Source organism: Aedes aegypti, chromosome 2 (assembly GCF_002204515.2).
Source record: "Aedes aegypti strain LVP_AGWG chromosome 2, AaegL5.0 Primary Assembly, whole genome shotgun sequence".
In the NCBI taxonomy this organism is placed as follows: Eukaryota; Metazoa; Arthropoda; class Insecta; order Diptera; family Culicidae; genus Aedes; species Aedes aegypti.
Genome location: NC_035108.1, coordinates 291,657,620 through 291,801,798, shown reverse-complemented (window position 1 = coordinate 291,801,798; position 144,179 = coordinate 291,657,620). Strand labels below are relative to the sequence as shown.

Here is a 144,179-nt window from a genome sequence, read left to right as displayed (position 1 = left end):
CATTTTATATGTCCTCTACTGTATGTTAGGTTCCTGATTCCTGAACTTCGGTAATGTTCTTAAAAAATACCGGCAATATTTCCGCGTTAAACTTCTACAGTACTACAAAATAATCGTTAATAGACTCTTCAAAAAAGTTCGTTTGGAATTTCTAAAGGTAGGAAAAAATGGGTTCTATATTAATATGTTTACCATAGTACTATGAAACTTCGGAGTTCATGTAAAATATTATCTAAGATTTAAGTAACAGATATGTTCAGTAAAAAATCCATCTGTTTTAAAACAAATCACTTTCTACTCTAAAAGACAAAGAAGAAAAGACAAAAATTTCTATAGTAAATCCTACAAGGACCACTTAAGGCCCAAGTAATAATGGAGCAAATGTCAAAAGTGAAAAAGCACTTTTCGCCATTAAAATCGACAATTTATGTGCTATATTTCCACAATAAAATGGCTGTGTTTTCCGATTTGTTGATTTCAAGAGTGAAAACTGTTTTTTTATTTTTGACATTTGCACCATTATTACTTGGGCCTTAGGTGGTCCTTGTAGGGGTTTCAGTGAGGTAATTGTTAACAAGTGTCAGAAATTGTGCGGTTTAGTTCTTGAATTTCATGATTGGAATTTAGTGTTTTTTTTTCGAATTATATTAGAGCTGCAATTATTCTAAAATTTACCAACAAAGTTCTTTCTATCCTTTTTTATGTGTTTTTTTTTCTAGAAATCTTATACGAAGGGATTCACAGAGGAATTTGTAAAGCAATCCCTAAAAAAAATATTGAGATATTCCTGGGGTAGTTTTTGCACTATAACTGAGAAGAAAAATTAGTTTATTTTTGCTTCATTAACGTTAATTTGAAGGCTAAGTAGCCCGTCATTTGTTTTTTTTTAGCCATGTTGACATTGCAGTTCGCAATTTCAAATTGAAAAAACTCTGCCCTCATAGTTCATATTCATCCGGAAAAGTATCACTATATGCGCTGACTTGCAGAGTTATGCTGATACTTCTTCAGATGCGTCAGTGCAATACCAACTGGTTTTCTTCAATTCGAAATTGTAATTGAAAGCCACAATCATTAACGATGCGTTCAAATTCCAATGATGGCCTACTTTGCCTTAACATATTTGACTAGTTCTTCACTCAACAATCGTTAGTGCGGCCCTAAGAGAGAGGAGACAGCTCACTGACAACTGACTTGTTTTCTTGGCTTCTCTGATTTCTTCTTCTCATGTTTGGGTTGCGCACAATGGTTCGGAGAGCACAAACTGGGCCAGAATTATTTTCATATCCTATTTGTTAACAAAAAGATCATAAAATTAAACAATTTCAATAGCAATTTGAGTCCAAACGACTATATTTAAATAATCATTATATATATAATCCCAGGACAAACTCAGTGAAAACTGAATAGAGAGTTCTTGGAAACAGCACTGAAAAGTACGAAAATAATTCAAGAATAAATTCCCACAGGAAAGCACGTAGATGAATACCTGAAGAATTCTTAAAAAAAAATAACAAAGGACATTCCATGTGAGTTTTTTTGCTAAAATTCTTGAAGAATTTTGGTCAGGATTGCAAAAGAATGAATTTCTATTGTAGCAAAAATTGAAATTTACAAACATTATTGATGTGCTGCAAAATGAGACAAATCTGTTAAAAATACAAAATATATTAAAATCGTGATTATTGCGATCGACATTACTTCTGTAAACAAGTATTTGCTAGGCCCGCCCAAGGCTTGTTTAGTCAGTCTATGTTAATGCTAAAGAGTCTTTCCATGCGTTTTCACTATCAAACAAATAAACCTTCTTGTTTTTCTTCCTGGCATTAACGTCCTAATTGGGACAAAGCCTGCTTCTCAGCACTTCCACAGTTATTAACTGAGAGCTTTAATTGCCAAATATGTCATTTTCGCATTCGTATATCGTGTGGCAGGTCCGATGATACTTTATACCCAGGGAAGTCAAAGAAATTTCCATTACGAATAGATCCTGGACCGACCGAGAATCAAACTAATACACCTTCAGCATGGCTTCGCTTTGTAGCCGCAGACGCGAAACAGAAATCGACCGATAACTTCTTTACTTTACGAGATAGAGATTTGTTATGTTCAACAAAAACATGCGTTTAAAGATTCTTACAACTTTGTAGAAGACATCAAAAATGTTGAAAATCTTATTAAGAAGCTCTGGACAAAAATGGTTTCTAAAGAATTTTCTCATACAAATTTGTGAAAATTTGGTTAAAAATTTCATATTTCTTTTACGATTTTTTAGCAGTTCATGAAACTTTCATCATATGGTCCAATTATATCAACCGCATAGAAACCATGATTCATTTTGGCTTCAACTGATTGAAACTTACCAATGTTAAGATTTTAAATGCACTTAGATTTAATTTGAAATATATTTTATCACATTGCCATTTTTAAACTTTATGTGAATGCCAATTTTGAGCGCTATTAGTGCATTTTATGATCGGTTTGAATAATAGCTTCCAGAACACCTTACACATAGATTCGCAAGATTTGTATAGAACGATTGTATATAAGGCTTGGTTCTTTGTTCAGCGCATTTTTTAAGAATGTTTAAGTATGCATTAAATGTTGATTGGAAAGCTGATCAAACTTAGAGTAAGTCAATATTACAATCGGTTGCTATTGTGGTAGCTTTATCAATCTCAATTTGTCAATCTGATAATCTTTTAATCAACTTGTCAGATACCTTTAAGAAATATGACTTATCAAACCAACAGCAGTCATAGTTCTGAAGTGCAAGTACACAAATATTCAAAAACGGTTTCCTGTGTTTACGCTCAGAACAGCATTCGCTGATAAAAATGTTCGTAACACTATCCCGTCTAGACTATCATTCCATACCAAATGTAGAAGTACTTCCTCCGGTAGGTACATAAAAGTTATAAATTACGATCAAAGATAATGATTATCGGGCGGCAAGTTGGTCTAATCTAACTATGTATAAGGGAAGGGGTGGTAAAATGAACACCTTAAGGAAATCATCTTGTGTCTGATAGAAAAACGAAACATTTGTATAGTTCTATTCCACAACATCAAAAACAGGGATGTTATCTATAGCAGCGACACGAATTGAGACTAAAATAGCTGAATTTTCACATATTTTTGTCCCTATCAAAAAATGAAGTAAATGTTCATTTTACCTGCACCTGGGTAAAATGAACAGCTGTTGGTGGTAAAATGAACATCATGCAAAAACGTGAATAATACAAATATTTCTGAAATTTTTTATTGCCTTACCGAATATATATCCATTAACGATTGTAACCCATTCAAAAAGAATTCTAACGGTATCAGATTTGACATCATATCATAGCGATAATCACGTCACTGAAAAATCTCAAGTCTTCCGAGCTGAAAGTTACGTCAGTTCTAACTTTCAAACGTGGTTTTCTAAAATCTTAGATCCCCCTTCGTTGATATTTTCACTTCAATTGACCTACGTACTTATCAACTCGATCTTTCTGATTTATGCTATAAATCGTCCGTGCGTGATAAAAATTAATCGAAATTTGTTTTTTCTCGATAAAAGGCAAGGTGTTCATTTTACCACCCCTGTTCATTTTACCACCACTTCCCCTATACGAGGTTTCATGACTGTATCGATTACTTACCGCTAATAGCACTCACACGTTCGGTTGACCCGTTTTCTATCAGCCGGCTATTGCTAATGCCAATCGGCGGAACTTTTCATATTCGTTATCATTGTTATTGCTGTTATTGGGCCTGCTTGTAGCCGAGCAACACCCTCTTCAGAAAAACGGTAGCTATCGGTAACATACCGATACCGCATTGATTCCCATTGAATTTGACGAGAACTGTCATCGTCTTCGCCGGGTTTAATTGAAGTTACTTGCCGCACGCTGTGTTTACTGCTGGTTATCAATCAAATGCGGCATCTACCTTATATTAGGGCTTACTTATCATTATTGAATCCAGCGTAGCTGCTTCGCAGGCAAGTCCAAGTCGAGTGAAATCATTTTCAAAAAGCATTGTAAAATATATTTGAAATTGTTCGATATTTCGTTTTGCCTGGCAAAATGTCCAGTCTATGTCTATTTTGCGTGGTGGCTGATGTTCATTTTTTTAGAAATGAAGCTTTATCTAAACTTCAAACTAACGCACAATAAGAGTAATCTACCAAGTCGTCAATATCTTCCCATATCGTTACGTTAATTTATCGTACAGTTGCATGTAAAATGTCACTAAATATCTCACCGCAATATTACTCTTCAGAATATTGTCAAAATATTTCACCGGAGTTAATCTTCTCCCAATAGTGCAAGTTTCACTCGTAATAACGATAATCCTCACGCAAGGACCGTTTCAAAGTAATTTAAATCGGTCAGACATGCTCAAAGGGCACAAGCCATCCTTGATAGCCGACCCAAGCTGCATATCTTCCAACAGACTTCTTGGTCCCGGGCGCGAGTTCGGTTGCATATGGAATCGTCTTGTTGCACTGCAGCAGTTGGACGAGCATCTCGCTGTGATTGAATTAATGTTTGAATTAATAAACAAAGCACCAACTGCCACTTCCTCTCTCATTTCCTGTTCCCGAGCCGTTGGACCAGCTGAGAGATCAATAAATCGGGCCGATGAATGGAGGATGCCGTGTTGGTTGGCCCTCGTGGCTCAATATGACCCCCTGTAGGATCTAATGTCCAGGAAACGTGCCTCTCGTCGATTCGCGTGGATTTTGTGCCACAGTGTGTCTGAAACCGTTATTTACCAAAATTAATTATCGGTATCAAACATTCAGTTCAACAGCTCCATATTCAGTATTCAAAATACATAATATCAAGGCAGTTTTTTCTATGAATTTGAAAATTTTTCGATGATGGTCAAAAATTACAGTGTTTTATGTATGTACAATAAGTTTGCATTTCCAGACATTGCAGATTTCGTTCTCAATTGATTTCGAAGCACTATCAAAGCAAGCGAAGAAAACCATCGCATCTGTATCGGTCCATGATCGACAATGCCTCGCAAGTTGTAACAAGCCTGATAAATAGCAACAGCGAAGTCCCAAAAAGAGAGCGATGATAAAACCCATTTTTCTCGCTTATTTACCATTGGGCGTAGGTGTTTTACTCTACTGGCATGAAAAACATTCCCCGAACATCTGATAGCAATAGTGTCTCCCAGGTTTGGAGATTGTTTAGATAGGTTTTATCATGCACTGTTAGCATCCCAGGAAAAATCAGAGCTGTATCAGTACATGATAAACAGACTCTCATGATATGTAGCAGAATATGGTTATTACATAGAGCGATAAGTGATACTCTCTATTTTCTCAGATTTCAACCCCTGGTCTGCACTGAAAATAAAAACCTATGTAAAAAAAGATTTATACTATGTACTGCTGTTATTCATATTTTCTAAATAAAATGTTCTTCATATTCATAAAAAATATTAAATAAATCTTTATTTATTTAAGGAACGTTATGAAATTTACGAAAATCAAAGATTTGTTGCATAAATGCATGTTTTAAAATTATAAAAAGCCATTGAATTTAAACCTAATTCAACTCACTATAATCTTCCCGTTTCTCAATTGGTAGTTCTCAAATTTGCGGAGAAAAAAAAACTTGACATGCGTTCTATTTTAATGTATGGTCATTTGTCAATTTGAAACAAATTTTAAATTTTCACCGAAGTTTCGTTCTATAAATCGTCAAAGACTAATCAAAAATCGAAGAAATCTGAGAGTCCTCGAAAGTCTCAGAATTCTCACCAGAACCTGTTTGGATTCTCATCAGAATCATCTTTGGCTATTCTTATAAGAATTCTATCATAATTTTAATTGGAATCATCTCAGGATTCTAATCAGAATCTTTCCAGGACTTTCATCAGAATACTCTAAGGGTTCTCTTCAGAATCCTCCTGATTCCTTCCAGGATTTTAATAAGAATATTTCCATAAGAAGAGATTTGTTCCAGGATGCTGATAAGAAACTTTTCAGGATTATCATCAGAATTACCTCAGAATCAGAACCTAATCAAAATTACAAAATTCTCTCATCATTCTTCATCATAATTGTTGCAGGATACATATCAGAAACTCTCGAGGATTCTTAGCAGAATGTTTTCAAAATTCTTTTCAGAATTTTCCCAATATTCTCATTAGAATCCTTCCAGAATGATTCTGATATTCTGGAATACTCATCATCATGTGTTAAGTACGCCCCTGGCGTAGATGCGCATCTGCTCATCCAATAGGTCACTCTTCACACACTACTGCATCCTGGTAATGTACAGACCTTTACTGTCCAGGACGTTGGTCAAGCGTGGCAATTTAATGGGAGAGTAGAGAAAGCGAACGATAAGTGCTGCAAACAATACTTAGCGGTATACTAGAAAACGGCATCTGGCGGCGTCACATGAATCACGAGTTGTATCAAGCGCATAGAACACGGCAGGCTGCGTTGGGCTGGTCACGTTGCCCGTATGCCGGTAGAACGACAAGCAAAGATAATGTTCAACAGAGAACCCGGACGAGGCCACCGATTTCGTGGTAGACCACGCACACGATGGCTTTTTTGCAGTTGTTGTTCTTCTTTTTTGTGAAGATGTGATCCTAAACTAATTGTATAAATATCGCACATTAACCCTCTAATACCCAACCCCGCCTTTAGACGGGGTACACTTTGGAATTTTGTGTATTTTTTCGTAGCTCGGAAATTAAAATGATTTTATTTTTGGCTTAAACCTTGACTCATAACATGCATATAAGAAAAGTTTTTTTATGATTTTTGAAACTTTTTTGTATTATTGAAAATTGTTTGAAAAATTATATTCTTATATAACCTTCAAATGCCTGGGATTCATTTAACGTGTATTATAAAAAATCGTAGCTTTTATATTTTTCTACGATCAACCTATCACAGAAGAAGCGCCTGATGGTATTGAAATGATTTCAAATCTGTTTTTCCGTTAGTTACACGGAAAATAAAAAATGTTCCAGAAAAAAATTGAAAATATCATATTTTCAAAAGTATAGTAAAAACTCTAATTTTTATTATTGTCAAAAATCAGTAACCAGAAGAGGCTTCAAGAAAAAATTGAAAAGGATAGGGATGTTCAAAAATAAAAATAATAAAAATCAAAAACCAAAATTTATAAATTTGCGAAGAAAAGTAAATCATTGCCCAAACCGTGTTTAGAATGATTTTAGATAACGAAAAATTATATTTAGATCGAAAACAAAAATTTGGGTATTAGAGGGTTAATCATGTGAGAGAATAAGATAGTGAAAATTGAGCTGGAACATTTGGTGCCTCCTAAGCGCCCGGATATTGATACACCACGGTAGTACATAAGATTGTGCGATATTTGCCAGAAAACCATTCGCCAGAAAACTATTCGCCAGAATGACATCCGCCAGAAAATACAAAGGAATGGTACTTTCTGTGCGAATGGTACATTCTGGCAAATGGTTTTCTGGTGAATGGTACATTCTGGCGAATGGTTTTCTGGCACATGTCATTCTGGCGAATAGTTTTCTGGCGAATGGTTTTCTGGTAAATATCGCACAATCGTAGATAATGGTTTTATATTTAATTCGAGACAAATCAAAATGGTATAAACCGCGTAGTATGATTTAACACATCCAACAGAGAGCTTTGACATTTGATTGGGATACTTTCGGCGTGACTAATAGAGAGCGAAAGAAAATGCGAGAGACTATCTAGACGCTCGCCTTCGAATGATTGGTAACGACGCAGTGTCTATGTATTGGACGTTGTTTGAAGAAGAGAAACATAAACTGCGACAGAGATCAACGAAACACAAGAAGCTAGAAACGAACGCAAGCTGTACCGCTACTCGGTATACCCCTTCTAGTACTAAACCGAAAAGCGCCTTCCGCTTTTTTACTAGCGCTTCCATCCCTGTGCGTTAAACCTAATGTAGAACTCATTCAGTATATCAGAACAAAGCATTGATCTTCCGAGCTCAAAAGGGGAAATTTTGTTACAAAAACAGAGTTTAGAAATTATTATCAACTGCATAAACAAAAAAAAGAGTAGTGTAAGGATCAAAAGTTGTTTCACGCTTGCTCCTGCAAACATGTCGCGCGTCGTGTTCGCGTCGTAGTGAAAAAGTGTCGCGATCGCTTAGTAGTGTTTGATCTATTAATCGCGTCGCTTGCTCTTGCGTGGGCGACCGATGAACACTTGTCTGGCGTACAATGCGATTATCGAATTATTTCGCGAATCCGGTTAGGCGTGATTATCATGCATCGCATCATCAAAAATTGGTGACTCCCAGATCTCTACCTTACCCACTAACCCAATATTTTTTCCATAACAACCGTGGAGATGCAGAGATGATTTCGGTCTCTAGTAACAACGTCACACTAACATTCCTTCCCTTCCCCGATGACCGTAAGGACGTAGCCGGCGCCGTTATTGACTTTTGAAATTTGAGCTCTCGTTCGTGCGCATTAAAAATGTTAAGCTAATCCCAAGCCCCATTCATTAAATCTCTGTGCAACTTCGATTGTTCTGGTTAATCACGGAGTAGCAACTACGAATTGTACGATCAACTATGCTTACGCTTAATTATCAACTGCATAAAAAACTACAATTGATCTACCGGTAGTTTTACTTTCATAAAACAGATGGATTTAATGTTTCTCATGGTGAGAATTTCATTCAAACTTGCATATATCACAAGATGATTGATCCTTGAAATTGTATCTATGAAACAGAGTTGGGAAAAGTTCTGAAATTCACACTACAGTAGGCAAGCGTATAGTATGAAATTAAATTCAGGTATCAAGTACCGGAGCTACTGAACAAACCCTAAAATGGCACGCACTTACAGGGTGATTACTAATTCCTGTCAGTAAAGTAAATGTTCGTAGATAAAAGATGTATGTATGAATTTTAATTTCCGGTGTACTTCCTGTTTTGCACATCTATAAAGTTTGTTTTGACAAAGTAAAGATTAAATCTTTTTTCATTTGCCTTAGGTTTTAGTCATATGTGTTGTTTTAAAGGCATTGCACCTGGCACGCACGTTTTCCACAGATATGTATTTTTGACTAAACTTCGCTGAAGAAATTGCCTGATTGAAACAGCATGTTACCACAATCTTTTAGACATACTAGGGAATAGAGTGAGACTGATTATGGAAAATTTTTGCGAAAAAAATATGTATATTTTGGTTAAAATATATGCTTTTCAATAACGTGCGTGTTAACTGTAATGCTTCTGAAACAATGCTTGTGGCTGGAAATTGAGGCAAAAAAATTAATTTGTTATCTATGCATAGCAAAGACAAATGTTATAGATGTCCTAAACTGGATATGCACTGGTAATTAAAATTTATTTAACCATCTTTTTTCTACGATTACTAATTTTACTGACAGGATATAGTAATCGCCCTGTATACGCCCAGAATATCCAAACTTAACCTCCAATAAAACTGCTAAAACAGTGTTTATTTTGTGTTTGGCATAATGAGTATTTTCTAATGATAAAAATTGGATCTCAAACAGCAAAAAGTTCATATCCTGATCTCCTCAACCATGCAGTCCACCCTAATTGTACAACACTGAAAAAAATATCTAAAAAATATGGAGAAGCTTTCTCGAAGACACCATATATCTAAAACTGACGATTTAGGTGCGAATATGTTTGTCATCCTAGATATGGCTTTGAGACCAATGCGCACTTGAAGAGGTTTTTTTTTCGTTGGTGGAATCACATGTTATTTCACCATTGAAACGAATTCAAAGTTACAGGAAAGATAAGTAGATGAAAAAACCGAATTTAGTACTATACCATTTAATTCCACTAGAGTTTGTATCCTTTGACAGATACGCGTATTTCGACCTCAACTGTAAGGCCGTCTTCAGTGTCGTGTACTAGACTCGACTTGAAGAAAACCATCGTATGCACACAGGGATGGAATGTACCTAAAGCTCATAAATTTTAAGTTAAAAAAAAAATAATGGGTAGGGAAATAGGTTTATACCTAGTGTTAATATATAATGTGTGCATACGATGGTTTTCTTCAAGTCGAGTCTAGTACACGACACTGAAGACGGCCTTACAGTTGAGGTCGAAATACGCGTATCTGGCAAAGGATACAAACTCTAGTGGAATTAAATGGTATAGTACTAAATTCGGTTTTTTCATCTACTTATAGGTATTCTACTAAACAGCTCGAAGATTTATTATTACAGGAAAGATGCTTTAATATCAAATATTTTGAATGATAAACGGAAACCTGATGACTATTCAATTTGTTCATGAATTGTAAACGAAACAGTGAACGGATTTGTTTTTTACATATACATATTCTATGAAAATTGCACAAAGCATCTGTAACACCTTTGCTAGCATCTTTCGAATGGTGAGTGCAGAACTGATTGTAATTTTTTCGACAATAACTGTTACAAACACACCGCGTATGTCGCTCGAACCGAGATGCGCTAATTTTGAGTAATCACGAGCGCACACGGACGCCGGACAGACGACGGTTCTGTTGTGTTTAATCAAATGTAGCCTCATGTTAACATGATCGGATGGATGCTGCTGTGAGGATTATTTTATGAAAAACGGCTGGACTCATAGCCGTGTAGGTATGAACTGGGACCGGAGTTGATTTATAATTCGGCCCACGACAGCCGAACAAAATGTTCTAACGGCGGGATCCTAACGAGAGAGCGCCTTTGATTGCGTGCTACCGTTTTTTGATTACGGGATGCATTTGCATGTTCGGTGCACCCAGTGGTATGCTAATGGTATGATGCACGGTAGGAGATTAACATTTCACCACGTAGCTACAACTTTGAAACATAAGGAAAATCTTAATTTCGTGCGGAATGTTTGCGTTATTTATGAAATAATTCAGCTAAAGATGATCCATAATAATTTTTCTCCACTTTTTGTCGAATCAAACGCGACGGCAAGTAGCTACTCTACAAAATCCACTTTTTTAGATTCTCGGCCCTTTTCTTGGCCGGTTAGAGTCCGCGGCTACAAAACCGTGCTGAAGGTATCTGGGTTCGATTCCCGGTTGGTTCAGGATATTTTCGTAATGTAAATTTCCTTCCCTGGACATAGAGTATCATCGTACTTGCCACATGATATACGAATGCGAAAATGGCAACTTTGGCAAAGAAAACTCTCAGTTCATAACTGTGGGAGTGCTCATTGAACACTATGCTGAGAACCTGGTTATGTCCCTGTGAGGACATGATGCCAAGAAAAAGAAGAAGAAGATTCTTTTAAATGTAAATAATGGGGTCTTTCTTAAATTGAAATTAGTAGATGTGTTTCAACCATATGAAGATATCTGGAAAAATAGCAACACCGTATTGGAGTTTGGAACAGTCTTTTCGACTACGCTACTAGTATAGTTTACGAGTACCACACCACACATAATTTGTTTATGAAACGTATAAAACATTTCAAGACGATTTTAGCTTGTAACATCATCTATGGAATTACGGGAATTGATAAAAAAAACAGTTCTAAAACTCTGAACGCTCCCAAGACCACCATGGAAGCAATCCACGGTGCCCCGACAGACCGTTATTATGCAAAAAAATTGTCCATCAAATCTGAGCACTGGGCTCGATTCCTGAGGTCATTCTGCACCTCTGGGCCAATTTTTAAAAAAATCCCTAGGAGGAATCTCGAGAAATGTCGATTTTAAGTTTTTGACTAAAAATTTCAATATAATCCATATTAAAATTTTGCAATAGCACTAAAAAAAACTACAAAAACGCTAAAAAAGTTGGCCAAACTGTTCTCAACTAGTATAACATTGTTACCGTTGTTATAATTACAATTATTTACAACTGACTTAACTTACCAGAGTGTCTTAAGTATGCTTTTACATGGCGTAAACCAGTAAGCTTAGTTTAATAAAATAAAATCAATAAATAAATTTAATTATACTATTGATGTTACGTTCGATAAACGTGAAACATTCAATGCTGAATATAAATAATTAACAGCTTATTTTTCGACTTTCACACTAAATGACCAGCCCACCAAAGTCTGCCGTATATATTTTGATTAATAAAATTTTCTTCTTTGTTCATCTGGTACTACTCTTGATGTATACGTCTAGTTCTCCACCGAGTATTGCCCTCAGCACTTTACGTAAAAATATCCTGTTCAGCATTCTCAGCCTCAACAGGATTCTAACTACACGGGAAACATGATTGTCATATGTCACAAGTGTTCGAAGATTAACAAAGTCTTTAACAACTTCAAACAAATCCCCATTAAGTACTACTCATTTTTATAGTTTGCACTAACGTAAGAACTACTCGACATTCACGAGAACTACACGACATACCTCCAACGATTTACTTCGTTTTATTTTTTTTCGAGATTCATCGTCAATCTGTTTATTAATTTCTAGGTCGCGTTCGGCTCAGTAACAAAAATCTAGCTGTTGCAAATACAATCAAGTTTAAGAATTGTAGACGAAGAGCCTTTTTTTGTAAATTACATGGAATGAAAAGAGATGAGTTTCCGAATTTACTGTTTAATATAACGTTTTGTCGCTTATACTCAGCGTAAACAATCGTCGCCGTCAAATAGAAAAAGTCGGCGACGAAACTAAAAGAAGCGTTGTCATCGTCACTCAACCAGCATTGGATGACGATTTGCCGCAGAGATCCAGTCACATTGGCTCGGCGCCATTACGAACAAATGCGATTTCTTCGTTCGGGAGCACCAAACCGACTAAAAACATGAATCGTGTCTTCGATAGAATATGAGTGTTTTTTGCAAAAATAAACCACAAACAAAACAACAAAACGCGTCTGGAATCGAACAAACGATCTCTCAATCGTCAACTCGTTGTTTACACTTTCACGCACATCAACTAGGAACAATTTCCATTAAAATACTTTTATATTCACTCACCGTTGCTCGTTTAGTACAATTTACTTGCAATCATCATATTCGTAGCAACTCGCACAAGATGATTTCCTCGAAAAAATAAATAAAATTAGGCAGATTAGTGCCAAAAACCATCACCTAGTCACAAAATTTGCCTTTTTGTATTTTTCTATTTTTCTGGTGCGCGGTGATTCTTTTTACGCTGTCAGTGCTGCCAGCGCTGTTTGTTTTCCTCTACGAAATATTTGAAGTCAAAGAATAACGCTATTTACAAAAACAATAGGTTGCGAGAGCAGCTATTTTATGCAAACTAGCTTTAACAAATGAGAATAATCATATACATATTAAGGCGTAGGCGATCGAAAAACCTTGAAATGCAACTGTTCGTTTGAAGGAGTGTGGTGTGCACTACAAATATTGGCCTTTTTATTAGAGTTTTTGTTCATTAATCATGTTTTCTAATATTGTTCACGTGAGTAATGAACGATCTATTGTGCAAATATATAGTATTTTCTTTTTCAAGAAATTTTTACTAATATTCGTTAATACTTCCGTATGGAAAACATATTGGCAACCATGTTCCAATACTCTATACTTCTATAAGACCTGTATTATACTCGTATATATGTGTTGATACACTTTGTATGTATTGGCATTTGTGGACTTGAAGGAGTTTCACCTTAACAACTTCGCCAATACACCTCGCGATCCTTTATCGTGAACACTGAAAAGTGTTTCGAAAACTAAAGCAGTTTTTTTTTTTTTAATAATAATGCAAAGAGAGCAACGATGAATGCAATCTTGCCTAAATGAAACATCATTGTCAATTTGCCCTGTATAAAACGCTTATTATTGGTTCTCTAAGCTCATATTTTTGAGAACAGGAGCGAAAACTATTGAGCGAATAAAATAGGCAAACTTCAGTGAGCTGCTCATTTAGTACGAATGCCGGAAAAGCTGTAAATATTTCTAATTATAATAACGGTAACAATGTTATACTAGTTGAGAACAGTTTGGCCAATTTTTTTAGCGTTTTTGTAGTTTTTTTCAGTGCTATTGCAAAATTTTAATATGGATTATATTGAAATTTTTAGTCAAAAACTTCAAATCGACATTTCTCGAGATTCCTCCTAGGGATTTTTTTTAAAATTTGCCCAGAGGTGCAGAATGACCTCAGGAATCGAGCCCAGTGCTCAGATTTGATGGACATTTTTTTTGCATAATAACGGTCTGTCGGGGCACCGTGAATCGCATTTTCAGGTGGCTGTCCGGAGCGTGTAATTCGTCCTAATAATGCTACCATGTAAAACCAGTAAAAAACCACCTCTGAAAACAAAACACATTTCACAACCTGTCACAACAATGGTGTCACGGTGGGAGACCGACTTCTCTACGTGTCTTTTATCCCAGAATCCGTTTGCTACACTTTTCGTTATCATACTCAGACGACTTCGGACTGCCTACCGCAGATTCCAGCCAACTCGGCATGGGATTTCTGCATGGAACCACTGCATTCAATTTTAACAAGTTTCCTCCAAATCTGTCACTCCCAATCTACTAATCACCTCGGCTAAACGACTAGACAAGTTAGCAGGGGCATCTATGGGGCGTCATGCGCCTGTCCACATGTGCAATGATCGCCGGAAAGGAAGATATGCTGCTCAGCTCAGTGACATTGAGATAGGAGGACCACACCGATAGCAGATCGTTAATGGGTCGTAGTCGTATCAGCACGGGGCTGACCATGGCGAACCCAGAAGGCAAACTCGTTAATGGTGATGACCTTCACACGGGATCTCTGACGACGGTAGGGTCCGAACCGGAGTGGTCATAAACGAACGTAAAATGAACATTAAATCCAATCATGTTGCATTGTGAATGTTGTTCGAAGATCTGCAACTTCACAGTAGCTTGGAAAGGATTCTTCAGAGAAATACTTTTTTGATAAAATGGTTTGTTGAAAAACATCCAATATTGAATAAATATACTAGTTGATACGTGTTCCAAAACTTTGATGAGCAACTAATTTCACACTTACTGTCTTACCGACACGTATAATGATGAAACCATGTAAGACGATTAAAGCATGATACGCCTCGTAGTGTCCTCTGTCTCACATTGACTCATCCAGAGACGCTGATGTAGGTCCCCGTGGTCGTAAAACGTTTAATTCAACGGTGCTTCGAAGAAATCCTGTTCAAAGGTGCGATGATGGATGCAGAGGTTCTTAAATAGCTTCTATTAGGGTGGTTAACAGCAGCTGGTAGGAGCCGCACTAAAATAACTAACACATCAAAGATCTCTTTGATATGACTGGCCTTCGTAAGGAAATCGCCAAATCAGTGACTGTGACCCAACTAGAAGCTGGTGAGAAGTCATTAACATGGACATTAGGAACCCAGTTAAATGTGATACGTCTATTAACAGGAGGTGTGATCCTTCTCCTTCATTACACTTTCCTCCTCTTTTCCAAAAGATCTTTAATTTAGTGACTTTAAGCAAAGCAGTTTTGCGGTTGTCAATTGGATACATTATTCGAGTTTACAGCGTAGCCAATTCAAGTTTCACTGCAATACTGCTGTGTTCGATTGAAATTCAAAAAAGCAGGCTATGGTTTTGGTAATATTTGCTATACTGTTTTGTCTCAAATTCCGAACAGACTCATATTCCGGACACTCGGTTTTTGAATGGTGATTTAGTTGAAATATTTCGCTGAAATATGTCACCAAATAACAAGAAAATGGCAGTCAATTGCAATTCAATTTTAACGTATCCAATATAATTGGGTCCTAAAATTTTTAATAAAATCTTGTTTTTATTTAATAACACGAAAAAGCATGTAACTGTAACTACTTTAGCAAATTTTCCCGCTCAAATAATGGCTATATCATGTTTAAACTTCAATTTAAAAATTTGGTCCATAAATGAACCTTGACACTTAAGATCATGTTTGACGTTCGCTTAGTCGACAAAAACATCACAGGGGTTTTAGTTCGACCACTGGGGTTGTTCCTATCTGACATTTCGTAAGGGACACGGAAAACAAAATACACCCAAAATATGAGTTTAAGCCAAAGGATGTGACAAAATCTAAAAAAATGTTTTTTGGGCTTAAACCAACGGAAAACATTAGAAAAAAGAAGTAAATATGTGTTTTTGGCCTAAACTTAAGCGTTTGGCACTAAAATTGGGACAGGGCTTTAGGACCCTATTTATACAGCGAGAGTAGTGATGATATTCTAGATTGAAGCCAGCAGAACAAGCTCAGATAAATTTATTTGCGAAATCATTCATTTGAATACGATTTATTCGTGCTGTTCGGAATTTGAATCAAGGTGTTCGGAATATGAGACAGAATGAACACAGTGTTCGGTATTTGAATCAAAATGTCGTTCCACACTTTTACGTAAAAACAATACTAAAACTAATTAAATCAACATTAGTATTGGTACACCCAACAGCTAACAGTTAGACTTTGCAAGGAAATTAAAATTTACACAAATATCAGCCAATTTATGCCAATCAGATGCATTTTAAGTCACTGTTGACCTTAAGTGTTCGGAATATGAGTCAAAACGGTATTTTGTTCTACTTTTTTCCTGTATCAATATAATTTCTAACAGGTAATTCAAATTCCACTTCTTTACCTACAGAAAATGTATCTGTTTCTAGTAACATGTCTTCCTCTGATTTTGATTTCAAAATTGAACAATTGAATCAAATGTTTGATGCAATGTTCAAAATTACCATTATGACTGAATCAGTCCAAGTTGGTGTGAAATATACAAACGAGATTGTTATTGAATTATGCTTCTTTAAAGAGTCCAAACAAATTGCTGACTATTTTGAATTGCAATATTCATTTTTTGACTGGTACAGATAACAATCTATAACATACACATAGCAGAAACTCATTTGAAACTCGGAATCAAACTCAAAAGAGATCCAAATTTTTTTGTTTGTCATAATTATCTACTGAGTGGATCAAGTCGTGGAATGGCTATCATCAGTTATAGCCTTAAAAAACATTACCTTATTTCGTCATTTGAAACCAAAGTTTTTGATACTTTGGGTGTTTCTGTTGGGCATTGCAGTCAAAGTGTTATAAAATTCGAATCCGTGATTTTATACGATGATCTTATGCCTTGGACAGACATCTGATACATACACCATGGTACAAGTTGTCAAGAAAATTATTCCAAGGCTATCTTGAATGAAGACAATTATCAGTATGGAACCCATTTCAAGATAATTGTACCATGGTACGTATACCACAAGTGTGTAATAAGTATTATACTCTTGATCCGTCATAAAAACGTGAGGAGAAGGCAAAAACCTTTTTCTCAATAGGGCAATATTCAAAACTGAAAAAGCAATAGATGTCTCTTTTTCAGTGGTAGTAAAAATGAAATCCTGAAGCAAAGAAAGCATCACGGAAGATGAACTAAATACAAAAAGTTATGTATTCACCTTACACTTGATTTCTAATCACTACTTTTTTGATCCAGTTTCCTAATTGCAAGTTTTTCATTATTTTCCATACGTTTTGACAGTTCTGCGACTACCATTCTTCCATGCGCTTGTGTTGAAAGTTTGAGAAATTTGAGAATCCAGAGTAGCGCGATCAGTGGGTGGAATACAAACAACAGTGTCGTCGCTCGGCGGCTAGTGAAAGAAACTGAATGTTCGAAAGGTTATTGTCTGTACTTTTTACCGCTGGCGCCAACTGTTAGCGATTAAGAACTAAATAAACAGTCGTTACCCTATTAAGAAACAAAAATTTTAAAGGGCTTTAAGCCCTTTAGAAAATTATTTAAAAATTTGAAAAAAAAACTCCAAGCCAATTCCGGCATTGAGAGAGGAAACATATTTTAACTAACTAATTGGGAAAAAGCTCAAAAACTTGCTTTGCAATTTGAAAGCGCACACAATTTTATATCTAAGACTTAGGGGTCATGCACAAATTACGTCACACTCTAAAGGGGGGAGGGGGTCAAGCCATGCGTGACAAGCCTTACAAAATTTTCGAAAGATTCATACAAAAAAAAACGTGACAATGGGGGGGTGGAGGGGGTCGAAAAATTCGAAATTTAGTGTGACATCATTTGTGTACCATCCTTTACTAGTCTAATTGCAAATCAAGTTACTCAGGATTTCGAAAGCATTCTCAATCAGGAGAACGTTTTTGAAAATTCCTGAGGGGCTGATTTGTAAGAAGTGAGAACTATTATTAAGAAATTCAAAAATATGAAAGCTCCTGGTCATGATGGATTTTTATTAATACTCATCAAGAATCTTCTAGACAGTAGCCTATCTGGGTTAATAAATGTATGACATATTCTCCTGACAAATGGAAATAATCCTAAGTTATTTGTCTAATCATACACTTCAGGTTAATTATCATAATTCCAAGTCTGAAAGACTTCCTGTAAGTGCTAGTGTTCCTCAAGTCAGCTTTTCGGGACAAATATTGTGCAATATTTTCACATCTGACTTACATTAAGTTTCAAAAAAGTTAAGCACAGCAACTCGTACCCAACGTATCGTTTAGCACTCTATAAAAAGAAACCACCGACAAGCCTTAGCTCAGGACAACAACCTGTCCATTGTGTCTGGTCCTGCCCACCAGGGGCAAATCGACTGCCCGATGGCAATAAAAACTCGATTCCACCCTCGCTCGCGGCTTCACCATGGGGGCAATAAAACACTCTCCTATGCGCCTCGCTTCGACTCCAACAACAGATGAACCTCGCAAAGACAATTCCACTGAACGGAAAATAAAATCCCAAGCCGTCTAAAACAGAACCTAATAAATTTGAGCGGTTTATGTTCTCGCGCACAGCCTGCGTCCCAAGAATACAGTAAAAGAGACCACACAGCACTAGACCTCAGCACCGCCACCGAATAAGTTTACGTCACGCCGCCCATTTCGTATTTTTAAGCAGATATAAAAAAAATGATAAAAATTGTACTAGTTACGGGGTTACAAGAAACGAGTCTAGGTATTTCTCCAGGAGATTATTTAAACAAATTTCCCCGGTTTCCATCGACAATCTCCCAGCGATTCATTCAAAGAGTCGATGGTTATCTTTCTTGGACATAGTCTTGGGAAAAAAAACCTCTTAGAAGGTCACATCTTCTTTCGTTGTTCATCAAGCATGGTTGCTACCATGAACAAAAGGAAGGGTGAATCTCTTAATTCACAACTTCCTTCTAATAGAAGGTGGGTTTTAAAACTGTCACTAAATGTGGTGAATATGGAAGAGAGGATGCAACGAAATGATCAATCAGTTCGAAACTTAAGACAAGTTTTCCGAATACCAAATTGAAGCCACCTCAAGCCCAGGCTCTTTGATCCTAGTGAGGAAACAAAGGGTGCCGACAATCTTGGTCAGTTGTTCCGAATTTGGGGGATCTAGTCAGGAGATCTTGAAAGCCATCAGAGGAAAGTTTCCTTCCAAATCGCAAAAAAGGATTCTGCCGCGTTTTACCGGAAACTCTTAAAGATTGCAAACTTCTTCTCAAACATCTTGAAGAGAAGAAGCACAATTTTTCTACTTATGACGACAAAACTGAACGTTTGTTCAAAGTCGTCTTGAAAGGTCTCTCAAGTGACTATATGTCACCTGAAGAGATCAAAAATAGAATTAATGATTCACTTGGATTTTCCCCAGTCCAAGTAATCATTACGAAAAAAACAACCCAATCAGGCATTGTTCGGAAAGGGCTTTCTCAAGAATATTATTTAGTTCACTTTAAAAAAGATCTGAATAATATTCAAGCTTTAGAAAAAGCTAGACTTATATTCGATGTCCGTGTGACATGAGAACATTTCCAGAAACCTGGAGGAAATTTCCAGAACCCCACTCAGTGCCGTCAGTGCCAAAAGTGGGGTCATGGTAAAAAAAAATTGTCGCATGGATGCTAAATGCATGATTTGCGGAGGTTCTTCTCACGCCAAGGACGTCTGTCCAGTGAAGGAACATCCAGATAAGTTCATATGTGCCAATCGCAAGGGCAATCATAAGTCCAATTTTTGGGCTTGCCTCTCGCGCAAGAGAGTCGTTGAGGCTCGTGCCAGGCAGATGAAAGATAATATCCGTTACGATAACGGTCGTTTCCGGAATTTACCTGGTAGAGTATCGAACAATGCTCATTTTTCACTTAACGATCGCTTGATCAAGAATCATACCTATCAGGAAGATCATAATCATGCTCATTCACAAACTCATTTTAATCCGTCGGGTAGCCGTTAGAATCTTTTAATTTCGAATGCATCTACCCAAGGAAAATCCTTTGCCGATATCGTAGCAGGTAATTTGAACTCCTCCCCTATTTGTACTATGAGTACCCGTTCTAATTGTTTCAAAACAAATGGAAAAAATCCTGCCGCCATAGAAAACTTCTATTCCGCCTCTTCGTCTACCGAAAACTCTAACTGAACAATTGAATCTAATGATTGATGCAATGTTCAAAGCCACCACTATGACTGAAGCAGTCCAAGTTGGTATAAAATTTACTAATCAAATTGTTATTAGATTACGTTTTTTTAATGGATCTAATAAATAATAATTTAAATGTTTTAAATTGGAATGTCCGTTTCTTGAATGGAAAAAGCATTCGACAGTGTGTAGCATGAATGCTTGATTGTAAAATTGAAAAAAACTTTAATTTTCCAACATACATTGTTGGAATAATTCAAAGTTTTCTGTCAAATCGTTCACTTTAGGTTAATTATCAAAACTCCAGATCTGAAAGACTTCCTGTATAAGCTGGTGTTCCCCAATGCAGCATTTTGGGACCAATATTATACAATATTTTCACATCTGACTTACCTGAGTTACCTCAGGGATGTCAAAAATCTTTGCGGATGACACAGGCCTCTCCGCCAAAGGACGAAGCCTGCGTGTCATCTGTAATCGATTGCAAAAAAGTTTGGATATTTTTTCTTCATACTTGAAACAATGGAAGATTTCACCTAATGCTTCCAAAACTCAACTAATAATATTCCCACATAAACCAAACGCTCTTTATTTGAAACCTTCAAGTAGACATGTTGTCATGATGAGAGGGGTTCCAATAAATTGGTCAGATGAAGTTAAGTATCTAGGGCTCATGCTAGATAAGAATTAAACTTTCAAAAATCACATTGAGGGCATTCAAGCCAAATGTAATAAATATGTAACATGTCTATATCCCCTTATTAATAGAAAATCCAAACCTTGTCTTAAGAACAAGCTTTTGATATTCAAACAAATTTTCAGGCCAGCCATGTTGTATGCTGTACCAATATGGACTAGCTGTTGTAATACCAGGAAGAAAGCTCTGCAGAGAATTCAAAATAAAATTTTGAAAATGATTCTGAGACTTCCTCCCTGGTATAGTACCAATGAGTTACATAGAATATCCAATATTGAAACATTGGAACAAATGTCAAATAAAATAATTAATAATCTCAGGCAAAAATCGATACATTTATTGCCACGATTAATGCGTTATAGGTTAAGTTAGGTTAAGTAAATTGAAAACGTGTTTTTCTCTTAGAAGCAGCTGAAATCAACTCACCTGTAAAAAATCTGAACTGATACGGCAAAGGAAATGTAATATGTTGTTAACAAAATGTTAATAAAATCTTAAATTTGTTTTACCAAATTAGGATGATAGTGTTGTCTAACACAGAATACCTAGAAAAAAGAAATTAATGTAATGTTTGAAATGATACTAATAAAAAAAAACTAAAAAAAGCTCTTAGCTAATATAGGATGTCCCAGAAAGTATGGGCACGACTTAGATAATAAAAATCATAGTACTTTTCAAAACAATCTAATATTTTTATATTTTTGTTTTTTTGTTTTTTTTTCTATAGGCTATTTCAACCAGCATCTGTGATAAATTTGTTTGATTTAATAATCGTTCACATTGAAAATTTCATTTTAGAAAATCAATTCTTATCTGGTCAGCACGGACCCTACATTTTGTTTTTGTTGAGAAATAACTAGTAAAATATGTTTTTATCAAAATCTTTCGTCCTGGCGGGCTCAAATACAGTGTATCAAGGATATTTTACATAAATTTATGTTTGAAATTTTATTTGGTTTTGTTAGAGAACACTTGGAAAAATGGTAAAATTCGAAAAATCTCGTATCATTCTCTCTACATAAGACAACATCACGAAATTCTAAATAGTAATAAAACTAATACATTTCAGATATACGGAAAGTTAATCCCTATTCTCTTGGATAGACAATTTAAATTTTTGATTTATTCACATTTTTACGTAAATATAAGAATTTGTGTTTGACCATTTTCAAATCGACCACGGCTGGAATCGGATTTTTAGTTTCAATACATATTTTACATGCTTAAGTTTAAAATTTCAATTTGAATAATTGATAGTCCGATCAATTACCATATCGTCCCAAATAAATATATATTTTCAGATGTTCATTATACGCTCTTTCGGACATAGAACAAATTTTGTAAAACAAAGTCGCTCAAAAATAACGCGATTTGTGCAAGACTGATAAGAGATGCTTCAAAGAAATGTTACGTACTCAACATATTAATAATTAAATTATTCATTAAAAAATCACAATCTCCTCTTGTTGGGTAAAGTAATCAACTGTGTAAAAACCAGATTTTTATCTTCACTAGTCTTGAAATGGCAGTATGGTGAAGTCGTGCCCATACTTTCTGGGACACCCTATAACTGTAAAAGTGCTGAGATGCAAGCTCTGTTCCAGTTGGGACGTAACGCCAGAAACACGAAGAAGGTGCTTTCTATTAATTCATCCAATGATTTTTCCATTTTTTTTTTAATTTTATTGGACGTTTCCACTATTTTTCGATAAATTCTTATTCCTTCAGATTTTTTTCTGGGATTCGATCAGTAATATTTTTTCAGAGATTTCTTTATGAATTCCATGAATTCATTTAACGTTTCATGTAGAAAGAAATCCTGTAAGAAGTTTTAACATGACTTTCTCAATGAGAAAGTTTCTCATTGAATGCCTGCAAGATTTTTGTTTTCAAAATCTTAAAAAAAATCTTCGAGATTTCTTCAGGAATTTCAGTGTGAACTTTTCAAACGTTCAAGGAATCATTTTAAAGATCTTCTAAAGAATTATTCAGAAATTTCTCTAATAAATATTTCAAGTAATCAGGAATCTTTCAGGAATCTCTTCAGGTTCTGACCAGAAATTTCCATGCTCTTCTTTAAATATTTCTCCAGCGATTGCTCTAAGGATTACTTCAATATAGGATGCTCCCAACAAAAATTGTCCAAGGGTTTTTTAACAGACATCTCAGTTGATTTATCTGTAAATTTCCTTAAATATTATTCTTTGAATTTATCCGGTAATTTCACAGCCAATTTTTTCATGAAATTTTTCATACATTTTTGAAGAAATTCCTCCATTATAGTTGAAGCGTTTTTATGAATCCTAGTTTGTATTTCAAATTCTAAGAACAAAACTCAAAGATATCACCAATGTTACAGCATGTGCATTTCTTCTCAATTTTTTCCAAAGAATTGTTCAAAAAGTCACTCCAGGAAATCTTCTAATAATATTGACAAGAACTTTTCTAGTGATATGGCGATATATTTTTTAGGGTTTTTTTAAGACACCAATACGTTAAAGTTTACTTCCCGAGTATTTTTCCCTTTAAAGTTTTGAGTGTATATTTTAGCTACAAACAATCAATTTTCCTCTTGTACTTTTTACAGTTTCTTCGAAAATTTAGTACAGGCAGTCCTGCAAAAATGAACCAAAGATTTTTTCAGCCATTCCTTTAAAAAAAACCTCCAAGAAATCCTCTACAGATCCCTGGCAGACTTCTAAATATTATTGCATTAATTACACTGCGGAACACGTTTTTGTCTCGAGCACCAAAATACCACTAATTACTCAATTAGTGCTTATTGAATCCATAGCCGTTTTCCAAAATATCATAGCACGTCTAGTTTTGGAGATATTTAATGTTGAAAATGCATAATTTGACTATTTCAGCCAATTTGCATGCAACTTTTCCAGCTTGTATGGCAATTTATTTGCTTAATTTGCCACATAAGTCATTCATGTGTGGAACAATGCTCATCAACAAAGTTCATAATATTCTCGATGGTTAAACGCTTTTTTTGGTGGTTCAGAAAAGTATTTTATATTGCTAAATAAGAGAAACGAAGAACTTTGTATGGAGACTGCAAGCATATTAAAAATATCGTTTTGATCTAAATTTTGTTGTGCAATTTCTACTAAATAATATCTAATTTGAAAGTTTATGTCCTATTTTGCATGCTTGATCTCTTAGATGACAAAAAAGTTTGATGAATCATACTTTAAATTTCATGTCAACATCAATAAAACCAGTTATTATACAACTTTGTCGGTCTGTAGCTAAAAATTGTGACATGCTGGACCATTTCTGAGAACGGAATCAAATTCAGCGACCTAAAATCTACTAGAGACACATAATTTGATCCTTCAGACACGCAAAAATGTCTTTTTTTGTTACGCTGTGTTGCTTGAGATTTTTCCACGATTCCTTGGAAAAAGGTGAAATTATGATCCAGTTAAGATGCTGTGTTAGAAGAAAAGAGAACTATTACAGAGAGAAACGTTTGCCTAAAATAACACATGTTTGAAAAATGCATGCATTTTTCAAAAATTACAAATGTTAGAATTAAGCATAAGCATGGATGACCGTACAATTGGTAGTTCCTACTCCGTGATTGACACAAAAGGTTGGCGCTTTACATAGCGATCTCCATATTAACATGAAATGGCATATGCACAGTCAAGCAAAAACGAATCATTCCAAATTTTGAGAGAATGCTATTCACCATAATTAAAGTCGCTTATGCATAGGTGAATCACTAATTTCAAATAAAAACATGAAACGAACTCATCGTCGACAGGGAAACTTCAAATCACTTTTAATTTCGTCACCAACACTCCTAACGCATAGGGGCTCAGTGAATAACGAACCGGTTTTCTTGGGCACGTACACTGCCCAGCAATACGGGTAAATACTAAAAAAAAACACGTTTACGATTGTTCATGATAGGTTCCATTATTTTTATTTTCGAACATTTTTATGATTATTTTTCTCCACGTCACTGCAATATCTTGTTAACGGCGTGACCCCGATTTCGCCGCCGGCGCCGATTCAAAAACATTTCGGCGCACAGGTCTACACAGCACTGTGTAGCTGTTGTCCACCTTGTAAGCTGCTTGCCCTCTGCTGTTGGCTATCGAGAGGCGTTGAAGTTCACTCGCCGCCTGATTCCAGGATCAACCGAAAAAGGCTCAAAATTCGACACCTTGCCCATCATCGCACTTATTGGTAGGTAATTCCTGGAACACGATTCACACCACAAAGCGAACCAGCGACACCTGATGAGGTGAAATTCATTTTCGACATCCGAATATATCGGATGTCAGACCCAGGGATCAAAGGAGCAACTTACTCTATATACAATGCGCTGCTCTCGATAGCTGTTAAAAAGGTAACAAATTGGTGGGCGATGTCATGCGGTTTGAAAAAAGTGATTCTTTTCAAAGCTGGAAAATGAACCTATCAAAGATTTTGATATCTCGTGCTCGCAGGTGTATTTTGCGGAGGGAGATCGGTGTGCTGATAAATCGAAGGGAATTAATTTGTTTGATGCCAACCGTGTGTATCGAGATTGTTGAATATCGACGGGAAGAATGGAGCCAATCATACGCATTACATCAATTTTTGTCTATTCTTTTTAGTATTATTCTAATCATTACATTTATTTCTTATATCTAGGTGTTCAATGTTAGAAAACACTATCATCCTAATTTGATTAAACTAAATTAAGCTTATATGAACATTTTGTTAACAACATATTACATTTCATTTGCCGTAGCAGTTCAGATAGGTATTTACAGGTTATTTGATTTCACCTGTTTATAAAAAAAAAGAAAACGCTCTCAATTTACTTAACCTAGATATCTAATGAATTTAACGTGACAATAGAAGATTGCAAAGTTTTTTGTCTACATTTATTAATTGTTTAATTTGACATTTGTTCCATTATTTCAACATTTGATATTCTATGTGACCTTCACCAGGGAAAAAGCTTCAAAATCATTTTGAAATTTTATTTTGAATCCTTTGCAGAGCTTCCTTTCTAGTATTACAGCAGCTAGTCTATATTGGTACAGCATACAACATGGCTGGCCTGAAAATTGTTTGAAGATCAGAACATTGTTCTTACGACAAAGTTTTGGTTGGTTGGTTGGTTTGACTTTATTAACGAGATTTTTAGCCCTGGGCTAGTTCATCTCGGGACCAACGGCTTTACTTCCCTTCCGAAGGAAGTCGTCACTATAACTTTTTACGTCATAAGTGACTATGTCGGGGATGGGATTTGATCCCAGGTCCTCGGCGTGAGAGGCGAGTGTTCTAACCACTACACCAGGTCCGTCCCCACGACAAAGTTTTGATTTTCTAATATTAAGTGGATAAAGACATTTTACATATTTGTTACATTTGGCTTAAATTCCATAAATGTGGTTTTTGAAAGGTAAATTTGTATCTAGCCCTAGATACTTAACATCATTGTCTAAATGAAGGTTTCAAATAAAGAGCTTTTGGTTGTTGAGTTTCAGAAGCATTAGGAGAAATCTTCATTATTGCAAATATGAAGAAAAAATATCCAAACTTTTTTGCAATCTACTACAGATGATACGCAGGCTGCGTCCCCTGACAGAGAGGCCAGTAGCATCCGCAAACAAAGATTTTTGACATACCATTGGTAACTCAGGTAAGTCAGACGATAAAATATTGTATAATATTGGTCTCAAAATGCTACCTTGAAGAACACCAGCTTTTACAGGAAGTCTTTCAGACCTAGAGTTCTGATAATTAACCTGAAGTGTACGATTTGACAGAAAATTTGTATTATTTTAGCAATGTATGTTGTAAAATTAAAGTTTTCGAATGCTGTTTCTTTGTCTAGGAGAGCAAGACTAGTAGAATAGCCTTCAGATTTGTTGGAACGGATCAAATTTGTTACACGTAAAAGTTAACTGTTCATTGACAAAAATTGAATTTTCGTTGATGTGGGCCATCATTCTGTTCAACATAACTTTTTCAAAATAGTTTACTGATGGAGTCGGTTAAGACCAAATCGATCGTAGAAGGATTTCTAGAAGACGAAAACACGTAGGGCTATCAGGGTATTGAATTGAGAAATATCCTGAAAACAACTCATTAAATAAAATTCTGCCGTGGGAATTACTTTGAAAATTATTCCATGACCGATGTTTGGCATTAAAGCCACCAATGACAAAAATTTTTGACTTATTGCGAGTCAATTTTCGCTAGTCAGTTTGGAGCAAATTAACTTGCTGTCCAGAGTATTGAAAAGGCAAATAGGCAGCTATGAAAGTATATTTGTCAATCTGTGTTTCAACAGAAATATTCTTCTTCTTTCTGGCATTACGTCCCAACTGGGACAAAGCCTGCTTTTCAGATAAGTGTTCTTATGAGCACTTCCACAGTTATTAACTGAGAGCTTTCTTTGCCGATTGACCATTTTTGCATGTGTAGCGGAATTTGGGGCAAGTGTGCCACCTTAAGCAAATTGTTCTCTAACTTTGCCTAAAGCTTATAAAATCCTCTAATTTAGCCTCATGATGTTAGTTTCACATCTTTTCATAACTGTGCCTTTTAAAAAGAAAATAATTTCAAAAAGTATTAGTATTGGAGCTTCTCTAATATCATCCAAAATAATCGATTTTTCTACACTATGGGGCAAGACGGCCACCGAATGAACATCGCATGTAATTCTACTTGAAATGAAATTTTATTTATTTCCTATTAATATTACTTACAAAGCAGACGCTAATCGATAATTTAAAAAATAATTTTAAGTTTACCATAATAAGGGTATAACAAGCTTCAAAACATGCCGAAAAACATGTTATTATTGAATATTTTGAGAAAAAATCACTTTGGGGGGCAAAAATGTCAGTTATTCCCCTCCTATACTTCAGAAACTACTACTGGTACCTCATTTTGGTTTATTATCACTTGTCCGCCTAAGATATTCGTCACTTACACGGACGACGAAGCCTCAAAATCAGTTGGAACGCTAAATTCAACCCACTATATCTCGGCTGTCCTAAGTTCGATTTACAAAATTTTGGCACCTACAGAAATGTATGGGCTTCTAGATTCATGTCAGATTTTTGAAATATTTTTGGAAACTACTGTTTGATTTGTAGTACTTAAAACACCGGAGCAAGTCCCTAAAAATAAACGAAATTTTGCCAATGCCTGTACACAACTTGAAATTTATTACGATAACCTCTAGATTTTTTTATTGTATGATGATTGTATTATTGCAACCAAACAATTGGCATTGAATTTTTTATTGTTAGCCATTCAAATAACTGCAATATATTCACAAAACTACGTAGAATACAGAAAACATACATTTTCAACTATAACTTGAAATTTATCGCGATGACCCAAACATTTTATGATCTTAAAATAGACTCATATTTAAGGCCATCAAATATGCAGAACACTTATAAAAAAATTCTGTACGGAAAACTACAATATTTTCACAAAACAGTGAAAAATACAGAAAAATATAGGTTTTCTACAGTAATTTCTTATTTATCGCAATGACTCATCAGTTTTATAATTTTAAACTCTTCGTATGTTCATGAGAAACAAATTTGCTGAAAATCGTTGAGAGCTGCTTGTTCAAAGAACTACAATATATTCACAAAATCTTGTATAATACAGAAAATTCTTGAATTTCTTCTGCAATTTATTGATTGCCTCTAGATCAATTAAAAGATTTGAAGTATTTTAAGTTATAAAAATAAATATATTTACAGAACATTTTTGATGTTTTTTAAAGAACTACAACAGTTTCACAAAACTATGAATAATTCAGGGAAATTACGATCCTAACAACAGTTTGAAATTTATTGCAATGATACATGGATTTTGTGATTTTAAAAAATTGTCATATATAGGGTTATCAAGTTTTCACAATATAATCGATGAAATTTTATTGAAAGAACTACAATATTTTCACAAATTACCGTATAATACGTAAATATTCTATTGCTACTGAAGATTGAAAATTTTATCATCTATATAATTTTCTAAATCGTTGTGTATTTTCAATAAAAATAAGTTTGCTCAAAATTATTAGAAGCTGTTTGTTCCAAAAACTACATTATTTCCACAAAATCATGTATATTTTTTATGAAAGTTTTTCAAATAATTTCTATATTAGCGCTGATCATCTATACTTGGAGCTACATTGTGACATAAAAAAAGTATTGATCGACTCAATAGTTATTTTAAAATGAACTTTCGAACACCTTACTTCCCTTAAATGAGGAGAATATGGTGCACAGATGGTACTCTATTTCTATTCCCTGCGAAATAGGAAAACTACGGTGATAGAAAACAGTACGATGCGGTTAAATATTAAAATATCTGTAAGTTTTCCTTAGCAATAGGAAAAGAAAGTTTTTTACTGCATTCAACATTCTATTGTGATTATAGTTCTTTTAAGAATAAAATGATAGTATTTTGAAGCAGATTTTTAAAGATGTGTCATGTTCAAATATTATTAAAGTGAAGCTGGTTGAATCGATTCTTTCTATTTAACTTACTACATGGTAATTAAAAGTATGTGCTATTAGTACAAAATAAAAATAGATTTGAAAAAGTGGCATGAAAACGGTTTTTCAATCAAGCCCTAGCTGAGACAGTGATTAGGAAAACTGCATATTTGAAATATGTACCTTTATATTTTTATTCTTAAGTCTTTCTATAGGTTATAAGATAGATGGCATCAAAAATGTTCTTGTTTTTTTATGAGAAAGTTTTGATTGCAAAAATTGTTAAATTACAAAAGAGTTCTTAGTTTTGAATGAATTATTTAACGAAAGTATTTTAGCTCTTTGAACTAACACGTATCAATTTTCATTTATATTATTTTCTCGTGAACATGAAAATGGTTTGAATTAATAAAATCAATGCGTCATCGCAATCAATATCAAACTACACTAGATATGAGAAAATTTATAAATTGTAAAATTCATGGGTAGTAGCGATTATTTTAAACTATAGCTCAAACTATTTTTTTCTGCCATATGCTACGCAGTTTAATATATGTTGTGATTTTTTAAATGTACAAATTACAATGAAAAATGTTTGGTAGTATGAATTCGAACTTCATTGCTAGATAAGATAAGATACAAATCAAACCATAGATTCCAAGCACATTTCTATAACCGCACATGAATCTACAAATAAGGACAAACTAGGGTTGAAGCGATCCACTTTTTTTAACACCGTCATCCATGTAAGTAAAATATTATTAATTGCGTTATTATTAGTAAATTAAAAAACGATGTCATTGCGACAATAATGGATTAGCTAAAACTTGTAGTTGTAAGTCTCAAATATGAGAATAGTTTAAAACCACAAAATCTATGGGTCGTTGCGGTAAATATGAATAAGATTGTTGAAGGTATTTTTCTGTATTATTTACATTTTTTTGAGAATGGTTTAATGCTTTGGAGAAACTATAAAATTTGCTCAGTTGATTTATGGTTTATGATATGAAAAAATATAATAAAATCATGAAAATGATAACTTTTTGTCCTAATTATTATACTGCAATGGAAATCTGATATATTTCTATTATAATAAATTATAATAATGGGATATGATTTGTGCAAATATTATCAATAAATAGACATTGTTATATTACCAATTTTGTAAACTGCTTTGTCGAGCTTTGAAACAGAATTAATAACTGCTCTATTTTTTATATGTATTACGTTGAGAAAATTTCAAATCGTAAACACAACTACTATGAAAACGCAACCATAGTCAGAGACTGTCCTGTATTATTCGTGATTTTGTGAAAATATTCTAGTTCTTAGAGCAAATAGCCATTATAATTGTTGAGAAAGTTTGTTTTTTTTTCAAAAAGTAATAACGGTTTTGAAAAATAAAATCAATTAGTCATCTTGATAAATATGAAACAAGAGCAGAAATAGTATATTTTTGTATAACATGGTATTTTGTGAAAATATTGAAGTTTTCTAACGAAACTTCATGTTAAATGATAACATGTTATTTAACATTTTCAAATAATAAAATCCATGGAAATTTGTGGTCAATTTCAGGCTGTTATCACGATCTAACTTTTCTGGTATTTTCCACAGTTTTGTGTAGATGTTTTAGTTCTTTAGATACAGGGGATAGGCAAAATGATTGAGATAGGCAAAATTTTGCCCAAATTCAAATGCTTATAACTTTATGAAAAATGGATGAAATTGGATGCATCTGGAAGCAGTCGACGGCAAATTTGGTCCAGTTTTAGGAACTTCCTTGGCTATGCATATTGGCCACTGGACACCGGAGATGTTCCGGATTATCTGAGGTTATGTCCAAATGTCATTTTTTCTGTCGCTTGTATTTTTGTGCGGTGTAAAGTTAGATAGATGTTTGCAATTTTCCTAGAAACTAGAACTAATAGGAAGTTGAATGCCACCGGACGCATTAAGATTGGTTGGAAATCTTCAGAAATATGACCATTTCCGTAAAACTGGTTCCGGAAAGCATGGTCAGTCATGTTTGTATTTCCAATCATGTAAATATTATCCGGAGCTATATCCAAGCGGACAGCAACCTTATAAATGATGTTTCCTGCAGCGTATTCAGAACCATTAGATGCACAGACCACTCTATAGAAGGTTCCAGGTACCCTGGGGGAAGTGGTCAATTAGGAACATATCCGGAACCATATCAATATGGGCATCAAACTTCATGATTTTCAAAGGTTATGCTTTACGAAGCATTTCCAGCATCACCGGCTGCCATGACCACTTTATCGTAGGTTCCAGGTGCCCCGGGGGATGTGGCCAATTCGGAACATGTCCGTTCATCTGTTTAGAATCACATTCTACCATAAACAGTAAGATCCATGTGACTTGGAAAATGGCGATCATTTTCAGAATCACAAGATGTAATAATCACTCTATAGTAGATTCCAGGGGCTCCTAGAGATGTGGCCAATTCGAAACATGACCTCATCCCCCAGGGCCCATGGAACCTACTATACTGGTCGTATAAATAAGTTGCGCTGTAAATACTTCTATTAAATCTTGATGTTTATACCCATATTGATGTGTTTTCGGGCATGTTTTGAATTGGCCACATTCCCCGGGGCACCTGGAACCTACTATAAAGTGGTCATGGCAGCCGGTGATGCTGGAAATGCTTCGTAAAGCATAACCTTTGAAAATCATGAAGTTTGATGCCCATATTGATATGGTTCCGGATATGTTCCTAATTGACCACTTCCCCCAGGGTACCTGGAACCTTCTATAGAGTGGTCTGTGCATCTAATGGTTCTGAATACGCTGCAGGAAACATCATTTATAAGGTTGCTGTCCGCTTGGATATAGCTCCGGATAATATTTACATGATTGGAAATACAAACATGACTGACCATGCTTTCCGGAACCAGTTTTACGGAAATGGTCATATTTCTGAAGATTTCCAACCAATCTTAATGCGTCTGGTGGCGTTCAACTTCTTATTAGTTCTAGTTTCTAGGAAAATTGCAAACATCTATCTAACTTTACACCGCAAAAAAGAACAAGCGACAGAAAAAATGACATTTGGACATGACCTCAGAAAATCCGGAACATCTCCGGTGTGCAGTGGCCAATATGCAAGGCCAAGGAAGTTCCTAAAACTGGACCAAATTTGCCGTCGACTGATTGCAGATGCATCCAATTTCATCCATTTTTCATAAAGTTATAAGCATTTGAATTTGGGCAAAATTTTGCCTATCTCAATCATTTTGCCTATCCACTGTATCTCCAAAAATGTTCTGTAGATATATTTACTTTTATATATGAGTATGCTCCAAACCCTTAAAATGATATGGTCTGGAGGCAATCAGTGATTTGCAGTTGGCTGACAAAACGTCGAAAGGTGGGAATTGGAAAAGAACGAAATGATCTTGGAAGAAATATTCTCTTCCGAAAGAATAAATAATTCGATTTTTTTTTTTTCGATGTGTTAATCCTTCGACGTTTTGTCATTCAACGTTTGTTGTGTTTTGATACGTTCTGTCAATTTATATGTGAATCTGAAACAATTTAAACCGTGGAGATTATAAGCCAATGTGGCAATTTCAAAATTACAGGAGAAATTTTAAATGTTTCTGTATTATACATGATTTTTGAGCAAACTTATTTTTCTTGGAAATTTACAACAATTTAGAAAATTATACAGATGATAAAATGTTCAAACTTCGGTAGCAACAGAATATTTTTGTATTATACGGTAATTTGTGAAAATATTGTAGTTCTTTCAATAAAATTTCATGCAAACTTGACAACCCTAAATATGAGAATATTTTGAAATTACAAAACCCATGGATCATTGCAAAAAAAAAATCAAACTGTTGTTAGGATCGTATATCTCCTGTATTATTCACAGTTTTGTGAAATTGTTGTAATTCTTTGAAAAACATAAAAAATGTTTTAAAATATGTTTATTTTTATATCTAACAATTGAAGCATTGTCTTTAAATTGATAAGGTCTAGAGACAACCAATAAATTGCAGAAAAAATTTCAGAATTTTCTGTATTATACAAGATTTTGTGAAAGTATTGTAGTGCTTTGAACAAACAGCGATCAAAGATGTTCAGGAAATTGGTTTCTCATGAACATACAAAGAGTTTAAAATTACAAAACTGATGAGTTATTGCGATAAATATGAAATTACTGTAGAAAACCTGTGTTTCCTGAATTTTTCACTATTTTGTGAAAATATTGTAGTTTTTCCAACAGAAATTCACTATCAGTGTTCTGCAAATTTGATGGCCTTAAATATGAGTCTATTTTAGGATCATAAAATGTTTGGGTCATCGCGATAAATTTCAAGTTATTATTGAAAATGCATTTTTTTCTGTATTCTACGCAGTTTTGTGAATATATTGTAGTTCTTTGAACAAACAGCGATCAACGATGTTCAGGAAATTTGTTTCTCATGAACATACAAAGAGGTTAAAATAATAAAACTGATGAGTCATTGCTATAAATATGAAATTACTGTAGTAATCTGTATTTTCCTAAAATTTTCACTATTTTGTGAAAATATTGTAGTTTTTCCAACAGAAATTCATTTTCAGTGTTCTGCAAATTTGATGGCCTTAAATATGAGTCTATTTTAGGATCATAAAATGTTTGGGTCATCGCGATAAATTCCAAGTTATAGTTAAAAATGTATTTTTTTTCTGTATTCTACGCAGTTTTGTGAATATATTGTAGTTTTTTGAACAAACAGCGATAAACGATGTTCAGGAAATTTGTTTCTCATGAACATACAAAGAGTTTAAAATTATAAAACTGATGAGTCATTGCGATAAATAAGAAATTACTGTTGAAAACCTGTATTTTCCTGTATTTTTCAATATTTTGTGAAAATATTGTAGTTTTCCGTACAGAAATTTATTATCAGTGTTCTGCATATTTGATGGCCTTAAATATGAGTATATTTAAAGATCATAAAATGTTTGGGTCATCGCGATAAATTTCAAGTTATAGTTGGAAATGCATTTTTTCTGTATTCTACGTAGTTTTCTGAATATATTGTAGTTCTTTGAACGGCTAACAATCAAAAATTCAATGCCAATTGTTTGGTTGCAATAATACGATCATCCTACATTAAAAAAAATCTATAGGTTATCGCGATAAATTCTAAGTTATTTACAAATTACTGCCGGTTAGAAATTTTTATAGGGACTTGCTCCGGTGTTTTAAGTACTACAAATCAAACAGTAGTTCCCAAAAATATTTCAAAAATCTGACATGAATCTAGAAGCCCATACATTTCTGTAGGTGCCAAAATTTTTCAAATCGGGCTTAGGACAGCTGAGATATAGCGGGTTGAATTTAGCGTTCCAACTGATTTTGAGGCTTCGTCCTCGGTGTGTTATTATGATTTTGTTGATGATGTTGACATTTTTATAAATTTCACCCCAACAATTTTTGTTTACTAAATAGGTGGCACACTTGCCCCAATAAGTATACATTTCAACCAAACTAAATAATTTTTTCGTTCAAATGCCACAATAACTTACACATTTGAATAGTTTAACGATGAACAGTACGTTAGAAAAATCTGTTTATAATTTACCCTTCACCATGCTATTTAGAAACAACGAAATCTTATAAAAATATACTCAAATTTGCTTGGATTTGCACAAGTCGATGTAAATACGTGGAAAATAGAGCAATTTTCATCATATTTTGATCATTGTATTATGAATTATAAGGGAACATATTGTTAAGCTCAAAGAGAAAATATATATTGTAGTTTTTATAAGAAGCAGGGGTGGCACACTTGCCCAAAAGTCCGCTATATCGTGTGGCAGGTAAGAAAATACTCTATGCCCTGGGAATCGAGAAAATTTTCTTTACGAAAAGATCCTAGACCTGCGGGATTCGAACCCACGACCCATTATTTATTGGATCCATTAGAAAAACGTAATCCAATAACAATTTGATTCGTAAATTTTACACCAACTTGGACTGCTTCAGTCATAGTGGTAGCTTTGAACATTGCATCAATCATTATATTCAATTGTTTAGTTAGAAAATTAAAATCAGAGGCAGACAGTCCCAGTTTTTTATATCTATCAAATTAACCCCTCTACCGGCAGCTTCATTTTTTCTTCTTCTTCTTTGTGGCGTTACGTCCCAACTGGGACAAAGCCTTCTTCTCAGATTAGTGTTCTTATGAGCACTTCCACAGTTATTAACTGAGAGCTTTCTTTGCCGATTGACTATTTTTGCATGTGTATATCGTGTGGCAGGTATGAAGATACTCTATGCCCTGGGATTCGAAAAAATTTTCTTTACGAAAAGATCCTAGACCTGCGGGATTCGAACCCACGACCCTCAGCATGGTCATGCTGAATAGCTGCGCGTTTACCGCTACGGCTATCTGGGCTTCATTTTTTACCACAAGAAAAAAAATTAAAATCGCGATAACTTGTTTTGTTTCTCGGTATTTTTGCACCATTTTTTCACAAATTCTCAAAAAACTCTTCTAGTTTTAGAATCCGTGTCGATATTAATGATTGATGATCTGCTTTTAAAGATATTCCAATGTTCCTAGGGGGATCGACATTTTCTATATAAAAAGTCTTAGGCGGCCATTTTGTTGTACGTAAACTTATCAAAAAAAAATAATATGTGGGCTATACAATGCCATGTTATAAAGAGCTATCCTAAGAGACATTTTTTTCTTTAAGAAAAGTTCCTTAGAGCTGTTTTATTAAACTATTAGTTGCTTAATAAATGATTTGTTTAAAATAAAACTATTACTAAAGTCTTATACGCCCAGAAATGGAGAATCTATTCAACAACAACCATTTTAATAACGTTATATAATACATGTTTATTCAATTATCTTACCTTGGCTGTTCAACAATACTGACATTATAAGTAGCAACGACAACGTTTATTAAACATTTTAACCGCCAGGTTTCCATATTACATAAGAAATGCTTGTTCAGCGGTTATTGAACAGGATTCCATGACATGTTATTTCTAAACTGTTGAAGAAAAGTTGTTGATGCCATTCTTACTTATGATTACAAGTATACAAAATAGTAGGCTTTGTTCAGCATTAGCTCAACGGAAAAACATGCTGAAGACAGTCTGTTTAGGTGCTTTGTTCGACTGAAATGGATATCATATTTATTTATAGAATCGATTGTATAAACGCACCAAAAAAGGTTTCTTCGATGTTTCTTCAACATTTTTTTATGATTGAAATAGCAAAAATATTCGTATTTATTTGTACACTTTATTACACACTCAAATCGATGTACCTAGAATTTGACACGTTATTATTATATTTCTATTAATTAAACATTATTGTGATGCCGGGCCTTGAACCCAGGACCTTCCAATTTACAGCTGCATGCATCTCCACTGCTCTAACCAAGGTTACATACATCAGCGGGTTTAAAGTAGTGCTTAAAGATATAATAAGATAATCGAACATCTCATTGTGAGTATGTTGCTTAAATATCTTCTAAGTCTTTTGCTTGCCTTCAGTGTATATAAACACCATCGTTGAACATTGTTTGTGAAAAAGTCTTAAGGTGATTATAAAAGAAAGCCAAACTTCGAATTTTCAAGTGCACAAGACTGGAGAATCTGACAACAGTTCGCGTTGCAAATCAATCAAACTACTTGTTTGCTGGGGGTGACTAAAGGGAAAAAATTCCAACGCGGAGCGCTGTTCGGTTCTCAAGTCTTGTGCTCTTGAAAATTTGATGTGTGGCTTTGTTCTATAATCACCTTAAACGCATCTTATCAAAGCTATCAGCTTTATTACAGTTTCATAATAGACGAATAATCGCCTTATAAAAGCATGCGGTTGAATTGAAACTATACATTGACTATTTATTTGGATGACGGTGATCATAGGTAATAATGACTTCTACAACTTTTCTTCAACAATTTAGTAATTATTCGTCATACAACCCTGTTAAACAAATGCTGAATAAGCATTTCTGGATGTTTGATGGATAATTGGCGGATTAAATGTTGAATACGCATTGTTGAATCTACTTATAATGTAACTACTGTTGAATATCCGAGTTAAGATCATTGAATAAACATGTAGCATATTACGTTAACAAAACGTTTGTTATTGAATTATTATGCTTTATTAGAGACACTTTACCACATATCTGAGTGGCATTCGTGTCTGTTTAATAAGTTATTGAATAGATTCTCCATTTCTGGGCGAATAACGCCTGCATAATAGTTTCATTTCAGCTAAGACAATTGATAAACAACTGACAGCTATTTAAAATAGCTATGAGAAACTGTTCTTAAATACCAATTTGGGGAAGTTGGTTGATACTTGTATGTTGAAGAGCTTTTCGATTACGAGCAATGGTCGAGTTCAATGTTTTTAAAAGCAAATATATGTTTATCTTTACAGCAGTTCTGAGCCATGAAAGTATTGCTGAAAAAGTGACAAAACAAATGAAGTATTGATATTGAAAAAGCTTGTCATTCGGCTTTTTGTCACATATGGAACAACAATGGATAGAAACAGCTCATCTTCTAGTATTATAGAGAAGCCATTAAACAACCAAACTAAATTATCAATTAACGTTATTTCATCCTTGGTTCAACTAGCTTCTGAAATAACATGAAAGTGAGGAACTAAAGTGCTTCTTAGAATGTATGCAACATTTGATCATCTCATTATACACCATATACTTTTGTTCAACAGTTACAGCTGTTATAAAGCACTAGTTAACCTGACATGTTTATTAATCGCTCAAAATTGTTTCTTGGGATCATTTTTATGCGTGAGAAAAACAAAGTACGACGCAATTTAACAGCAAAAATGAATATAAGATATTATGCAGTACAATTGACTGTAGCATTCAAATGCATACTGATGGCAACTTTCTCCGTCCGTGAGAAGTGAGAAAAGAGAGGAGAAAACTGCCAAAAAAGTAAACAACACACGCATGGTGTGAAAAATGTTTATAATTTTGGTCAACGAACATGTTTTCACTACCAAATGAAATAAATTGTGATTTTGGGCTTTTATGAAGTTGTTGATGAATTCATATCGACAATAATACTTTTGTATGAAACGTGTGCTAGTAATACTGCCTACATAATTCTGTGGGTGGAGGACCACTGGAGGTATACATGGAACATGATGATTTATTTTTGGCCGACGCACATAACATTGTGCTCCGCATTATTGTTGGGTGGCTCGAGAGGGTGCTTTAGCGGGTGGCTCGAGTGGGTGGCAACATTATGTTTACGTGTTCAATGAACTTTCCCCTTATGCATAAACTTTAGTAATTTTGTTACTATTTTTATTTCGGTGTGTACAGATTTGCCTTCAATCACAATTGTTATTTCTTGCCGTGAACATGCTCGGGAAATGAATCTGGCCATTGTGCAACAACTGCACTACATTCGATGAATCCTATGCAACAAAAATTGTTGGCGCTATCCGTCAAATTCACTCATCAAAGCCATTTTGGTGAATATAACAATACAGCTACATAGCTAGTTGTGCTCTTGAAAGTTTCCCCGATTTACTGTAAATGGAACTCAACAGCGCAATACGGTTATTAATGGCATATTAATATCGTTTACTTGATAAAATTTGCAAAAGATAAATAATAATAATAAACCTAGTAGATTCCTTTCCTAAGAAACTCTCGCTACTGGAGAAACTGTAAACAGCTACATTGTTATTAGTTGTCAAAAAATTTCTAAATAGATTTTCTTTTTTCTTCCCTGCAATCAAAATGATATAGGTACTTCTACCAGTTTTTGTTATCCTTAAATATAACCTCTGATGAATTCTTATTTTCAACATTCTCTGCAGAATAAAGTCATTCAACGCAGACTAGCAACCAACAACAAAGCCACAGCCAACAAAGCGATTCAAAGAAACCATCAATTAAATGTAAATTAAACCTAAGCACACCAAATGGAGACAAAACCGAGACACACCTTGACTGGGATAACAATCGTAGAACAGATCATATGGACAATGCCACTATATTTGGGCTGCCGTACAGAATACCGATTGAATGGAGATGAATATCCACTCTGCAGAACAGATTCAGCAGCCTGCATGAAGAGAAAATTATTAAGGGAAAGATGGTTCAAGATGAACCACTTCAATTCATTTCGAAGCTCTCCTGAATTGGCGTTCAGTTTTGGAACATTTTTAAAGGTTGAATGGTATTTTTATCTTACTGTTTCCTTAAAAAAAACACTGTGATCAATAATGGCCTTTTAAAAATCTGAGGCTTTTGAATGATCAACAGAAACATTGAAAAAAAAACTGTTTGTGAGAATCTGAACGTCCAAGCTATGATAATTTTGAAGCAATCACCCAATGTGCACTCTGAGCCAGCCTACCCTACGCAAACACAACGGACCACAGTCAAAAGAGGAAGGACACCCAGACGAACAATGGCAGACGTCCCGACGTAAAGACATCCCAAAACATGATTACATGGGTGGCCAAAAAGTCACCTTCGAAGTGGCTTCAAGCAGACGTCCCATTACCCGCATAGACCAAAATGCCTTATGGTTGTTGGTACGTGTTGGCCTTCGTGTTTAAGATGTTCGATTCTTAAAGAGCCATCACTTCACACCATGAAGTGGATGCTACATGCCGGGCAACTTTGAAATCTCTATGTGCGATACTGTGGATCTCCAAAATTGAGTGAGTGCTCAAGCTGTGGCGTGGTTTTCTGAAAGCTATGATTTTCGTAGTAGAGTTTTAGATTCTTTCCAAATGATTCAAACCATTTCTGAGACAGGTAAAAGCTCTGTATTGCTTGCTCAAGGATCTGTTTGGTAATTTATGACAAGGCAGAGACAGTAATGACAATATTTAGTCTCTTCGCTCTGTCATATTGAAAGGATCTGAAGGAATGGAAACAGTGTGAGACATTGGTTTAATGTGTTCTCCATTTGGGATGACGATCTCAATTCGCACAAAGATTCAGTTTTAATTTGGCATTGATGTATGTGACATTGATCTTGCTGATGCGATAAACAAAAAATATTATGACGATTAAAGCTTATTAAGGTTCATTCCAAATATATTGGATCTACAATCCAAACATTTGGTTTGGAATCTTTAGATTGGATTTGGATTGGATTTGGATTGGATTTGGATTGGATTTGGATTGGATTTGGATTGGATTTGGATTGGATTTGGATTGGATTTGGATTGGATTTGGATTGGATTGGATTGGATTGGATTTGGATTGGATTTGGATTGGATTTGGATTGGATTTGGATTGGTTTTGGATTGGATTTGGATTGGATTTGGATTGGATTTGGATTGGATTTGGATTGGATTGGATGGATTGGATTGATTGGATTGGATTTGGATTGGATTTGGATTGGATTTGGATTGGATTTGGATTGGATTTGTTGGATTGATTGGATTTGGATTGGATTTGGATTGGATTTGGATTGGATTTGGATTGGATTTGGATTGGATTTGGATTGGATTTGGATTGGATTTGGATTGGATTTGGATTGGATTTGGATTGGATTTGGATTGGATTTGGATTGGATTTGGATTGGATTTGGATTGGATTTGGATTGGATTTGGATTGGATTTGGATTGGATTTGGGATTGGATTTGGATTGGATTTGGATTGGATTTGGATTGGATTTGGATTGGATTTGGATTGGATTTGGATTGGATTTGGATTGATTTGGATTGGATTTGGATTGGATTTGGATTGGATTTGGATTGGATTTGGATTGGATTTGGATGGATTTGGATTGGATTTGGATTGGTTTGGATTGGATTGGATTGATTGGATTGGATTTGATGGATTTGGATTGGATTTGGATTGGATTTGGATTGGATTTGGATTGGATTTGGATTGGATTTGGATTGGATTTGGATTGGATTTGGATTGGATTTGGATTGGATTTGGATTGGATTTGGATTGGATTTGGATTGGATTTGGATTGGATTTGGATTGGATTTGGATTGGATTTGGATTGGATTTGGATTGGATTTGGATTGGATTTGGATTGGATTTGGATTGGATTTGGATTGGATTTGGATTGGATTTGGATTGGATTTGGATTGGATTTGGATTGGATTTGGATTGGATTTGGATTGGATTTGGATTGGATTTGGATTGGATTTGGATTGGATTTGGATTGGATTTGGATTGGATTTGGATTGGATTTGGATTGGATTTGGATTGGATTTGGATTGGATTTGGATTGGATTTGGATTGGATTTGGATTGGATTTGGATTGGATTTGGATTGGATTTGGATTGGATTTGGATTGGATTTGGATTGGATTTGGATTGGATTTGGATTGGATTTGGATTGGATTTGGATTGGATTGGATTTGGATTGGATTTGGATTGGATTTGGATTGGATTTGGATTGGATTTGGATTGGATTTGGATTGGATTTGGATTGGATTTGGATTGGATTTGGATTGGATTTGGATTGGATTTGGATTGGATTTGGATTGGATTTGGATTGGATTTGGATTGGATTTGGATTGGATTTGGATTGGATTTGGATTGGATTTGGATTGGATTTGGATTGGATTTGGATTGGATTTGGATTGGATTTGGATTGGATTTGGATTGGATTTGGATTGGATTTGGATTGGATTTGGATTGGATTTGGATTGGATTTGGATTGGATTTGGATTGGATTTGGATTGGATTTGGATTGGATTTGGATTGGATTTGGATTGGATTTGGATTGGATTTGGATTGGATTTGGATTGGATTTGGATTGGATTTGGATTGGATTTGGATTGGATTTGGATTGGATTTGGATTGGATTTGGATTGGATTTGGATTGGATTGGATTTGGATTGGATTTGGATTGGATTGGATTGGATTGGATTTGGATTGGATTTGGATTGGATTTGGATTGGATTTGGATTGGATTTGGATTGGATTTGGATTGGATTTGGATTGGATTTGGATTGGATTTGGATTGGATTTGGATTGGATTTGGATTGGATTTGGATTGGATTTGGATTGGATTTGGATTGGATTTGGATTGGATTTGGATTGGATTTGGATTGGATTTGGATTGGATTTGGATTGGATTTGGATTGGATTTGGATTGGATTTGGATTGGATTTGGATTGGATTTGGATTGGATTGGATTGGATTTGGATTGGATTTGGATTGGATTTGGATTGGATTTGGATTGGATTTGGATTGGATTTGGATTGGATTTGGATTGGATTTGGATTGGATTTGGATTGGATTTGGATTGGATTTGGATTGGATTTGGATTGGATTTGGATTGGATTTGGATTGGATTGGATTTGGATTGGATTTGGATTGGATTTGGATTGGATTTGGATTGGATTTGGATTGGATTTGGATTGGATTTGGATTTGGATTGGATTTGGATTGGATTTGGATTGGATTTGGATTGGATTTGGATTGGATTTGGATTGGATTTGGATTGGATTTGGATTGGATTTGGATTGGATTTGGATTGGATTTGGATTGGATTTGGATTGGATTTGGATTGGATTTGGATTGGATTTGGATTGGATTTGGATTGGATTTGGATTGGATTTGGATTGGATTTGGATTGGATTTGGATTGGATTTGGATTGGATTTGGATTGGATTTGGATTGGATTTGGATTGGATTTGGATTGGATTTGGATTGGATTTGGATTGGATTTGGATTGGATTTGGATTGGATTTGGATTGGATTTGGATTGGATTTGGATTGGATTTGGATTGGATTTGGATTGGATTTGGATTGGATTTGGATTGGATTTGGATTGGATTTGGATTGGATTTGGATTGGATTTGGATTGGATTTGGATTGGATTTGGATTGGATTTGGATTGGATTTGGATTGGATTTGGATTGGATTTGGATTTGGATTGGATGGATTGGATTTGGATTGGATTTGATTGATTTGGATTGGATTTGGATTGGATTGATGGATTTGATTGGATTTGGATTGGATTTGGATTTGGATTGGATTATTGGATTGGATTTGGATTGGATTTGGATTGGATTTGGATTTGGATTGGATTTGGATTTGGATTTGGATTGGATTTGGATTGGATTTGGATTGGATTTGGATTGGATTTGGATTGGATTTGGATTGGATTTGGATTGGATTTGGATGGATTTGGATTGATTTGGATTGGATTTGGATGGATTTGGATTGGATTTGGATTGGATTTGGATTGGATTTGGATTGGATTTGGATTGGATTTGGATTGGATTTGGATTGGATTTGGATTGGATTTGGATTGGATTTGGATTGGATTTGGATTGGATTTGGGATTGGGATTTGGATTGGATTTGGATTGGATTTGGATTGGATTTGGATTGGATTTTGGATTGGATTTGGATTGGATTTGGATTGGATTTGGATTGGATTGGATTGGATTTGGATTGGATTTGGATTGGATTTGGATTGGATTTGGATTGGATTTGGATTGGATTTGGATTGGATTTGGATTGGATTTGGATTGGATTTGGATTGGATTTGGATTGGATTTGGATTGGATTTGGATTGGATTTGGATTGGATTTGGATTGGATTTGGATTGGATTTGGATTGGATTTGGATTGGATTTGGATTGGATTTGGATTGGATTTGGATTGGATTTGGATTGGATTTGGTGTTCCTATAGTGGAGGATCCCATAAGAAAACCACGGATACCGCAACTATAGGAACACAAATTAAAAATATACTGCAACTAAAGGAACAGTGTACCAATAATGGAGGTATTATTTTTCACTGATATGCCGTGGATTACTGCGATGAACTATTTTTTCTTATTAAGTCAATGGTCGTTACCTGAGAGAGAGGAGACAGCTGGCTTAGATTGCGAGCTCCGAAAAGTCAAAGGAACCTGTTATCAACTGTCACTGGAAAACCGCACATTCGAAGAGCAGATCGTGAAAAACCGTCAAAATTTGGTCAAACTTAAACTGGATGTGATTGAATATTCAAGTTGTTTTTCTGTGCTCTCGCATATAAAATCGTTGATTATTTGAATATAGTCGATTGGTCTCAAATTGCTATTGAAATTGTTTAATTTTATGATCTTTTTGATAACAAATAGGATATGAAAATAATTTTGGCCCAGTTTGTGCTCTCCGAACCAGTGTGCACAACCCAAACATGAGAAGAAGATATCAGAGAAGCCAAGAAAACAAGCCAGTTGTCAGTGAGCTGACTCCTCTCTCTTAGGTCGTTACTTCCCGTTACAACATTAACATGTACATTAATTGCGCTTCTTGAATTAAGGCGGTTAAATGAAGTTCAACCGTGCTTAGTACCTCCACTATTGGTACATCTACCCTATACTTAGATTGAATAGCAGTAGAATCAAACTAAATATCTAAAAAAAAAGTTTTGAATCGCCTCCGAATAATTGAGTATCATTTTCGTTTCCGTTGGTCTTGAGATTAATAGTCCTCTCGCAAATGAAGTTTAAAAAAAATCTTTCTTCCAAATCTGTGATGGGTCTTTCATGTTCAACAAATTGAAATTTAATACATTTATTGATCTCTTCTCGAACATTTAAACAACAGCCTTCCCGTATACCTAGAAAATATTTACCCTACTCGTTAAACCTTAGATCTTTTCCTTGGTATGCGCAAATTATTTTACGAGTGTTTACTGCCAAAAGTGCAATTAAGTAGTAAACGACATATTTTCCTACTGAGGTTGTCGAGAAAACAGTTCAGAAGAGCCGCCGAAGTGACACACGATCGTCGTGCGACTAAACGGTTGTAAAAATTTATCGTCAAATTTCTCTTACTTTTTCCAGCAAAATTCAATCTCTGTCGGTGAAATTGGTTGCCCTTTGATGTCGTCGACGGGAATGACTTTCCATTTGAATAATCTAAGCTGGAAAACTGCGCGGTAAAATTCAATTTTACCGGAAAATCCCATTACTTTCAATATGTAAATCAGATTTGTAACTGGTGTGCCCTTTTTCGGTGTGCGATTTCACAGAGTAGGGGATGAGAATTCGCCAACATCGGAAAATACGTACCGTAAAACGAGGTATCTTTGATTCTGCGAGAAGCTTTGACACCCAACCTACTAAAATAAATAACACAATTTCAATAGATGAGTTAAGCTAAACGAATATAAAAGTAGAAAGTATTAGTGCACCCCCGGTAATTTGAACGATACCTCGTGCAAACTATTGGGGTCCATTTCCCGGTCAGTCCAGGATCTAATCTTAATGGAAATTTCCTTGTCTTCTCTGGACATAGAGTATCATTGTACTTGCCACTCGATATGCAAATGCGAAAATTGCAACTTTTGCAAAGAAAGCTCTCAGTTGATAACTGTGGAAGTGCTCATAAGGACACTAAGCTGGGAAGCAGACTCTGTCCCAGTGAAGACATGACTCCAAGAAGAAAAAAAGAACCCGTGCTTGTACCAAAAATATAAAATAATAATCTTTAAATCAAAGTACAAATCATCAGGTTTTCTTTCAAAAAACTATCAAACATACCGTCGGACGGGGCTACTTTTGATTCCAGGGGCTACTTTGGACACTCACTTTTGTATTTATTAGCAGCGTAAATATCAAACTGAGCAATTTTGTGTCTTCAGCACTTTTATTAACCAATATATGCTCTACCACTAGGCATGATTTTTTCTTGGAACAACATCAACAATAACAGGATAAACAAGAAAACATTTCAAAAAAGCCCGAATAAATATTCACAAGGTATAATACATTGGCTATACAAACATTGTTTGAACTTTACCCATGTCTTGGAAACTTATTGGGAGCATCACTAAACTATCGAATCGTCATGTTTCATGAAAATCTTGGGATTTGTTTTGCTTAAAATTGTTGTTTTATTAAAATAATTGATCAATGGTCTTATTTTTGCGACTTTTATTTTATTATAATGTTTCGGTTTGTGTATTTTACAACATAAAAAAATAAAATAAATGTTTGTTAAAGTGAATAGATATAAAACACATATATTTCAATACGTACCAATGCGAAATTCACAACATAATCTCTAAAAAAACTATTTTTCGTCATATTTTACATAAATTGGTAGTACAGAACAGTTGCATCCTTCAATTGCCTACATTGAACTACTCTTAAGCCAGCTCTAAACTACTAAGAAGCTAAAAGCATATTACAAAAGCAATTTTACTTCTTTACGATCTTGCTAAACTTTACTTCATAGATTGCGTTTTTAATGAAAATTACTTACTGGTATTAAACTAGTTACCGGTATTAATGTGATCCTTCAACATATCGTTCATATAACAGTAAGAATAGAAAAAAAGAGTTTTTGTACATAACTCATTTATTATCGCAATACCTAGTAGTTACGTCGTTCGTTTATGTCAACTTGAAAATCGAGCACTCGTAACTGATAGTTCCATTTAAGAGGAAGTTTAAAATTTAAGTTTCATACTGCAAACTGAGAATAGTGAATGGCATATTTCGTTGAAATTTGTTATATATGTGTAATTTATTCTAGCTTTGCAATTTTCTACATTAAGTTTACCAATGAAAAACGTTCCATAACATCACAGTGGACGACAATCTATTGAATCAGTTTGAAAGTTATAAAGAATAATCATTTCATTAGCAAATTGTGAAAATGTCCAAAGTAGCCCCATTTTTGTCTTGAAGGACACACTTTTTTCGCTATTCAAGCATTTTTGTTATTTCTTGATGGATTTGCCTCATATTTTGCACATTTGTTACGTACATATACAACTTAAATATAGGCAAAAATTATCAACGTCTATCCATAATTCTAAGAGTTACAAATCCTGAAAGTTAAAGAATGTGGAAATAATGTCAAAAGAAGCCCCGTTTGACGGTACCCCGTTTTGCGGTATCCTGGCACCTCGATCGAATTACCTCGAACCAACCAACTCTCTACTCGCTCTGCGCACTGCAATGTGCTACAGTGAAGTGCAATTTATTCAGTGAGGACAAGTTATCCTGCCACGGAGGTTGGAATGATATTATCATACTAATTTGTCCCCCAGCAGCAGGTCGCAATTCCGGGCAATGGTTCGGTATCTGGGAGGGATACAGAGCGATATGGAAAAGTGATGAGGTGGAAAATTATGGGATACAAACGATAACCTTTTCCCCTTTCAAGAACAGTTGGCAGTTAAGATTTTAATGAACTGATAAATTTCAATAGTTAATTCATTTATGCTTGATGAGCACTGAATTCGCATTGTGAGGTAAATCGTTGATCAGTTCACTGTCGATGCCCAGATATTTACTCAACAAATCTTTCAGGAACATGACAATTGACAATTACACAGAATAATCGAGAATTACACATATTTTCAACGGAAGTATTGCTTTATTGACTCTTTATTGGGTTATTAACCTAAATTTTATTGTTGATAATTGTATCACAATGACCAATCAGTTCGATGCATAAGACAACTTTTCCGAAGAAGTCGAAGCAACCTCTAGCCCAGGCTCTTCATTTAAAGATAAGAAAAAAAGGATGTCGTAGCCAGTATTCCCGAATTTGCAGGATTTAGGCAGAAGATCTCTTAGTCCATTAGGGGAATCAAGGTTTTCTTCCAAACCTTCAAAAAAGGTGACTGCTGCGATTTGCCTGAAACCCTTAATTTTCTCGAACAATTGTTCCAAGTTGAATTATCACAGAGCTAATTGAAATGCAAAACATACTCACATCGACAGCCATCTTGACGTTAACATTTCTTTGCACATAAAATTTCTAAAAATATTCAGAATTAGAAAATTCAGAATCAGAATTAGTACATAGGAATTTGATAGCAACAAATCCCTATATACTTATAATAGTGTTCACCATATTTGTTTCAACTTAAAACACTTTCGTAAGTGATTTTTCTATAAATTTTGTACTTTAATACAAAATACCTAATCTATGTTCTGTATAAGCATTCTCCATTCGATTTCCAACTGCAATGACGTCAAACAGTAGTTTGACTGTGGATTTCAAAGTGTTTACATATCTACTATCAAAGTTACCCCAAAGCTGAAATTCGATTGTATGAAGAATTAAAGTAGAATTCGAAATATATCGTTATGCAATCTTTCAACTGCAATTGATCACTTAGATTAACTGTTTTAAAGATATAAAATAACAATCTTTCAAACAGAATGCAGAAAAAAAATCAAATTTTTCTTCCAAAAAACTATCAAAATTACCCCGTTTCACGGTAATGAATTGCATAGAACTTCATAATTTTAGGCAAATAATTTTGCAGTTCGTTATTGCTCGGAATAATTAAAATTAATTAGGTTAAGTTAACATAAACACTGTGTTTTAACAGAAACTACCCTAGTTTCAAAAACTTTGGATTCAAATGGCGAAAAAAGTTGATGTTTATACGCCTATTGATGGTGATAGCAACTCCACCACATGCTCCATCCAGACGATCATTACGATAAACAAAAAAATGGTTCTCTTTTGCGTTTGAATCCAGGTTTCAAATAAGTTTCAGTATTAAATGCTATATGTATGTTACTGTTATTTACCATTCAAAGAACGAGTGTCCCAATTCAAATAATTAAAAAAAAATTGATCCAATAACATATGTTGATATGTATGGTGTAAAAGGTCTACATTGTACGATAAATTAAAATAATAAAGCTTTGTTTGCAAACACACGCCACATATATATCTTAAAAGGTGTCGATATTCAATGAGATCGTTCACGGAAATCGGCAATTACAAAAGGGCCAAGAAAGTCTACAGAAAAGGACACCCCCAACTGGGAGGATATGTGTGCGATATTTTACGCCATTGGCCGAAGGGAAGCAGTAGAACCGTATGCCCACAGTTTTTCTCTTTCCGCAAGCTAACTTTTTGATCAGCCACAGGAGTGTAGTAAGGTTTAGAAAGGGATGCGTGAGATTGGTTCAAATGACAAACAAGTTTGAATACTCCATCCACCCCTATTTCCTTACAATCTTTATTATGGAAATAGGATCCTGTAACAGCCATTTTGGTGAAAATTTGAAGGTGATCCAAAGACGTGAAAGTTTTATATGGAAATTTATATGAAAAAAAGGATAGTTCCAGCACTGGTACTACCTTATTAGTTCAGTTTTTTAATGAAAAAAGCCATTTTTTACAACACACTACGAAAAACTAACATTACACATACCATAATTTCGGGTGAAATTGATCATTTTTTATGGTTTTTCTTGTTTGTTTTCTATAATCTTGACAATGCCAATGAGACTGAAAAGTTTTGTGATCCGAACAATAATATGTCCGGTATGGCGGAAAATTACGTCATTTGTGCCATAAATTTACGTTGCTTTACTCGCTCTAATGCGTCGAGCAGGATTTTTTTTTTTTATAGTTTGTAATTTTGTCTGGTGTGTTTGTAATTTTGTCAGATGTGTATCTACTGATCTTTGGTATTGTTCAAATTAAAACATTTTTCAGTCACATTGGACGTATTTTTACAAAAACTAAGTAAAATGCATGCAAATACTATCAATTTTACGTCATTATGTTTTTACAACAAATATTAAGCTTAACATGGGAACCTTGCACGGTTTATGTTGCTGAGCTGGCAGCAATCAACTTCGCTTTGCGGATGATTTCTAACATGCCCACTTCTTCATCTTCTCGGATAGTCTCAGTTCTATTGAGGCACTCCGATCGATGAAACCTGTAAAGCATACATCTTACTTTCTTACAAAAATAAGAGAGCAGATGTGTGTACTGGTCGAAAGATCATATAAGTTTACCTTTGTATGGGTCCCCTCACATTGCTTAATTTATAGCAATGAAAAGGCGGGCTCGCTCGCCAAAGTGGGCACTGATGAAGGTGAGATTTATGATAGAAGAATTTCAAAAGTTTTTTTTTTTCATTTAGTACGTCAAAGTTCTATTCGCGGTTGGCTAAATGGCCAACTGGGACGGTGGTTACATTCCAGTTTCCTTGCGAGCGTGGTGGAAAAGTTGGGATGTAAGTCATTCGCGTGATGTCCAGACTTATATTTATCCATTACTCATTAGAATTAAATTAGCTTAAGAATAACCTCGCGGAGAGCAATATTTGTAATAGGTGTGTTTCCGGTTATGATGACATCGATCACGTAGTTTGGCAATGCCCGGATATGAGCGCTTCCTCTTCCGTTTGTGTTCGGGGCTTCATTACGACTTAACCCTTGCTACTTTCATAACTATCTAGAAGTAAGAATACGAAACTTTGACTTCTTAATCATAGTTTAAACGGAACATGTTGGGATTTTGCTCAATTACACAGCGTAACAAAAATGACATTTTTGCACATCTCAAGGATCAAATCATGTGTCTCTAGTAGATTTGGGGTTGCTGCATCTGATACCATTCTTAGAAATGTTCCAGCACGTCACAGTTGGGTCCTAAAATTTTTAATGAAATCTTGTTTTTATTTATTAACACGAAAGAGCATGTTACTGCAACTACTTTAGCAATTTTTCCCACTCGAATAACGACTATATCATATTTAAACTTTAATTTAAAAAAGACGTTTGCTTAGTCGACAAAAACACCACAGGGCTTTTAGTTTGAACACTGGGGTTGTTCCTATTTGACATTTTGGAAGGGACACGGATAATATAATACACCCAAAATTTGAGTTTTATCCAAGTGGTGTGACAAAATATAAAATAAACATAAAACATGTTTTTTGGACTTAAACAAACGAAAAACATTAAAAAATTGAGTAAACATTTGTTTTTGGCCTAAACTTAAGCGTTTGGCACTAAAATTGGGACAGAGCTTTGGGACCCTATTCATCTATCGTTTTTGGAATGTAAATAAGTGTATTTCGAATAAAATTGAATGAATCACTTAGTCAGAGCAACTACGGTATTGCATATCTCTAGGCGTTTAGTGTTTTATCGAAATGTCTGACATTTTTTTTCTATCTTTATTAACGAGATTTTTAGCCCTGGGCTAGTTCATCTCGGGACCAACGGCTTTACTTCCCTCCGAAGGAAGTCGTCACTGAAAATTTTTCAGTGACTATCTCGGGGATGGGATTCGATCCCAGGTCCTCGGAGTGAGAGGCGTGTGTTCTAATCCCTACATCAGGTCCGTCCCCTGCATGTCTGACATTGATTCGCTAAGAGATTTGAAAGCAGATTCAAGTTCTATCTTAACTAGGCTATCAAAGATAAGTGACGAACTTTTCAAATCTTCATCAAATAGAGACCGTAGATCCGGTAGTTTGGAAACGTTTTAAAAATGCTCAAATCTCATCAATGGGTTACATGACCTGATTCGCTACTCATTACATAGTAACGCACTTGCGCTAGTGTCTATGCACGAAAAATTGCTAAAAGGTAACGCGGAAAATATTTGTATAACGAAATACATCTAACGAATTATTTATCAAAATTGGGAACTATTTTCGAAAAAATATTTTTTGCCGGTTGTGCGTAATGATGTTGGCATCCACGTCTACCAAATATTTTTTTTCGATTAAAGCTTTCATTTACGAGATACTTGCAGTTAGATGCCTTTCCCCATGCAAAATTAAACGAGAAAACTTCTGCTGATCAACTGTGGGCATAAGCAAAGCAGGTAATCCATTTTTATTAATCAAATATAAAGCCTACAATATTCTCGATTTCAACGAAAATAGCTATCACAAGAAATGTCATACGTATACTCTACTTTTGCATTCATTTTGCTAATGGTGTACTATATTAAGAAGGTGATATATTCCGAATACTGACAGCTACTTGACGGTGTCATTCCTATCCACCTCGAACAAATTTGCGAAAAAAAATGATCTAGTGATCCGGAAGGTATATGGTACGATAAGAGTGACGTCACATGTTTACAATCAAACTTAATATTTACATCAGTAAAGAGCTTGCTTTGTTAATTTTTATGCCGTGCATTTTGCTTAACTGATTTACAGAAATTATGTAATTTCATTTAGTGCTGGAACCAACACTATCAAGGTTACCCGCATTATCAAAGATACCCCGTTTTACAATATCCTAAATTCAGGTGAAATAGTTCGCTAGGGTTAATCGGCAAGATTTTATTTCTCACTAAAAGAGCACCAAAATCAATATTATCTTCAATAAACTAGCGTTGTTTGTCTTAACTTACTGTCTTAATTTCTTATTGTGAAGTTCAAATGTTCATTTCTATGAAAATAATGTAAAATTTTGGATTCATATTCGGTGTGGTATTGAAAAACTACTATAAACTATATGTTCTAAACTAAACAATGGTTTGAACATGGTTTTAGTCATAAAGTTTATGGGGATGCCTAAAATATATAAAAAAAAACAAATTTTATCATCAATATTCGTACTAATTATTTCATTAGGAAATTTCTTTCCAAAATTGCATACATTGTTAAGAATTCAGCAAGCATATTCTGATTCTGTAAGCCTAGATTAAGTACGTAAAGCTGTTTTCAAGATTGACAATAATCGCATTGATAAGTAATCAATTTCATTCAGTTTTTTTTAGTCTAGAAACGATATATTGCACTAAAATACCATTTGTTTGATGATTTCGGTGCATGACCCCATTAGGTTAACCGTCGTTCTTAATTTCCTGCATTCAGATGTTTGGCGTTGACTACACAATAGAAACAGGCGTAAAAAACAGTGAAAAATCAATTTCACCCGAAATTCCACGATGAATTTGATCAGGTTGGTATTAATTTGTGTTTTTTTTTTCCAAGGATGCTGAATGTTTCTTTGGCATCACAGACATTCCATGTTTTCTAGTTTATAGATTTCTAATGATGATTTTAAACTTTTTTTTTTTCATTTTTAACAAGGTTTGCTTTGAATATAAATATTTAATGTTTTTGAAGGTGTAAGCAATACTGCTGGAAAATTTCTACAAATCCGCTAGTAGCCAAGTATTTTATAATCTAAAGTGTGGCCTACTGAACTCTTTTTTTAAATCATATGGTCGGCGTTAAGTCAACGTGGACCAAGTGACATTTTTCATATTTTGAGAAAAATGGTTTTAAAGTCTAAAACTCTGTAGTTTTTAAACTCGTTTAAATTTTGCTTTAATATTTTTACACAGGGGGGCCAGATAGCCGTATCGGTAAACGCGCAGCTACTCAGCATGACCATGCTGAGGGTCGTGGGTTCGAATCCCACTGGTCGAGAATCTTTTCGTAAAGGAAATTTTCTCGATTCCCAGGGCATACAAGTATCTTCGTACCTGCCACACGATATACACATGCAAAAATGGTCAATCGGCAAAGAAAGCTCTCAGTTAATAACTGTGGAAGTGGTCAAAGAACACTAATCTGAGAAGCAGCCTATGTTCGAGTTGGTACGTAACGCCAGAAAGAAGAAGAAGAAGATTTATACACATCTTTGTGTTACTTTCAAACAATATCATGTGGAGTTCATGAAAAATCATAATTCAAACCTCGGATTGAACGAGTTTTTGATGGATTATGTGTACTTGGTCCACTCTGACTGAACTAAAGATCACCGTTCAGTAAGTTGGTTCACTCTGACTGAACAATTTCTAGGAAAATAATAATCATTTAATGCTTCAATGGTCAAACTGGGTGCATATCTCTAAGATAAGCAGATTATCAAGACCCTTCGACACCAGTATCGTGAATTCTTCAATAATCCATATCGTCAATACCGAAATCAGTGGCATTACGATAGCTTGAAAATTAAGGTATTGCAGGGTCATTGCAATGAAGACCAGCAATATTCAAATTTGTGTTCAATCAGAGTGGATCAAGCGAAAATCTTGAATACCGACCAAAATATACTGGCCCAACAAGCGGGTTCTAGCACATTCCATACATACACCATAGAACTACCATAAACTTCTATCGGACTTTGAAATTGACTCAAAAAATGCAATAATCAATCAGTTTAGTGCTTTTCAACACTTGGTCCGCTCTGTCTGCACAATAATAGTTGCAATTTCTGACCACCCATCCAAATATGGAAAATGGTCAAAAATCAAAATCAAATGCATCGAATTGAGTAATATATATAAATTTTTATTGATGGATAAGTAGATGAATCATTCGATGTCGAAAAATCTGACAAATATCTTGAAATGCTTTTCCTTTTCTCGCATTTCTCAGCGCGCTGATCATTTTCACTGTTATGGTAATAAACACTTGGTCCTCTCTGACTGCACACTATTATCGATTTTTATTGATCATCCAAAGTAAACTTTTTACATATTTCTCGCAGTTTACAGCATTCATTAAATCTGGTAAAAGTGAAACGGAGGTAAGGTAATCTCACATCTAATGAGAGAATAATCCAATTTTCCCAAGTTTTGCACTTGGTCCCCTGTCACTTAACGCCAACCATGTATCATTAAAAGCATAATTTTTCATTATTTCAAGGAAAATTGCGTACATTTATAGCCAAATTAAGTAGACAGGGGTACTTCGTATTCTAAAACCTATTTTGTTATATGATGATCAAAACTTTTATAAGCATAACTCCTACAATTTTTCTAGCTACGCCCCTGTAAAGTCTAACCAAAACGATTCAGTCAACATTGGACAGCCCTATACGGATGGCCCACGTGAATAAATTAAAACATCTGTTCCGGAAGGTTTTGCTTGTCCTGAGGTTGAGTCTGTCGCCAAATCGTCACAGGGTGCAGAAGACGCCATGCTGATATGGCTGCTGGTTTTGAGACATCCCTGCTGCCTGTGCCCTCTCTTGCTGCTTCCCAAACAGCGGTCCCAAAATGCAGGTTGACCGCTGGCTGGTTGGCTGATTTCGAATTTTCTTCGAAAAACCAAGACGTAAAAAATGAATCTAGGATTCTAGGGCTGCTGTGAAATGGGTAGATATGTGGCAATTCAAGAGACTAGGATCCGTATGATTTGTGGAACCTGCAGGATTTTTCAGGAACCTCATGTGTGGGTTGCTGTCAGCGTGATTCTGGTTTATTTATGCTTTGCTTTTCAATTTTCCCTACTTTTGATGACCCGGAGAAGGCACAAGGAGTCAATGCTGGCGGGTGGCTATTTTGAAGACACCCAATTTAGCAGCTAATACGGGTGACATTGGTGCTTTCTTGTCGATTTCTCGCCATGATAAGTAAACATCTTTTCTTCGTGGACTTTATTATAGCTGAATGGTTTGAAAACAATTAAGAAAGCAGCTGCGTGAACTATCAATACTCATTGGACGACCAGTCATTTCATTCAAACTGCTTTGATCATTATTTTTTTAAATGTAGGTGCGCCTTTTAAAATTCGTCAGGATGTGTAAATGGTAATTTTCAGCTACGTCCCTACTCACCAGCATATTTAGAACAAAATTGTTGTATTATTTTTTGCGTCCTTGTATTCTAACAATAATATCAAGTTGAGTAAGGTGGGGCAAAAGTTCGACCTGAATTCGAGTGAATTAATCAACAAACTATAACAGATGAAAGGAAATAAATGACACACCTAGATCTTTAATATATTAGCAACAATATTGCTGAACAAACTAATGTCAAATTTCTAGTTCTAGTTCTAGTTCCTATTTCTAGTGAGGTTTTACAAATTATTGTCCTAATGAACTTTTGTCCTAGTTCGCTGATTAGAACAAAAAATACAGTCCGTAGGGGAAGCTGGTCCAATTTTAACCCTGTTCTAATTCGGACCATAAAGCATTTCTCAATAGTGAAGATCGTGTGTATCGTTTTTCTACGCACCGTCTGGCTAGGATCTAACACAGTACATTTGACGCCTTTCAGTTAATTCGTTTGATGTTTATACTAGTTTGTTGTTTTGAAGTGCTCTAGTGTGCTATCGGTTAGCATTATTACCAAGCTTCAGTAATTGACAATAATTTTCCAATCTTTCTGTGTTATTTTCTAATTGAATCCCCCAACCCTAAGCTTTCATCTGACCATATGTCTATGCAGTGTTTGTGCTCAACTAGTTTGAATATCTCAAAATGAGTGTTGGTCCAATCCGGACCTTTCGATATGGTTCAATACGGACCTCTTGTTTTTCAACAAGCAGTCAGTCTTTTTCATAAGCTCCACCTCGTGGAAATCTTATCGACTTGCCAGAAAATCACAAAAGTTGTAATATTGATGGATGATGCTTTTGTAATAAAAATATGCGTTCAAGTAAAAATCTTTCAAAGATCTGAGAGATACTGCAAACCACAAAAAAAAACCAGCATCTTCAAAAGCATCTCTGTTAATACCACAGCCTATTTAAGATACAGCTTTCCAAATTTGATCGACAATACGATACAACATATAAAAGGTTTGCGAGTGCTGAGAACAGTACAATTTACTTTCCATTGCCCGATATAATGTTTTTTGATCATGAAATTTTGAAGTTTGGCTTTATTTTATAATCACTTTAATACACCCGATTCTGTTTTTGCACGGATTTTTTTTTACACGGCCATGCAAAAAAAAAGTTTCCATAAGGTACCGTGGGGCAAGTGGGTAATGGAATTCGCATAGTTGAGATTCTTCAAATTCTAGAGACTTTAAATTGAAACAAATGAGGTCGTGTATATTTTTAGCGTGAATCCCACCAATAATGAGCAGCATGTTGAAATTGATTTTTATGAAAATTTGAAGAAAAAAATACAGAAAAAGTTTTTGAAAAATGTCTCCTTACTTTTCACTTGCCCTAAAAGTGGGGCAAGTGAAAAGTTTACCGTTTTGAACAATAAATTCAAAAACAAACAATTCTCGCATACTCTGAGATAACGCCCTAAAAGCCATTGGTAACCATGTGTGTAGCTCGTTGTTTCTGAGCAAGTGAAGGAATGAACATCCAAACCAACATCACTGGTAGGTAGATAATGATCCTTTCTTCGCCATAGAGTTGTTGATTAACGTGTAAATCCATTCAAATGCTCAGAAACAATGAGCTACACACATGGTTACCAATGGCTTTTAGGGCGAGATCATAAGTTATGCGAGAATTGTATTCACGATTCTATTAGCTTTAACATTTGTTAAGGCTTCCCAATGAACAATAACATAAGTAACATGTAAACAAAGAAAATGTTATTATTTTCACTTGAATTTTCTTCTGTTCAGTTATGTTAGTTGAAATGATTCGACAACATTATAACTGCAACATTTCCAATGTTAGTTCTTACATTATAGGACAGCAATTGCATTTCTGCTCTGTAGAATTTCCACCGCTCGATATTTGTTTTTGAGAAAGTCGGATATGACGACGGATAACTCTTCGGGAGAAATCAAACGGAATCTTTAATAACGCATTTAGAATCTTTTTTATGTGGATAGACCTATACCCCATTTTTATGTTTTGAAGTAGCTTTACATAGACATTCCACGAGATTTCCGTGTGTTCTCTAATATTGCAAGTTTTCAGTCAACGTCTTCCTTTTAATTGGCTGCCCGAAGTCGATGTTCCATGACTCGATATCGACTCATGGAACCATACTAAAAACAAAATTTCAGGGTTACTATGATGGTCCCTAGAAGCAGCTTTTCAAAGGGTTGCTGTTCCATGACTCGATATTTCCATGAGTCGATGGTCCCTTCAATATCGACTCATGGAGGTTTCACTGTATTAATATTGTAATGTTTGGCAACATCTTTTAGAGAATTTCCATTATTTCTAATAGCTTGTAACGCTTGAGTATAGTGTTTCTTTAATTATCAGCACGTTATGTTTTTCTAGGATAATTCCGAACCATGTTTACTTATGACTACTTAAAGAGAAAACACAAATTCAATTTCTAATGATAAACTTTTCACTTGCCCCACCTGATAAGAAAATTGAAGGTGTTTAAATTTAGTTATTTTTAGGTCTACGTCGAATTAATTCTAAAACTTTTTTTATTTAACTGTCACAGAGGACAACTAAGAAGTGGTAAAGGAAATTATTTTCCGCAACTTTTTTCCACTGAAAATATTAAAATAAGTTTGTACGCCGTCAACTTGTTACGGAGTAACAGTTGACAGGTTAACAATTTTTCGCTCTATTATGCAATAATGGCTGAAAAATCTCAGAGATCTCTTACCAATCGTAATGTTCTCAATGGCCTCAAAGGTTTACGCATGAGTTTTAAACGTTAATTCACATATTCTGTAAAATATATCCATTGTTTTCACTTACCTCATTTACCACTTGCCCCGCGGTACCTTACATTTTTTTCCACCAAAAACTTATTTTTGCATGAAACGTCGAGAAATAGTATTACTTTTTTTGCACGGTTTTTGAAATTTTGAACTGAAAACTTTTTTTGCACGGTACGCATCCCCCGTGCAAAAACAGAATCGGGTGTATAGCGTACTTTGACCCGAAAATGTGTGTCAATACTTCTCCAACTTGATGTCTCGAGACTCGATGCTGTCTCTTTCAGTTTCCAGAACAAGTTCACCCTTTTAAAGCGGTATTTTCATGCCATGATTCAATATGTTGAATTGTTGCTATATTCTAAGCAAAAATGGCTTTTTCCAATGTATTTTGTCAAAATAACAAAAAGCTCCAAAATTAAAAAAAGAATATTTTCTTTATCTCGGTATCTCCCATACACGATGGTCAGTTTAAAATCGAGTTAGGAAAAGTTTACTGTACTCAATTTTGAACCAGTTTCGGATTTCACTCATGTTTTTTTAAAAAATTCACTTTATATTTGAGCTAGTTCTCACTCGCACTAAATTGGAAATTTTTCACGCATTGAGTAATTTTTTATGCTTGCGCTTATAGAAGAAGTTCAACAAGTTTCGATACCAAAGAAATCGGAGTTATACTTTATAACTACCATAGCAAAACACGATAAAATATAGGGTGACCCGAATTAGAAAATGTGGGGTCTTAATTGGAGGGTTGGTCCAATTCGCACCTTTTGAAGGATTTCGTTCAAACATGGCTAGTCATGTCCTGGTAGGAGATACCACAAAACTCTCTGAGAGAAAAGTGCGCGCGCTAAATCAGGCTTTCAAGAAAACATAAAACAAGCATGTCCATCGTGCTGAAAATATATGGCCAAAAAACCGCTACTAGGTCCGAATTGGACCATGTTCCCCTACACTTGATAGAGTGTTCATTATTTTAATATTAAAATGAATAAATACAGGTCGGACACGATTATCCGGAGTATCGATTTTTTTTTCACTTCGGATAATCGAATTCTTCGGATAATCGAATCACTAAGAAAGAATTTGAAATCTTTGACAAAAGAACTTAAATATTATCTGTTTTTGTTATTTTATTTATATGATTCGGTGACGTAGCCAGATTTTTTTTTTCTAGGAACAGTAGGGGTCTTTACAAGAAAAAAAAAATGACCAGCATACACAAAAAAAAACATTTTCAAACTCCCAATTGACTAAATACGTTCTAAACTGCAAAACCATTCATATTGTATATTGCAATACCAAATTATCTTAGATTTATGCAAAAAAAATTGAAAAACAAGAACATAAAGAACATTTCACGCCAACTCGTCAGGTGATTGGCAGCACCCCTTCAGAATTCAATGAAACTTTCTGGATGTCAAAAGTATGTGAAACTAAGATACTTTGCATATTTTGTTTTTTTTTTCAGAATCGATCTAGACTAACATTTGGAAAGAGTCAAAGTTTTTTTTTTACTTTTTATTATAAACCCGTATAACTCAAAAACGTTAAGACCTACAAAAAAGTGTTTTGGTGGGGGGACTGTCGTGAAATTTCCTGACGTTTTAGAAAAAAAATTGAAAAAATAAAAAACATTTTCTACACTGAAAAAAAAATGATTCAAAACTTTAAAGTATATTTAAAAAACAACCACTTCAGATTTTGATCATCCTTAAGCAAAAAGTTTCGTAATTAAATTTACTAAAAGTCGTCCATACATTGCAAATTGGGCATATTTTAGAGAAAAAAGTTTTTCTAACATCGATTTTTTTAAGTCCAAAATGATTTTTTTTATTATATTTTTATTTCGCTTTAAGTATGATCATATTTTCAAGTGATAAATGAGTTTTAATCACAAAATAGATCATATTTGTTTTATTGCGAGTAGTTAAAAGAAATAAAACGGAATTATACAGAGTTTTTTTTTTAATTAAATTTAATTGATCTCGCACCAAACCGCTTATGAGAAAATCATCTCCGTCTAACAATCCGATGGGTTTTTTATGGTTGGAAAGATATCACAATAATATTTAATTTCTTATTTGGTCAAAGCCAATCTTAACAGGTATCTGGAAAGGGTCAATATTATGCTTATGATAAAAGTCGTGATTTGTTTTAATGTTTATTATTGCTATATATCCTAAAATGTAGTATCTGCACATGAATATTTACATTATTTTTGGGCTTTACTGAATAAATTGATTTTTTTTGTTCATCCTCTGAATTGGTATACCGTTTGGCTGCAATTTGTGTATCACTAATAGTGGTAAGCTCCATCGAAGTTAATACGCCAATCGCGTATTATCCTCGATTTTACCATAGTAAAATCGAGGATAATACGCGATTGGCGTATTAACTTCGATGGAGCTTACCACCATAATAGGCATAAAACAATGATATTTTTGGGTACCAGGGACAGTTTTAACCTTATCCAAAAATTCCACCAATTCCTCTGACAGTTTAACATATTGTTCATTAGATATATAACAGAAATTTAATTTGGTGATACATGTATCAGTTTGTTTCACTGCCCAGTCGAATAGTTCTCGCGGAGTTGCGATTGTGTTTCCATAGTATTTTGCAAGACTTGCTCTTTTTGCCATTCGCTTGAGAGTGCCACCAATAGCATCACAGGGCCTTTGCCGTGGGATGTGGCAAAAAAGTGCCACTTTGCTTCCAATCCATGCATTTTCTTGAAATTACATAAGCTGACAATTTCTTTTTTATTTTTATAATGAGCTGCAGCTCCATCTGACTTAAAAATAACATTTGATTTGTTTAACAAAATTTATCAATTTTGAAATGAATAGCTGAACTGCTACTGTGTCATGGGTCTGATATTATAATAAAACTAACTTTTCCAATTTATTATCTTTTTTATGGTAAATCTAGAATTGGTGTATCGTTGCTTGGGAATTATTCCAGTGATATCCTTGAGCAGCGTTATAATTTTCAGAAAAGTCGCTAATTACCAGTATTTAACCTTGTTTTAAGGAGTCTTTTTTGTTTCGTAGAAAAGCAGACTGTTATTTGCAAATAAAATCATGAGTTATGAGCTTATCAACTTTTTTAGGTAGATAACAATACAAACATATTAATTATTTCTTATTCATCTGGCGTTTAACGCAGGTACGTTTAGTAAGTTTTTTTTCACAAAACTTTTTCTAGAAGAGAATTTAATAGGGTATGGGTAAGGTTGTTACATTTCAATGTTTGTAATACTGTTGTGATACCTTTCAAACCATAAAAATCCATCGGATTGTTAGACGGAGTTGATTTTCTCATAGGCAGAGGCGAAGTCCATTGATTGCCTACACTTAAAAAACATAATAACTGTATAATTCCGTTTTTTTAACTATTCTCAATAAAAAAGTACAATCTATTTTGTGATTCAAACTCATTTATCACTTGAAAACACAATCATATTTGACGGTTTAAAACAAAATCTTTGAAAAAATAAATTTCAGTTTGGGACTTAAAAAATTTTAAAGTTAGAAAAACCTTTTTCTCTAAAATATGCCCAATTTGCCATGTATGGACGACTTTTAGTAAATTTAATTACGAAACTTTTTGCTTAAGGATGATCAAAATCTGAAATGCCTTTTTTTTTAAATCGACTTTAAAGTTTTGAATATTTTTTTCGGTGTAGAAAATGTGTTTTTAATTTTTTATTTTTTTTCTCTGAAACGTCAGGAAATTTCACGACAGTCCCCCATACAACACTTTTTTGTAGGTCTTATCGTTTTCGAGTTATACGGGTTTATAAAAAAAATTAAAAAAAAAACTGTGGGACTTAAAAAATTCGATGTTAGAAAAACTTTTTTCCCTAAAATATGCCCAATTTGCAATGTGTGGACGACTGTTAGTAAATTTAATTACGAAACTTTTTGCTTAAGGTGATCAAAATCTGAAATGACCGTTTTTTTAAATCGACTTTAAAGTTTTGAATATTTTTTTTTTTCAGTGTATAAAATGTGTTTTTATTTTATCAATTTTTTTCTCTGAAACGTCAGGAAATTTCAGTCCCCCATACAACACTTTTTTGTAGGTCTTATCGTTTTCGAGTTATACGGGTGTATAAAAAAATAAAAAAAAAACTTTGACCCTTTCCAAATGTTAGTCTAGATCGATTTTGAAAAAAAAAACAAAGTATGTGAAGTATCTTAGTTTCACATAGTCTTCACACCCAGAAAGTTTCATTGAATTCTGAAGGGGTACTGCCAATCCCTTTGTCGAGTTGGCGTGAAATACGTCAATAGTCAAATTCACACTTTTTCTGAACCAATTGTTGATCACGATGACTTGTTATAGTGAGTATTTGTATATCCGCAGGAGTAAATGCTATTTCTGAACAGTACAATAACTGTTTTGGAGGATTATTGTGCTGTACGGATTTTGATTCATAATCCCAAATTAATCTTAATCCGTACAGTACAAAACTTTAACATATTTCATCACATTTTAGCCAATAAGTATGATAGTGTGAAGCTGAAATATAACGCTGATGATTTAAGAAAAAGCGTTGAAGCAGTGTACAATGGCCAATAATTCCCGAAAGCTACGAATGCTTGAAAATCACCATCAGAGATGCGATAATACAGGGGATAGGCAAAATAATCGAGATAGGCAAAATTTTGCCTTAACTCAAATGCTTATAACTTTATGAATAGCGGTAGAAATTTGATGCACCCAGAATCTTTCGAGGCAAAATTGGTCTAGTTTCAGGAGCTTTCTGGCCATGCAAACTGGGCTTCGGATACTGGAGATGTTCCGAATATTCCGAGATCATGTCCAAATGATATTTTTTTTGTGGCTTGTATTTTGCGATTTGAAGTTGTGTAGACGTTTACAAATTTTGAACAAAGAACTTATTGGAAGTTTAATGTCGGTGAACGCATTCAGATTCGTTACAAATTATGACCATTTCCACAAAACTGGTTCCGAAAAATATGGTCACTCATGTTTGTATTTCCAATCATGTAAATATTATCCGGATCCAAGTGGGCATCAAACTTCAAAATTATGTTTTTGGCAGCACCATTAGATGCACGGACCACTATATAGTAGGTTCCATGTGCCCGGAGGGAAGTGGTCAATTAGGAGCATGTCTGGAACCATATCAATATGGGTTTCAAACTTCAGGATTTTTCATTTTCAGACATTTTCAGAACCAGCGGCTGTTAGACCATTGGAAGCATGAATTTTATAAATAAGGCGTCTGTACCAGTGATAGAGGCAATAGTAACGGGTTTAGGAATAAAAAATCGCAAAAAAAAATTACGGAAGGTCGTTTTTATATATGAATACGACATTCGAAAGCTATTCTATATTTTTTTTCACATAAAAAATAAACTTAGAATGATAAAATTATTGAATCTTCTAAAAAATCATTTCCTCCATTACTGGAACATGTTCCACTATTACTGGTGCAAAGGAGCAAAAAATTAAAGGTTTTTAATTGTTTTCTACTATTTCCTTACTGATATCCAAGATTTTTTAATACACATTCATATTATTTTAACAAAGGCCGTGTTAGAAAAATACACATAAAAATATAAATTGCCTATAACACGCTTAACACGGCACTACCACTATTATTGGTACATCCACTACCACTGGATCAGCCACCCTATTGAACTTTGATATGATTTCGTACATGTGTGAAATTAGCCGCTTCCACTTGGACCTATTATAGGTTCATGGCAGTTGGTGGTTCTGGAAATGCTTCCGGAATTATCACTTTAAAAAATGTTGAAGTTTGATGCCCATATTGATATGGTTCCAAATATGTTCCTAATTGACCACTTCCCTCAGGGCACTTGGAACCTACTATCAGTGCCGGATTTGGGCTTCGGGGGGGCCGGGTCAGATCTCATAAAGGGGGCCCTTTAATACAAAATTCAGCACGTTTTGGTATTTCACAAACTAACGTATTGAATTTGACTTTTGAACGAGATGATCGGTCCGATCATATGATGGGCCCAAATTAAAAAAAAAAAGTAAGTGACATTTTTGGTTGTGAGCTATATATGTATACATTGATAAATTCGACTGCTTTAAAGCTTTCCAATAGTATTTTGGTTATTTTTTCGTCCAAAGGGAAAACATAACAATTCGTATGAGATTGGCTCGTTTTTCGCTTCTATGTAATTTGTAATTTTTCCCAGATTGCCGCATTCTCTGAAAATAAAAAAACAAAGTGTTTACAGTACTGGCAAGAATAAAGTACACAACGCCGATTGATCTGGAATTTGAGCTGCATGTTGGAAATAACTTCAAAATAGATTTGTATATGAATCATTAAACTCTATGCAAACGTGTCTAAATTATTAAAATCCACCCATTTTGACAAAAATGTCCAAATTTGGATACATAGATATTTTGAAAACAAACAATTTAGGATAATTATATTCTTCTACAAAGTTTTGCATTTTATCTAAGTGAACCAATTTGCAGAAGCATGTTTTTTTTTCTAAATATTCAAATTTCAAATATATTCCAATTTGAAAATTTTGGCATTTTTTTAAAAGTAGTTTTTTTAATAGCTTCCAATCTCTTGAATGGAATTTGTTTAATTTATAATAAATCAAATTGAAAGTTATTTATGAGATGTAGTTTAAATTTTAGGTCAATCTGCTCATTAGTTTCATTAGCTGTTATACAGTTCCCTAAACTTGACCATTTTTGTATGAAAATCGGCCTTGATGTACTTTATTCTTTGCAGTACTGTATATTCTACGTTTTATATTTAAATTTTACTCTAAGCCTTTACTGAATTGAAATAAAACTTCATCAACTACGGAATACAAAATATAAAAGTTTTTACAAATAATGACTACCGCGTCAGACCAGATAGATGAAAAATAACAATTATAAAACATTTTAAAATGTATTGAACAGAAAGTTTGTTTTATTATAGGTGTTTTTAAAATCATTCGTGGTTAGGAATCAAATTTCAGTGCATATGATCAACAAAATTTCTTAATTTGGAATGAATTTTCGTCATTATTCTTCAAATTCAAATCCATTCAGCAAACATTGACCAGATAGATGAAAGATAACAATCTTATTATTTGATTTGTTTCATAAATTACCGATTTTGATACAATCATCTTTAAATATTAATATTTCAACTAATCTTCATCATCGTTCTCCATACTGAAATATTCCTACGCAACTCATAATGAAACAATGAATTAAAAATATGCTCATAAAATTCGTTTAATAGTATTTATCAGGAAAATTCAAAATTTCTTTGGAAAAATTTATTCTAATTATATTAATGTTTTAAAGTTCTTCTACTATTTTTTCTTATATTTTGATTTTTTTTTTTTGCTAATTTATTTAATTTTTGTTAGAAAAATAAAAACAAAAATAAAAATTGCCAATCACACGCTATAAACCACACTACCACTTTTATTGGACACACATTACCACTGGATCAACCACCCTAGATGTCTAATACTAACACCATATAAGTACCTACACAATCAATCTATACCTAGAAAAGATGTAGGCACAGACAAACAGACGTAACACTTAGAACAAATTTCTTTAAAATCCATCGCCCAGTTTACACCATCATCATCTGGTGAGCATGTTGCACGTAATGCTGTTTCGTGCAACAAGACCTGTAGATGGCGGTAGTTTGAAACGTCAAACACTAAGAGAAACGATGCGCGCGCCTCTGGTTGTGAGATTTGTAACATAACGAATTCAAAATGATCGTTAAATGAGTGGTCGATGGAAATTTCGGCAGTGTTACGTCTGTTTGTCTGTGATGTAGGTATTTCGCCAAAGCATCTTTAGCGATTGTTCTTCCATGGACACTACCCCGTGTTAGCGCCATGGGGTAAGAAGCAATTCAGGCGATGTATGTGAAGAATTGCGTAATTACGCGTAACGCATCGCGCCCAAGGGCAGTTGCAACATCTGCATTTCAAAATCTTACATTGCATTCTAATATAATTCTATTCATCGTCTTAGTAGGATTTATTCATAAATCGTTGTTTTTTTGTTCGTCTTTTACATTAAATTTTGTCATAAAAAATATAACATATATCTGGATATTATACACGGTCGTTTGCGAATACCCTTTAATGGGTAAAAATTCACCCATTTCCGCTAGAAGTGCCTCTCCACATTTAAAGAGTAAACACTGTTTACTCTTTAAAGGGTAAAAGCGGTTTCTGTCAATGAATGGGTATTTTTTTACCCGTTTTGTAAATCTCGCTCGCGGCAAAAAAAGGGTAAAAATTTACCCATTTTTCGAATGATTTTTATCGATAATTATAACCTTGAAACAAACCATAACTTAGGAATTAAAGTTACTAATGAAAAATGTACATAGTCAGGCATTTATTGTTTTATTGACTTATATTCACTATAAAGATACATTGTGTTCATTTTTATATATTTTCTACAACAAATCGCTTCTCTATTATGACTGTCGTTGGCACTAAAGATGTCTGTGGCAGGAACAAGACACCCTGGAAATTCCAAATATTTCGAGATTATTATCAGTTCATGTGAATAATGGTATTGTCAACTTACCGGTTCTTTGTACTTTTCCATCGGGTTATAAATTGAACAAAAAAGGCGTTAAACCTATAGAAATATGTTCAATTAATGTTAAGACTTGAGAACTGCGCACAGCTGCACTCGATGATTACAAAATGATTGCCAACTATATTTTCACCCATAAATGGGTTTTAAAATACCCATTTTTAAACTTCCATTGCTTTACTGAAATGGGTATTTATTTACCCATTTTACATTTTTCAATTTACCCGTTTTTTGACAGAGCATCATGCTTTATTAAAACGGGTACTTTTTTACCCTTTAAAGGGTATTCACAAACCACCGTGTAATGCATGAATAACTTTTCCTCATTTTGTATTGAAGTCTCCAAGCGTGAAACTTTTCGTTTTGACTCATATTCCAAATACTTAAGGTCAACAGGGACTTCAAATGCATCTGATAGGTATAAATTAGCTGATATTTGTGAAAATTTCAATTTCTTCACAAGGTCTAAGTGTTAGCTGTTGAGTGTGCCGATAAAATTGTTTATTTTGTATTATTTTCACGTAAAAGTATGGAACTACATTTTGATTAAAATGCCGAATACTGTGTTCATTCTGTCTCATATTCCGAACACCTTGATTCAAATTCCGAACAGCACGAATAAATCGTATTCAAATGACTAATTTCGCAAATAAATTCGTCTGAGCTAGCTCTACTGGAATTAAACTATAGAGAATCATCACTAATCCCGAGGCGTAACAAATATTGGAAGACGTTAAAATTGAATCGCAATTGACTGTCATTTCCTGGTAATTTGATGACATATTTCAGCGAAACATTTCCACCAAATCGCCTGGGAGGGAGAAACCGATACAAAATTTATGTACGTCAGGCCCCAAGCACAATGTGAACAGCAACGCGGTACAACGGCAAAACGGCATGCCCATTTTGATCTACACATTACTTATCAATCCCATATTGATTAAATCCTTCTCAACATTGACTTGGCAAGTAGAGTGTAGCTCAAGATGGGCTTGCCGTTTTGCCGTTGTACCGCGCTGCCGCTCACATTGTGATTGGGGCTTCACAGTGAGCCGAGATATGCTCTCACGAACTGTCACTGTGAGCCCAGATCTTAAAGAATGGACAAACATGAAAAAAGCGCGTAATTGATCAAAACATATTTTTGCATTTCAACAAAGTTGACAACAATCGGTTGAAAAGGAATTCCTGCACACCCAAGAGCAATGCCACGATAGCACCTTTTAATTTGATCGAATGTAAAGCACTGAAACACGCATCTTTTTACTTTTTTCCAATAAAAATTTAATCAGTGTTGTTCAGACTCATTTCCCCGAAAATAACATTTTCCGAGCTACGAAGCCACGAACTACTACAACCATGCTCTATCCTCCTAAGATAGAAAAGCAGATGGTTAAGCTTGAGTACTGCACACAAAATCGATCAATTTTGATCCCAGAGAACCACAATTCAAGTTTCGGTGAAATGAAATGAGTGAGTGCGAATCATTTCATCGAAACTTGAATTGCGGCCCACCGAGATCGAAACTGTCGGATCCCATGTGCAACACTCAAGCCCAACCACCTCCCCCTCCATCTCAGGAATACAACGCACAGTTATAACAGTTCATGGCTTCACAATAGGCCTTTTCATGTGACAGGTCCGTCTATGCATTTGTTTACATCGGTGGAGGACCGGTGCTAACACGGGCCTGTCATTTTCATAGAAGAACTGTCAAAGAGCTTCCGGATCAGCTGATTTGAAACGTCATGTGAAAAGGCCTATTCGAATTTCGGGGAAATGAGTCTGATCAACACTGCTGTCAATAACCTTTTTAGCTTCTTCTTCTTTTCTGCCGTTACGTCCCCACTGGGACAGAGCCTGCTTCTCAGCTTCTTATGAGTACTTCCACAGTTATTAACTGAGAGCTTACTATGGCAATGACCATTTTGTGCATGCGTATATCGTGTGGCAGGTACACGCAGCGAACTGGACTATCGAATTTCATACATTTTGCCTTATGAAAGGTGGAACGATTACTGCAATACGAACGATTTATGTATCGTTTTAGCATCACTCCACATCAAGGCGTCGATAGGCGCGTGGTGTACGCTCGCGCCTATCGATCGTAAGGTTCTTGGTTCGATTCCAGGTTGCCGCGTAAACGGTTTTAGTTTTCAAATTCTGGTTTCATAAGGCAAATTTATGAATTTCAACCCGATTTCTTGTGGCGAATTTTCATAAGGGGTTCCTATGTTTATCGATAGTCCATTTGCCTGAGTGTGGGAAGTCGAGAAAATTTCCAACCCGGAAAGATCCTCGACCGGTGGGATTCGAACCCACGACCCTCAGCTTGGTCTTGCTGAATAGCTGCGCGTTTACCGCTACGGCTATTTGGGCCCCTTTTTAGCGTGATTGACGATGCGGCACGCAGCCATTTTTACCAGAAATATGTGACCAATTCCACACCTGCAGCAGCTGGCTTTATATTTCGTTACAAGTCGTTTCTCTAGTGAAAAGATAAGCTGTCAAAATATATAAAAATAAACAGATCTTCAAAACGGTTGATTTCGCGATTTTGTTCCTTGGTAAATGAAGAATTTATTAGTGAATTTGTGATTAAACGGCAATTGAAGAAACGTCGCTGCATTAATTATGGAGGTCTGCCGATTGTGTGCTACGGTGCTCACCGAAAGTACGTCGATTTTCTCCAGGAGACACGGAGACAGTCTCGCCGACATGGTTCGATTCGTGTCAGCCGTTCAGGTGAGAAAATTCATAAATTTGAGCGAAACTAAATTTTCATTCATTTCATCTAATAATTATTCCAGATCAATGAAACTGATGGACTGACCAGTCTGGTATGTGCGGATTGTGTCGAGTTAACAGTGGACGCATTTCACTTCGTGAAACGAGTACGCGAGGTAGATGAAAATCTACGCCAATCACTGTTGGAAGCGGAAGCGCAAAGTCTGGAGGAATCTCGGGATCCTGATAAAGGTGAGCAAGTCATAACACCTTCTCAAGACGCGAAAGAATCTGATCTGCAGGTGGAACTGCATCCAGTTCAAAATGACATTCAATTTGATATGGATGAAATATCTGTTGAATATTTGGAAGAGGAACCGGAAGATGTATCGAAGAAGCTTATAAGCCTCCTGATAGAATCGGTCAATGAATTCGGATCGGATAAGTGGATTAAAATAGAGCAAGACCTGAACTATGAAGGTATACTGCATGAACAAGATCTGAACCAAGCAGAAAGTGATGAAGAGGATGATGATGAGAAAAGCAATTCGGATGAGGAGAGATTAGAGCATATAGAACCGAGGCATATCGATTTCGAGCCTAGCGGAAAGGATCAGGCAGTGCGGTGCTGTAGTCGAAAATGCAGTCTCGTTTTTAAAACACGCGATGAACTTGTAGAACATGGCTCCGTTGCGCACAGTTCAGACAAAGCGAGCGTAAACGTAAAGCATTCCTATGAATGTGTAATCTGTTTCCAAAGATTTGATTCGCACCGGAATCTGTTATGCCACTTGAGACGTCTAATACGCGACTATCGATGCCATTTCTGCAACGTTTATTTCGACGATCCGCAGCAAAGAACAAATCATATGAGAACAAAACACAAAATTACACCAAAAGCTAGCTATCGACCTGAGGATCAACCCACAAAGATATGCTGTGGATGTGAGGCAAACTTTGGAACGGTAGAGGAACTGTACCAGCACGGAGTTGACCAGCATTTAAATCAACCATCGTATCCGGATATCGACCAGGGAATCCAATGCAACATATGCTACAAATACTTCAAAACGAAGACCAGCCTCCGGAACCATCAAGTCCTAGTGTACAAGCCGAAAATCTACTCCTGTCACAGCTGCGGAAAAGCATTCGAATGTCCCTCCAAGCTGGCCAACCATGAGTTGATCCACACAACCGAGCGTAACTTTGCGTGTTCGGTTTGTGGGGGCACCTTCAAAACGGCCACCGATTTGCGAGGCCATCAACGCATTCACCAGGAGAAGAGTGCAGTTTGCAGCGTTTGTGGGGCTAAATTTCACAAAAAGTCCCACCTGAGATCGCATCTGAAAACTCACGATGATAACGCGTACGAATTCGCCTGCAGTTTGTGTCCGAAGAAATTCAAAGAAAAGTCCAACTGGAAGAACCATTTGAAAGTTCATACCCAGGAGAAGCCCTACAAGTGCGAATACTGCCCAAAGGAGTTCCGCTACACGACTGATAGGAAGCGGCATGAAATGACCCACACGGGGAATTATCCACATCGCTGCACTGGTTGCGGCAAAGCTTTTGCTCGTGGCAATTTGCTGCAGGTGCACATTCGTGTTTGCGGGATGATGCATGAAAAATAGATTAACGGTAAGTTAAACGCTGGCTTCCTATCATTGTCTTCGAAATTCCCTAAAGCAATTCTTACTGTTCAAAGTTATCACATGTTCGTATTTATCGTTTTATGATCGAACCCTTATTATCTAAACCTACCATATTACGTTCCCATCTGAGGCACAGAAATCACTTCTCAGTTTAGTGTTCTATGAACACTTCCATAGTTGTTCAATGAAAGGTTCCTTTAGCATTTTTGCATTCCTGGACCTGGACCATTCGGGATTCGAACCCAACCCAGTAACCTTCAGCATAGCTTTACTTTATAATCGCGTACGCTATCACTACGCTAAGGAAAGCCCTATGCCTAAAAGGTACTCTCTTATCTTCAAAATGAAGTTTATGTGTCTATGATCCTAAATTTTGCGATTGCACTTTTCCTTTTCAAAAATATAGTTCATAACGGTACTTCTCTAGTGAAGACAAGTTATCAGTTCGGATTTTTTTCTTTGAATAAGTCTTCGCTGAGGAATGCTGAAAAACAACTCCAGAGCTTCATTTGTTCAGTCAAGGTTCTACGCAAGTTGCTGCGAGGGGTCTTGAAGGATTTCTAAGTAGTTGAATAGTAATTTCTGCATCAATTCGTGGAACACTCATTGCTTACAATTCCTCTATAAATACTTTCAGGAACACCTCTAAGGAACTCGCTAGAGATTTCTCCAACAAGTCTCTCAGTAATTCCCTGCGATTTTCTAAGGAAAGTTCAGAGTAACTCTTCCAAACATTTTTCCAGGAAATCCTTCAGCAGTCCATCGTTGATACTTCCAGTTGCTATATAGGTTCCCACACCTTACCGTCAAGGATAATCTCGCGACACACAAATCAATTTTCAATTTATTTGGCTTTACATCAATTATCTTGATAAAGCCTCGCCAACAATATTTCGCCAATTCCCTCGGTTCATGGCCGCTTCTCTCCATCCTCGACTGTGACCCACGCTCTCCAGGTCCTGGTGTACCTGGTCAATCCACCTAGCTCGCTGCGCCCCACGCCTTCTTGTTCCGACCGGATTCGTGGCGAACACCATCTTTACAGGGTTGTTGTCCGGCATTCTTGCAACATGCCCTGCCCAGCGTATCCTTCCAGCTTTAGCTACCTTCACGATACTGGGTTCGCCGTAGAGTTGAGCGAGCTCGTGGTTCATCCTTCGCCGCCACACGCCGTTCTCCTGCACGCCGCCGAAGATCGTCCTTAGCACTCGGCGTTCGAAAACCCCAAGAGCTTGCAAGTCCTCCTCGAGTATAGTCCACGCCTCATGCCCATAGAGGACTACCGGTCTTATGAGCGTTTTGTACATCGTGCATTTGGTGCGGGGGTGAATCTTTCTTGACCGCAGTTTCTTCTGGAGCCCATAGTAGGCACGACTTCCGCTGATGATGCGCCTTAGTATTTCCCGACTAACATTGTTGTCAGCCGTCAACAAGGATCCGAGGTAGACGAACTCGTCCACCACCTCGAAGGTATCCCCGTCTATCGTAACACTGCTTCCTAGGCGGGCCCTGTCGCGCTCAGTTCCACCAACCAGCATGTACTTTGTTTTCGACGCATTCACCATTAGCCCGACTCTTGTTGCTTCGCGTTTCAGGCGGGTGAACAAATCTGCCACCGTTTCAAATTTTCTCCCAATAATATCCATGTCGTCCGCGAAGCAAACAAATTGTCCGGATCTCGTGAAAATCGTGCCTCGACTGTTAAGTCCGGCTCTCCGCATGACACCTTCAAGCGCAATATTGAACAACAGGCACGAAAGTCCGTCGCCCTGTCGTAGTCCCCGCCGAGACTCGAACGAACTGGAGGGTTCGCCCGAGATCTTCACGCAGTTTTGCACACCGTCCATCGTTGCTCTGATCAATCTTGTGAGCTTCCCGGAAAAGCTGTTCTCGTCCATGATTTTCCATAGCTGTCGTATGCCGCCTTGAAATCGATGAACAAATGGTGCGTAGGGACCTGGTACTCACGGCGTTTCTGAAGGATTTGCCGCACGGAAAAGATCTGGTCCGTTGTGGAGCGGCCGTCGATGAAACCTGCTTGATAACTTCCCACGAACTCGTTTGCTATAGGTGATAGACGACGGAAGAGAACCTGGGATAGCACTTTATAGGCGGCGTTTAGGATGGTGATTGCACGATATTGCGCGATTGCGCGACACACCAGGAAATACCTATGATTTATTAAAAAATGTCCTTTTTCGCAAACTGTTTTGCTAGCTGGCGTACGAGTGGTCCACCAATTTGAGAAAACCAAAACGACCGCCCTTTAGTTTTAGCATATGCTAGCGATCAGTGACATAAAATTGGAATTCTAACTATTTGTGCCGATGGTGGCCTGGTTTCAGCCAGAATTGTTCTCCAGAGCTTCATTTACTTTCTGAAAGAGCTTTTCGAAAGATTTCTTCAAGGTGTGCGTTAAAATTGCTGCGAATGATCTTGAAGATAATCTTTTTTTTTTCTCTATATTCTAAGCAGTTGAATAGGAATTTCTGTCGGGTGAAAGTCTCTATAATAAAGCAAATCAATCAATCAGGAATTTCTGTAACAATTCGTGGAACACTCATTGCTTACAACAAAAATTCCAAAAAAAATTAGAAACCCTCTAGAGATTCCTACAACAAGTCTCTCAGTAATTTCCTGCGATTTCTCAAGGAAAGCTTAGAGTAACTCTTCCAAATAATTTTCCAGGAAGTCCTGGAACAGTCGAACGTTGATACCTCTAGTTAGGTTCCTAAACTTTTCGGTTATGACCAGAGGCGTCGCGTCCGCATGTGCAACATGTGCACTGCACAGGTGGCATCTCGTTCATCCTGACCACCAACAATATATATAACTTATCAATGACAATTTAATAATTCATTCACCTAGCAAAATATAGCCTTTTACAAGTATCACTATTATCAATAGTTTGCTAAATAATTTACATTCATCAAAATAGTTGTTAAAATGTTGCTTTGCAAATTAAATGAAATAGGCATTTTTGTGCGACGCACGATCTGAGAACTTTTCTTTTGCTCGCGCACAGCGTGAAGCATGCTACGCAACACTATCCCATGCTACACATTGTTGGCTGGGACGATGAAACCCAACGTGTGCACTTTCATCGGTAAACGGGCTGTCCGGTATCGTAAACGCAATGCTGCCAATGTGGTAGAGAGCTTTTTGAACTACAAATGCCAGTGTGTGAGTAGCCAAAGCGTCAACTCCGACCAGTGCACATCTTGTTACAGCAACCAAGTCGACCAGTGTGAGAGTGCAGATGGGCATGAAAAGAGAGAAATCAATCCACGAGAGAGATTCATTTTGCTTGCTCTCTTTTGGAATTCGCGCGGTCAGCAATCAGCATCACCATGCTTGTGGTGTGAAGCGCGGGTGTGTCTCAGACAGCGGAAGGTGGATTATTTTTTAGTTGACTTTTAGTAATCAAATCTCGCTTTTCGCATCCTGCGCAGTAGTTTTTGCAATAATTAATCGCAGAATGGACGCGCCCACCCCCAGCGCCATCGTCGTCACCACGCTTGTTCTACATGTAACAAAAGCGAGTATTTTACACGATGTAAACTGTTTTGGTTCAATTCTATGTAAAGATATACATGACCATGGTAACCATAGATAGTCACAGTTTTAAATTGCAAGATTAGTTTGAAACCAGTGCTGTTGAAATTGTCACTACTTCTTCAGAATTCATCATTGAATGATGACTGATTATTGGGTTATTTTGCAATGACAAATTTACCAGTTTTTTTTTGACTGCTTAACAAGAAACTTGCGACGACTGACGCGCCCCCATTATTCATATAACGGTGGGTTTAGAACTAAGTTGGAGGTGATGATTTCGCATTTTGGAAGATAACATCACCTCCAAACACTAACGATTTTGCGGTTGGATATTGACGTTTGATCACGAATAAATGGATCATTGAAGGTAACTCTTTCGGTACTCACCGCATCAAAACAGCGGCGCTACCGTATATGGAATTTAACATTGTGACAGCATCGCTGTTATGTCAAACACACAAGACTACGGTGGCGCTATCTGTGCTTTTCATAGCGGCCGTTTTGGTTATTTTAATGATCCATTGACTGAAAGCGCACTTTTTTCTTGTTTTGAACGATATTAATACGCTCGACATCTTATTTTTGATATTCTGAATGATCAAAATAGATTTCAAGCTCAAATTTCAGGCTCAATGACATCTCATCCCGACAGCTCGTCCTGTAGTAAAATTTTCCAAGAGGATTTAACAGTTTCAGGGCACGGAAAATGTTTAAACAGGATTCTAGTTCAATTTTTAACGAAGATTTAGAATATATAAATTGGATACCCATATACAACCACGGTAAAAAATAAGCACCATACTATCAATAGTTCTGCACTTGGTTTCGCACTACTGTTAAATCTTGACAAAATCAAGGTAACAGCACTTGAATTAAACGTTGCATGTTTTGATTTGAAATAAAAAAAAGTTAAAATAAACATTTCCGCCTGACCCCGATTTGAACCACTAATCTTCGGAGTGCAAGTCTAGTGTCTTACCTCGACACCAACTCGCATCTGTTGAAAGGGGTTGAGTTGATCTCAATCAGTTTCTACAACGAGCTGTCAATGATTGCTTTCATACAAAAGACATGATGTTCAAAATCAACGACTTTTCACTTCAGAGTCTAGTTCTAGAGACAGTAGAGCAAATCCAAAGTTAGAACCCTTCAAATCATGGTGATTGGTGTTTTGAATTGAGTCAAGTGATCAATCTATTCAATCGAACGTGCTGATTTTTTACCGTGACTCTATTGATAAATTCAACTAAAGAGCTTGATTACTAAATAAAATATAAAATATTTAATTCGATTGAAAAGCTGGGAAATATACATATTCGAGAATTACGCTCTTTATACTAAAAAACTTGGTCCATGGAGCATACATATTGCAAAAAAAAGAGATAAAGTTAAGTAAGCAGTGCACAGGTAGAAAATTAGGTCACGCGACGCCTCTGGTTATGACGCTGAAGACGGCATTAAAGTTGAGGTCTAAATACGCGTTTCTATCAAAGGATACAAACTCTAATGGAATTAAATGGTATAGTACTAAATTCTGGTTTTCATTTACTTATAGGTATTCCACTAAACAACTCGAACATTTATTACGACCTTTTTGTCAATAAGTCACTTTTTCAACTATTTTGAGCTAAAATTTCGGGACAAAAATATGAATCGTCTCTAGAATCGACCTTTTGTTTTTTTGAATTTGGACTAAGTTCATGTCAGTATCAAAATATTGGATCAAGATAATTTTGTGAAAAAAGTTAATCTTTCATAGAATTCCACGTAATTTGTAATAGTAGGTATCTAAGTTATGATTAATATGGTGTAAGTTCATTGTTGTTAAACTAAAAGTTTAATATCCCTTTTGAATATCTCCTGCATTCATGTTTTTACTTATCTCATTTATTTGGCAGGCTCGGGTGCCAACCTGTATTATTATTTAATAGGAATTTTCATATCTCGTGGTGGATAATAGGATATTTTATTTAGCTTTTTACGTTAGCTATAAACCTGACGGCCCAAGTAACAATTTTAGTTTTACGAATTACTTCCAGGGTGCTATAAATAAACGCCCATAAAACCACAATCAAGGCACTATTGTCTTCATCGCATCTCCCAAAACCTCTTGTAGATTAGAACGTGACTAGTTGGCCCACTCTCAAAGAGGCTATGAAGTGTATATTTATGTCACACAAATAAAGCAAATAGCATTTATGGTAGTTATTTTGAGGCCACCTGTTCTAGATGAATGTCGCTACATCTTGAGAATCATTTTATCATTACGTCGATCTTTCCGGATTTATTCTAATGCAAACAAAACAAAATAAGATTGAAAACATGTCTGTGATAATATATTTCGTAGTGCTTTTATTTGAAGTGATTTATTTGAATATAGTGCTCAAATCTTTAGTGCCGAGTGAGATTTACTGTGAAATATGACGAGAAAGAAGTAAATTTGCCTGCCCCCTCTGAAAGTGGCATATTTCTACTTATTTAGCATTTGCTAAAATATACCGCCAGGTGAAGAATTCAACATTTCTTGGTTTGATTGGGCAGTAATAGTGCTTCGAATTATATTCAGCCAGTTTAAGCATCACATCATAGCATCTTATGAGCGAATTCATGGAGATAGAATCATTTGAAAAGTGAAATTGTGGCAACCGTAGTGAAATTAATATTGCGGGACCATGATTGATAGATTGCCATTGACAAATGCTGTTTTGTCATCATTCATGTGGTGATTCGACTTTGACACTATTTGCCCACAGATTTTATAGTATGATCCAAGCAAGCTGTTTTTTGAAATTGTTTTTTGGAGGACAACACTATCATCCTAATTTGGCAAAACAAATTTATGAATTTATTAACATTTTGTTAACAACATATTACATTTCATTTGCCGTAGCAGTTCAGATTTTTCACAGATGAGTTGATTTCACCTGCTTATACGAAAAAAAAAAGTTTTTAATTTACTTAACCCAACTTAACCTAAACATATAACGCATTAATCGTGGCAATAGAAGATTGTAACGATTTTTGCCTGAAATTATTAATTATTTTATTTGACATTTGTTCCAATGTTTTATGTAACTCATTGGTACTATACCAGGGAGGAAGCTCCAGAATCATTTTCAAAATTTTATTTTGAATTCTCTGCAGAGCTTTCTTCCTGGTATTACAATAGCTAGTCCATATTGGTACAGCATACAACATGGCTGGCCTGAAAATTTGTTTGAATATCAAAAGCTTGTTCTTTAGACAAAGTTTTGATTTTCTATTAATAAGGGGATAGAGACATTCTACATATTTGTTACATTTGACTTGAATGCCCTCAATGTGATTTTTGAAAGTTAAATTCTTATCTAGCATGAGCCCTAGATACTTAACTTCATCTGACCAATTTATTGGAATCCCTCTCATCGTGACAACATGTCTACTTGAAGTTTTCAAATAAAGAGCTATAAACCAAAAGCTCTTTATTTGACAACTTCATTATTATTAGTTGAGTTTGGAAGCATTAGGGGAAATCTTTTATTTCTGCAAGTATGGAGAAAATATATCCAAACACGCAGGCTTCGTCTTTTGACATCCCTGAGGTAAGTCAGATGTGAAAATATTGTATAATATTGGTCCCAAAATGCTGCATTGAGGAACACCAGCTCCTACAGGAAGTCTTTCAGACCTAGAGTTCTAATAATTAACCTGAAGTGTACGATTTGACAACTTTGATTTATTCTAATAATGTATGTTGGAAAATTAAAGTTTTTTAATTTTACGATCAAACCTTCATGCCAAACACTGTCGAATGCTTTTTCTATGTCTAGAAGAGCAAGTCCAGTAGAATAGCCTTCAGATTTGTTTGAACGGATCAAATTTGTTACACGTAAAAGTTGATGAGTGATCGAATGTCCATGGCGGAATCCGAACTGTAATTTTCGTGGATGTGGACCACCATTCTGTTCAAAATAATCTTTTCAAAAAGTTCACTGATGGGGGAAAGCCAACTGATTGAACGATAGCTAGAAGCTTCTGCAGGATTTTTGTCTGGTTTTAAAATTGGAACAACCTTAGCATTTTTCCATTTGTCAGGAAAATATGCTAATTGAAAACATTTGTTAAATATATCAACTAAGAATGATAAGCTAGTTTCTGAAAGTTTCTGTCTAGAGCATTGAAAAGGCAAATAGGCAGCTATGAAAGTATATTTACTAAGCTATTTTTCAACTGAAACACCTAAAGTTTCAAATGACGAAAATAGTTGATGTTTTATACGCCTATGAATGATGATTGCAACTCCCCCAAATGCCCCATCAATCGATCATTACGATATTAAACAAAAAAGTTAGGATCTCTTTTGAGTTTAGATCCAGGTTTCAAATACGTTTCAGTAATAACTGCTATATGCATGTTATTAGCTGTAAGAAAATTAAACAGCTCGTCCTATTTACCATTCAAAGAACGAGCATTCCAATTTAAAATATTTAAATTATTATTTATTGGATCTATTAGAAAAACGTAATCCAATAACAATTTGATTAGTAAATTTTACACCAACTTGGACTACTTCAGTCGTAGTGGTGGCTTTGAGCATTGCATCAATCATTAGATTCAATTGTTCAGTTAGAAAATCAAAATCAGAGGCAGGCGTCCCAAGTAACCAGTAAGCACGATAATGCGGCACGGCAACAGCATTATATGCGCATATAGGGTAATCATTTGATGCATGTAAGTTTTATATACACATATAATGATATTATAATGCTAGAAAAGGCGAAATAGCGTGCCATTATAGAGCAAAGATATAATCGTGCTTCTCTGCACCACTGATGCTGATATAAGGCCACGTGAGAAACGTCAGTTCTTTTCGCCAGGTTTTTAGGGCGGATATTTTGTGCTTTCGCGTACGCAGCCAGAGAGCTTTCACGTATGCGGCCAAGCAACTGGCACACGAGGTAAATAAATGAATGAATAAAAACGGAAACCTCTAATAGTATGCAAAAAATGTAATAAAATGATTCAGATAGTACTTCTCCGTATCAGACTTATTCATTTAGGTGATTTTCATCCTTTTGAGGACTTGCAAGTGCCACATTTTGATCCTCGTTTTATGATGATGAAATTCCTCATTTTGCGTTGTTGCCGTTTCTGTCTGTAAGGTTCCACGTTCTGCCGGATCCCTTGCTACAGCATGACCGCCCGCGCTGCATTCTTCTCCTCCAGAATCTGCCTACATTCCTCGTCGAACCAATCGTTCCGTCGACTCCGTCCCACGTACCCGACGTTGCTCTCAGCTGCATTTTTGATGGCTGCCTTCACTGTACTCCATCAGTTCTCCTAAGGGGCTTCATCCAGCTCACCCTCTTCCGGTAGTGCAGCCTCGAAGTGCTGCGCGTATGCCGCTGCGACATCCGGTTGTTGAGCCGCTCTAGATCATACCGGGGCGTCCGTCGGTACCATACGTTGTTAACGACGGAGAGTTTTGGTCGCAGTTTATACGTCACCAGATAGTGGTCAGAGTCGAGGTACAACAATCGAAATAACTGTATGTAAAGTCATTTAAAATTGACTTTGCGCAATCAAAAGTTTAAAAGTGCTCGGAACAAAGTTTTTGCGAGAAATTATGGTATAAAAACTCATCAAGAAAAAACTGATTTTTCAGTACCACCCTAACTTTTTTGTTAAAAAAAATCATAAATCGCGAACCATAAGAGATAGAAATTTGGGTTCTTCGGCAAAGTTGCTCCAAATCGGTTGTTCTAAAACATTGTAGAACATTGTGTAGTCCTAAATGTGTCAGCAAAAAAGTTTATGTGCTGATTTCGTAAACCATGTGGGCCACCCTAATTTCACATCTCTGAAAAAAATGTCTGAAAAATATGGAGAAACTTTGCCGAAGACACCATATATCTAAAATTGACGGTTTAGGCGCAATCATTTTTGTCTTCCTAGATATGGCTTTGGGACCAATGTGCATTGCAGACCTGGTAGCGTTTAGGTGCCTTGAATAAAGGAACTTCAGAGAACTCGAGCTTGTAAAAAGAGACCGAGAATAGATCAAACAGGAAACAGAAAAATAAAATGTTACCTACGAAAAGATAATCAGACCGGACATTTGTCATTTTTTTCATTTTTCATTCTTCATTGCCACATTTCGACAGTGTATGTATTTTTTCATGATTTGTAGGAATTTTGTAAGAATTTAGGTGTTTTTCCAAAGATTCAGAGATAATTCCGAAAATTAAGTTATTATTTCCTTTGGAATTTGTCTAAGGAATTTATTTACTATTTTTTTTTTATTTAAACAAGGATAAAAATATGGATTACCCAGGATTTCCTTCAAAAATTCTTTTAGATATTTTTCAAGGAAGGGCCAAGTTCTCCATGATTATAGCAGGTGATTCTTCCATCGATTTCGTTAGTGACAACTGTAGAATTCGGTTGAAGGATTAGTGAAAAAAATATGTGGAGGAACTCCTACTATAGTCTTTGGAAAAAAAACGGCGTAATCCCTGAGGAAATAACTAAACGTGAATCATTGGAGTGTTCAAGGTTTTCTTGGAGAAAGTCCTCTAGTCATCCTTTGCCAAATCGATGAAAGAATTTCTGGGAGTATTGGTAAATAATCTCCGTCGTCTATCACCTATAGCAAACGAGTTCGTGAGAAGTTACCAAGCAGGTTTCATCGACGGCCGCTCGACAACGGACCAGATCTTTTCCGTGCGGCAAATCCTCCAGAAATGCCGTGAGTACCAGGTCCCTACGCACCATTTGTTCATCGATTTCAAGGCGGCATACGATAGTATCGACCGCATAGAGCTATGGAAAATCATGGACGAGAACAGCTTTCCCGGGAAGCTCACAAGATTGATCAGAGCAACTATGGACGGTGTGCAAAACTGCGTGAAGATCTCGGGCGAACACTCCAGTTCGTTCGAGTCTCGGCGGGGACTACGACAGGGCGACGGACTTTCGTGCCTGTTGTTCAATATTGCGCTTGAAGGTGTCATGCGGAGAGCCGGACTTAACAGTCGAGGCACGATTTTCACGAGATCCGGACAATTTGTTTGCTTCGCGGACGACATGGATATTATTGGGAAAAAATTTGAAACGATGGCAGATTTGTTCACCCGCCTGAAACGCGAAGCAACAAGAGTCGGGCTAATGGTGAATGCGTCGAAAACAAATTACATGCTGGTTGGCGGAACTGAGCGCGACAGGGCCCGCCTAGGAAGCAGTGTTACGATAGACGGGGATACCTTCGAGGTGGTGGACGAGTTCGTCTACCTCGGATCCTTGTTGACAGCTGACAACAATGTTAGTCGGGAAATACGAAGGCGCATCATCAGCGGAAGTCGTGCCTACTATGGGCTCCAGAAGAAACTGCGGTCAAGAAAGATTCACCCCCGCACCAAATGCACGATGTACAAAACGCTCATAAGACCGGTAGTCCTCTATGGGCATGAGGCGTGGACTATGCTCGAGGAGGACTTGCAGCGAGCTAGGTGGATTGACCAGGTACAACAGGACCTGGAGAGCGTGGGTCACAGTCGAGGATGGAGAGAAGCGGCCATGAACCGAGGGAATTGGCGAAATATTGTTGGCGAGGCTTTATCAAGATAATTGATGTAAAGCCAAATAAGTAAGTAAGTAAGTGGTAAAGAATCTCTAGAAGAAAATATAGAGAGATAACGGTATGAGTCCCTAAAAGTTTTTCAGATGAAATCTCTGGAAAAAACACTAGAAGATTTCTTGAAGTTTTTTCGTGAGACATGTGAGAGGAAATTCTTTAAGAACCTGCCGAAAAGCTGCATTAAAGTCTTTGCTTTTTTTTCTCTGGAGCCCAGGAAAAGTTGTATCAGGATTCACTGCAATCTTAATGAGGGAAAAAGCAACTCTAGAGAGCATTTTGATTGAAATAGAGATTTTAAAGATCTTCCATTAAAAATGGAAACTATTCAGAGAAATTCATTAAAATAGAGACAATCTCTAGGAAAAGACCTGCTACCAGCGCTACAGCAATTTATTCATTTCAAAACTGGTAAATAAATGTGTTTGTTCAACAACTTGAATATTAAGCATGAATAGAAAAAGCATAATTTGAATTAAGATACCTATAAGAAGCGAATCATCAAACGGATTTTGTTGTTGACATTTACATTGACAAAAACATTGAATTTAATCTGTAAACATATAAAATCAACTGAGATGTATTAAATATAAAAAATACATTACAAATATCTAGTGTATGCTAAAGTAAAGATAATGGCCCCCGGGCCCCCACATTTGTTAATCTGGCCCTGGCCCTAAAGGACACAAAACCTCATACACGTCTCTTCCACAGGTTCTACAGGAATTTCTTCGCATAGCCCTCGAGGAAGAGCTTCAGGAATTTGTCAACAGCAAATATTCCTTCAGAAATACAGAAATGTAGAGATTCCTAATAAGTCTCTCAGTAATTCTCATGTAGCTCTTTCTGCAATTTTTCATTGAATGCTGAGAAATATTCTTCTTGGTGGGGATTGCTCATCAAACCTTCCGGTCCGCCTCATAGTTACGTACTATTTGGTGCTGGGTGTAGTTCTTGTTTTTCCAGCTGTATTGAAAAGCATGAGCCATAGTCTTTGGCATACAATCGGATCTTTCTTTAGCAGAAAAGAACCGAAATGTCTATCGACGACCGGTGATTGCTAGCAGATATAGTGGAGAGCTTGTCTTGAAACGTTAATCGCTTCAAGCTAGTTGAAAAACTGAATACACTGATTGCCTGTCGATCAGAGCCGAACTAGGCATAGATCGTATACATACATCTGAATCTACATGTCTCCGATGTATTACATCGTTCCAGGTGGGAGTTATCTGATATGTGAATATGGTACCATAATTTTCCATCTGAACGAAGTGATAAATCATAATATTCCGCAAAGTGTATCACACATCTACAGAATGTATTGCGTGAAGTTAAGACACAGCAGAGTATTGGGTACATAGGACCAAGTCCCTGCCGGGTGGCGCGAAACTGATGAGCGATAGACAATAGAATCAACAACACTGCCATAAGGGATAGTAAGCATGTGACTATTGTCGAAACTATGATTAGGAGGCAAATCAACATCCCAAGATCAAATTTTTGTTACAACCCAATGTAGGTATTATTAAATTAGGCTGTAGAAAATGATAAATATCTGCAAGGTAATAAATGCTCGTAGTCTGTTTTCTTCGAATACACATGTTTAAATTGTTAAAATTTCCGAATCATACGACTGAAATCATAATGATGATAGATTATCAACTTTCCTTTCGTCGTGCTATTTTTTACCGTTAGAATCTACATACACAAATACAACAGCACAAAAACTGAAGTATTATAATCGCGCGTTGAAACTTATTCAATATCCATATATTACATCAATAGTGAATTCTTGTATATAGCTAGTATAAATGACAGAATTATCAACTTCTTAAACTTTCTTTAACTGAAAACAGGATGCTTGTTTATCAATCATGCTCAATCTGCACCTACAATCTCGGATCCAAATAGTTTTCTAAATAAAAATTGTGTCTAAATAAAACGTGCAGGCCAACAAAACATAATTGAGTAGGAGTTTACAAGTTACTTAGCACATGAAAAGCATTTTGAAAAGGGATTTTTACGGTTCGATTGGCGGCTTACCGCCTACTCGCATTTCTCCCTTTCAGGATCTCTACTCACAACAATAATTATTTAACACAAAACTAATATCAGATGGGCCGCCATTCTGTGGAGTGGTGTAGCCCCTTCCTTTCCTTGTTTTCTTATCTTTCCAGAACAACCGAAATGAAGAAGGAAACCTCCAAGCCATTGTGGAGAAGTGATGTCACAACAGGAAGATGAGCATACCCGGCACGCAAATATTCCCACCTTAAGGTCGTTAACACGTAGAAGGTCGTAAATCGGTGCATTTTGATTACATGGATAATAATAACTATTTACACCCTGACAGAACTGCCTATCTCAAAAATAGGTAGAAGGGCGGGACGATGGTGCGAGCCTACCCACTCTGTCATCGGTGGGCGTCGGGCGTGCTAACTGGTATAGCATGGCCTATGGGGCTCTGCCTGCACAAATCATGTTTTCTTTCTCTTTCACTTTTTGTGAATTTGCTAACAACAATGCCATTAAAGTAAATCCAATACAAGAATGCAGTGCAGAACCTCATAACGCCTTTTTCGGTAAACGTATTTCCCAGCGTGGGGGTTTATAGGGATGTTTGTGTAAACAACGCAGATTGGCCATGGCTAGGGGGTGCGTTGATATTAGCAGATTAGCAGAATGCTGAGAAATATTCTTCTTGAATTTAATTCAGGAAACCTTTCAGCAGTACAAATTGTTGCCTCTAATAATGCCCACACGCAAACAGTCCCTCTCATAACGTATTCAGTTAGGATTATGTTTTGTGTGATTATTATCTTATCGTTTGTGTTATGTTGAAACTTAAGAGAAAAAAATCTAATTTTGTAATCAATTCGACATAAAAAATATCTGAAAAGTTAAATTTGATACCATTTAGTTTTTAATCCTTGCTCGGGTATCTGAACCCGCTTCTTCATGAATTTTAAAACTTAATGACAAACCCATAGTAATACCTACAATAGAGTAAGGTGGGGCAAAAGTTCGACCTTAGTGGTATAATCAAAGTTTCCAGGAAAACAATAGCAGTTAAAACAAAACAAATACCATACAGTGAGCCTTCAACATATGGGCTATAATTATGCTGAACAAACTTGTGTCAAAATATTTACCCATTTTTAGTTATAACAGTTTCAAAATTGATTGTCTTATTCGAACTTTTGCCCCACCGGTGGGGCAAGAGTTTGAATCTAGTGTGGGGCAAAAGTTAGCTGGCTAAAACACAAAATATCGATCCTTTTATGACAGGTATACTTTACACCAGCTGTAAACTTATGTTTGACGAAAAATACACACTAAATTTTCATCAAAAAATTGCCCAAAACCGGGTTAATTGTAATATACTCAAAAATTTTGGTGACAGTTGTCACACGATCAGACAAATTTAACTAAATTTGAAGATAATATTTAGATTTTAGGCAATTTGAAATTTTTTCCGTGATTTTATACATGGGTCGAACTTTTGCCCCGCTGATTCGAACTTTTGCCCCATTGGGCCAAAAATTGTTTTCAAGCATTTATGCAAAAACTAATATACCTCAAAACAACCTTATGATAGGTCTAGAAACGCCCTTACATAAAATATTGGAGAAGATTTTATCTTCAATTGGTTCCATGCAACGAAAGTTTGACCAAAAATTACAATATTCACGTCAAAAAACAAAAAATAGCCATAACTTTTCCAAATCTCAATTGATTTTTATGATATTTGGATTGAAAGTCTCTTACTTGAATAGCCTTCGAACCTCCATGGCATTTATAAGATTTGTTTTGAATTGAGCTAGAAATCTTAAAAAGAAACTCTTACCCCACTCGAACTTTTGCCCCACTCTACTCTATGGTTATAAAATCTACAAAATTTCGCACCCGACCGAACCAGGAATAGAACCTGTTGTTTCTAGGCTGATCATTTCAAGCTTAACGGAAATCTCGTAATGTTTCATTATGCATAAATCAAACATATGGTACACGTAACGGGATATACGAGTGCAAAATTATGTTTCTCCTGTCGATAATTACTCAATAATTGGTGTATGAAAAACGAGAAGGTCATTTCATTTTTTTATTACAAATTATAAAGTACAAGACTCTTCAGTCCCGATATTCATTCTCCGATCTATCCTGACAGTATAGCGCGTGTTTCTCGTAGGTCGTCTTCCGGGAAAACTTTTTCGAGCAAGCACACTCGAATGGGTAGTTGCCGGTGTGGCTCATCTCGTGGCGCTTCCGGTCGCTACAGTAGGCAAAACTTCGCTCACAAAAACTGCAGGGGTAAGGCTTCTGCTTGGAGTGCACCTTGAAGTGCTCCTTGAGGTGCGAATTATTTTTGAACTTTTTCGGACACTCGGGGCATGCGTAGAAAAAGGTGTCCTGGTGCTTCCGCATATGCATCTTCAGATTGGATTTCCGGTGAAATTTGAGACCACAATAGTTGCACTCTTCCCGCTTCTCATCATGCAACAACACGTGGCTTTTGAGATCAATTTCCTTCTTGAACGACTTGGAGCACTTGTCACATTGGAAGTTGCGCTTGTCCGAGTGTACCAACAAATGGGTTTGGAGTTTAGAACGCGTATCAAAGGCCCGACCGCATATAACGCAAACAAAATTTTTCGGGCGATAGACAAACCGCTGATGGATTCGAAGGCTTTCGAACGTCCGGAATAGTTTGTAACAGATGTTGCACTGAAACGGTCTTGTTTCATCTACTGCATTTTTCCTGATCGAATGAACTTTTTCGCCATGGTTTCGCAGATCTTCCTCATTTTCAAACTGTTCATGGCATCCACAGCAAATTCTTCGTGTTGTTTGTTTTACAGAAACTGGTCCCGATAGTCCGTGAACATTTTGCATGTGTAATCGTTTTTCGTTTAGCGATACGAATGTCTCTGAACAAAGAGTACAGAATTGCGATCTTCTTGAATGCATTGTAAGACTCTTCTCGGAGTTGAAACGCGTATAGCAACGACTACATTCGAATGGTTTGTCTTGGCTATCTAATTCTCTGTGAGGCAAGTGAACAACATTAGAATGTTCCTTTAGTTCCTGTATACTGCCAAACACGTCCTTACATCGAACTCCACAACATATGAGAAGTGGTGCTCCATGTGTTGTTTGCGAGTATTCTAAAACTTCAACATCATACTGCAGACAATTGGCTTCTTGTATTGCATCTGTGAAATCGTCTTTAAAATTGTCATCGAGATATTCAATCAAGAATTCCTGGTCAGCATTGTCCTCCTCTTGTTCTACAAGGTTCTCAACAAGCGATTCTTGCTTCATGTGGCCCAATGAAACATCTTCTTGAATTGCTTTATCAGACGTCTTAACTTCTTGCTGTTGATGATCGAATTCAACACTCTCACTATCAGATGTAGCATATTGAATCGATTCTTCGTCAGAATTGCTGGCCGTGTCCATCACTTCGGAAACCGAAGTAACTTGTTGAATGTCTATATCTACATCTGGGATCGGGACATTGCTGTCTGCCGTATCTTCCTCTTGTTCGACTTCCAATGATTCAACATGCTGTGGTTCAACATCAACTGCGCAAAATGCTAGTTGGTCATTGATCTCGGTTTCAGCATCTTCGTTGCTGAAATAGACATATCATAGAATTTAACATCTGTTAATTCATGAACAGTATTGTTAATCATACTCATCCTTCAGGCTGGCCTGTGCTGTCCGCAACTCTGCATCGGACCTTCGACATTTATTGACGAACAGATACGCATTCAATGCTTCATCCACACATCTGCCACAAGCATCTTTTGGAAGTCCATCATTCTCAGATATCTTGAACATAATTGGTAGAAATTAGGTTCAAGCATTTACAATCTTAACATTTTGGTACTCACCTCGACACGGGCACAGAACCGAACCATTTCTGCCAATGAAGTTCCCCGCCGTTTGGCGAACAGTGAAACACAGTTTTGCTCATATCGCAAGCAAATACGGCATTCCCTGGAGGTCATACTTTTCCGAATTTAAACAATCAATTGCTTATTAGAAGGTGTAATCCATAAAAATTCGTGTATCAATCGTTGAGAGATCTTTTTGTTTTGCAACTTGCATTTGAGAGTGGTTTTGGTTTTATGACACCAAAGAGATGATATGTTGATTGTACACCAAGGGATGAATGAAAAGGGGACGGCAATGTGTTAGTAAAGGGAAAAAAGAAAAACAAAGATTACGACGTCACACATTTTAATGCTTTTGAAAAGATAGTTTGTTTGCAGTGTATGTTTGTCTGTGGCGTATACTCTGAGAATTAATCATGTTTAAGTCATTACTAAAAACATATAGATTTTTTCCATACTATTTATCATACAACATTCATATTAAAATCACATAGGCCGAATTCAATATATTCATCCTACGACTTCCATCTAATTCATATATGGAAATCAGAATGTATGAAAACTGCATTCATATACCAAATCAGATAAATTTTATTCGATGCGAATATTTTCAGACGAAATTCAAATAATTCCTCAAGAGAAAATTGAAAATGAAAACAAGAAAAGAGAACATTGTTCGATTCCTTTTATTATTTTATGTTAGTTTTGAGTACAATAATACGATACATGTTTTAAGTACAAGATAAAATAAATAAAATAAAATGCAGCACATATAACACTTTATTTGTATCGCTTCGATCCTAAATTCTATATCCACTACATTGTTTTCTTTTGCCGGAGTATACTCACACTCTAAGAAGTAATCATGTTCAATTAATTACAAAAAACGTATAGCTTTTTTCATACGGTTTTTTCATTTAACATTCATAATAAAATAATATAGACAGAGTTCATTATGTTAATCATATACCTTCCATCTGAATGATATATAGTAATCAGAATATATGAAAGGTGGATTCATATACCAAATCAGATAAAGTTTATTTGAAACGAATATTGAATATCTTGGATTGGATAATATATATCATATTATATTTCTTCATGAGCTTCACATAAAGTTGAAAAAGCACTAAAAATCTGTATATGTCTCAATTTTATATATTTTATCATTTATGTTGTTATAATGAACTCACATCCAATTATTGTGATAGCAGATGACTTTGTATATTTCCACTTCCATTATGCGACATCTACGTCCACTTTTTTCTGAAGAACAGATTACATCTTCGTATGACCACTGCTCCCGCAATCTAAAATCAAAACTAAAAAGACTATTTCGCTATGATCTTCAATTAAAATAAAGGAAGAATTACCTCATATTTCTGGTAACTGCAATTATCGCAAATTGAAGTGTTGGTTGCTCAGTTAAGTTTACCGTAATATTTCCGATATCTTTTTCACATTACAAAAATCATATAACTTCTATCTGATTGTGTAATGCCTGATACCCTAGCCCAATAAGATGAAACATATATGACTGATGCATAGAATGTTCATTTTAATTTGACTTAAGATCCATTGGGAAATCATATAACCGTCATTGGATGCTTATAGAGTTAATCATATTACCATTGTGTTCTGGCTATGTGATTTTTAGAGAAAAAAATAGTTGGAGTAATTGGTTCAGTGTTTCCAATAACTGCAATGCGCGAAATATGTTATTTGTTGTTCAATCGTGAAAATCGACACTGTACTGCCATGATATTTACTGATATATTTTTTTCATATTACAATAATCATTTAGCGTCTATATGATTTTGTGATGTCAAATCAACATACACAATCAGATTAAACTTGATAACTAATGCATACAATAGTCGTTTGAATATTATTTAAGATGCATTAGGAAATCATATAGCCATCATTGGATGCTTTTAAAGTTAATCATATGACCATCGTATCGTTATATGACTATGTGATTTTTCAGATAAGGTACCGTGGGGCAAGTGGGTAATGGAATTCGCATAGTTGAGATTCTTCCAATTCTAGAGACTTTGAATTGAAACAAATGAGGTTGTGTATATTTTTTAGCTTGACTCCCACCATATATAAGCAGCATGCTGAAATTGATTTTTATGAAAAATTGAAGAAAAAATACGGAAAAAGTTTTTGAAAAATGTCTCCTTACTTTTAAAAAGTTTACCGTTTTGAACAATAAATTCAAAAACAAACAATTATATTCACGATTTCTATTAGCTTTAACACTTGTTAAGACTTCCCAATGAACAATAACATAAGTAACATGTAAACAAAGAAAATGTTATTCTTTTCACTTCAATTTTCTTCTGTTCAGTTATGTTAGTTGAAATGATTCGACAACATTATAACTGCAACATTTCCAATATTAGTTCTTACATCATAGGACAGCAATTGCATTTCTGCTCTGTAGAATTTCCACCGCTCGTTATTTGTTTTTGAAAAAGTCGGATAACTCTTCGGGAGAAATCAAACGGAATCCTTCAATAACGTATTTAGGGTCTTTTTTATTTGGATAGACCTATACCCCATTTTTATGTTTTGAACTAGCTTTACATAGACATTCCACGAGATTTCCGCGTTTTCTCTAATATTGCAACTTTTCAGTCAACGTCTTCCTTTTAATTGGCTGCCCGAAGTAGACATATTGATATTGTAATGTTTGGCAACATCTTTTAGAGAATTTCCATGATATCTAATAGCTTTTAACGCTTGAGTATAGTGTTTCTTGAATTATCCGCACGTTATGTTTTTCTATGATAATTGCGAACCATGTTTACTTATGGCTACTTAAAGAGAAAACACAAATTCAATCTCTAATAATAAACTTTTCACTTACCCCACCTGATAAGAAAATTGACGGTGTTTAAATTTAGTTATTTTTAGGTCTACGTCGAATTAATTCTAAAACTTTTTTTATTGCAGTTTGAAACTGTCACAGAGGACAACTAAGAAGTGGTACAGGACATTATTTTCCGCAAATTTTTGCATGAGCATGAGCATGAGCATGATTGACCGCCCGCAGATGCTACTCCGTTATTGCAAGAACAGCTGTACTTACACAGGGAACCAACAGACACTACTCGGGATCAGTAGCATCCTCAATGTGTGCTCTCATTATTATAATAAACAATACCGGCGTCGGCTGCGTCCGAATGCAGGTCAATTTGGGAATGGGAGGGAAATGTTGACGTGTTACTTGCTTTACAGAAGCCGAGGAGTCCTCTGCACTTCCACAAGAAAACACTGGGAGTTTGGATATGGGAAAGGATTCGTTTTGGTAAACAATAAATATATAATTCGAAATGAATACGTGAGCATATACACGAATGACCGACACTGATAGTGCGGTTACTACGCCAACCGGACACGATACTGATTTCGTTGCTCGCTCGACAGGAGCATACAACAGGTTCAACGTATCAAACTCTACTGACGCGTTTTTTTTTACTCCGTCGCATTTCGGTTTTTCTTCCGCGCAACGCGAACCGGCCACAATGGATCCGGATTCCGTCGCTCGCCCACAAGGAGCATGCAACAGATTCAACGGATCCAACACTACTCTATTTTCCGCAAATTTTTGCCACTGAAAACATTAAAATAAGATTGTACGCCGCCAACTTGTTACGGAGTAACAGTTGACAGGTTAACAATTTTTCACTCTATTATGCAATAATGGCTGAAAAATGTCAGAAATCTCTTACCTATCGTAGTGTTCTCAATGACCACGCATGAGTTTAAAACGTTAATTCACATATTCAGTAAAATATATCAATTGTTACCCCATTTACCCACTTGCCCCGCGGTACCTTAAATTGAATCGGATTAGTTGGATCAGTGTAGGTTTCCAATTTTTTTTGAATGCATGAGCCAAGCCATCTGGCTTAATTTTCGCAACTACAAGGAAAAACCATGGGAATTAAGTTTTATGGTAAATTAAGGCCGCAGTATACTACCCCTATTCGTATAACAGTTCCTCGTATCCCATAGAACATGAGACAATTATGCGAATAGGTGAAGTATTGGGGTAGGCGGGCATAAGTGAGCATTTTAAGCATTTGTCACAAAAAGCAGTTGAGTAAAAATATTTTTAAATCAATCAAAAGATTTAAACACATCAGTCGTCGCGTTGTTGTATTTTGTACAACACTGTTGAAAAAACCTCGTTCTTCGTTCACAACAGCAGCGTGGTGGTTCTGATGGTGGCAAACCACGCGACGACTGAAGGGTTAAAAATGTGTTCATGTGACGAAAGCTTTCAATATTGTATGCTTAACAGGAAAAATATATGAACTGAACTGAAACCTTGTTTATGTGGTGTCTGCCCTGTTACTTTATATTTAAGCGTTAGCATGTAACGCTTCAGAAAAGAGACTGAGAGCTGAATAATAAAGAGCTAGCTCAGTCTAGCTTGAGCCGTGGCATGTGACGGAGTCTAATCGTATCGGTTGTTGTTTCATTCAAATTTTGTAAGAAGAAGTCTTATTACTATTTTAGTTATTTAAGTTATAAAACAGTTCTATTAATATTTTCTAGTTGATTACCATTTATAACTGTTTATATATTGAAAATTGGGGTGGCGAATACTGGAATTGGATCTCTCTTGCATCAGTATTCACCATGTTTTAATTCCTGAATTCGCCACCTAAGGTACCGTGTGGGGCAAGTGGGTAACAGAAGTTTATAGTTCTTTGAATCATATTGACTTTAAATTAAAATAAATGAGATCGTTTATATTTTTAGATTGGCTTCCATCAATTATAAACAGTATTCTAACATTGATTTTTGCGCAAAACTCCAGAAAAAAAATAATAAAATGTTCCCCCCGATTCCCCCTTATATTGAAAATATTGTCATTTTAAATAACAAATTTAAAACAGACAGTAAGATCACGTAAGATTTACGTTTTAAAATAACTTTAACAACTCACTGATCTCTCGCTGGTGGCGACCAATTTTCAGCGCAAACTATTGTCTGGTTCTCTAGATTTGTGCTTCTGAAAATTCGAGTTTTGGCTTCGCTGTATCTTCACCTTAAAGAGTCCCAATAAACAATAACACTAAATCACAATTTTAATTTAGGACTTACAAGTCCAATAGAAAATCAAGTTATTCCGGACTTCGTAAACGTTCTCAATCAAGAGAACGTTTTCGAAAAGACCTGGGAGACTGATTTGGAAGAAATGAGAACTATTATAAAAAAAAATCAAAAATATGAAAGCTCCTGGCGATTTTACATCCTAGAGTCTAGTACTCGACACTGAAGACGGCCTTACAGTTGAGGTCGAAATACGCGTATCTGTCAAACACTGAACCAAGGAATCATGTCATATTTATCTGAAAACATATATAGTTTTTTTTCCATGTAGCTTTTCACATAACGCTCATCAATTTATCACATAAACTTGTTCGATTTCTTTTGAATTAAATTCATCTGATAGAACACATGCATTCAATGCAAATTTATCATACGAACCATTGGATTTTGCCAATGAGTTTTATGTGAAATTCAGATGACAGTCATTGATATTGTTAGTGATTTTTATAAGAAATTATAATGAATTTGAAATGATGCTTTGTCAGTTTTTTTTTTTCCAGTAGAATTGATAAACAATATAATCATAATTTAAAAAAAATACTTTATTGATACATTATCGGCATTTGTGTGATTAAACGATGCATTAATTACATTGGATAACCGATTAATTTAGATATGAAAAATTTATTCTTCTGGGTAGTCTTCTGGATGGTCCTTCCGATCTTGTTCCGATGACTTCAGCTTGCAATGAAGTTTATGTATTCTGTAAATTCAAGTCCAAAAGGATTAACTTAAATTCAGCTTTTTTGTTTATGTATAATCAACATACCTTTCACTATCCTATACAAAGTTTTATGATTCACGTCTTCAAACTATAATTTATTTCCAAATACACCGATGATTTAAGAGTCAAACCAGCCATCACGAGGATTCCGCTATGGAACAGTTTCTAATTTTTCACATCTGCAAATCCCATAGCATTCATCGGATTGAATACATAACTTTTGTTCATATATGTTTCACAGAGTTGATAATTGAATATTATGAGGTATCATAATGAGATTTATGTGTTTTTTACATGACTATCAATGGACACACATAATGTGAATCGGATTTCATTTATCGGGAGAGTATGTGACGTTTTTAATATTTTTTATGATATTTGTTGGTTCAGTGAAGGATACAAACTCTAGTGGAATTAAATGGTATAGTACTAAATTCAATTTTTTCATCTACTTATCTAAAAGATGTTTCTTCAAAGCATCCTTCACAACCCTAACAAGTCGTTCAGCCTGACCGTTGCTACTAGGGATGTAAAGAGGGCTTTTCAAAGGTTTTATTTCGTGATTCTCAGGATACAAAAAGAACTACTTTGAATTAAATGTGGGGCCACCATCGGTAACCACAACGTCAGGAAGTCCAAATCTAGCAAAAACGGCCATGAATTTTGTCAATTACTTGTTTTGAATCTGTACCGACTTACATTATTTCTACTATCACCCATTTAGAGTGACTGTCCACTATTAATAGAAACATTTTCCTATCAAAATAGAAAAATTCGGCATGAATTAGACTGAATTTCGATTAGAAATTAGATCTTTGAAGAGAAATTGACCACGACTTACGCCCTTATTTTAGCACACGCTTGATATGTTAAGTAATCATTCCCATGATGCATTTTAAAATTTATCTCATTTCCTTCATTTTTTTTCGTATTAAAAAAATACAATAAAAAATATATAGAAAAATTATGCATAGTCATTTTCTCTCCTAATACTTAAAACTGTGGCTTGGTAATTGGTTATAATGGTAATTCGATTTATATAATTGTATCTTTAACTTTCTAGAAGAATATCCCCTAGCTTAGGTTACCTAAGTCAAGTGAACTATGATGGAAGGTCCCATTTACCCAGGATTCTCACATGCCCCGAGGTACGTTATATGTAATGCTTAGTTCTTCGGTAGTTATTAAAAATCTAATGATTATACTGAACCAACCTACTATCAATTAATTTAAATTAAATAAAACAAAACACACTGGTAATGCACCGCCTATCACTGCAAACTTCCTCATGCCGTTAGTTCGCTGTGCAACAGTTTCTAATCATCCTCTAGAATAAGTCTAACAATATAAATATTTAGTCCAAATTAGAGGGAGGAATCAATCATCAATTTCAGAATTTTCAAATGTAGTTTTCTGTTCAAAATTATAAAATTTTGCATGAAAATATGTTCACTGTTTTACATTCTCCAAACGAAACACAGTGATGAACATATTTTCATCGAATAAATTTCAGTTTTGAACAATTAAATTTTTCAATAAAGTTTCCACGCACAAGACTTTAGAAGCAGGTTTTTTTCGGCCAAATATTATAAAGATGGTATAAAATTATTGAACAAGGTGTAAATGGTATTCCATGATGACGAATCAGCCTATGGCTGAAAATCTCGATAATGAAGGTGATAATAATATTTTAGGGCACCTATGTAAAAGATTTTCAGCCCAACGACTCGGGACTCTGGATAGCTCTTACTGCTCTATTGACTGTTTAACGAGAAACTTGCGATGATCGACGCGCCACCATAGTTCATTTAACGGAGGGTATTAGAACTAACTTGGAGGGGATGATTTCGCAATTTGGGCGTTCAAATCACCTCCAAACACTAGTGATTTTGCGTTGGGATGTTGACGTTTGATCACGAATTGGCTTGTTTAGGGGTATCCTGTTTTTTACATATTCTTGTTCTACGGTTCAAACTGAGCCAGAATCCAAAGTTTCATAATTTCCCTTGCCCTGGAACTATTTTTAAAACACGTTTGAACTTAGTATGGAAATTGCGTTTGAATCACCCCTCGGCAAATTTTACTTCGGGACGAGCTGTCATTATGTTAATTGAAATGTCATTGAGTCGACGGAATAAAATATTGTTTAATCATTTACTATATCAAAATTAACATATTGAAGCGCAATAAAATCGTGTTACACTTAGAAAAATAAGCTCTTTCGATCAAGCTACAAAAAACCGAGATTTTTTCATTACTAAACAACCCAATTGGCTTACAAAGGCTGCCTCCGCGAATCTCTCTTATAAAAGAACCTTACTCTAGACTGACTACACACGTCCTACGGCTTCTACTTCATATTCGCTCTAACGAAGGTACGGTGCTGCCATCTGGAAAAAAATACTCTATGCGTGAAGCGTCGAAAATTTAACCCGGCAAGGTATAGGAAGTAAAATTTCAAATGCTTATATAAAATTAATAACAATAGCTATTTAAATTATTTTCAGTACATATTGATAGACTATTGATGGGCTACAGTATGAACACATTATTTTGATTTTTATATTTTTTCCTCAATATTCTGCGGATTCTATAGCTTATCATAAATCTAACCCCGTACACTTAACAGAATTTAATTAAATTTAGTTTTGAATTTTTTAGAAGCATTTGAAAATTGACTTCCTATGCTTTGCCATGTAAAGAAATCGGAGCTTCACGCATAGGGTCAACTGTGGTAATTGCCTCCGACATCGCGAATTGATCGAATCATATACACACTTAGATTAAATTACTGGGGTTGGTAAAATTTAATTTTACTGGGTTTTGGAACTACCGAAAAAGTCAGTAAAATGAAAACTGTCGCCACGCGTAATTGAAAAGCAAATTTCACCTTGTTTTATTTTTTATCGATATATGATATAAAAAGAAAACTCTCTGCAAAATTTCAGTAAAAAATCTCTGTTTTTCGATTTTTGACATTCTTTTTTAGTTTACTGACTTTTTCGGTAGTTCCAAAACCCAGTTATTTTTACCAAACAGATTGAGTGTGTATATCAAATCCCAGAGTTGTCTGTCTGTCAGTAACGCTTTGAAATGAACGCTCAACGCTCCGTCATCGTAATCATCGAAAATTCAAAAGCAGTTTTTCTGTCCAAATCTAAAAATTATTAGATGAAAATGTGTTCGCTGTGTTGCGGTTGGAGAATCGAATACAATGAATACATTTACATGTAATTTTTTTGATTTTGAACGAAAAAACTGCTTTTGAAAATTCTGAAATCAATGACGGATCCTGCCCCCTTAATAGAAAAATTTCGTTGAGCACTACAACAGCAATTTAAGAGCACTACAACGGTACATATTAAAATTAGAGCATTACAATAGTATTACAATAGCTATTTGGAAGAATATTCTGGAGTTTTCTGGAACTTTGTTCATTCCAATTCGTAGAATATTCTCGAGCATTTCATCATTGTCGTCTGATTTGAAATTTGGTTGGTGATCAAAACGTCAATAAATCAACTTCAAGTAAATTGCAGTTCAGTCGAACTTGAATCGGGTGTGAGTTGAAAATGTGAAACGGTTTCTCCAGTTCCATCTCAGGTTGGAAAACGAGTTCACATATGTCGAAAAAAAAGCAGTATAAACATAAATGAGATGAATGTGCGCCAAATATTCGAGTTTTATTAATTTACATTGAAACCTCCAAGAGTCGATGCTCGATGACTCGATATAGACTTATGGATGCAAACTTAATACAAAATTTCATGCTTACTATGATGATTACTTAAAACATTCCTGTTCCATGACATGGTATTTCTTTGAGTCGATGGTCTTTTCACAACTGTAATTTTGAAAAATGATAATGAATCATACTACACTACAGCAGCTATTTGGGAGGATATGCTAGAATTTTTGGTACGATTCTACGCTCCAATTCATTTGAGCTTTGACAGTCGAGTTGTTATTTCTGAACAAAGATGACAGAGGGTTAGTTATTCTCAAATTCTCGGGAGCGGAAAATAACTTCTGAACTGTCAAGTTTAATCATGCTTCAGAGCAGGGTTACTTTCAACCGGAGGGGAAAGAACTATCGAGCTGTCAAATTTTAAATAAAAGTTAAACGAATCGGTGAAACGGCTCACACCCTTAAAATTTCGTTGGAACGTGGCTAGCCACGTCGGGTAAGCTAGTTTATTGATAATATACAAAGAGATAACTTGAAGATTGGCTGCGAGTGGCCATAATCTTCTCAACTGCACATAAATCAGTGTCTCATAGACAGACAACTGGTCGGTGCCGTCAGTTGAGAATAGAAGAAGGAAGATTAATATGTGCCCTTTTCTGTTTGGATACCTTGTATACCTCTAAATCTTCACAGAGGTAATGGGAAAGAATTTTGGTTGGGTTGAGTCACATGATTCCCTTAGAACTCCGAAATTTCGTGGGATTTCCCAAATTTTGCGGATTTCCATTGTTCCTAACCATATATGCTTTTAAGCATCCTTATTGTTTTTTGGTCACATAGGTACACTCAAAATAATCCAAACGTCATTGCTACGTGAAAAATCACGTAGATCATTCCAAATTCATTTTGCCTCATCTTCACCTGACCAAGGTAATTATTACTAGAGCATATATAATCACCAAATGAAGTCCGGGTGATTGTTACCGAAGCTACCTGTTGCACTTACGTGAAAATCACGTAGGCAATTAAATTCATTTTGACATCGCGTTCATTCTCTGTTTTGACATCGCGTGCATTCTCAGTTCAATTTTTAAAATGGTGGCCGCTTGTTTTTCCAGGAGTTGCTGGACTTTAAAACAACTTTTGGATTGATTTCATGGTAAATATGTGTAAGATACTGGAGAATATCAATACTTTATAGCTTTTTTTTATATCTTTCATAGCTTACGAAACATAGAACAGCAAATCCGAACAAATATGTAATGCAGTTGGACCATGGATGCCACCGTGTCGGTCAGTGGGTATTGGACATTGATTCACACCATCAACTGAAAACAATGTGAATACATTGTATTCGCAATAACGATTGAATGCAATAAATACTTGAATTCTTTCTGTTTGTTATACTTTTTTTCAAATTGAAATACTATTTAATTGGCAAAGCCAATGCAAAGCAGAATCGGGTCTCATTTAACTATACCGATAAAAATCAATAAAAATATCATCTAGGATCCACTAAAGCACTTCGTAGAAGCTACGTGAAACTTCATGTAGCAGCTACGTGAAACTTCGATGGAACTGATGAGGTCTATTTGTTCATGCGTTCATTCAGTGGTACCTATGATCCACGTAAGCGCTACGTGAAAAGTGCGATGGAAAAAAACCACGTATGTTTTCACGTAAGAATGACGTTTGGATTATTTTGAGTGTACAAATGGGTTTTGTATATTCGCAGGCATTGCAGAATTCGCTCTCATTTGAGTATGAAGCACGATCAAAGCAAGCAAAGAAAAACATCCCATCTGTTGCGGTCCACGATCGTCATTGTATCGTAAGGTGTAACAAGTCTGATAAATGGAAGCAGCGAGCGAGAGCCCCAAAGAGAGAGCGATGATAAAATTCATTTTTCTCGCTTGTTTACCGTTGAGGATAGGTGTTTTTCTTTACTGGCACGATAAACAATCCACGAACTTCCAATAGCAATAGTGTCCCCCAGGCTTGGAGCATGTTTAGAGGGGTTTTATCATGCACTACTATCCCCCCAATCTGATCAAAGTTGTAGCAGTATACGATAAACAGTCTCTCATAATGTGCAGCATGTTATGATAGTTACAGAGAGCGATACGTGTGAGATTCTCTCAATTTTCTCAGGATTCAATCCCTGTATATTCGGTTTCTTCGGGGTGTGTGGCGACTATACTGGCTGCTCTAAAACTTAGCTTGCGATAAATCACACATCTGCAAACCAAGTCTAGAGAAGGTTCAAGAGTTTTTGGATGACTTGGCCACATGTCCAATATCCATGCGTGGTCTCTAAGTTGATGGTTCTAAAACCTAACTTGCTGCATATGAAACTTTTCTGGATTGATTGGTTTGTTGAATAGATTTTCCATTTCTAGGCGAATAAGACTTGCATAATAGTTTTATTTTAACTGATTCAACAACTCAGTGAGTGATTGAGCAAACATTGTTTCTTTAGTTATCTCTTAAAAGGTTACATTTTTAACTAAATACCCAACTAAAGCCAACTTACGAATGGAGCAACCATCATTCATAGCAAGCCACGACAAAACTTGATCACGAAGTCCATCAGTGTGTGCGTGCAACAGCTTCCATGGAGCTCTGGCCAGTGTTGCCACAAGTACAGATTTATCTGGAAAGGTACAGATTTTCTGATAAATTTTGGTACAGATTCTGTACGGTACAGATTACAGATTTTCACGAAAAAGTACAGATTGGTAAAGATTTTTGGAAATGGCGATTTTTGTAACACAAAATCTAAAGAATGCGGAAAATTCCCACAAAATTATTATTGAAAAATACTGTTTCCATAGAATTTATCAATATTTTTTATGTAATAAGTGAAATTATTACAATAAAAACCATGGTAAATATCCATATTAATTAGGATTTGAAGGGTTTTTTCATCAATTTATGTTGGATGTGGTACAGATTTTGGTTACAGATTTTCGGAATCTCTGGTACAGATAAAAAAAGATTTTTGAGCCTTCGGTACAGATATAAATGTGGCAACACTGGCTCTGGCTACTCTTGCAGGTGGAAAAATTGTAGTCGTCGTCAGTCGAGCGAGATTCTTATACGCGGTTCTGCACTGCATTTCCAGCTTCGGGACAAGTGAAAAAGTGATTTTTAGCTGAATTTGAGTATTCCAACGGGAAAAAATATTCGACGCAATAATCGAAGGTCCAGTCCGATCTGAATTTGTTCGAGAATCGAGTGAGCGGAGTTTGCAAAAAGTATCGTGTGCAAAAGAAAGTTTGCTGGACGAAGCGAAAATTTTCTGGTTCTGCTGCGTATCGAAGAAAGAGAAAAAACGAGATGTCCTTTGATTTGTGATAAAATAGTAATGGTGGTCAACATAAGTACGTGAATCGAACCAGTTTTGCTACCAAGCGAAAATCAGGTTTTCGCTGAAAGCAAAAAAATCAAAATGCGTTGCAGATTAAATTCTGGCTAGGCTACCACTAGTGAAAAAAGTGCAAAGTGCGTCTGGTACCGTTTCTGGCTTCCACCAGGGAAAAGCAGTTTTTCGTGGCACCCTTCGCCAGAGTCTCAATCAGTTAACCACCTCGATGGCAGCTTTTGCCAATTAATGGACAACAGTATATCGTCATCGTCAACGGATGCTAGCACAAAGCACTAGCATTATTAGAAAGCATATCTTGTTCTTCGATAAAATTTGAGTTTGCTTGTCCCGTTCCGGAAAGGACTGGACACGTCCCACAGGACCTCGATTGGGAAGAGGTAAGAGGTCGTTTTCGGCTGCGTGTAATTTTTTTCTCTTGCAACTGGGTAGAGCTAGCAGAAAATGGTTTCAGTACAACTACAAGTGAACATCAGTCAGAGTGAGTGTGCAATAGCAGTGAATTTCGTTGTATCTCTACGACCACACATACCAAGGCAAAGTGCGAATTTTGATTACTGCTTAATATTTTGATACCGACCGACAACAAGAAAACATTACTGTACATTCCGCAAGCACCGTGAGAAACGGAATTGCATGATAGGTACAAATTTTGTGTGTTGGAGTAAATGTTTTCTATACGCAAACAAAAGTTTCCAAAGTAAAACATAATTACTAGAATATTTATGATTCTGTTTTATGCGCAGTGAAAACACAGTAACAGACAAGTCTGAAGAAATAGTTAGGCATTTCATTGTTATTATTTCTGATGCAATTAATCCATGTTTTGTGTGAAAATCATCAAAAAATATGCAATATTCTTTATTCTTTTAAGAAACATTCGATTGCACCGTGAAATAGTACGCTATTTATTATATACTTTTCTTTAAAATTTGTGCCGATATTTGATTTAATACCTTTCAATCACAGACATAGCAAAAAGCATAAAACAGCAATATTCGAGGGCTTATAACATGAGCATGAGCATGATTGGGCGCCCGCAGTTGCTACTTTGTTATTTCAAGAAAAACTAAACTTGCACAAGAAATGCTACTTAAGATTAGTTGCACCCTCAGTGTGCAAGTATTGGAGTTTACAATTTGTGTACTAAACAATAGCTACGCCGAAGGCTTCCGATTGCAGATCATTACCTAAAATCTATAACATTTTACAAAAGACCTTATTATCCATCCGAGACCTATGGGACATCGAAGATTCAAGTTCTGTAACTTCGCCCCCGGTTTTTTTTTTTTCTAACAAAATTTCATTGGACTTCAATATATTGTTTTTTATATTGTAAATGATTAAAGAAGATTTTAATCTGTGGACTCAATGACGTTTCAATTCACATAATGACAGCTCGTCCCGAAGTAAAATTTGCCAAGGGGTGTTTCAAAATTGATTTATATATTTCAAACGCGTTTTAAAGATAGTTCCAGGGCACGGACAATTTTGAAACTCTGGGTTCTAGTTCAATTTCAGTAGAATCAGAATATGTAGAATACTGGGTACCCCTAAACAAGCCAATTCAGTTATGGTTCCGGAATTAGGTCCAAATTTATTGAGGTACCAAGGGTATATCTATATGGAAACGATTGCAAAAATGCAAGAAGCCTTATTAAAAGCATGAAGGACCTAATTTTCCTACATGACAAAGTATCACCTGCTTTAGTTTGGAGATTATTACCTACAGATGCATGATGGCCCTGTTCCGGTTGGTACGTAACACCAATAGAAAGGCAAAGGATGAGAGGATTTGATTCATTTCTGTGTGAAAAATCCAGAAATTCAAGTCGTCACACGACAACGCAAAAGAGGTTCCATAAGTGGCTATTTAATGTTGCTTAAACTGTAAGCTTTTTGTCATCAATGAATTCGTAACAATGGTAAATTGAACAAACATTTATTTAAAGAAAATCTAAAGGTAAGATAGCATTATAAAATAAAATTGTATCATTCATGCTTCTTCTTTTGGTTTGAATCTTATTTTAAGATTGGATTTTATAATTTTTGTCTCCTTGAATTAAATTTTTTTGCCTGATTATAAGAAAACGTCCGTCTGCTACTGAACTTTTCAGTTAATAAAAGCATAGTTGCTTTTGTGTTTCTGTCTGGGTTGGGCTTTTGAGAAAAATGCAGGTTTGCGTAAATTGATTGAAAGAGCACATTTTTCTAAGTGTAACATAATTTTATCATGCTTCAATATCTTAATTTTGATATTAAAAAGAAGGAATGAAGATTTCAAACTGTAGACTCAATGACATTTCAATTTACATAATACGGGAGGTGTTTCAAAAGCGATTTGCATACTAACTTCAAACGTGTTTTAGAAATAGTTCACGAAAAAATATAAATCAGAATATGTAAAAAACTGGCATACTCTAAAAAATGCAATTCAATGTTTCAGTTATAATTCCAAAATGGCTGAGTATAAGATGTATTTTCCCCAATTAATCATAAAAACCTCAACCACTTTATATTGAGAGATGTTTAAAAATATCTCCGGTATTCGAGGTCAGATGCGTGATATTTAGAAGAATATATTTTTGTGCAAAGTATATAAAACTTAATAAAAAAAACTTGACAATAATCATACATTTTTTCTGATTGATTGAAATTTGAGTTGTTTTAACCTGACGGCATGTCACGGTAACTTCGATTTTTGAAAATGCGCTAAGAAAAGGAGATCGTTATTGTATATGTAAGTAAGATAGATACAAGTATGTAGAAACCTTTTTAGTTTTGCATACATATGGAACTTAATATTCGCTGTTCCATATAGTGATGCGACGCACAATTCTCAGGAAATCACTAAGGGTGCCATAAACTTGAAAAGTTTGGGAACCGCTGGTATATGGAATATAAAGCCAAGATTTTTTTAACTGATCTATTATTGTTATCAATGATTCTTGACATTACGCAACTTGGGGACATGCATTAATTAACAATTACAAAATCGCTAAAATGGTTATTTAAAGCATCCATATTGCATTGAGCATGCTGCCTAAATACTGTTGTAGTGTTACTATATTATGCTGCGGCGCTCTTCGTAAATCCAAATCCTTTATTGTTTACCTTTTTCGTTTCTTCGCTACATAAAGATATAATTTCGATAAAACTGCAAATATTAGTTGCTTTAATTGTGATTTCGATAATATTTAGCTAATCACGTTCCGTGACCGTGGATTTCTATTTAGTACAAACGTGGCCTTCCGGTACTATCGAGAATGAAAAAATATTGTGCATTCAGATTAAATTTAGACCGAAGTGCATAAGAGAAATTAAATACCACCGACAAAAGTTCGCCAAAGTTCGGCGTCGGCATTCTACCGAAGTGCTACGCCGCCAAAGGTAATCCTTATGCGTCGGCGAAGCACCAAATTAGAATGCCGACGCCGAACTTCGCCGAAGTTTTGACTGCCGAACTTCTAACTGTCACCCGGATTGTCAATACAAGCCTACTTTGTCTGCGCGTTGCCGCCGCCGTTGGATGTGGGTTTAAAATGAACGCTGCTTTGATAGTGTGCAGACATTAGACGTAACTCGAATTACACTGTGGAACACGTTTTTGTCTCAATCACCAAAATACCGCTATTTACTTAACTGAGGGTTGCTGAATCCACTGCAGCTTTCAAAAATATCATAAGATGCCTTGTTTTTGAGATATTGATTGTTGAAAATGCAAAATTTGACTGTTATTTTTTAGCCTAATTTAAACTTTAAACATGTGTTCGATATTCAAAAGTTAGTTTCTGATGATTTGGAAAAGTATTGTATTTTGCCATGTATGAGAAACGAAGAATGTTTTATGGAGACTGCAAGCGTGACTGAAAATCGATTTTATCTGAATTTAACCGTGCAATTGCAACCAAATAATATCTAAAATGAAAGTTAAAGCCCTATTTTGCATGCCTCATTAAAGAAACCAGTGTTTTATACAACTTTGGCTATCTGTAGCTAAAAATTGTGACATACCATAACATTTCTGAAAACGGCATCAGATTCAGCAACTCAAAATCTACTAAAGGCACATAATTTGAGATTTGAGACTCTTGGTGTGTAGCTTGTTGTTACTGAACCAACAAATGTATTTACACGTTATTTATCAAAGCTACGATGAAAAAAAGATCCTTCTCTATCTCATAGTGGTGGTGATAGTTTTAATCTTTGTCCAATCATTTGTTTAAAAATAACGAGCTACACACATGGTTTAGAGCAAAATCATAAGTAATGCGAAAATTTTAATATTTGGTAGTTGATCAGTTGTTCACTCGTGGCAGTGTTTTCATCATTGGTTGTCAATGTTCTTGTGACTATAGTTTAAATTGATCATTATTCTATCTTGTTAAACTATTTTCTTGCTATTTTACTGTTTTTTAAATAGCTATTGTAGTGTTCCTTCTGCCGTGGAAAGACAGAAGACTGATACGGCTGTCATCTGCATACATTTCGCCGTTTCCTCACATCATTTTGGTATACACTTTCTTGTCGAGTTACCCTAACTTGCTCCTTGTTTTAAAGTATACGGCTCATGTGCTGCTAGTGCTAGTTTTTGGCAACTAAACATATACCGTGATTTACCCAAATTTCGTTCACTGCCATTTTATCCATATTAGTTGATATGTATTGGATTATATAACTACATGTTTAGCAAAATTATCTTTTGACAATGGGTAGTACGCTTTTCATAAGTATTGTGCAAAAAGATAAGACAAGAAACGGTTAAAGACTGATTCCGCTACCAGAATTATTGAGCTGCACGCTATAGATGTACGTAGAAGTAGGGCTGATTTGTATGAAATGAAAAATTACTGAAACAAGTTCAAAGTCGATTTTCTCAAAATTAGGTTTTTGTCACTTACACCTCTTACACTTACCCCTCAATTTCAAAGAAAATTTCATACTTTTAGGCGTGTCATGTATATTCTGTAATTCAAAATTCAATTGAAACTGACCGATTTATCAATAAGTTGTAAGATTTTTGAGACTTGATTCAGGATCAGAGACCCTAAATTTAGTAAATAGCTTATCTATTTATTTTAGAATACCTATCGCTGTTATTAATCAACTTCACCCCGGAACCAAATAACATTTTGTAAAAATTTCGTTTGTATAATTTAATGAACATCCATACTCGCATAATAGTCCCATTTATATAGGTAATCCCATAGGATGTGGGACTGTTTTGCGAGTAGGGGCAGTACAGGTTTTAAAAATATTTGGAGCAGAATCGCTCAAAAGTGATCGACTTTACTCTATTTCACGGTATTTTTTGTTGAAATGGAAGTAAAATTTCCAAAGTGATTTTTAACCGAAACGATCCCTATGAAATGCATAGATAGCACTAGATTGCTGTCACAATGTTAAATTCCATTACGTACAGTATTAGACAAAACATTTGCAACTTTCTCGATTTTCCGTACAAAATAATCAACTTTGGTAAGCTATATCTCAGTTATTTATGAACCTTTTCGAATGAAATTTTGGCAGAACATCAGTTATAATTTAAATTTTAACATATATTTTTAAGTGATTTTTCCAATCACAAGTTCAAAAGCAGTAATGGTTTGACTAAAGTGAATTGACGATTGACGATTTCTCATAAATGACACAACATATTGAAGAAATAGCTTCAGCAAAGTTGAAGATTTTAACGAGGAAGACAGTTTTTGTGTAGGGCTATCAGATTTTGAGATAAATAGTTTTGATTTTTTTCGTCGAAAATTACACTTTAGTTAAGTCGTTATTACTTATAAACTCGTGATTGGAAAAATTATTAAAAAATATATGTTAAAATTCAAGTTATATCTGATGTTTTGTGAATTTTTCATTCGAATCGGTTCATAAATAACTGAGATCTAGCTTAACAAAGCTGGCCATTTTGTATTGAAAATCGAAAAAGTTGCAAATGTTTTGTCCAATACATACTGTAAGGGATGGTACACAAATTGTGTCACGCTAAATTTTAACTTTTTAGAACCCCCCCCCACCCTTTGTCACACTTTTTGTATGAGCCCTCCGAACATTTTGTAAGGCTTGTCACGCATGGCTTGACCCCCTCCCCCCTTGGACCGTGACGTAATTTGTGCATGACCCCTAAGTGCTTCTGTTTTGATGCGGTCAATGTCAGATTGATCTGCATAATGTTTTTTAGAATGTATTATAAAAAGATAGTAGCTTCCCAAAATAACAGGTAGATTTGAGGTTAGGGAATCGCCACTGATCCTGACTATGGGTACATAACAAAATTATATCAGCTTATGTTATTATGATATGAAGATTTTATCGAACATAGGTTGTTACTATTTTGATGCAGGATGTTGTTAAAATAACTAAATTTATAACAAAAAGTTATATGAATTGTAACATAAATATAACAAAATGTATTTTTAATCTATCAAAAACATATCAAGTCCAGTTATAATTTTTGATAAAAAGTATCAAAATTATAATGCTGTATAATATACGGGGCAATTCATTACTTGTAACTTAATTTTGATCAATTATATGAAAATTCTAACATAACATGATATTCCGTGCAATAGACAGAAACATATGGTTATAATCAGTTTTTTATCAATTCTAATAAGACTTCATGTTCGGTGCAATAGACAGAAAAATGTATCGAGAGGGATTCGCGATAAGGGCCTATCTGACAAATCAATAACAATGAGAAAATAACCAATGAAATTCTCATGTGCAATTTTTAATCCCAATTGGAGAAAATATACTCAAACTTTAATCTTTTCACTTTAATACACATTTCATAAACCTAGTTTTAAAATCCTCATCAATACCACACATATCTCCTACAATTTCCCTAGCTATTTCGTACTAAAAAAATATTATAAGGTTTCGCCTTAAACGCACTCAAGAATGCCAGTATCGCCCAATGTTATGAGCCTGTAATCGATATTATTTTCAGTGTCGCCTATTACTTTTGCGCCGTGTTTACATTCTGGTTTCAATCAAGCCCGCCATGTACGCCTTGTTTATTTTTTGTTTGCAATGTCGCCGTTTACTCTCGCCGTGTTTTGATTTCGATTTCAGATACGCCCATCACTTTGATAAACAAAAACACAGGCGTAATCAATAAAGTGTGTGGTTTGGCATGAGGTGAAGTTTCGTCTTCTACAAATTTGCGTTTTTTGAATAGTTAAATTATCGATAGGGGAAAAGTTCAAGTGCAGTGAATAGACAATCGAGCTACAATTTCAACGCTTTATCTTCTTAAATTGTGTACATTTTGTCAGTTTCGCCTGATTCGCGAATCTTTCTAGGTATGTTTTGATATAAAACAAGGAATTTCAAGTCGCAACAAGTCACTTTTTAATCACTTGCAATTGGTCAATAATTAAATTAAAATCATAACATCTTGTTACCGCTTGGCTAATTTTACAAACCCAAGAGATTTTTCTTTCATTCTTTTCAAATAAAAAATATATATATTTCGCTTGATTCAAAAACTCAAGTTGATTAGAATACACAGATGTGTATTAATTTTATTATAAAATTGTTAAAATAAACAATAAGAAATAAACTAAAAAAAAGAACACAATATGATATATTTTTGTGTAAATATTTTCTGTGGATAACGGTGTCTAACAAAATTAAATCATAATACGATATGCATATCATATTCTGATAAAATTTCATTATATTTTTGTTATGTACCTCTAGTCGGGATAGCACATTTAAGTCGTAATATTAAAACCATTTGCCTCTGACTTTCGAAAAGTCATCAAAATTCGAAGAACAAAAAATAAGTTTTGAGATTGTTGAAGGTATTGTAGTGGATCATGCTTAAAGTTGATTGCTGAAACTTATCAAACTACGATTAAAATTATTAAAAATTATAGAAATTCAGGTGCATCGTAAAACGGGATAACTTTAATTGATTTTTCTGCTTTCTGCTTTCTGGATTTTTTTTTGTATTTTTTAAACAAGTAACGGTATCTTAGTGATCGATTGTAGTTGAAAGATTGCATAACGATTAGTTTTAAACGCACTTATGTTTTTTTTATATAATCGAAAGTCGATTTTCGATGTTGGGGTGACTTTGATAATGAGTAGATAAACACATGAAAATCCACAACTAAACTTCTGTTTGAAATTATTGCAGTTCGAACTGGATTAGAAAATGTTGATAGAGAATTTAAGCTCGATTTCATTAATTGAACACAGAATTTATTGACCGAAAAAAATCACATAAAAAGTGATTGCAGTTTTTTAAATAAACATGAGTCTAGTACACGACACTGCGGCCTTACAGTTGAGGTCAAAATACGCGTATCTGTCAAAGGATACGGGTCCCGCACTATTAAAGCTATCCACATTATCAAAGATACCCCGTTTAAATTGGCTTTCTCAGCATAAGCTTATTAAACAACTAATGATGGAGAGGAACGCAATGAATAACCTTGCAACTAGGTCAATAAACATACTTTTACTGATTTGGTAATATGGTCTTGCCAAAAAATATCTACCTGTTTATTGTCTTTCTTTGATGATCATTTTCTATTTTATCGAATAAATTTTGAATCTGATGAAATATTTATTTTTTTTGCATTGAAGTTTTGTGGATTACATCAAATTTTACGTTCATCTTGAAAATCACGGGATGGAAACGCTAATAGAAACATACAGTATTGGACAAAACATTTGCAACTTTTTCGATTTTCCATACACTGGAATCTGTTGTTTATACACCGATTTGAATGACATTTTCACAGCACGTCAGATATAACTTGAATTTTAACATATATTTTTGAACAATGTTTCCAATCACGGGTTCAAAAGCAGTAAAGGTTTGGATAAAGTGATTTTTTGACAAATTTTAATAATTTACGTAACCCAAAAAGTTGAAGGAATAGCTTTATGGTATCTTCAGCAAAGTTGTTTATTTAGACAATATGAACAAGTTTGTCGAAGATAGTTTTGGTGTGGGGCTTTCCTATTTTCAGATAAACCGTTTATAATTTTTCGTCAAAAAATTCACTTCAGCCAAACCGTTATTGCTTATAAAATCGTGATTGGAAAAATCACTCAAAAATATATGTTAAAATTCAATTTATATCTGACGTGCTATGGAAATTTAATTCATATCAGTCTATAAACAACTGAGATCTAGCCTACCAAAGTTGACCATTTAGTATGGAAACACCAAAAAGTTGCAAATGTTTTGGCCAATACGGTATGTTTTGTCCCTCAACAAAATGAAAAGCCCTGAGCTAATTCACCTCGGTTCCAACGGCTTGTCCTTCCCTTCTGAAAGAAGTCATCGCTATAACTTTAGTCTTAAGGGGCCGGGTAGGTGGTGGTTTGATATTTATTACGCGCCATACAATTTATATTTGGTATTCATACAAAAAATCTTACCAGAGGAAATCCCGAAATTTGTCTTACGTAATTAATGGACAGCCCCTAAATGACGATCCCAGGTTCTTGGAGGGAGTGGTGTGTTATGTAGCTAAGCTGTCTCAAACTTCGATTGGAAGAAGCATCTTGTCATCAAACATATAGTTATCGTAAAAGATTGGATAAAATAAAGTAGTGGACGAAGAAGGTGAATCGATGCATTCTGTAACACTACCCCCTACGATAGTATCATCCGCACTCAACGTGCAACGCAGAAATGCGTGCTGAATTGCATGACGGAATGTTTATTTGCTTCGCTTTCGCATTGCTTAGCTTAGCAAGTTTGTGCAGTTTAGTTTTAGCTGGCGGTTGCAATCATTTTACTTATCTACATGTTTGTACAAATCTCGAATCCACTGGTGGTCTTCTGTTTGTATAAGTGCATACAACTTTATTTTAAATCACGCTTATGAATATGCATTGTGCATATGGAAGTAAGCGGTGGGTGCACCATTGAATCAATCTAGATCTAGCTAAATAGACCGATTGATATTGTTTAATATTTTCAATAACATTCCATTTTGAAGCGGGTACTACAACTAGCTACTTAATATAACAAACTTGATTAGGTTATTTCAAGGGGTTTCTTCGTCTTTTGTATTGGTTTGTATACTGCCAATCCAAAGATTTTCAAATCTACGAAAGCCCAAACACATATAGGGCCATCCATAAACCACGTGGTCATTAAAGATTTTTAGACCCCCTTCCATCCATGGTTTCGGCCATACGAAAACCCTCCCCCATTTATGACCACGTGGTTTATGGACGGACCCTTTAGATACACTAACTAGTGCTGATCTGTATCTGCCAATCCTTCAATTGATAGATGCCTTTTCACGAATCTAGTGTTGTAAAATTAGGTATCAATTCATTGAATTTATGTGGCCGTCAATGAGTCATGTAGTCTAATATTTTGTTTTTGTATGGACTGTAATTCAAAGCTATACGCGCAAAAGTTTCGGTTTTAACATTTTGTCAGTTTTTTTTACACCAGTTGTATTTCTTACACCAACTATTCGGTCAAATTAAAAAACAGGCTGCCGGCTGATGATTGGCATCTACTCGGCGAAACTATGAGAAGACACGCGAAATGAAAACAAACGGTTCAATAAACTGTTACGCAAGAAAGCGGTGCAAAAAAAAATGGAGCTGCGCGATCTAACTATGGAGTAGTGATTGTGACTGAGTACCTCTACCTAGCAGCTGGCAGTTTCATAGCGGGTGGAAGTGGGTGTTGGAAAGCTCTAGCACAGCATTAGATCAATGTTTGGGGTCAGCTTAGCTATATTTCGTTTCAAATTAAGCCACGTCTGCATGTGTATGGGTGTGCGTTGTTGACTTAACCGTTATTCGTCTAATTGTAGGTGCACACCCCGGCGAATTGTTGCAAATTTATTATATATGTTTTCTCTTTCTTTTGTGATTTCAGGCTGTTCCGCAAATCTTATCGATAAAACAATTCGATACATTCAAAAGCTACCAGTAGCATTTCCGTCACACATTAAGTACCATCACAAACCAGTTACTGTCGTTGTTATCATCTGATTTATCTGTGATATAATTACTCGATTCATTTCGCGTAACAAGAATCCTTCTGGGGGATCTGACTCCGTCCTAAAAGGTAAATAATTTGGATCTAGCTGAAGTGTTCATGAAATAACATGTATTTTTTTTTGTTTCACTTTCAGGGTGTAGGTGCTTCGTCCCCCTGGCCAACAATACCTAGTGTGTGGAAGTAGTGTCTAGTGAAATTATTAAGTTTAATTGAAGCAGAAATGCAAAACAGAAGATGGACAATGTAACAACATATGTGACAGCATTTCGGGTGTGATGGAAACGGAATAGCGAGCAAAATCAAAACTATAGGCTCAAAAACCGGACTGTTCGCCAAAGGTGAAATATATGAACAAATACGTGCCAGCATAAAAGTCATCTTCCATGTGTACATGACTGAAGAAGATTAGAGTCGAACATTAGAAGAAGAAATCTTAACTACAATCACAATTTTCAACACAAAGTGAAATGCAATAATATCTACCACAATATATAAATCACAAAGAAAAGCGTTTATTCTCTACCGCCAATCGAGCGCTAGAAACCCCTAAAAGCATAAATTTTTGAATCTAAGATAAAGCAAACTTCAACTATCCCACGTGAAAATCTACATTTAAAAATCAAATTTAAGCAACACACATACAAGTGCGTATATACCAAGAATCTATATTTCTTCGAATCAAACCACGAGAACATATTTCAAACCGTCATTGCATAAAGTCATTTCCTGTGAAGATTATCAACTGGAAGTATCTGTGAGTGAAAAAAATCAATTTCAAAATTGTCTTGATACGTGTAAGTAAAGCTAAGCCTAAACAGCAATCCACAAGGACTATTATCAAACTAGCAGTAAATCAGTGAGTGTTATCAACGTTTTGTCTGCTTTTATCTGTGGTTTTAGTGTAATCTAAACGCTAAGTAAATAACATAGCAGCGCAAGCTGAGAATGTGAATGGAAACAATAATACTAAATGTGAAGAACAATGTGACTTCGATTCACAGCAGCACTGACATAGAAGAAAAAAAAAATAAATCATCATTGTGTTCCACAAAAAACTTTAGCAAAGTGATCGAAACATACTCGAAGAGACTTAGTCAATCGACTGCTGTCTAATTATAGAAGAACTGCGGTTTACATCCCAGCAAAGTGGTGATTCTACGCTTTATAAAAATAAATACTACGTTCTGAAACGTGAAGAAGCTGAACTGTTCCTAAAACCAACACAATTGGTTCAACAACATTCCAAAAGAAGAAGTAACCGATTAGCCGACAGAAAACGGGTGCAGCTCCTACCGGAACATACCGAAGCCAGAACCGCGCAGGAGTTGAATGGCAACGATGCAGTTTTGTTGCAATTACTCAATCTAATACGAAGAAGTCTGAATAAGCTTTAAGAAAAGAGTAAGCTTAACTAGTGAATGATGACGATAAGCGTAAGTGTGTCTCTATGTGGTATTGCGCAGAAAACAGTGCGAGTCGGTTGATTCTCATCGTCGTCGGTATAGTATTGCTAGTTGATCTAGCAAGAAGAACATAACAATGGGTGCAATAGAAAAAGTGATCATCGATCGAGAATCGCTCGAACTTATCTTCGATATCAGCGAATGTTGGAACAAAACCCACAACAGCCATAGTGTGAAAAAAGTGAATTATAACACTGTGAATATGATATGTGATTTTATTGATTACCTGATTAAATTTAACATTACTGTTAGCATAAATGTAGAGAAGCATAATTTTCTACGAATCCAGCATTACACAACAAATGACCAAAATCTAGTTCATAAGAGCCAATTACCTACAACCGATGTAGTGTTGATTGCGGTCGAAGGTACACCAAGTACAATTACGGTTACATTACACACCAAGAACAAAACTTCAGCATACACATCATTCGACGAGCTTTTGAGATTAACTGAACGCCAAAGACGAATGGAAGCACTAGGATTCAATCCATCGCGTTGTCTACGTCTTCGTGGTGGTGGTGAAAGTTCGCTTAACAACGGGACCAGTGCTTGGGGATCACCTCCATCCAATGCCAATACAGCTTCATGGGGCGCCGTTGCTCCACAACAGCAGGGATGGGGAAACAATCCGCCAAATGCAAACCAGAGACCCGACATTGGTAAGCAAATGCAACCTCCTCAAGGATCTGTTGGTGGACCTATGGGGGGTTCTGGCGCAGGAGCAAATAGCTGGAATCAGGTCGTAAATACAAACAAACCACCACTTCAACCACCGCCACAGCAACAAGTTCCACAACCACCAAATCAACCACCTCCTCCTGGTGCTAATCCTGGAAATAGCAACAATCAGCCTCCATCTGCTCAACAACAGCAACAACCACCGCAACCACAAAACCAACAACCGCCAGGTGGAAATCCTCAAATGTCTGCTCAACTAGGAGCCTCTGTTCAAAGCTCATCCTCCAAACTAGAACATCTCAACTCCATGCGTGAAGCCTTGTTCAGCCAGGATGGATGGGGTTGCCAGCACGTTAACCAAGATACCCAGTGGGATGTACCAGCCTCACCTGAACCTGCCAATAAAGATGCTTTGAAAATGAATATCAACAACGGAACAGAACTATGGGAAACGAATCTTCGCAACGGTGGCCAACCAACTCAACAACCAACGCAGAAAACCCCCTGGGGACCATCGAACAACATTGGTGGTACATGGGGAGTCGATGATGATAGCAATGCCGAAAACAATAGTGTTTGGACCGGTGGAGCCACTGGTGGTGCAAACCCTCCAGTTGCTGGACAACAGGGTTGGAATCAAAATAATAACGCCATGTGGCCACCAAATGTTGCGAATGCACCACCCAAGAAAGAACCTGAATGGAGCGGCAATGTTCCAGTACCGGGAGGAGCTAACAACTGGGAGAATCGTGGAACAGCTGCTCCACCTCCACCACATATCCCAGCTCCACCACTAGATATGCCCAATGTCGACATGCGTAATATGCGCCCACCGGGTGCTATTGAACCTAGCCGTGAATTCCGTGGAGACCCAAGAGGTATTTCAGGCCGTTTGAATGGTTCATCCGGTATGTGGGATCAGCATCCAATGCCTAATGCTCCGCTCAACAAGATGCCACCTCAAGCACCTATGTTGAATGCTGCGGGAGGTAACCAATGGCCGGTAGGAGCTGGTGGCCCTCAAAATGTACCGCCATCTAAACTACCAACATCATGGGATGAAGCATCACCCCCTGCTAGTCGTCGTAATATGTCCAATTTGGATGATGGGACCTCCCTCTGGGGAGCCCCAACTAATCCCAATCGTCCTAATGGGCCTAATGATGGTATGGTACGTAATGGAAGAAATCCACTCGGAGGTAACTCTGGTCCGATTGGGCCAGGAGGAATTGGTGGACCAAGACTCAGTGGTCCTGGTAATCCCATGAAATCAGACATGTGGGGTCATGGAGGACCCGGCGCAATGCGAAATGGTTCGTGGGATGATAACAGTAATAATTGGGAAGACAAGGGTCCAGGGCCACTTGGAGGCGGTGGTGGTGGTAATGCTGGTGGCGCTGGGGGATCTACTTGGAATGATGGACCTGGAAATCCATCGACATGGAACAACAAAAAACCAATTGTTCCTGGTGGAAATGTATGGCCGGAGACTTCGGATCTCATCGGAGGTGACTGGGGTGCCGGCATCGGCGTTGGTAAACCACCAAATAAGCACAATCCACAGGAGATAATTCGTAGCAGCAAGCAGTTCCGTATCCTCTATGAAATGGGCTTCAAGAAGGAAGATATCGAACAAGCTCTTCGCACGTCCAATATGAGTTTGGAGGAAGCCATGGAAATGCTGCAACGCAACAACGGTAACAATATGCCCGATTGGCGTCGTCACGATGACCATCCTGGAGGATTCGAGCCACCATTCTCGGGTGGACGTTTCCCCGGTGGTGGTGCTGGGCCATCTCTACCGTTCCCTCAGGTATGTGAATGATGTGCTGTTTATAATTTCAATATTTATTATTTTTTTTTGAGAATTCTGATATTACTCACATTTATGGTATTACAACTAATTAAATTGCAAAGTGTTTTAAATTTCCAACTCGGATACCCACTTATATTGGAACTAAAATTAAAGTTCTGTGAATTATTTTTGAATTGCTCGACATCGATGACGGATTATATGGAAAAAGCTAGCGTTTTATTCATATAATACTAATTTCCATTTTAAAACCATCATTTGCAACTTTTTTCTACATGCAGGGTGACCACCGAACCGGGAAAGGGCGGGAATTTAAATCCACCGGAAATAAAACCGGAAATTTGAGATGGTTACCGGTAACCGCTTTGAGCGAACATTTTCGAACACTAAATCTACAAACCATAGGTTGTAGAAAATCGTGTTTAAATATGTCATCAGTGCACCAGCATCCGCTCATGTCCCTATTTCCGCTCACTAGTGTAAAAATTGATTTTTCGTGTCAAAAACCAACATTTTGCGCACGGATGACCCCACAGTTATGGATCAAATAGTGTGGAGTCCAACCTATAAAATTCAATAAAAAGACATGGAAAACGTAAAATTGTAATTAAAAAAAGCACGAATTGAATTGTTTCAAATTGGAACTTCGTTAGTAAACTGTTTTGAATGTAATATTTACATAGTGTTGCATAAGAATTAAAAATTGTATCGATTTTTGAAAACAATATTATGGATCAATTTTCATATTATGGATCAAATTGTAACATATTATGAATCAGTGCGCAAAATCAACTCAATGCATCTGTATTGCATGATTTGGCGAAAGTTGACAATGTGTCACATATTACTGCAAAAAATAACAGTGTTAGAGCTGGAAACAAGGGTAAAATGCCATTTTTATGATACTGCATTGTAGTAACATGAACTTTTTTCGCTCCACACCAAGTTTTACGCCCATTTTTATTTTTTATTATTTTTTTTATTATTAGAGAGACTTTACCCAGAAGGGGTCTAATCCATTTTTATCAGCTAATAAACGAAATTGACAAACCTTGATGTTTCATTAGTTTTATCCTTAGTGCTATTGTCTGAAAATGTCGAATCCAATGCTAAATCTACATTCTTTGGAAGTGATCCGTAACCGTGGTAAACAATCATTTCCTGGTCCATATTATGGATCACTAGTTACAAGTGCTAATATTTGGTAGGTATTTAGAATCAACAATCAAGAATGATTTCACTACACTTTTTTATATTAAACTTTGGGAGGGATTATTAGAGCAAATACCTTTAAACTCTAATATGTGTTGCTTATCTTGACAGATAGGCCTATTTCGTCTGCGACTTACGGACTTCTTCAGTGTCGAGCACTCACCTTAGTGATTTTAGTATTTTATTTTTTTGCAAAAAGTGAAGTGTTAAAGTTCATTTGTAGTTTTAAGAATGATTTTCCAATACTAAATCGAAGCGAACGAGCATATTTTATGCCATAACATTTGAATTTTACCACCTGTAGGAGCTTATGAATGCTGACGGCACTTCTTACAGAAAACGACCATATAATGATAACTGTGTGGTACCAACTAAACATTTGTCAAATACACCGTTTTTTAGCGGTTGAATGTTGTGCTTAACATTACAAATGGTAGAAGACAAATAGTATAACATGGGAAAAATATGTTTTATTTTTATTATTTATAAATTCTTTTTATTTTGCCGCTGATTACCTATACTTGGAGCTACATTATGACATAAAAATAGCATTGATTGACACAATAGTTATTTTATAATAGCATTTGAACAAATAACTTCCCTTAGATGAGCGGAATCTGGTGTACTGAAGGTATTGTCATTCAGCATTTGTGAATTTGAACTAGCAACTGACAGTGGAATGCTTTAAGAGCTTTAATAATTTAATTTCTACTTTGTTACACTACGCTTCTTAAAAAATGTTCACTTTTCCCACAATACCGTAGCCCATGTTTCACAATGTTTTGTAATATTTCCACTTCTGTTAAGGGTAACATTTTTTAAATTTTCCTCTAACTGATTGGACTCGATGTTTTGAATCAAAGTTTAATAAATTCCTTCAGAAGATTTTGGTACTCAAACGTATTATATGGGAATGTTTCTTCATTTAATGGCATTCATGCAACTATGAATCCGAATATATTGTTAAAAATAATCTTAGATTTATAAAATCCCTACTATGACTTTCTTTAACAAATCAAAGAGTTAAGAAGTAAGAATTTAATAAATAAGTTCACTTATTTGCTTTGAAGGGTTCTCTTCATTTTTATGAAGCAAAAGACGATAGAAGTAAAGTTGAGCTCAAATACCTTCAATTAGCAAAATTAGAAACCGGGAAAACTCTGGAATCTATACAAGGAATACCGGGAAAAAGCGGGCATTTCAAAATAGAAATTTGTTGGCCACTTTGTGTATGGTTTAGAGGAAACGTTTGGTTGAAGAGCAGGTGAGTTTGTTATTAGGTGCATGAAAGTATTGCAAAATTCAAAACATTTTCCAAAATGTCTGCATACTTCTTCGTGGCGTTATGTCCTCACTGGGACAGATCATGCTTCTCAGCTTAATTATTTTATTTGACATTTGTTCCAATGTTTCAAAATTGGATATTCTATGTAACTCATTGGTACTATACCATGTAGGAAGCTTCAGAATCATTTTCAAAATTTTATTTTGAATTCTCTGCAGAGCTTTCTTCCTGGTATAACAACAGCTAGTCCATATTGGTACAGCATACAACATGGCAGGCCTGAAAATTTGTTTGAATACCAAAAGCTTGTTCTTAGCTTAGCTTAGCTTAGCTTAGACTGACTACACATATCAATGGTTGCTATTCCGTGATTGACCGGAGTCAGTGAAAATGCACAAAGAATCAACTAGAAGATCGGCTGGGATTGGCCATAATCTTCTTCAGTGTGCATAATTCAGTGCCTCTATTTATACATGGTCAATAACGGCGCCGGCCACGTCCTTGCAGTCAGGTGGGATTGGGGGAAGGAATGTTAGTGTGTAACCTTTGCTATTTGGAGACCGTGTTTGCCTCTGCATCTCCACAAAGGTTACTGGGAGGGATGTTTGTTAATGGGGAGGATCGTTGGATCACAGGATTCACTTTGATAAGCGATTAGACCATGATAAATAATTATTGGTGAGATATAAACATGCTTATATGTAAATATTATTTTTTCATTTGATATGAACAATATCTATGTAGAGAAAAATTATGCCGACACTTGACGTGACGAACCTTTCAAAGTTTGTTGAATAAAGTGAACCTTTCGCAAGTCTACACTCGTAGTGTCGAACCATTCAAAGTTTTTTTTTAATTACAAAAATAAAGGTAAAAGGTGTTTTGAAAAAGAAAAAAATAGACATTAATAATTTATGAATCAGAGTTTATGTCGACACTCACAGTGACGAACCTTTCATAGTTTGTTGAAAAATCATATTTACGTCTCACCGTTGTAACGATTAAAGGTGCAGTCATACATATTTTATAGATTTGAAATAGTAGCATGAAACGAGCTCACCAATTGATCCGTCATCCTTGAGCAGCAACAATCCACTTTCAGCTTCACTCATTTGATCGGCTATATAAAAGCACTCAGAGAAAATAGGCGCACGACCCGAGAGGGAAAACAACTGACGACTGCTCGGGCTTTCTTGCTGCACTGCCCAGGAGCAAGTGTCAACTTCGAAAGATCAAAAAGAACTAATCGAACGCGCCACTTTTTCACTTTACCCGACCGATCGCGCGACATGTTTGATCCTGCCCTCATCGCCGGCCCCCGTAGGAGCAAGCGTCAAGGTCGAAGGATCAAACATAACTAAACGATCACGCCACTTTTTCACTTTCACTCGACCGACGCGCGACATGTTTGATCCTGCCCTCTTCGCCGGCTCCCGCAGAAGCAAGCGTCAAGGTTGAAGGATCAAACACAACTAAACGATCACGCCACTTTTTCACTTTCACTCGACCGACGCGCGACATGTTTGATCCTGCCCTCATCGCCGGCCCCCGTAGGAGCAAGCGTCAAGGTCAAAGGATCAAACATAACTCTGTTTGAATACCAAAAGCTTGTTCTTAAGACAAAGTTTTGATGTTCTATTAATAAGGGGATAGAGACATTATACATATTTGTTACATTTGACTAGAAAGCCCTCAATGTGATTTTTGAAAGTTAAATTCTTATCTAGCATGAGCCCTAGATACTTAACTTCATCTGACCAATTTATTGGAACCCCTCTCATCGTGACAACATGTCTACTTGAAGGTTTCAAATAAAGAGCTTTTGGTTTATGTGGGAATATTATTAGTTGAGTTTTGGAAGCATAAGGAGAATTCTTCCATTTTTGCAAGCATGAAGAAAAAATATCCAAACTTTTTTTGCAATCGACTACAGATGACACACAGGCTTCGTCCTTTGGCGGAGTGGCCTGTGTCATCCGCAAACAAAGATTTTTGATATCCCTGAAATAACTAAGGTAAGTCAGATTTGGAAATATTGTATAATATTGGTCCCAAAATGGTGCATTGAGGAACACCAGCTCTTACAGGAAGTCTTTCAGACCTGGAGTTCTGATAATTAACCTGAAGTGTACGATTTTACAGATAACTTTGAATTATTCTAACAATGTATGTTGGAAAATAAAAGTTCTTTAATTTTACAATCAAACCTTCATGCCAAACACTGTCGAATGATTTTCCTATGTCTAGAAGAGCAAGACTAGTAGAAAAACCTTCAGATTGGTTGTAACGGACTAAATTTGTTACACGTAAAAGTTGATGAGTGGTCGAATGACCATGGCGGAATCCAAACTGTTCATTGGCAAAAATTAAATTTTCGTTGATGTGGACCATCATTCTGTTCAAAATAACCTTTTCAAAAAGTTTCCTGATTGGACGATAGCTAGAAGCTTCTGCAGGATTTTTGTCAGGTTTTAAAATTGGTACAACCTTAGCATTTTTCCATTTGTCAGGAAAATATGCTAATTGAAAACATTTGTTGAATATATCAACTAAGAATAATAAGCTACTTTCTGGAAGTTTCTTGATGAGGATGTAGAAAATTCCATCATCGCCAGGAGCTTTCATATTTTTGAATTGTTTAGTGATAGTTCTCATTTCTTCCAAATCAGTCTCCCAGGAATTTTCGGAAACATTCACTTGATTGAGAATATTTTCGAAGTGTTGAGTAATTTGATTTTCAATTGGACTAGTAAGTCTTAAATTAAAATTGTGCGCGCTTTCAAACTGCATAGCAAGTTTTTGAGCTTATTCGCAATTAGTAAGTAATCATTTGTTTTCCTCTTTCAATGCCGCTATGGGCTTCTGAGGTTTGTCCAAAATTTTAGATAATTTCCAAAATGGCTTAGAGCCAGGGTCCAATTGAGAAATTTTATTTTTAAAATTTTTGTTTCTTAATTGTGAAAAACGTTTTTTGATTTCTTTCTGCAAATCTAATGATTTTCATAGCAGGATCGCGAGTGCGTTGAAATTGCCTTTAAGATCATCGTCTATAATCACGAATTCAAATTTTACTTTTTGGAATTGCAATGCTCCTGGCTTCAACAATGTTGAAGTTTCAAGAGCATTGTCAACATCAAGTTTTGTTTGTAAAAAAAATGTCAACATCAAGATTAGAGTCAATATATGTTTCATATATATTCCAGTCGGCTCGAAAATAATTGAAAGTGGAGCTGATAGGATTGAGTGTGAATGAACATGATTATGATCTTCCTGATGATTATGATTCTTGATGAAGCGATCGTTAACTGAAAAATGAGCTTTGTTCGATACTCTACCAGGCAAATTCCGGAAACGACCGTTATCGTAACGAATATTATCTTTCATCTGCCTGGCACGAGCCTCGACGATTATCCTACGCGAAGGGCAAGCACAAAAATTGAACTTATGATTGCCCTTGCAATTGACGCATATGAACTTATCGGTATCTTCCTTCACTGGACAGACGTCCTTGGCGTGAGTGTGGGCAGAACCACTGTACGCAAAACGAACTAAACGAAAAAAGGGATTTCACAGAGAATAACGAACACGAGACATGTTCGATTTAGGAAAAGATTTAATTCGCGTGTTTACTTTACAAAGTACAAGTTGATAATGATAACGGAAGTTCACCGCGCTATTTCAGTGCGCTCTATTTTGTTTTTCTCATGTTGGCAATTGCCCACTGCTAAAGGTATGGATGATCGTTCAGCAGCAAGGTAATAGTTAGATGTCTCACGTTAGATGAAAGGGAGGTAGACGTGATGCCAACTCCCACAGTGAGAAGAACCTCCGCAAATCATGCATTTAGCATTCATGCGACAATTTTTTGTACCAGAACCCCACTTTTGGCACCGACGGCACTGAGTGGGGTTCTGGTAATTTCCTCCAGGTTTCTGGAAATGTTCCCATGTCACACGGACATCGAACATCAGTCTTGCTTTTTCTAAAGCTTTTAATATTATTTAGATCCTTTTTGTTAAAGTGAACTAACTAATATTTTTGAGCAAGCCCTTTCCGAACAATGCTAGATTGGGTTCTCTTTTTCATAATGATTACTTGGACTGGGGAAAATCCAAGTAAATCATTAATTTCATCTTTAATCTTTAATTTTAAGGTGACTTATAGTCACTTGAGAGTCCTTTCAAGACGACTTTGAACAAACGTTCAGTTTTGTCGTCATAAGTAAAAAAATTGAGCTTCTTCTCTTCAAGATGTTTGAGAAGAAGTTCGCGATCTTTAAGAGTTTCTGGCAAAACGCGACAGTCTCCTTTCTTTGCGATTTGTAAGGGAACCTTGATTCCCCTAATGGAGTTCAAGATCTTCTGCCTAAATCCCGCAAATTCGGAACAACTGACCAAGATAGGTGGCACTCTATGTTTCCTCATTTGAAGAGCCTGGGCTAGAGACTGCTTCGATTTGGTGTTCGGGAAATTTGTCTAAAGCATCGAACTGATTGCTCATTTCGATGCAATTATCAACATTATCCATATCACCCTTGGAAGAAAGTTCGCATTCCGGAGAAACGTCCTTTCTTCCATTTTTGCCACGTTTAGTGACAGTTTTGAATCCTACTTTTTTGGAAGAAAGTTGTGAAACAAAAGATGTTTGTAGTTGCAACCATGTTTAGTGAATAAACGAAAGAAGACGAGACCTCCTAGGAGGTTTTTTCCCAAGACGGTGTCCAAGAAGGATTACCACCGCTAGCTTTCGCCAACGGGTCCAACGAAAAATCGAAGGCACGGGTCCTTCTGGGTGCTGCTTCCCCTCCGAGATTTATGGTTTTCAAGGGCTTTTGACTACTAACTAGTAGTTTGCTGTCGATATGATGGTTATACAATGAATTTGTCTGTCAAAACCATAATAAATCACACCTTGCTCGGTTACTCGGAGTAAACGCTCCCGAGTTTGTTGCTTTTTCTTTTGACATGTTCTCCCGAGCAGACGGGTGCGGATTTACTCACACTTAGCCAGTTCCCGAGTCTGTGATGTTTGTTATGCGTTGGTATACACTCGTGAGCTGCTTCGTGATGCGAACTTTTCCAGCACTGGTGTCTTTTACGCGATTATTGCTTGGACAATTCAGAATAATCACGCAAAAGACACCAACACAACTTGAAGTAACGGTGACGATTTAAAAGTAAATTGAAAGGTTTCCGAAATCATCTGGGCAAGAATTTATCACAAAATAAGCTTGTATGTACATGGGTCGTCCATTAATTACTCAAGGGGTGATGGGACAGGGGATAATTGTATTAGTTAAGTCACAGTTACGTTGAATCCTCTGCTTAGGGATTGTTCAAATATTACGTAACGCAACAGGGGGAGGGAGGGGGTCTAGCATAGTGTTACGGTCCATACAAAAATTTTAAATTTTCCATACAAAAGCTGTTACGTGGGGGAGGGAGGGGGTATAAAATTGGCAAATTTTGCGTTACGTAATATTTGAATGAATCCATATAAAAATTCGAAGCTATCCCATCTAACCTTTGCTTTCAACTTTTCTTCACGCAGAATCAAAATGGGCCCAACAACAATATGCCAGCTGGAATGGGCAGTGGAAATCCGAATCTTGCAGGTTTGAATGCACTGAGCAAACCATTGCAAAGCTATCTCAACCAAGCACCACCATCCGGTCCTGGCCCATTCAACCAAGGAGGTCCAAATGGCGGAGTTGGAGGAGGGGCAGCCGGCATTCTTGGTGGCGCTGGGGCTGGCCAAAACTCATCAGCTCAACCCTCGACGCAACAGTTGCGTATGTTGGTTCAGCAAATTCAAATGGCAGTTCAAGCGGGATATTTGAATCATCAAATCCTCAATCAACCGTTGGCACCACAAACGCTATTCTTACTCAATCAGTTGCTGAATAACATCAAGGTGAGTCGTTTATTTATGTGGGCTTAGATGTTAATTATTTTAAATATCCTCTCGTTGCAGCAACTTCAAGTGACGCAGAATAATCTACAGCGAGGTGGTGGTGGCGGTAACAATCAGATGTCAATGATTCCAAAAATAAAGCAACAGATTGCTGGACTACAAAACCAAATTGCTACTCAACAAGCAATTTATGTAAAACAACAACAGCAGCAACAGCATTCTGGAAACACCTCTAATATTAATCACTTGGCAAACAACTTCCATCGTGAACAGAACGATTTGACCACACTTCAAAATAGTTTATCCGAAATGGGATTAGGAAAGGATCATAATGGTCCCTACCATCATGGTCCTGGAGGCGGTGGCGGTGGCGGTGGTAACAGCGGTGGCTCAACTAGTCAACAGTCTCGACTGAATCAGTGGAAGTTGCCGGCTGTGGACAAAGATGCAGGTCATGATTTGACTGATTTCTCTCGTGCACCTGGAACCACAGCGAAATCTACACTCTCTACTACCGGGTCAAGCATCAGCGGTTTGAGTGGTTTACAAGGAGACAAGTACGTTTTATTCAAGTATTTTTCAAACTTCCAATAACCAACTTTTTTATTTAAAGCACATGGTCCACGGGCCGCGGAGGTATTGGCGATGGCTGGCCAGACTCCTCGACCGAAACCGGAAACAAAGATTGGCCCGCTACTCAAGATACATTCACTGATCTGGTTCCTGAATTCGAGCCGGGAAAGCCATGGAAGGTTTGTATGATTTCAAGAGCGCCTGAACGAAATCAAACTCACTGTCTGATCACACTGTTTCAGGGTACCCAAATGAAAATCGAAGAGGATCCAACTATTACACCGGGAAGCATTGCTCGCAGTCCAATTGCGTCCATTTCGATTGGATCGGCCAAGGATTCAGACTTGTTTGCCAATAGTAGCAAGCCATCTCCAACTGATTCCATCAGCTTGTCCTCCTCTACTTGGAGTTTCAATCCTGGTAACAACAATTTCTCCAGCTCCATTTCCAAACTGGGTGGCAACAAAAATACATGGTCTGATGCCGGGGCCTCGGATTTGTGGGGAACCGGTTTGGGTAGCGGCACAGCTGGTGGTAAAACGCCACGTGGTCCCCCACCGGGTTTATCTGCTGGTAAGAATCCAGGAGGATTCGGGTCAAATGGCTGGAATCAACGTCCGGGACCAGGAGGCAACAATTGGCCAACCGGCGGCGGCGGTGGTGGTGGTCCAGGCTGGTATTCAACATGGATTTTGTTGAAAAATTTGACTACTCAGGTAAGTTTCGTTCGTGGATTGCGTGAGGGTTTTCCGTTATCCGATTACAACATATTTATTTTCAGATCGATGGACCAACTCTTCGCACGCTATGCATGCAGCATGGACCATTGCAAAATTTCCACTTATATTTGAACCATGGAATTGCATTGTGCAAGTATCAATCCCGAGAGGAGGCCAACAAGGCCCAACAGGCACTCAACAACTGCGTATTGGGAAATACGACCATTTGTGCTGAATCTCCCACAGAGAGCGAAGTTCAAACTATTCTACAGCACCTTGGAGTTCCAGGGGGAAACAACAACAATAATAATAACAACAATGGCAACATGGGCTCTGCTGGTGGGCTTGGTAATAACAACAATTCCCAACCGTGGCGTACAGGAGGAGGTTCCCAGCAGTCGAATGTTCGTTCATCGGGTATGTACCTGTAATCATTCGGTGAATGTTCTCTTTTGGACTCGGATAAGATTTCTTACCTCGAAAACACATTTAGAGTTGTTGAATTGGGCATTTAAAAGCCGAAGGAGATGCAAAATTGTGTAGAAGGGCGTGCGGTCCTAAAGAATTTTAATTTTAGGTTAACCGATAAAACTACAGAACTGTTACTGTTACCCCTTCTAGCATGCTGGGCAGTCGTGGAATCGAGGTCCACTAGAAAAGTTTTATTCTTTTACAAAATTTCATATTTCAAATTAATATTTTCATGATATATTTTCAATCCCAGTGGGTTTCATCTGCCACCACTTGCTTTTCCTTACATTTTACAACCTTAGTGTCTTCGAGAAAATGATTCATTTTGACTGTTTACACAATTCTGTAGGACAATATTGCTACCGAAAACCTCTCATTTTCAAAATATTCGAGAAAAACTGTTTTTTGGGGTTTGTAATAAAATACCTCCATATTTTTGAAATGTGACTAGATACAAACTAGGTGTCTTTGGCAATGTTGTTTGTATTTAAATTATCTACAACTTTGCCAAAGACACCATATTTAAAGATCGTCATTTCAGAAATTTTAACTTTACAGCGCCGCCTACGGCAAAGTTGCGAACTAACAACTTCGAAATTTTCGAAATTTTATCTATAGGAATTAATCCAAAGATAATTCACAAAATTTCTACATTGAAGTGCCTTCTGTATAAATGTATCCAATAGTTCTTCACTGGATTTAACCAGTAATTCCTTTAAGAAGACCTCTACAAACTACTACAAAGATATCTTGAATATCTTATGGCAGTCCTAAGTTAATTTTTCGATCAATCCATTTATCTTTCCGTGGATTTTCCTAGGGATTCTTTCACAATCATTCAGGACAAGAATTCAACTGGTAACTTCAACTGGATTTCAGAATAATTTCTCAGAAATTGCTCATGGATTTATTGCATGAATTTCCACAGAGATTCTTACAAAAAATATTCTGTAATTTATGTTTGTATCTCCAGAAATTTATCGATTGTACGTTATTTTTGGAAATTTATTCTTATTTTTGTGATTTCCTTCAAAACATTTGATCCCTTCAAGATAGTTTTTCTACACCGTGTCCAATATATTCTCATACAAATTCTAACATTATTTTGCGTTAGTGTAATTGACATCATTTTGTGAAAGGCGTTATAACACTGAATCACCACAGAAAATATTTTGTAATTATTTCAATCAAAAACATAACACTTTACGAAAATTGTTTCCAACGGCACACTCAAGGGCAGAGCCAAATTCAATCTGCAGTTATCGCACATCTATTTATAATATTTTATCAATATTTGTCTATTCAAAACGCAATATGATTGAATTAAAGTTTTAGAAGTTTGTTTATGAGTGCACTAATTTCTTTTATTTATAAACCATACCAATATGATCAAAAATTCATTTTATTCATTATTCATTATATTCATATTCACACATCATAACAATTCATTTTTCTCTTTCATCAAACAAGCTATTCTACGTTAGTGCAATACTACCAGTGTGCAATGAAATACTGAAACATAGAAGTATCCTATATTCATTAATATTATCCAAAAGAAAATTAAGAGTGTATGAGAATATATTGACCACGGTGTAGAAAAATCCTACGGAAATCTTTTGAATAATCTTTGAGCAATTTCTGGGCATATTTTAAAAAAACGGCGGAGGAATTTCTACACGAATGACTTAAAGAATTGCTGGAGGATTTCTGAAGGGATCACTGCATGTGTATTGCTGAAAGATTCTCTGGAAGAATTCCTAAAGCTTTTCTTGTCGAGAAGTCGCGTAGAAATTTCATGAGCCTCTAGGATTTACATCAGAATTCGCCACAAGTACCCTACCGCTCACACTGAAAAAAGATAGGTTTACACAAAGTAAATTTGAAAACTATAGTTGCTATACGGTTCAAATCGACAAATTGAATCATACTGTGGTGAATTTAATCAAGTAGGTACCTTGCTTTTCAAACTCATGAGCGGGCATGGTACATAAGCGAGTACTGGTACGTTGGCGGTACTCTTCTATGAATTGTGTTTTATGAAATTGCTTTAAGAATTTCTCCAGCGGATTTTTTCGCATGTGTTCCCATAATAATAACCGTTTCTAAGCGATATCTTAAAATATGATATGCATAGAAAATTTCAAAATCTTTTTTCAATAGTCCACTCAATATGTGATATGTCACATCGATTTTCAATTTCGAGTTGCTCATCGAATTTGTTGCTAATTGTTTAAGATCGCAATGAATTCATCATCTGTTCATCAGAACTGCCTGACACCGATTGGCGTTATGCATTTCTAGAGAGACAAGTTACAGAACTTCGCTTCCTACACTACTAACTATGAAAAATCAGCTAATCGAAAAACAGTTGCCTTCTACTGAGATTGTGAAGAATATAATTTTCTCCGCCATTTAACGTTTAGTCAAGAAACAAACATTTAATCATTAACTTTCTACATCACTCCACAGATACTTGGGGCTCTGGGTGGCCATCCTCCGGACCCACTATCAACCCGTGGACTCTAGATGGTCCTACCGAACGTGGAACTCCATCCAACCTGAACTCTTTCTTGCCGGAAAACCTACTGGGAGGAGATTTGAACTGAGTGTCAAAATCCAAGTGAGTAAAACTTGATTTAAATCGTTGAATGCTGAAATGCAATGGAATGCTGTAGTGCGCCACCAACACTCTACAATCATATACGCACCCGTACTATGACGATCGAGTAAGTGAACATTAGGGAAATGCAGCGTAAAATGCAATTTAATACACACAGGTCTTTACTCAAAAGTATGTACAATATCAGGAATAGTGTTTGTACAACAGAGTCGCAACAGATTGATATTTTGTACAATTTTACTTTTGCTATTATTACGGAAGACACACAAGTTTAAGGGAAATAGTGTAATAATTAGCAATGGAGTAGCTTTTAAGACTTTATTACCTGATCTTATTTTTGTTAACATTATGTTTTTATATGCATATTTAAATTATTGTCTAATTGAAACGAATCTGGACAGTTATTTATAGGGGCAGATAACCGAACATGCTTTAAACACAAAAAAGTACCGAGAACAACTATTATCAAAAATGATAGATTTATTACTTTTTATCAAACACCATTGCATTTATTCGCAAACATACATGGTGTGAACACTAAATATGAAAGCACAGGGAATCAATTATCAGCGATCTCACTCAACGCAAAGGGGCCAACCAAAAAAAAACTAAACAAACTAAACACTTGGGCCATCCCAAAATGTTTTCCACATGGTTCGGAGAGGGCACATGGACTTACGAGTCGTGGTTGTGATTTTTAGCTGGATTGAACAAGCACATCCGATTTAAGTAGCTCGAGAACGCGAAAAATGCTTCCCTCTATTATGTAGTGTACTCATGAAACCAAATTCTTGTAGATATCGTTTGAGCTCCGATTGGTTCCATATACGAACGTTTCGTGATTATGCGTACTAATTAGATCCAACATATCAGTCAGGCAAGATGGCGGGATTCGTTCGAAACTGTCTTCTTCTTGAACAATGTATCACTCACCACTAAGCAACCGATCCGTACTACATACTGCGACTGTAAACACCCTAGACATTAGGTTCCAGTTTTAGGTTTCAAATTTGTTGGCATTGTTTGTTATTTGTTTCATTTTTAGTTTTACGCCATGCGCATTCCAATGTATGAAATCGACATTGAACCGTATCTAGTTTTAGAAATGTGCATGAAAGATATCTAAATCATGACAAAAGAATTTTTCGATTGATGAACTTGTACATTTGTGCAACAAATAGCTACTTACTAATATTAATAATCCTAAAGCAATATATGAATAAACACACAAACAAAACTGTACCATTAAGTTAGCATGTAAGGTCAACAAAATGTTATTTATTTTTCTAATCAAATAGTAACACACAATACACAAACAAAAAAAAACGAGAAATCATTGGCCAAATATGTGATAAAGCGCTTGGTTGAAAACCAAACACTCAAACAAACAGCCTTTAGTGTTAAATTATACTAGGACAAGGAAAATGCTACATTGTTTTCGTTTGTTTTTACCTCTCTCTATACATATTGAAGTGACTAATCGAAGCATTAATTTTTACACTCTTTCTCCGTGTAGTCCACAAAATACAACTGAATGATTAAGGTCAAAATATAGGACAAGATTTGCCTAGCTGTAAGATCTTAGAAATAGTTATATCTATCGATGAGAAAATGAATCAAAAGTATATATTTTTATCGAATATAATGTGTGTTTATTAGGGCTAAGTACATTTGAAAAGGGAATTATATAAGTATTTATCGAAGTATCAAGTAAGACATCGGAAGAATTTAGCTGTAGGCGACAAGCCAAAGTGAGATTGAAACACACACACACACACACATTTGTCTTGCTGAATAAAAAATATCCTTGTAACATATATACAACTGTGACAGGCAGATAAATTTACGTGGCAAGTATGAACATTGATAGTAGTGTAAGCATTGGGAAAATCAGAAAACATATATTTACAGATACAAATCACAATAAATGGAACTATTTAAAATATCCAACCGATATGGAAACAATTTTCAGTGTTTTAGCATGTTTAGCGTTAGTGTGAAATCGTTGTTGGTCAAATGTTGTAACATAACTATTGAAAATGTACCAACGCACCAGTAAACGAGATGCAGCATCGTCGACAATTGAAAAGTGATTTTTTTCTGCCGAATGGCAGCCTCCTTTCGAGGATACATTTTATCAATGTAAGCTTTCGTGAAAAGAGTTAGTTTTATACCACACGAACATGGAGGAAAAGTCATGACAATATTTTTAAAAATAATATTATAACGGTTCATCGAAAGATGTGACCCTAATTCAAACTAAGAAAAGCCAATCAGTAAATGAGCAGAACAGGATACAATCGTTTCGAGTAAGTAACAACACGAAAAACTGTAGGAAACAACTTAGAAACAACATTGAAATATTTGTTTAACAAATCGAACTAATCTATTGGTTCGATTTCACATATGACTGAATTGTTTGTATATTTTCCTAATTGTTTTCGTAGTTTTCTAACTGAAAAGGGTAAAATGTTGCACTTTTCAAAAACTAGTGACAACAGATCTGCACCCAAGCTACCTGATGGGATCTAGAATATATTAATAGGATTGTTTCCTTATTGAGTAAAATTTCTTGCAGTAAAAAGACTGTGAGTTGATGTACCACGGAGTAGTGAAAAGTCTTCTAATAGTTGGTATTCAAAATTCTAGTCAGCGTTCTTTGAGAAATAATTCGCGAACGAAAACTAATACAAAAAAAATGGTCGCTAAACTTTAGTAGACACTCACATATTCCAATTACAATTGTCGAGTTAGTATTTAATTAAGTTAGCACACAGTCTGAACGGATTCTAGACTTTTCCTTACTCATCGTGGTATGTTTGTTCATAATCTGTGATCCATAACTTTTAAGTCAGTTCATTTATTTCTAAATTTAAAAATGGAAAGAATCCTACTGAGACAACAGATTGAGTAACCAACACATTTCCTCTGATAGTGTATAAAAGAATAATCATTGTGGTGACATTTGTGAATCGGAATGAGTCAAATAGTATATCTAATGCAGTTCGTAAGAACGATAAAACTGTGACAGATATTAAACATTAGGAGCTAATCGAAGAGCGCTTACTATCCAAACGGACATTTGGTGGAAAATTAGCAGCCATCGGAAAAGGTGCTCTCATAGAAGAATGTCTTTGATAAGAATTAAATACAACTCTATTAGTACTTTTAGCTATGTAAGCAATCTTATGATAAGTATTTAGTATAGGCTAGTTTTAACACTTACCATCATAGTCATACGGTGAGGGAACTGCTTGCATATAAGTAAAGCCAAAATTGTCTTTTCACGTACTTTGTGTAGAACTAAGTCCCATTACAAAAAAGTCAAGTTCAGTTCAATTGTTCAATCATTGACTAGATGTTTCAATTTCCTACGACAAAATTTTATAAATTAGTTAATCATAGCCATCGTGCGACTGACATTCCTTTTGGTAACCAAAAAATAATAGCTACCCTGTTTTGGCGCTATTTCCAACGAAATGACATGCTTCATGAACGAGAAATAAAAGAGAATTTAGATGGTGCCGGTGTCCTCCTAGACATGTAGGTTTTCCGTATATAGACTACAACGATTCCACATACGAACGATCTGCCAGCGACTGGTATCCGAGGGTTTGTCCATTTTTCTGTTTCTATCATCCATTCGTAATCGTAATCTTCCAATTCAATCTGTGATTATCATATCGGAATCATCTTTTTCTTGGATGTGTACCAATGTTAGTTGTTCCGACAGCTTCGTAATATATTTAGTATTTATGGGGACGTTGAAGCTTATTATATGTTATTTCTGCGAGTTTAATATTTAATATGTTCTTGGACAGTAGGACCATCCACTTTCTAAAAAAAGGTCTTTTATTTTCAAGTCCATACATGTATTTTGACTGGCATCCTAAAAGAGTTTCTGGTAAAAAATTCACTTGATTGCATTAGGTTCAAAAGGTGCCTCTCTTCGGTTTTGTGTTTTTGGATTATTTAAAAGATTCAAAAACTCACAACACAATCAAGCACAACGTATCTGAAACTAATTCTATAATCACAAAACATTAGTTACATATGCCAACTAAAAGTTTTCTGAGGAAAGTATATTGCTAAAACAGTGTTCTGCCTATGTTTCATTCGATGTTATGTTCAAAAGTACTTTAAAATGTGATTTTTGGGAACATTTGGATCCGCAAGACTACCATTTAAAAATGTAATTAGCATAATAGTATTTTTCCAATTCTCCAGAGTGTTTTGGTCTTTTACAGTTCAATTGTAGAAATCGAAGAAAAAAAATTATAAAAATCGTCAATACGTGTTATATATTGCGATATTGATTAAAAAACACATACACCAACGATTTTTACATAGTTTATGTAATACAAACCCACAAACTTCCAATGATGTAAAATATTTATGAATTTATATGGCAAAATACTAGGAGTTTTGATCATAACTATCGTTGGGTCCATCAATATGATCAACCGAATGCAGTTTCTTTACTTATTTGTCAAAACCTTTAAACATGCATAATTTTCAACATTTTGAACGATTAAGTGTAAATAGTGAGCCGGTCTCTGTGCGAATTAATCCAGTTTAAAAGTTTTGAGAAACCGACTCACTCGTTTAACTCACCTCAAGACTTTTTAACTCGGAAGTTGTGTTTCGCAGTGGAGAAATGTTTGTCTTTACGTTACGAACATATTGTAAACATTTTGCTTCAACGTCCCTCTTCATTCTGAGGTGAATGTCATCAATTGACTATTTTTTACTTCAATATCACTATTTTGTCTATGTATAAGTAATTTCATCTCGAGAATTTATTGCTATTCAGACTGTCCTCATCCAAACGTCATCATTATCTAGTCTTTTGACCAAATCCTGAATTACCAGACCACAAAGAGCACGATCAAATTTGTATGTGGAACACGATACAAAACAAAAACTTGTAATCAAATGTTGATACCTCCCCAATTAAAAATGAGACCATTTCTGTCAAATCTCTATATATGTATTTAGCTGTAAATCGATATTCGTAGTTTGATAATAACTGTTCACATTACATAGCTAGTAAGTTCCAGTGGAAGAAAAAACATGAATGAATTTCACCCAACTACAACGAATGATAATTACTTATAAGCATTAAATATTAGCAAGAGCAAAAATCATACCTGTAGTTGAAAAAAAAATCGGTAACATCAACAATATTAACTAGATATGTCGAACAAACGATACCAGCTACATTCGGGGAAAAGAAAACCGATAATCGGTGTTCCTGGTACAGAGATCCGGCCTGTACCTACATACGTTGTAATCAAACAAGATAAACCAAAGAACTTGCAATGCGGCTAGCGAAACTCGACAAATTACTTATGTAACAATTCGATTATACTTGTTGTGCCTAAAATGTTCCAGAACGAAGAAAATGCGAGGAATCAGCAAATCAGTAAACATGTATGACAAAACAATCCACTAAATAGACACAGTTTATGCACAAGATGCAAAATATGATCGGTATACTTACATATCATGCCATTATAAGTTGTTTTATTATTTGTTGTTACTGTCAGTATTTATTTCTAATTCAACTGCTCCAATATGCATTTGTCTTCAAATTTCCTACTTATGCATTCAACCAAATAAAGCTAATAGACAGAGAAACCGTGAAGAGCACTTACTATATATATATAATCATGCAAGTCTTCTGTAGTTTCTAAGTTATTTATTGTCATTGTTTTGCTTTTCCAGAAAAGAAATACGAATTTCTGCAATAATACTCATATTGGAGTATAAATTCCATAACCCACTCCCATACTTAGTAAATATTCCTCAAGCAGTGGCTGTGAAAGGTTCTCATCTCACCGCAACATTCAAGTGCTACTATCCAATGGAGTATACTAGCACAATAAGCACACGCACAGGAACAATTCGTCCTGACAAAAGCAAATACACATTCAACAACTGTTAGGCAACCTAAAGTTTAGTGTTCCGCTCTGACTGCACAGCACAAATCGTTGTCTATTAGGTGATACATTTAACGAATAAAAATAAAGCCGCAAAGAGAGAGATCGATTTGTTTCTTTCGAGCGAGTGTAAAATTCTTCTGTGATCATATCTTCCTTCATACTAAATTTATGATTAATTAATTGGCAAACAAACAGCAGTGTTTGACGTACCGACGAGGATGTGTAATTACCTTAAGCGCACTTGAATTATTTTACTTTAAGTAATTATTAATGGTATTAGGTTTATATGCTTCACACATATATGTATATCCATAGAAAGGTATAGTTAAAAATAAGTGTCAGTACCGAAATCACAAGAAGTTTAACAAAGAAAAAGTCTCATGCGTGGAGCATAACAAGGTTTTGACGATCGTTTTCCTAAAACAGTAATTAAACAAGGACATGAAGTTAGATGGAGTATACAGGAGGTTGTGCTCTTATGAAAGGATTGATTAATATCAATATAATAGACTATATTTATAAAACTCTGAATTTGGTCCAGGATAGGAGATAATAGTGGTTTGTGCAAAGGGGCGATCCATTAATTATGTAAGACAATTTTCGGGGTTTTTCAACCCCCTTTCCCCCCATGGTAAGATTTTTTGTATGAAAATTAAAAATAAATTGTATGGCGCGTAAGAAATCTAAGGGGAAACCCTTACATAATTAATGGACGGCCCCAAAGTAGATTTCTAAATCAAACACTAGGGTAGCCCATAACTCACCAAACTGCAAACAAATTAAAGTTACATTCCCATTTTGTTTCATTCAGACCAACTGAAGCTACTGTGGAAGTTTGAAAACAATCCATCAAGTCTAAGCGATAGCTCAACGAGCCTGGGGTACCTTCATGTCGGTCAGGTAGTCAACTGTTGCTGTGGCTAGTCTCCCAACGCCAGAATACACGAGATCCACCTCTGATGGCGGCTTGAAAAACGACGATCCGACCGAAAGTGACTTTAGCGCTACTTCTACACCGTCTACGGTAGAAGAAAAGATGTCTCAAAAAGCTCAATTCGCATCCATTCTTGTGTTGTATGTCTCTTCGTTCTTTCTGGTGCGCAACTTTTCTGCGGAACGAGTCTTCGCTCCTTTCCCTTTCTGCTTGGGCCGGTCATTCTTCGAGAGCTTGGTGTCTCGATTCTGGTCGTCAGCTCCGTTGAGCACCACCCCCAACGGAGCATCACTAGTTAGCTTTTGCACGTCAAGATTGCATAAAAAATATGTATTTACGAAATAGATATACCGTAAAATGGGGTAACTTTGACAGTTTTTCCGAAAAAAAAACTTGAATATTTATGCATACTGTTTCAAATAATTATAATTTATATTTTTAAAACAAGTGCTGGCATCCTTGCTATCGATTGCAGCCGATAGATTGCCATAAGATTTATTTTGAATGGATACCTAATTTTTCATGGGGCCCAGATAGCCGTAGCGGTAAACGCACAGCTATTCAGCATGACCATGCTGAGGGTCGTGGGTTCAAATCCCGCTGGTCGAGGATCTTTTCGTGAAGGAAATTTTCTCGATTCCCAGGGCATAGAGTATCTTCGTACCTGCCACACGATATACACATGCAAAAATGGTCAATCGGCAGAGAAAGCTCTCAGTTAATAACTGTGGAAGTGCTCATAAGAACACTAATCTGAGAAGCAGGCTTTGTCCCAGTTGGGACGTAATGCCAGAAAGAAGAAGAAGAACCTAATTTTTCATATAATCGAAAGTTGGTTTTCTGTTTTGGGGTAACTTTGATAATAGAACATAAATTCAAACAAAATTGAATGAATAACGGACATTTGTAGGGCATTGCATACCTCTAGGCGTTTAACCTTATTTGGAAATTTCTGACTTAGATTACAAAAATGGTCCCAGTCTGTGGAAATGCTTTTCGCTAAGAGATTTGACACCGTATTCAAGTTCTATGATAACTAGGCTGTCTAAGATAAGTGGCCAACTATTCAAAACTACATCAAATAGTGATCGTAGAACAAATTGTTTGTAAGCATTTCAAAAATGCTAAAATTATGTCAATTTTCAATATTCGTAAAAAGCCTCAAATGTTCTTGATTCAAATGAAAACCGCTCTTACATGAAGTGTCATACTAATATTCTTTAGTTTTGCATTCGTTTTGCTTAACTGATTAACAGAAGTTATGATATTTCGTTTAGCATGTGGTTGGTTACGCACTATCAAAGTTACCCGTATTATCAAAGATACCCCGTTTTACGGTACAAAAGTAATCCTTAATACTAACTTAAGCCATTTGGCATCTAATTGAATCTACTATTAAATGAAGGCTGACTTCTGCATAACCGATCGGAGGTATTTATACCTAGAACGACGTTCGGCTTGATACCGTGGGTTGGGGCTTGTTTCCATGGGTTTGGGGTCCTTGGTTCACTTGGGGTTCTCTTGGCACACAAATAAGTACAGCTGATGCATGACATGCATGCACTTTGTTTTAACTGGAACACTGGACTCTACATGCTACATTTATTTGCTAAACCAGATGGGTATTATCCAGCCAGGCCGTAGTTGCGAACAATAACGTGGTTAGTTTGGGTCAAACGAAAACGTAAAACTACATACTGCAGGTCAGGGCTGTAGCTTCTGGGGGGATATTCGTACACAGTGTTAGATACTTTTTTCAAATTTCGACCTGATGGCGTTTTCGATGGCGACTCGAATTTCGATTGCAAAAGTACTCTGAAAAATGCTCTTCTTGGTGCAAAAGAGTTTGTTCCTTTTTTCTGTAAACCTTTGTATAAACCATCTATGAAACTTCGCATCCTCCTGTATAATGACCATCTAGCTCCGTAGCAATTTGAGTGCAATCGTTAGGAAATGTGCCATGTTCGCAAGCAGCAGTGATCATAAATCCCACGAGATTCAAGTGCAATCAATCTTACTTATGATCTGGGCCTGACGAGTCTGCAACGTAATAACTTACCATATTATAGATTGGCAACAGCTGAGTATGGTTAAGGAATCGAAACTTAAGGTGAATCCTATCTCGATCCATCCGGATCTGGATTATAACCACGAACAGACAAAAGCGCCAAAATACTCAAAAAGTCATGGACTGGATTGTATCGAAAAATCGTTTCATAACTAAAACACGACAATGAAGTGTCACACACTTATTAAGTAGAGAAAAAAAATGAAGAAATACATTCAAACAGTACCTGCAAAACGAAGAATTAAATCAAATACAATGAGCGAAAGTTTACATGCTAACCCTCCCGAATGGAACACGAAAAAGGGGTTTCTATGAAATAAAGAAACAGGACATGTGCTACAATTGGTTCCCATAGGACGGAGCCAAATAATTAATCTTTACGATCATTCAAATCAATAATGAAACAATTAAAATGGATTCAGCGTTCACTTAAACGGTGCGCGGGTAACAATGGATATTGAAGAGACCCCTCCGCCAACGCATAGTAAAACGGACATTATACGTTAACAAATTGCCATATAATATCGTTGATTGAGAATTTGGTGCTAAAGAAATCTAAAGTTACGACTAAACAAATAACTTGCTTTTAAAGAAAAACAAACGTAAGGAACGGTGTAAATCAATAATTTATTAACCGAAGGCGATGAGTAATAGTAATAAGTAGCAATGTACGCGAAGTCACGCAACTTTTTATTAGTAGATGTGTATTAGTCTTAAGAGTACCAACCTAATCTTACTTGTTTATTGAGAGGCTACGGTTAAAGCGAGTGCTTGAAAGCAAAAAAAAACGAATCAAACAAGAAAGCTGCAAGGATTGAGCAAACTACATGGAACAACCAAGAGGCAGAAGCGCACGACGAATCGGTCGGCGCGTATTTGAGGATCAATTAGACTTAACCAAAATCCCGCTACACGAACGCTGTATCGATCGCGTAGCTTTCGGGTATATGAAGACAAAGCCACATTGTCACGCCAATAAAATGAAGTGATGGTAGTAATATTGTTAGAACTAATAGCAAAGAACGTGCGTTTGCAGGATACGCACACAACTCAACGTGAATCAACGTGGCATCCGCCATCGTGTTGTATACAAATAATGAGAGTAAAAGCAAAGAAAAAAAAAACAATATGAAATGAGCAAAACCACCTACAATTTTTAAACAGTATTTGAAACAAATGTAAACGATTAAACAACACAAAAAAGGCAGGAAGACAAATGAAACTGCTAACGTTTAGCCTTAATGATTATGACTACCAAAAGAGTAAAGAGGAACACAACAACTATTATATCAAAGATGTTCATCAGAGAACGTAAAATATATATACATAGAAAAATGATTATTAGTACAACATACAAGGAAAACTATTTATTATAAAGTTGAATTTAAATTGTAACAAAGAAAATCGGAGAACTTATCTTAGACAGTAGCACTAAAATAGGAGAAATGCAATAACACTGAGTTCAGGTGATCAATCAATATGGATGGTAAGGGTTATAGTTAAGAGTTTAGTCGTAATGCATCAGTTTGGTGAATCGTGGAAAGCATGGTTCATTGTTGCGAAACAGTTGAGCAGACAGGACAGTAATTTTACACAGGTATTTCAGAACGCAAGGAGAGTGGCCGTACTCAGAAGCGCATACTTAAAATGAAGAGTAATTAACTGTGTTTGGAATGGTGTTCATCAATCACATAATAATTAACTGAAAAAAATACACTTTTTAAGCCGTAGCGATTACTGTGAATGGAAATTTTTTATGCAGTAACTAATTGGATATTTTAGCGAAAATTGAATAAAAATCAAACTTATGTATTGTGAATACAGAGAAACTCTATGATGACGTAGACTAAGTACCAAAAATGTGGGAAAGAAATTCACTTGAATTTAAAAGAAAACTACTTTAAATCGAAGAACCATCAAACAAAAATTGCGCAACAACAGCCAAGATAAGAAGATTTAAATTCTAAATTTATACAAATAGACAAAATGACCGAGCTGTTAGCAGGTTCGAATCAATAATTACAACCAGAAACAAAATGAACATGGTAAAACGATGTAGCAATTGATTTTAGGAAATGTAATCAGAAGCTGAGCAGTGAAAAAATATCGAAGGCTGAAAACGACGCCCAGTCGTGTGTTTTAAATTGAGTACCACAACAACAAAAATCCGTAGGAATAATTACAAAATAGTAGTCTTGAAATAAGTTTGACAACATTAGTAGCAAAATATTACCTTAAGACTGATTTGAACACTAATCAAATTGTGTACTGCTGGAAAGTGAAGTAATGCGTGATGATAGGTACATAAAAGTTGTTCTCGAAATCTCACGCTGCGTAGTATTACGCCATAATATCACTGACTGTTGATCGCATCCACACGAATCAGTGCGTGTCATATGCGAAAACAAAAAGTTGCATGATCAACTTTTGTCGAATGTCAGCAGAAAAATGGAAAACTAAATTCAATGAATTACAAAACATAAATCATTCAACATTTAAAACAACACCTAAATGATAGAAGAAATATCATTTATATAGGAGATAACGAGGGAATGAAGGACAACAATACATATGTAAGCCATTCTTTTAGAAAACCAACTATATTGGGCAGAACAAACTATTGACGATATATTTTAGACGCAATTATAATGTATTTTATTTAATACAAACTAAAAGTTAAGTCACAAATTATACTGCGAAAGTTACTAAGCGTAACGTATATCTAAACACCGAAAAGAAGGATGAGAGTAACGAAACAATAACAAATCAACATACAACTGATCACAATTCAAACCAAACTGATTGCGAAACCACAAAACAGCTAACAATAGCATAATACAAAATCGTACTAAGCTCTAAGTATATAACGATATTGATGTGAGATTTTAAGATTTCCAAACAGTGTATTAAAATGTAATGATATATTGTCCAACTTTAAACTCTATTGCTTCATGTTCCTCTTGACAACCCGTTTGTTCTACTATAGCTGTATATGCATCTACATGTCTTTTATCTTCCCCTCAAACAAAACAACACGAATGAGAATACACATATACAGCTTTCGTTTCCACGAAAGAGCGCATACTTTCCTTCGCCAAACATATGCATAGCGTAGATTTAACGTACCAGACTACCTTACATCATTTTTTGATTCAATGGTTGTACTTTAACAATGACTATGACTTCACACTGCTATTTATAAACGTAACGTTCCTCCGTGACATGATGAGGAAACCGTAACGAGAAACTCAGATTCAAGATACATTTCCATAATAGCAACACAATACAAACAGTAGCCAAAAAACAATACATTTACTACTAACTATGTCTAGTGAATATTTAATGTTTCCTAGCCACTAAGCTCAACTGATCAGTTGAATCCAAAATCTGTTTCCATCAACACAAAACTCAACAACAATAATGCAAAGCAAACAAAAACATAAAACAAAAGACAACAAATTATAACCTTGACCAAACTAAATTTTGCAGCAATGAGAGGACAGGTCAAGATAGAAAACCATATATTTTCTTATGTTATTGCACCAAACGGAACCATATTTGATGCACACAAAAGAAACAAGAAACAAATAAGAAGCAGCCCATTATTTATACCATTCAGAGACACAAACGAAAGTAACAAAAAACGCTTGAACAGACGAAAACACGAACACAACCTTGAACCGTACTCATGAAAGACAATTATGCGGTGTAGAAAACCACTACAACTTCACTACGTTCGATTTGTTAAAGACAAAAACTGAAATCTGATAACTAAAGCAACATTTGACTAGAAGTAGCGGCGATGAGTAACACATCTGATCTACCATACACTTTCAATGGCCAACAATCACCACAAGCAAGCATAACAAAGGAAAATACCAATAATTATTACAATTAGTAAGGAAAAGAAAGCAGCGCAAATCAACACATACACACATTACCATAACACGTGTCGATGTCGGTGGTTGGATGAAGGATTTCCGATCATTGGTCGTCAAACTTGATTTATAACCCTACGAACGATCTCCAAAATTATCCCTTTCCCGTATTTCAATAGACTGTCCTATATATCTAGAATATAAAATTTCGTTTAACTAGTCATTTGGGCCGAACATGTAAGTTCCATCACTGGGACTCGAAGACGTTCAATTGCTTTGGACCAGATTGTTTGTCAGACCTATTGGTCTTTATTCTTCCCTACTTCTGCTCCAACGTATTTTTGGAAAATAATCCTTCACACAAATCACCGAATCATCGAACACTATTCGCCACTAAAAAAAATATTAAGAAAACAAACCTAGAGGGTATACATGAGGAATCGAGATAATCGTTCAAGACGCAAACCTTATTGATCGATTTCGAGATGGATTGATCTCTGTATCCATGTGATGTGTATTAATTTTGAAAGGAAAACATGAAAAACAAAGTAAAAAGATATTTGTAAGTTTACAATAACTTCAAATGAGAAGAAAATCATTACATTATTGATGCATTATATAAAGTAATAAAACAAACACTCTACTGTATAACAATATGGATAATAGCGGATAATTATTATGAATATCAATGTAACCGTAATTGTATTCGTTAAATGAGAATAAATATAAAGAGACCAACAAAATGGCTAGGCTTTCCTGTTGTGGAGCAGACTCGTATCCGAACGCCCTTGGTAAATCTATTATTTGATTCAAATCAGATCCACTTCATTAGTGATACATTCAGCCATAGACTGGGCCATTGTACTGAATTGATAAAATCATAATATAAAGCGTCAGTGCGCATCGTACATTCGTGCTGTGCGTACACGAATTCTCTCTGCTCCTGGTACCCGTTGGGCGAAAGCTAGCGGTGGTAATCGTTCTTGGACACCGTCTTAGGAAAAAACCTCTTACACTGAAATGAGTTTCATTGTACAAACTACTAAATCCATGGATAAATTAAGAACTGCACCAACGATTTTCAACCGACTACATTAACCTGTTAACTCTACCAAAACATAGTCAACATCACTACACAAAAAATATATTCTGTTTATTTAACCAGAGTTGTGGTATTTATGACTAGAAACATTCTAGATTTGACAAGTTTGGCATTATACTTTTGACCACACTGTGTTGTACGGTGGGTGCCACGGATTGAAATACAATGCTTTGTAGTGGATTCTACTATGGACATAGTCACATTTACTGCACTGCTCAGTGATTTTTACCAGATTATAGTAAACTTGACAGATTTTGGTAGTCGGTTGAAAATCGTAGGTGCAGTTCTTAATTCTACCATGGATTCGGTAGATAATACAACAAAATTTGTTTGCGTGTAGGAGGTCTCGTCTTCTTTCGTTTATTCACTAAACATGGCTCTGAATTCACAACTTCCTTCCAAAAAAGTGGGATTTAAAACTGTCACTAAACGTGGCAAGAATGGAAGAAAGGACGTTTCTCCGGAATGCGAACTATCTTCCAAGGGTGATATGGATAATGTTGATAATAGCATCGAAATGAGCAATCAGTTCGATGCTCTACACGGAAAACCCATTTTACTTAATTTTTGAGTTGACTTTACCCAAAATTAAGTATATCGATTATTCTCTCAACCCAAAATCTCTCGATATTCTCTCTCTTTCCCACCAATGTTGTCAAAAATAGAGAGAGCTGCACCTACCCAATGGGGTAGTTTGGCCCAATAAGCCAAATTTGGGTAAAATGCATTATTTTTAAGCTTGGGTTGAATGAACACAATTTTGCGTTGAATCAAACCAAATTTAAGTAAATTTTTCTTATGGCTTTAAAGGCAAAGTACCTAATGGAGGCCTTGGAAATTTATCCAAATTTGGGTAATTGGGCTCAACTACGGTTTTGCGTTGAAACAACACAAATTTGAGTAGATCCGCG

At 35.9% G+C, this 144,179-nt stretch overlaps 3 protein-coding genes and 3 long non-coding RNA genes across 8 annotated transcripts; 3 read left to right on the top strand and 3 right to left on the bottom strand.

Moving 5' to 3' along the window:
• Positions 1 to 66,979: 66,979 nt before the first annotated feature.
• Positions 66,980 to 67,469, bottom strand: LOC110675694. Its single transcript, XR_002499720.1, has 2 exons — positions 67,190 to 67,469; positions 66,980 to 67,125 (listed from the first exon to the last, which is right to left on the bottom strand). It is a non-coding gene; the product is annotated as an uncharacterized LOC110675694 (long non-coding RNA).
• Positions 67,470 to 69,835: 2,366 nt separating this feature from the next.
• On the top strand, positions 69,836 to 71,559 carry LOC5569191 (zinc finger protein 184). Its single transcript, XM_021839581.1, has 3 exons — positions 69,836 to 69,946; positions 70,012 to 70,548; positions 70,861 to 71,559. The coding sequence occupies exons 1-3, from the start codon at positions 69,836 to 69,838 to the stop codon at positions 71,557 to 71,559; spliced, it is 1,347 nt and encodes a 448-aa protein (XP_021695273.1).
• Positions 71,560 to 86,838: 15,279 nt separating this feature from the next.
• Positions 86,839 to 88,906, bottom strand: LOC5569190 (zinc finger protein 436). Its single transcript, XM_021845373.1, has 3 exons — positions 88,648 to 88,906; positions 88,449 to 88,585; positions 86,839 to 88,385 (listed from the first exon to the last, which is right to left on the bottom strand). The coding sequence occupies exons 1-3, from the start codon at positions 88,762 to 88,764 to the stop codon at positions 86,882 to 86,884; spliced, it is 1,758 nt and encodes a 585-aa protein (XP_021701065.1). The 5' UTR covers positions 88,765 to 88,906; the 3' UTR covers positions 86,839 to 86,881.
• Positions 88,907 to 99,040: 10,134 nt separating this feature from the next.
• LOC110676651 lies at positions 99,041 to 99,588 on the top strand. The gene is made up of 2 exons (XR_002500599.1): positions 99,041 to 99,354; positions 99,419 to 99,588. It is a non-coding gene; the product is annotated as an uncharacterized LOC110676651 (long non-coding RNA).
• Positions 99,589 to 101,249: 1,661 nt separating this feature from the next.
• On the top strand, positions 101,250 to 135,711 carry LOC5569188 (protein Gawky). 3 transcript variants are annotated; one of them, XM_021845372.1, is made up of 10 exons: positions 101,250 to 101,960; positions 112,466 to 112,657; positions 112,725 to 113,385; positions 114,307 to 116,548; positions 124,596 to 124,958; positions 125,019 to 125,515; positions 125,572 to 125,710; positions 125,774 to 126,247; positions 126,313 to 126,667; positions 129,191 to 135,711. In XM_021845372.1, the coding sequence occupies exons 4-10, from the start codon at positions 114,524 to 114,526 to the stop codon at positions 129,325 to 129,327; spliced, it is 3,990 nt and encodes a 1,329-aa protein (XP_021701064.1). In that variant the 5' UTR covers positions 101,250 to 101,960; positions 112,466 to 112,657; positions 112,725 to 113,385; positions 114,307 to 114,523; the 3' UTR covers positions 129,328 to 135,711. The 3 variants fall into 3 exon arrangements, with proteins under 3 accessions (XP_021701064.1, XP_021701063.1, XP_021701062.1); XM_021845371.1 differs by having other exon boundaries at positions 113,711 to 116,548; XM_021845370.1 differs by having other exon boundaries at positions 112,725 to 116,548.
• A 928-nt stretch (positions 135,712 to 136,639) lies between these two features.
• On the bottom strand, positions 136,640 to 137,084 carry LOC110676650. Its single transcript, XR_002500598.1, has 2 exons — positions 137,030 to 137,084; positions 136,640 to 136,732 (listed from the first exon to the last, which is right to left on the bottom strand). It is a non-coding gene; the product is annotated as an uncharacterized LOC110676650 (long non-coding RNA).
• Positions 137,085 to 144,179: the final 7,095 nt, after the last annotated feature.

Excerpts from the sequence above, each read along its gene's own strand:
- LOC5569191 (XM_021839581.1), top strand. The coding sequence starts at position 69,836 with ATGGAGGTCTGCCGATTGTGTGCTACGGTGCTCACCGAAAGTACGTCG. Across the intron at positions 69,947-70,011 it reads GATTCGTGTCAGCCGTTCAG|ATCAATGAAACTGATGGACT; the intron begins GTGAGAAAATTC and ends TAATTATTCCAG. Across the intron at positions 70,549-70,860 it reads CTAGCGGAAAGGATCAGGCA|ATATGCTGTGGATGTGAGGC; the intron begins GTGCGGTGCTGT and ends CAACCCACAAAG.
- LOC5569188 (XM_021845371.1), top strand. The coding sequence starts at position 114,131 with ATGGGTGCAATAGAAAAAGTGATCATCGATCGAGAATCGCTCGAACTT. Across the intron at positions 125,516-125,571 it reads AGTGGTTTACAAGGAGACAA|CACATGGTCCACGGGCCGCG; the intron begins GTACGTTTTATT and ends TTTTATTTAAAG. Across the intron at positions 125,711-125,773 it reads AGCCGGGAAAGCCATGGAAG|GGTACCCAAATGAAAATCGA; the intron begins GTTTGTATGATT and ends ACACTGTTTCAG.
- LOC5569190 (XM_021845373.1), bottom strand. The coding sequence starts at position 88,764 with ATGACCTCCAGGGAATGCCGTATTTGCTTGCGATATGAGCAAAACTGT. Across the intron at positions 88,586-88,647 it reads GGTTCTGTGCCCGTGTCGAG|ATATCTGAGAATGATGGACT; the intron begins GTGAGTACCAAA and ends ATTATGTTCAAG. Across the intron at positions 88,386-88,448 it reads CAGGCCAGCCTGAAGGATGA|CAACGAAGATGCTGAAACCG; the intron begins GTATGATTAACA and ends TGTCTATTTCAG.